Raw genomic sequence first — 144,179 nt, 5'->3', positions numbered from 1 at the left:
ATATTTTGCATCTCTGTTGTTTGGCGAGCATACATTTAGGATTGCTGTGTAATTGCTGTGTATTTTATTCTCTCCGTCCCTGGTATTTTCTTTATTCTGAAGTCCACTGCATATAATAGAGCTACTCCTGCTTTCTTTTGATCAATATTTGTGTGGTAAATCTTTCTCCATCCTTTTAGTTTCAACCTACCTATACTATAATAGGAAATAAAAAGTCTATTGTATTTGCCTACATATTTTCTCTTTTCATGTCTTTCTCCCTTATGGTATTCAAAAATTCTTTCTTTTTCATTTCCTCTTTGTTTAGATCGCTTCCTTTAACCATTCTTTTAGTATGGGCCTGCTGGTGACAATGCCATTATCTTTGAGGTGAGTTTCTTTTAGACAGCATATGATTGTGGAGTTTGCTTTTTATAAACTCCGTCTTTGCATTAGTGCATTTAGACCATTTATATTTAGTGTAACTATTAATATCTTAAGGCTTAAGCCTGCAGTTTTATTCTTTGTTTTCTGGGGTTTTTTTCTCTGTTTTTTGATTCTCTGTTTACTTTTACCTGAATTTCTGCGGCTTACTTGAACACTTTTTAGAATTCTATTTTGATTTATCTATAATGTTTTTCAGTGCATCTTTGTTTCGCTTTTTCAGTGTTGTTGTAAGCATTACTTTAATAACTTAGCTACTAGTGCCAACATTTTCCCAGTTCCAGGGTAGTGTAGAAACCTTAGAGCCCTTTGTGACCATTTACCCTCCCCAATTTATGATATAATTGTCTTAAATAGTTCCTGTATCTACATTGAGAATCACATTGCACGATACTATAATTTTGCTTTCAACCATCAATATAATTTGGAAAACTCAAAAGAAAAAGGAAAATCTACTATATTTACTTATATATTTGTTCTTCCCATATCATTTCTCCCTTTATGATGTTCCCCAAATCCTTATTTTATTATTTCCTCTCTGTTGGGATAAGTTCCTTTCACTATTCTTTTAGGGTGGTTCTGCTGTTGATGAGTTCTGTCTTTTCCTTCATCTGAAATGCCTTGATTTCACCTCAATTCGTGAAAGATACTTTTGCTTATATGGAATTCTAGGTTGACAGTTCCTTTCTTTCAGTAACTGAAAAAAAAATTATTACCTTCTGGCCTCCCCGGTTTCTGATGAAAAACCCACTGGTTTTTTTTTAATTCTTTTTTCCCTAGGGGCAATGTGTCATTACCCTGGATGCTCTCAAGACTTTCTCTAGTTCTCAGAAGTTTGATTATGATGTGTCTTTGGGTTTATCCTGCATGGGATTCACTCAGCTTTTTGAATCTGTAGGTTATTTTCTATCTGGTAAAATCTGGGACTATTTCATCCGTTATCCCCTTGAATACTTTTTTCAGCCCCATCCTCATTGTCCTCTCTACCTGGTACTCTATGACATGAATATTATATATTTTGTTGTAGCCCCACATGAATATTATATATTTTGTGGGAGCCCCACATGTTCTTAAGATTCTGTTCATTTTTTGTTCATCCTATTTTCCTCTACTGTTCAGATTGGATAATCTCTATTAATCTGTCTTCAAGTTCGCTGTTTCTTTTCTCTGTCCTCTCCACTCTGCTGCTAAGCCTACTCGCTGAGTCTTTCATTTCAGTTCTTATCATTATTAGTTCCAAAATTTCCATTTGGTTCTTCTCTATACCTTCTAAAAATTTTTTGCTGATGCATGGCTGTTTCTTTGCTGAGACTTTTGAATGACGGCTGATTTAAAATCCTTCCCAGATAATTCTAAAATCTGTGTCACGTCAGTGTCAGTGTTTCTCTTTTCTCATTCGGTGTGATCGCTTTCTGACTCCTGTTGTGACAAGTGATTTCTTTTTATTGCAACCTAGACATTTTGGGTGCCACGTTATAAGATTCTAGATCTTATTTACAGCTTCTTTATGGCAGGGCCCCTCTGACACCATTTGGGCGGGTTAAGGGATTGCTTATTGGGATGTCAGTCTTCATTGACAGGGTGGGGGAGGATCCTTGTTGCTCGTGGGTGGGGACGAGCGTTCAGGCTCCCCACTGGACTCCCAGTGATACCACCCAGGCTGGAATAAGAAAGGCAGCTCATTATGCTTCCCCTATGGTCTCTGCCACACTTTGGAGGAGTTGCATTGTTACTGTTCAGTGGTGAAAGGAGGTGCTGACTCTACACCGGGATCCTTTTAATGCTACCCCAGTGGGAATGGGAAGCTGCCTCATTACTGCTGAATTTGAAGGTTAAGTCCAGGCGTCCCATGTAGTCTCTGGGGGACCCATTACCCCTCAGTAAGGATGAAAATCTGGGCTGCTTTCTCTGTCTTCTCTGAAACCACCCTGGCAGGAGGTTTGGGGCACCTGTCACAGCCTAGTAAGGGTGAAAGTCTAGCCTTCCCATTCATCCTCTACTCTCGGGGGGCAGGGGTGGGGTTGGTAATTATTTTCTGTGGCGTTTGGCTCGAGTAGAGGAGTTAAGGTCAAAGTTTTCTTTCTAGGTTGCCTTTTTTTCTGGTCTTTTTGCTAGAGGTGGCAGACTTCCCTTGGGATGTTTTTATCTGTACCTGCTGACATTTCCAAGTTGCTGGCTTCTCCAGTAGGCACTCTGAGATATAAGAACAAAACAAAGCAAAAACCAGGAAACTCAACACCCCAAGATCCCTGGCTGGTGTCCCTTCTTCCCCCCACTTTTTTTGAGCCTTCTTATGTTTGTTATAAAATATAAAATATAATCTTCAAGGAGTTTTAGCCGTACTTAGTGGGGGGAATAGGGGAAAAACTACATCCACTCCCATCTTCCCAGAAGCGGAAGTCAGGGAAATTTTAAATAAAAAGAAGGAAAAAAAACAAAGAACAACAAAAAAGAAGAAGAAGAAGGAGAAGAAGAAGAAGAAGAAGAAGAAGAAGAAGAAGAAGATTGGAGTGGTGTTTTCTTATTTTCCTTTCTTCTCTGAGATCTCTACTGCTGAGAATCAGCTGCAAAGTACCAAATAAAGGAGTCACTTTCGCTCTCTTCCCTCCTCTTCCCAAACAGAAGTTCAAGCTGAAAATATGTGAAAAGGAGCACCAGAAAATGATATGATGTCTATCAATAAATGTTCCTCATTCTCTAGCCCAGTAAATGTCACATTTGGTTATGAAATTGAATTTTGCAAAGTAACATTTTAAAAATACTCCTCCAACTTAGTGTCTTTTATAACTATCGACACAGATGAGAGATTGAAGAATCAAATCCCTTGTCCCCTGTACTCTTTCTCACACGCATACGCAACAAGCTGACTTCCTGGGTGATTCCAGTAACGGGGGTTCTCAGCGGCCCTGGAGGCTCTGCTGTGTCACAGTGTCACTTCCCTGGATGCTGACAGTGCCCAAGATTGGTCCGGCCTGGGCAGGAGCTGCCATTGTGCCCCACTGGTTACCCATCTGATTGGGGGATCCCCACATGGGTCATCCAATATCGGGCGGCTTCGTCTTAAATGATTGGGTGACTCTCCTGTCAAAAAACATGATCATAACCCTCTCAAAAGCTCTGCAATACCATTGCCTCACAAGCCTGAGCCATGAATGAATGAATGAACGAATGATTCATTGACTCCCTTCCTTTGCATTACAACCCAGCCAGTTCTTTTTTTTCAACGTTTATTTATTTTTGGGACAGAGAGAGACAGAGCATGAACGGGGGAGGGGCAGAGAGAGAGGGAGACACAGAATCGGAAACAGGCTCCAGGCTCTGAGCCATCAGCCCAGAGCCCGACGCGGGGCTCGAACTCCCAGACCGCGAGATCGTGACCTGGCTGAAGTCGGACGCTTAACCGACTGCGCCACCCAGGCGCCCCAACCCAGCCAGTTCTTGAAGGGAAACCTAACAAATGGTCTCAGGCGGTACGGAAGAGCGCAGCCCCGGGGGAGGAAGCTGGCTCATTCCTGCCATTGGAAACTATAGGAAGACATTAAGAGGCAAGAAAAGCTTGGGCACCGAGCAATTGCTTTCTTTGTGTAACCAAGATCCTGCCACAGTACCTTTGCACAGGGCTCCTTAATACAGCGTTGCATCGTTAGACAAACATAAGGCCTTCTAGTGACCATGTCAGTCCCACCACTTGAATGACTCCTTAAAACAAAGTCAATCTGCCGGGTCAGGTGATTCGTTTCTAAACATCCCGTATATGTCAAAGTAACTAACCAATTATTAGTATGTCACTGTCCTGTCCTACTTCGTGAACACCACCGCTACCCTCTCCGCCCATCTCTGATCAAATAAGAGAAACAATTCCATACGATCACAAATAAAAGGGATCAGAAGGGATTTTTTTTTTCCTTGAATGCACCACGTCTCCAAAACAATTTTGGAACGGCTCTTCATAGGTCCTTTCATCGCACCACATCCCGGAGCAGAAACCCTTTTGGAATGTTCTGTACAAATCATCAGTCAGCAATCCATGTCCAGAAACTCCTGACAACACAAGGAAACAAACCCTATTCATCCTACTGGTATTTTAGTTTTCCTTCGGGATTTTATTTTTTCTTCTTTGGAAACAAAGGGAGTCATCCTTTTTTTGCTTTCCAGCTGTTCCTGAAGTTGTCATGAGTATTGCCTCTGAGGTGCCCTATTTTGACAGCCGCGGGTCCAGAAATGAGAAGTCCTGTGACACAAGCATGTGCAGGTGCTGGGGTGCTGAGAGCGGACACTAGGAAAGGGACAGTCGGGGACAATGTCAAGACAATGTCAAACACACCTGTGCCAAAGTCCTCAATGACGAATAGGGGGTAATTGTGCAGACAGAGAAAGCAGGAGGAGGGGTGAGCCCATGCGATGTGTTCAGGTCCCTAAAGGGGCTCCTTTGGCTGGAGGATAGTTTAGAAGCAAGGAGGGGTGGGAAACGCTCCTGGAGAAGTACGTGGAGGCCAGGTTTTGAAGCAAAGGTGCTGACCTACCACGGAACGGAACAGAGCTGGGAGGGCAGACCGGCCATTGCGACTCCACGGGCCCAGAACTTGGATTGTGGACCAACCGGGAGAGTAAAGGGAAAAGGAAGGAAAGAATACGGCATCTGCTCACCCTTCCTGGTCAACAGAGAGGGGTTAGCAAAGCTCGTGTCTCGGATGAAGGCAGGTAGGAGCGGCAGTGGCCGCTGTGAGGGGTAGGTTTCCTGCAAGATGGCGCTGGAGGCCAAACGAACCTTCTGAGAGCTGCTGACCCAGAAGAGAAGCAACGGATTGGGTGATGAGAGACGGACCGAAGAGTCCCTGCTGCTTCCGAGACGCAGCCTTTGGCAGTTGAGTCCTGGGGAGGCTGGGGCTGACCCTGGCAGAGACGCCTCCTAGAAGCAGGAGTGCTTGCCTGGGAAAAAGTCCCCCGATGGCTGCCGGCTACAGGCTCTGCTGACTTCCGCTGCCTAGAAATCCTCTGTGCCCTTCTGCAGCCTGGCTCGGTATCTTCTTTAAAAGGAACTTCTTGGTATGACTTTGGGGATGATGCTTGTCCTACATTTTATGATATTTCCAGGAGCTCTAGGAAAGGAGGAATGAGTCACTCATCCTATTCAAAGAAACCAACCACACTGGGCATTCAGGAGACGTTGCTGGGATGTTGGTGCTGGGAGTCTAGAGGTTGGCCCACAGAATTTCAAGCAGGGGAGGACGCAGGCAGAGGTGGGGTTGGGGGTGTTCCGCACCTGGAGGGTCCACCAGTTTCCCAACTGTTAGCCCTTCAACCTTCAGAAGTCCCTGAAGTCCATGCTTCCCAGGAGGCACCAAAGGACGTCCTCCAAACCCCTTCTTCCAACCTGAGCCCTCATCCCGAAGCCCAGGTGAATCAAGGGGATTTAGTACAAGCACAACCTTGAGTTTGATTTCATTTTTTTATGACATTCTCCTACCTCAGTGCATTAGGGCCATCGCCGGTCTGGTCAACGTGGCCACGGTGATGTCCTCATCAGGAACCCGGCAGGGTGACCTGTACAGAAGGGACCTTAGAAAGGGTGCCTGGGTGGGGCAGTGGCCCTCCCCACCTTGCGCAAAGGAGGCTGTATCCCCAAGGACATCCTGCATGGCCCTCCTTCAAACAGTCCCCTCCGGGTTTTTCAGCCCAAACCATGAAAACTGGAGATCACTGTAGGAGCCTTGACTGAATGAATCAAGGAGGAATACTATCTGGGTAAAATTATATCACATTCTGATGGGCAAGTTCTTAATTCCTCAAACCCCTCTGCACCTTGGTTTCCAGGAAAGAGCATGCGCTGTTTCCCCAAGGTGCTCTTGGCGGTTCAGACCTTGGCCCCCGTCCTCCCCTCGCAGCTTCGAGCACCGCCCCAGCCCCAGCCGAAATCTCCCCCCTGAGCGACTCAGCCTGGCATCACGGCACCCGGCACCATAGCCCTCCACGGCGTGCACCCTGATTTTCAACGTCAGCCCCGTATCGTCTTCTCGTGTTTTGCCACACGAGGCACCTGCTACACAGGCACCGGGTTCCCCCACGTTTCCTTGTGCTGTGTCTCCACCTAAGATCCTCTGCCTCGCTGTTCCCCTTCCCTCATGATTCTTCCTTTCTTCTTGACACATCGCAGCCCTTCCTCCGTGAGCCCGTTCTTGTCCCGTGGGTTAGAACTTCATTCATTCTGTCTGTCTGTCTGTCTCTCTCTTTTCTCCCTTTCCTTCTCTCCCCTCTCTGTTCTCTCTCCCTCCTCCCCCCCTTTCCCTCCCTGCACCCTCTTCCCTTTGATGTCCTTGGAACTCTCTTCCCCTCAATACCATGTACTACGGCTGGTGTATATGCACGTCTTTTCTCCTGAACTAAGCTGGAGGCTCCCTGAAGGCAGATACAGAGCCTTCCTTACGTGCGTCGCCCTCCTGTTCTATCTGGTGCCCACCTTGTGGAAAGCGATCCATGTTTAAGCAACGGGTGAGTCTAGGGAGGATGTTGGACCTGGACCCTTACCACGGGCCCCAGCTCTGGCAGCTTTGCTTCTGGCAAAGCTAGCTCTGGGAGACTAGTTCCTGGGGACGCGGTTGCCGGTCGCTAGTTCTTAGGGACGCAGGCGACCCCAAGGTGAAAAAGGCAGGTGCAGAAGGGAGACTTCTTGGGCCTGACACCCGTCTCTGCTGCTCTGCCAGCTGTGCGGCCCGGGGAAATTTGCTCAACCTCGCCGTGCCTCAACCTCCCCATCAGCAAAGTGTGGACGCCAGTGCCTATTGCGTGGGGCCATCGTGAAAATCCAGTGGCATGGTCCAGTGATGCGCTCTCCACGCCGCCAGGCTAGATACTAAATGGGAAAGAAATGTTAGGGGTTACGATTTTTATTGTCCCAAACCATGCTTGCATGCTGACAAAGAGCTGGTGTGTGGTTCTTACATCCCCCGCCTTTGTATTTTAGTGGCTACTCAAGACAATATATACGGTACCATTTATAAGGGCGCTCATTTGATTGGCTGTTTGAGGATGTGGTATTTTCCTTTTAGATCAGCCCCCCCCCTCCCCCGCGACCTGCAGTGGCATCCCGCCGGGAAAGAGGGGGGAGGGACGTTGAGGCTGGAGACCACAGCCGGCGCATTTGTAGAGAACCCTGAGAACAAGATGGGAGATTGGAGGGCCTCAGCTTTCACCTGGAGGTGAGGTCCAGTTGAGGACACAAGTTCATAAAATGGCATTATGATTTCCCCCTTGATATAAATGTTCCTTCAAACAGTTGTAACTTGAAAAAAAAAAATCACAGTTTGGTGACGAATAGAAGGACATATTTTAGAGAGATAAAAATACCCGAGATGTAAATATGACTGGTTTGAAATATATCAACTATGATGAGTTTTCCCCCTCATCCATAACGGCTTGGTTTCTGGGGAGCAGAAAGCGAGGCAGTTAGCCCCACTGAAGACACGGGCGTCGCTCAGCCCCGCCAGGTCTTTGCCCGGGGTGCCAGGGAGCCCCTGGCACGGGCAGAAGAGCCCCCTTCCACCTTCTCCAAAAGCTTTGCCCATATGACTCTCTCTGCCTCCCTCCACGCCCCCATGCACACACGCATACACACACACACACACACACACACACAGTTTCTTAGGCTTAGCTTTGAGCTACAGTTAGACTCAGTTATAATTGCCCTCATTAAAAACCTCTCTGTCATGTCAGACAGGGAGAAGTATATCTCTGGCATGGTCCCAGCAGAAAGCTACGCAGTCCTCAGCTGAAACAGGAGTGTGGGCATAAATCTCTCTCTCACACATACACACACACACACACACACACACACACACACCAATAAAACTGTTGAGCTTTTATTTACATCCCCAGGTATAGCAGAAAGAACACAAACAATAAGAAAACTAAATCCCCGCTATCCCTGAGGGCCTATATGCTACCTGAGGGGTTTGACGTGATTTCAACACAACAGACAGAATTTTTTTCAAGTATCTGTGGGCATGTTTTGCTTCAACACATCATCATGATTCCTCGAAACTTTAAGTGTTTCTGTTATTCCATTAAATGCATGACAACACAATCGTAAGTAGAGTGGCTCCCAAAGCGAAAGAATTCAGCTTTTCCAGGAGGAACCTTGTATTCTGGTGGAAGGTTCTGGAAATGGGGATGTGAGGTGTGTGGCCACAAGCCACTGACACTATTCGTCCTCAAATAGCAAGAACAGACCATAACCCTCAGCCTTCACGTGAGAGCCAAAGGGAATAATGATTACACACATGTGCTCACACACAGGGATATAATCCATGAGTGTATTAACACACATTTTCTCATTTTTCTCACAACGGGCTCGTGAGCGAGGAAACACAGAGAGACACTATCTATCCCACTTTACAGATGAGCAAACTGAAGCTCCCAGAAGTTCATGGGAACTGGCTAAGAAATGGCAAAGCCAAGGCCAACAGCTTTCTAGACCTAGGTTCGTTCCTGGACTCTCCACCTTCTGTACTTCTCACTCGCGCTCTCTCTCTCTCTCTTTCTCTCTCTCTCTCTCTCTCTTTCAAAGTGATAAGAACACGCAAGCGCAACAGACACAGTAAATAAGAACAATAAAATTTCAGGCCAAAATACAGATGCCTGCATTTCTGGTTTTCTTTTCATTTTACAAGAAGTAAACCTGTTCTTTATCCCCAGTATCGAAACTCTTGCTTCCCGGAAGAAAGATATTTCATAAGGAAAATTCTTAAAGCAAACACATCTGTTTTTTAAATCTTAAAATATTAGCAATACTCACACCCCCTCCCAAGCTAAGCACTTATAGACATCCTCTTCACATGGTTCCCTCGTCCTGGGGGCACCTTAGCGAACAGCCAACCAGCCTGTAAAGAGAAAACCCAGGATGCTGGCCAAGAAAGATAAAATGACTTGCTCAGGACCACAGGGCTTTTCAGTAACAGAGACTTCTGGTCGACCACGCGTGTGTCCTGGCCGTGACAGCAGCACTGGTGGGAGCCTTCAGATGAGGCCACGGAGAGGCGGGACTTGACTTTCCCAAAGGTTCTGGAATCTCTTACCCCCATCACAAATGATGCGGTGTGATACAAGGGTGCATTGGAGCATGAACAGGCGTAGAAGTAAAAGTCAGGAAACATGGTCAGTAGAATAGGGGGGGAAATGCACAGATCTACTTGTGTCCAGTGGAATTCTTGGGGGTAAATTTGGGCGCACAAAGAGGAAATGGAAACTGGGGTGTCCAGGCAGAAGGAACAGCGATGGCCAGGGAAGGAAAGTAGCTACAAGAGAGTGAGCGTGGAGGACAGAACCATCCCCGCCAAGCGGCCCTGGCTGAAAGACCAGGACTGACCGCTTACTTGCCAGACAAGTCTGAGAGATTTCGAGCTGGGCGTTCCTGGGTCAGGTCTGCATTTTATTTTATTTTTTTTTAATTTTTTTTTATTTTTTTTTTATTTTTGGGACAGAGAGAGACAGAGCATGAACGGGGGAGGGGCAGAGAGAGAGGGAGACACAGAATCGGAAACAGGCTCCAGGCTCCGAGCCATCAGCCCAGAGCCCGACGCGGGGCTTGAACTCGCGGACCGCGAGATCGTGACCTGGCTGAAGTCGGACGCTTAACCGGCTGCGCCACCCAGGCGCCCCAAGGTCTGCATTTTAGATAGACCCCCGGGGCTGCTGCAGGATAAGCCCTTCGGTGTTGAGGTGCGACCCGAGGCAGGTGGAAGCAACATTACTGGTCCCTTTAAAAGGTAGCAGCCAAGGGGGGTTAGATTGAAGACATGTGAACTATTGGGGGTGTGGAAGAAGGAGAGGGAGGTGTGTTCTCAGACTTCTGGCTTAGGCGCAACGTGGGTGGTGATGCTATAAACTGAAGGCAGAAAATGGAGAAAGAAGCCCGGGTAGGAGGGCTGGCGGAAGTGTGTGAGGGACAGAGGAGCTTTGGCAGGTTGCTTTGGAACATCCATTGAGCATCTGGGTGGAGTCGTCCAGTGCCTAACAGAAGCCCAACGGAGAGGTCAGAGCCGGTCACCAGCCGTCTGTAGACAATCAGGGATATTGTTGTGGGACACAGAGAAGACAAACGCCGCAAACCCCAACGTGACACCGAGGTCACCGGGTGAGGACTCTTGTCTCGGTATCCCTGCGGGCGGTGGCCTTTCCTATTTCCGGGGGAGTAGAGGCTGTCAACCAGGAGAAGAGACCCGCACGGTGGCACCTCCGCTCTGGGCAGGGGCTTCGGTTTCCTCGACTGTGTCCCCACAGGGTTGGACTTGACGATCTCTTACAGAATCTCTTCCAGCTTTCCTGCGCCGTAATTCTAAACCTCTCTCCAGTGTCGTAAGGCTGGTAATCAGAACGTTTGCTTTGGAGGAAACTCTGAGCTTGAGACGAGGTGGAGGATTTGCTGGGGGCCGAGAGTGGGATGTCAGTGCTTCAGCGGGGTTGCAGGTGCAACCCTCCGCCCTCTGATGATAATGCGGGCGGGACAGGAGTTTGAAGACAGCCCGTAGAACGACTGAACCACTGAACACGGAAACAGATGCCATGATTCCCAGCATAAGTTATGATATGGATGAGTCAAACTGAGAGAGCTAAATTTAGGGTTTCTAAGGTCCCCTCCCCCCCTTGGTGTCAGAAGTTTCCATTCGACTACAGGGAGGAGAAAAATGCTGATGCAGGCAGTGTTTGGTTTCCCCAGGACTGGGACATCCAACACATCTGAATGAAAATAGCTGCAAGGGGGTGGGGTGCCTGGGTGGCTCAGTCTGTTGAGCTTCTGACCCTTGATCTCAGCTCAGGCCGTGAGCTCACGGTCGTGGGATCGAACCCTGCGGTACGAAAGGCGGCAGGGTCCTTGGGTCCCAAGAATAAGGTGGTGCCACCCACAGGAAGATGGACGAAACTGACAGGGCCTCAGAAGGATATAATGCCTGGCATCTGGGTGCCGGTGCTCTGGGGACTTTCACCACTGGGGCCATCGCGGGAGGGCCAAGCTGAAGTGAGCAGTGATCCAGGGTGAGGTCCTAGGAGCACGGAGCCAGAGAATGAAGGAAAAGCAGGCCACACACCAGGATACCAGGAGGCACCGTGTCACCGGGGGGAGGGGGGGGGTGACAGCAGAGCTAGGCGCAGGGTTGTCGTGGATCGTCAACCCAGAGCGGGCGGAGGCAGAACAAGACCTGTCCTACAGGTCACGGATGATCGTCATGGAATTCTCACCTTGGAGTTGCTTTCATGCACAAATTGTCAGCAACCGCTAGAGTGGGCCCGCTTTGAAGCAGCCGCTGTGCCCATCCCTGTGAGCCGTGACGAGCTTCTCTTCACCTACCCCGGTTGACACTCTTAGCCTCTCCATAGTCAGGCCGTTCCCGCATCCGGGCAGCAACCACGCGGCAGGCTGCGTATCGTGGGTCAGATGCCCCCGCAGGTAGGAGGGTGGGTCGCGGTTCCCGGGTCCTTCTGTTCTCAAGGGCAACGATCAGTTTAAGGGAGAGGCAGCGCGCCGATCGCGTGGCTGTGAGTTCAGGCCTCCTGAAAATCACTCGTACTTGCAGTGTACAGAGTGGTTTGTTGACACTGAGAGCGGACTCTTCTAGTTTGGGAAGAGTGGCGCCAGCAGGGTGAATAATCATTCTGTGAGCCGCGTGCCAGCACCTGAGCCGCGACGACTCAAGCGCTAGCCAAGCAGCTGTGACTTGCTCAGCGCTCTACCATGGCCACGGGGAGTGATAGATGCCACGTTGGCTTCTAGGAACCGACATGTTGATGGCAGAGGGGCTGGAGCACGACCACGTGAAACCGAGAGTCCATGATGTACTGATTGCACGTGAAGGAACGCTGTGGTTGTTCAGAAACAAACGGGCAGGGAAGGAATAAGGACAATAAGAAAATAACAAGAAACTTGGCTTTTCGCCTATCAGTTTGGCCAAGTTTGAGGGGGGAAATGTTCTCATGCTACGGGCAAGTTGGCAAGAATGTAAGGAAATGAAGACTTTAAAAAATCTTTTTTTAATGTTCACGTAATTTTGAGAGAGAGAGAGAGACAGACAGACGGACAGACAGAATGTGAGCGGGGGAGGGGCAGAGAGAGAGGGAGACACAGAATCCGAAGCAGGCTCCAGGCTCCAAGCGGTCCGCCCAGAGCCCCAACGCGGGGCTCGAACCCATGAACCGCGAGATCACGGCCTGAGCTGAAGTCAGATGCTTCACTGACTCAGCCATCCAGGTGTCCCAGAAATGGATACTTTTATCCACTCCCAGATCCAGCGTTTTGGGGGACAACTGATAGGTGTCAAAATTCTTAGTACTCCTACTTCCTGAACAATTCTAACCCTAAGATTTGTCCTAAGTAGTTAACAGGACAGGTGCACCAAGATGTGAGTTCAGAGATGCTCATCACAGCATTTTATAAAATAGTGGAAACTTGTGAGCAAATTAAATGGAATCTGCTTGAAGAAGTCACGGTGTCTTCATCCACGATGAATGCGATACAGTCTTTTAACAATGTACTGTAGTCTACCGCACTGACCTAGAAGGATGTGGGATGTGGTGTTAAGGGAAAAAGTAGCTGATGATGTTGTACGGATAGTGTAGATATTTATATCTATAAAAAAGGAATTACATTTCCATATCTGCGTATTTTCATAGGTACAGAAATGGGAATAAAAAGGTTTTCACCAAAGTGTAAACAGTGATTTTCCTCTGGGGGGGGGGTGATTTGGGGGGGAACTGTATTTTCTGATTTATAATTTTTCAGTATTTTTGGAGTTCTTCAATAATGAGCATGTATTCGTTTCATACTCAGGAAAAGAATCAGGCTACAAAAAAGTAAAACAATGGCCAACGTTTCAGTTACAGCACATGTTAAGAACCCAAGGAAATTAAAGAAATCTGAAAAAACTGAAGAGAACTTTACAGTCGAGATGACCATTATTTTTAACAGCTCAAAGTAATTTTTCAATTAGGACAGATTCCATTTATGTATGTATCATTCTGGCTCGCAAACTCAGTGGGTAATAACCTATATCCCAGCTGAAACAAAAAGTTTCAACCCAAAATAGATATGGTTATAAACCCATCAAAAGTGATAACTTTCAAAAGACCCCAGGAATTCAAAAAAGTAAGACAAAGGAAAAATGTATAAAATCTACTTAGCTTTTAGAAAAAAAAAAAAGGAAAGAAATCAAAAGACTGCAAAAATACCAGCTCCAAAAATACCAAAAAAGCTTCACCAGGAGAAAATAGAAAGCAAAGATTGGCATATGGATGTCAAAAATCCAGTGTCAGAGAGGTTTTGAAAACTGGTTGTGCGTCACCAATTATATATATCCAAAATCAGTGTGACAGACACTCCCTTCCAAGAGCAATGGCAAGGTTTTTTAATGCCCTAAAAGTCTCTTTTCGGTGACTGATTATGTAGTAGCCAGAACATGAGATTTTTAAATTCGGTTCATCACCAGTGACCAAATTCTAATGTAGGAGGAAGAAAAGAAAGAAAGAGAGCTGTATCTGATCCTTTGTGTCAGTTCCCATTTCAGAGGTGTCTTCTACATGAATGTCTTTTCTTCTCATCTCCAGAAAAAGCACAAAGAAGAAACTACAGCGATGGCCAGGTTGACAGAATCCATGAGTGAGTAACTGGAAATTTCTTCTTTATTTCTGGTTTTAAATGGAAAACCACAAAGTCACACAAAACCCCCATTGCTTTGTGATTATCTGTCTTTCTCGTCCATTCTTGTGATCACCGAGGTCTATTTCACGTAGACGGGATTGTGTTGCTGTTACAAGGTGCTTTACTTGAAAGTCATCTTGTGTGGGACTGAACTCTGTGCTGAAATTGTTACCCCAGTATGGGGTTTTGTTTGTAGGTCTGTGTTGCGGATCGGGACCCACCATAATTCCAATCTCGCTTTTTGGAGGTTTAGGTACAGTCAGCTCACGTTTTATGGACAGATATTCCATAGGCTGGATAATCAGCCTATGGAAAGAGAAGAAAGAAAGAATGGCTTGTCGTTGTCAAACCTTTCCGGTGTGCTTCCGAATTTTCAGATTCGAGGATTTAAAACTGGGGTGTTTGATGCGGAAGTAACTGGTAATGATTCAGGTTTGGAACAGATCAGTGGTATCAGGCTCTAAGCTCGTAAGTTAGATAAACGGGACACACGAAGCACTTTTAAGAGGAAAGAGGGATTAATATAATACCTCCTCCTGCAAAATGAGACATGTGGCTTTGTACGTTGAAGTTTAAATATTAAAGACCGCGTGGATATGAAATAAACAGACAATGCGGGGTTTTTTTCCCCCTTTGGAAATATGCATTGTCCTGGTGGTAGAATTTATATCTCAAGTTACAAGGGAAGGTTGCAGACACTTCTCCATCATCATTTGGGCCATGAACACCTTATTAGATTCGACCTGCGTTAATCTTGCCCACATTTATCTTGGCCCCTGCTTTCTCCTTCAACTATTCCTAAATCATGAGACTATTAAAATATGTGTCTTTCTGTAGCATAGTCAGTGAATCCTCATCCCCCAAAGTGTACTCCCTCCCGGAAAAAAAATGATGGTAAAGTGTTCTTTACATTGAATTTTTTAATTCCTGACCCCAAATCCCTAATTTCCTGATTTCCTTTATCTCGAACGCATGCTAATTTGACCATGTAAATGATGACTCCACAGGGGGACTGCACAGCCACCCCCAGCATTTACACGCCTCTCTTACTCTCATTTCTGTATCATCCCTGCCCTGTCTCTGCCTCGCCCGTCTTTCTGACAGTAGTCTTGCAGACTGGAACATTGCAAAGCATTTGCTCCTTGGTTTGAAAAACCCCAAATTGGTTCTCTGCAAGGGAGAGGAGCTAAGTCACGGAATGCACTCTTCTCAGACCTAGAAGGCAAGAGTGAGGTGGCCAGTACCGTCACAAAACTGACGAACCTATGTGGTCAAAATATGCAGGGACCGTGGACAACACCAGCTGATTCACGATCCACAGCACGTTTGCAGATTTCGTTCTCATCTCTAACTCCAAAGTCACCAGCACAAAAGACCCGTAGATTCTCTGAATGCTGGAAGGATCGATGGCCTGGAACCCAGCATCATTATCAACAAATGGAGTCTTGAGCGTGGGGGCAAATTGAACTGGATGTGTTGTGTGTGAGTTGTGATGCTAATAGTTTTTATAATTAGTTCCGTGTTAGAAATTGATACTCTAGTTCAGTGAATTTTTTAACTAGTCTAACTGAATCGTAAATAAAACATTAAGGGTGCTATACGAGTCAATATTTTCGACACGGTCACAATTTCTGATAAAGGTGTTTTAATTTTTCTATCTCTGTGGGATCCAGATGCGTTTAAATAAGAGCCCCCCACTGGACTGCTGATTTGTGGGGCTTCGGTTTCCGGGTTACCTCTGCAATAATTTTAATGACTTTGATCTATGAATCCATTGGCTTAAGAGAAGTCTGTAAAAATTGAATTCCAAACCCTTGGGACAGATGAAAGGGTATTGCCATTCTTCTATGAAAACGATTATATGGACATGTTCAACACACAAGGAAATTTAAAGAGTGAGAACAGATCTTGGAATCGCACCCAACAGTCCAGTTGCCTGAGCCTTATAGAGGTAAAGAACACTACTACAAAAAATGCAAAATTCTTGTAGCCACTCGCTATGAAAGTTAATCATGCAGTCAACACTAATAAACATTTCATCAAAACTAAACTCAGGAATAATGTTCTACACAGCTATACATTGATTCTACATAGGAAATCTACAAGGAAATAAATACATAATTATGTAGGGAGATTCTATCCGTAGGCTAAGCAAAGAATTAGCATACAATTACGACACAATGCATTTGATGGGAACATCAAATCCATGGCCACTGGGGAAAAGGGACATAAACAGAACCACAAATGCCCAGGACACAATGCACTGAATGGTTTTTCAGAGTCAGTAAACACTTTGCTTGTTAAACTGCCAAGCGAAAACCATCTGGTTAGGAGAACATCTCTGTGTTGAACCAGAATGGGATTGCAATTCTCCTGTCACCATACGGGTCCAAATGTGATCAATGGATATGCAAATACTGTAATGAAGATAGGTAACTTCTTCATCTTCCAGAGCAGGGAGAAGGAATATATTTTTCCGGGGGCTATTAATCGCCACCTCAAAAAAGCCTATGCGGTGTCCCAATTTTTTTACAAAAAAGGGCAAACAGAAGACACAGAAATGGTAGCAGTTTTTTGTTTTTTTTTCATTTTAATTTATTTTTGAGAGACAGGCAGAGACAGAGTGTGAGCTGGGGGGGGGGGGCAGAGAGAGAGAGGGAGACACAGAGTCCAAAGCAGGCTCCAGGCCTGTCAGCACAGAGCTCCAGCTGTCAGCACAGAGCCCGACGTGGGGCTCGAACCCACAAACCGTGAGATCATGACCTGAGCCGAAGTCGGCCGCTTCACCGACTGAGCCACCCGGGCGCCCCATGTCAGCAGGTTTTTAAAAGTTTAATTAAAAGAAACTTTATTTGATAAAAGTAAGATGACTTTTCAAAATATGTTTATGTCGCACGGTTGAAATGAGGAGGGACACGAAAAGGAAAAAGAAAAATAGAGAAAGGAAAAAAATCAGCTGTGTGGAGGAAGAGGGAGACAGCAAAAGTTCACATGAGAAAAATACCCGGGAAAAAAATATATATGAAAAGAGACCCAGAGGAAAGGTACAAAATCACAAGGAGCAAAAGAAGACAAGCAGACAGAAAGGAAAGGAGGCACGGAGAGGTGTTCACAGACGGTCTAAAATTAGGAAAGTGCACACTGGCCTTAACCAGCTGTGGACTTTCAACCTTTCAAAGGCTATTGATTTTTTTTACCACTGCCTGTTGACATTTTAATCTGTGTCTGCACCTTGGAAACGGATATACTCATATTTACATCACCAGAAGCCCAGTTCCAAATGGTGCAAAACAAAACCCACACTGGAAGAGATCACTCCGAGCTTGCCCCTCGGGTACCGGCCCTTCACTACCCCAGCCACTAAGTGAAATCAAGCTGAAAGGCTGACCCAGGGGGGACTGCCAACCTCGTCTATAAATCGGCCTATGGTGACCGAGACGAGGAAATCCCATCTTGCACCGCGCTGTCATTGGAGGTGACGTTGGGGAGGGCAGGGTCTGCCCTAGCCGCTGGAATCTAAGTCAGACAGTGACAGATTGGAGATGTCCAAAGGCGTGCAAATGACCTGGGGGCTCTGGGATCATGGTCCGTCTGAGCTACCTTGGTAGGCTGTGCTTATGTGGGTTCCTGTAGATAATTCACTTCCCGGGCAATGCGTGCTGGTGCATCTTCCCCACACCTCGAGCTCCAGGGCACGTGTCAAATATAGCAGGGGGTGGAGAGCCGTACGACCTGGGTCCGTGAATAACGTGGGCTATAACCAAATATCCGTCTTGCGCACCGTGATGGGGGTTACAGGGCAGAACGGGTAGGGACTCTGGCCCCGACGCCTCCTCCAGGACGCAGGGCCCCCTTCCAAAGCCCCCCACCCAGCACCCCGCTGGCGTCACACTTCTGCCTCCTTCCCCACAGCGCCGCGCGTCTCCGGTCGTCACCGCGGTGGCAAATGGTGCACGAGGCCGGCCGCGGCTCGCTCCAAATGCTAGCAGGGGTTGACTTTCTCGGCTTCCTGCTGCCACCTGCCCAGCATCTCTCGGGCACACGTGCCCTGAGCGTTCCCTCTGCCAGCCACAGGATCTCTTCCGGTCCTTCCCCAGGAGCCTTTCTGCCAGGCCGCAAGGCCAACCCCGGCCGCCCCGCTGTCTCTGCGGGGCACACCTGCACGGGAAAGAGGAGTGCCGCTCGTTGCTATTCCCAAAGACACAGCTGAACGTCAGCTGTGCCCCCAAGCGTTCCAGGACGGTTCCTTCCCAGCTCGGCGCAGAGGACGAGGGGGCTGGGTGGTTCCCCCCACCACCCATAACCAGAGCTGGGGGCCTGTTCTGTGGGCGCTTGGAGGTCTCGGCCGTCCGCATCAACGCAGAGGGGATCCCTCCGGGATGCAAGACGCCGCCCAAAGTCAGCCTAGATCGGAAACCGTTTAGTGTCAGAAGAAATGAAGGGGGAGAAGCAGCTACAATCACTGCACATCGAATCAGCCCCGTGCAAATGCAGTGGCTTCTTTAATCATTTCTTCCCTCCGTGTGGAGATGCTGTCCTAACCCTGGCGTCGTGTTAAGGCGGGGGAAGGCGGGAAAACAGGGTCCCTGGCCGCACCGAGCGCGGCGTTCTGGGGAGGCAGGGGACACCAGCCGCTGTGCAGAGTGGGGCCCTGGCAGAGGCTGCCGGACAAGCGTGCAGCCTGGGGACGGGTGGCCCGCAAAGCTCTCCTTCCACGGACTTGCAGCGCGCATGTGCATCGTAAAGGCACCCAAAGGGTGTGGGGGTGCCACCAGGCGGCCGATGGGAATGTGAGTGTCAGGCACCCGGCAGCCGGCACAGGGACGGACAGAGGTGTGAGGACAGAGGTGTGAGGGAAGAGCAAAGTACTGATGTGGGCTCGGCGAGGAGCCCGGGTGGCAAGACAGCAGATGGCTGGGCACGTGGGCACGAGTCAGATCGTCAAAGGACTAGGGCGCAGCTCAGGTGTCTCCCAGGGGCGAAGGGGTGAGGGGCGGCTCTCTGAGCAGAGGCAGACGGGAGCTGGGGCCGCCGTCGAGGACGGACCTGAGTGTGTGAAAGAGGCCGTGACCGGGGACGTGACCGAGAGGAGGAGGAAGGATGTGCGCACGCTACCCAGGCTCTGCGCTTCGGGAGGGAAACTGGCGGAAGCTTCCACCAGCCCCCCCGCCGGGCCGGGAACGCCGGCAGGAGAAAGAGTGATTTGAGGCACTGATGTGATGGGTTCAGATTTGAAGGTACTGAGTCAAGGGAATGCTTCGGTTGGTCAGGGTCCCCTTTGTAGGAAAAAGGTCCCCTACTCTGGCAGGTGCAAATGGGGCGGCTGTGAAAGTGTCGGGAGAGGCCAGGTCATGCTCTGCTAACAAAACATTTCTGCCACTTCGCGCACACACAGGCACACATTGACACAGCCACACGTGCCCACGTGCGTGTTAATTTCTCCTTCAGGCCACGTGTCCACACTGGCCGGCCACGGCTCGGCTCACCTGGAGGGCCCGTCTCCAACGCCGCGAGAGAACACGGCAAATCGACACGGCACCTTAACATTCCACCCAGTAGGGACACATGTCACTTCTGCTCTCGTTGCCTTAGCCACACGTCAACGCCGCGCCCAACTTCCAACATGGAAAGGGGTGCTTGGAAGGAGGGCGGAAGGCCAGCTCTAACCCAACACAGAGGGATTGGAGCCTGAGGGAACAGGGAGATCACTCACTTCTGAGCAATGGCAGGGGACACCGTAAGTCACCCCCGTCACCCCTAGGTCAGGGGATGGAAGGAGGCGGCCCCTTAGAGCTACTCAGGAAACGGGATGGCTGTTAGAGATTCCTTCCGAGGCCTAGAAGAGAAACAAAGATCCTGAAGAAATACCTAAGGAAAGGAAACCAGGTGGGAACAAGCAAGACAAAGAGAATTCCAGGAAGCAGGTATCAGCATTCGCCTTGAGGGTCTCTTTGTCCCCCAGCTGAGGGTTCCTGAGACCAGGAGAATGGAAGCAGGATCCCCTTTTATGTTCCGCCCCCGGGGCCTGTCCTGCTTGCTGGGATATTGTAAGCCACTTATCCCCTGGGGAAGGTGCCCGCCCTCCCAGACACAGGGTGTCTGTGCCCCAGGCTGGGCCCCCTTGGGCAGGGTGTTAGGAGAACACAGCACACCCTGCAGCCCCCTCCCCGGCGGGCAAGGACCAGAGCCACAGGTCCAAGCACACACGGCAGGCCTTGACCTCTCAGCTGGACCGAGAGCTGGGGGCCGTGCGGGACAGTTGAGGCAGGGCAGAGCTATTCTTTGAAGTCACCAGGGTGCTCAATCCGGGCCCACCGGGGAGCGCGTTTGCAAACATACCTTCTCCCTTCCAATAAAACTCAGACACTTTAAACGCTGAGATCCGTGCCGCAAGGTCACGCCCACACGGGAAGGCACAGCATCATCTCACGAGTGACCAACTTAAAGTCCAGCTCATTGCTCTTGACTACTCCGTCCTGCCATTACACGGTCTGTATCAGGCTGCATTACCTCCTCCTCTAAATGAGCTCCTCGGCGAAAGCCATTCAGGGAATTAAAGGGTCCCTCTGATAGGAAGTGTCAGGTCTCCCGGAAGCCCCCAGGGCTCTGCCGCGCTCAGCCCTCCCTGGCCGCCCTGCCCTCTCTTCTCCTCTGCCTTCCCCCTTGGCGGAGGGTGTTTGTCCTTGTGCCCGCCTGGTCTCCCTTCCGTCTCCCGTCCAGTGGCTCCCCACCCGCCTTCCTGTCTCATCTCCCAGCCCCCCATGTGGATGGGGAGCCGGCCCGACCCCCTCCCGCAGGTGCACGGACCCTGATGAGCTACGGGGCTGGGTGCAGGCCAGCATTCAGACTGACAGAAGCAGCCTTTGCCTTATTAAGCAGCTCTGACAGGTGCTTCTGGGGATAGGTTCTGGAAGTCCTGCCTAGAGGCCGGTTCTCTCGTTCTCCCCGGACCCCCGGAGCTAGATCATATCCCTAAACCAGCTCACCCGCTCACGCCCACCGGATTGGCTTTGCCGTCTTGCCTAGTAACTCAGGACCCATGCAGCCTCCTTTCTGTGTATTCATTCCTGGCTGCCCTGGGGGACGAGGGGAGGGAGCACAAGGGTGGCCGCCCAGAGGGGGACCAGCTCAGAGGGGTATCCAGAAGGTCCCACTGCACATATGGTCCCCTGGCAATACATCATTTCAGTCCTACCACCCGGCAGAAAAGCTTCCTTTGATCCAAAGCCGAAGACAGTCAGCAGGTGCTTCCCTGTCTGTGTGCCTCCAAAAAGCTGTTATCTTTTTTTTTTTTTTTTTTTCCACTATGAGGCACGCGCTTGTCCTTACTGGAAAGCATCTTTCAAATTCAAGGATAATTGCTCTCCAGTTGAGATCAGGGGCGTGTTCAGTGGAATCAGAGCCCTCAGCTCTGAGGCCGAAGGGCCTGTAATGGACTCTAATCCTCATTCCGCTCGGTGGCCTGAGCCTCGTCCCCGTGAAGGGAGGCTCGTCATCCCGCCTGGTCGCCCCGCCTCTCCCTGCCCATCCCTCAAGGCAGGACCGTTGCTCCCGTGGTTTCCATCTGCCTGGCACCGCCCAGCCTCCCTCCAGCAGTCGGCTCCTCCCTCGCCATCCCCAGAAGAGCCTGTCCCGGAACAGCTTGTAATTCAAAGGATTTCACTGGTAGAAACACACAACAGTGTTCAAAACGGCAAAGTGAGTAAATTTCAACATAGGGTGCCTGATATTTGTATAATTGATTACTGATCTTGGTGCCAGTGGAGATGGGGCTAGACCCGTTTTCTCAAGCTCATTTCTGTCCAAGATCTCGGAGATCGCTTTGACCCCCACCTTCTGACCCGTGTCAGACTTGGTCACGGGGAAACTCTTCTGATAGCTGCACTTTCCCTCTGGAACCCGGAGGACTGAGGTCGGGGTTTCTCAACTTGGGCACCATTCGCCTTTGGAGCTGGGTAATTCTGAGTTGGGAAGTTTTGTGCGTGGGAGGATGTCTAAGAGCACCCTTGACCTCAAGTCACCAGATGCTGATAGCGCCCGCCCCGCCTTATGACAACCAGTCTTCAGACATTACTTCATTTGCCTTGGGGAGCAAAGTCCCCGACTGCTGAGAGGCTGGGAATCACTGTTCTAGATCCAAGCGGGAAGAAAGCGAAACAGACCCCAGTGGCTCATTCTGCAGCAATGGTGGGATTGGCCAGTCGACTGCAGAACTCTCCTGAGGCTTCCGTCCACAATGTCCACCCCCACCACCGCTTCCCACCAATACAGGCTTCGTGCGGGAGTGGTCAACCTGAATGTCCCCCGGCGGCCACCTCGGGAGTCTGTCTGCCTAGGTTGCCATGACTTTAGGGACAACCAAGTCATTTGTATTTCTGTTTCATTGATGAGGCAGTTGAAGCTCAGAAAGAGGAAGTGATTTTTCCACCAGTGTTCAAGAGGAGAGCTGGAAGGACCACAGCTCTTAGGACTGGTAGAAACAGGAGAAGTGGAAAGTGGGCTGAGGGGAGGGGAGGCGGAGACCCCGGCTCCTCTAGAGTCTGCCGGGACTGTTGTTCTTTCCAAACAGCAGTTTTCAGGACCTCCCCACCGGCTCTCTCAACAATAATTTTCCTCGCTCGTTTTGCCTTTCCAAGCCACTGACGGTGAAAGCCCAGCTCTGGGGCAGCCACGTCCTCTCCAACCTTCTTCGCTATTTCCTTTTGTCCCCGTCTCAGGGGGCACCCGTGTCATTGGCATTTCACTGGAGGGGCTTCCTCTCTTGTTTGGGAGCAAGGGGATTTTGGACCTCCCTCAGTTTCCACTCCTTTGACACAAGGCGATCACACACAGGGCGGATGTTCGAGGCGTGAGTCACCATGGTACCAGCCCAGCTTGGCAACGTGGAGGCAGCTGCCAGAGCCGGGCTGCTGTCACCATCCACTGTGGCCACAATCAGCCAAAACTCCGTCTCTATCCCGTCCCCCAACCCACACATGCCCCAGCAACAGGCTGTGCTCCTCAGCCAGTGGGGTGTTCAGGTGACTCCCCAGAGCGATGGAAGAGCCATGGTTCCCGATCAAGACCCAAGTGTGGAGCCACCTGTCCAAGCTGGGGACCCAGATCCCAGAGGGAACGGGAAACACGCCCACCACTTGCCTTTGCTCCAGCCCAAAGTAAAAAAGTAAACAAATACATTTTTAAACTCTCTTCCCTCACACTTCCTCCCTCGCCTCCCTCCTCCCACACGCTGCCACCCCGGCTCACTGTCCCTCCCCTCCCTCCTCCCACACGCTGCCACCTGGCTCCAAGAGTCTGCTCCAGCCTCCCACCACCCGCCACATCAACTGCTCTGCAAACCACAGGTTTCATCAGGAAAGACCGAGGGGGGACGAGGGGGAAATCAGAGGCTGCGTCCCCCACGGTGGGGTCACCCCGAGGCAGGCCGTGGGGCTGGAGGGTAAGACAGATGCCCAACCCGGCACCCAAGTGTGAGCACGCAAGGGCGGGCAACCCCGAGTAAGAGAATGCGGGCATGTGCGCGTTTAAGAAGCCTGGGATAAGGCGCCGGGGACACGAGTGAGCAGGTGGTTGAAGGGAGCAGTGGAGAATACTGAAATCTACCGACTCCAGCTCGGGACACAGCCCTGGAACTGGGGAGGGGACGCTGCCTGCCCGGGTGGAGCACATAGTGTTTTCTCACACCCGGACAAATGTGACCTCCTGGGCAGGGGAACTCGGTTTACCTTGTGCCGCCCTCTTTGTCTCATTGATATTCCCAGTGAAGGGAACCCACCGGCCCCCTCGCTGGGCTGCTGCCTCCCTCCCCCCTCCCACTCCCAGCCCCCTCTCCCTCCTGGCGACAAGCTGGGACAGCCCTGGGGCTCACCACTTCCCACTGCCTCCCTGAATTTGTCTGGGGAGGAGAGGCAGGCAAGGGAAACACCTGCCTTCTGGCGCGGGGGAAGTCTAAAATCAGGTGGAGGTGCGTGGCACCTCGTGGGAGAGAATCACTTCCCAGACTCACCAAGTCTGGCTTCGCCAAGAGGAAAGAGCTAAGGGGATCAGCGGTAAAAACATCGCTGCCTACGTTTGTCGCAGGCTTTTCTGCCTTGATTTAATCTCCCTCACAAGCTATTAAATTTCAGGCCCAAAGGCTTTAAAAGGAGGGAGCCATCTTGATTTTAAATATTGACCCAGAGAATTGCTTTGCAGCCCAGAGGTGCCTTCATCAAGGTTTCTACACAATTAGCAAAACCTCCCTGATATGCGTGGGGAGGCCAGTGTGGTCCTAGGGAGAGGTCTGTGTCACCGTGATCCTTAGCACCGCGGGCGTCCCACGGCCCCACCTCCTCGCTGTAAGCCCACCAGCAAATTAACCATCCCTCTCTGCAACTGAGAATAACAGCCGCCCAGCGCCGTTTTGATAATGTACATAAAACGATGTTTATGCATATACGAGCTAACATGTATATTTGTGTACATAAATATAGATAAATAATTGTATTTCGGTATGAATTCACATGCGTAAGCTAATAGGTACCTTGAACGTTTGTCTAGAGAGAGAATATATAGTCTTATGCTGAAGGCTAACCTAGAAAGCATTTGGCACAGCAGTTGTCCCGTGAGACTTGCTCTTATCCTCACACCTTGTTTTCTTACTCTTCTCAAGCTATTAGAAGAATATTCATATTGTCGGGGTACCTGGGTGGCTCAGTCAGTTCCGTAGCAGCTCTTGATTTCGGCTCAGGTCATGATCTCACGGTTCGCGAGCTAGAGCTCCGAGGCAGGCTCTGCTCCGACAACGGGGAGACTGCTTGGGATTCTCTCTCTCCCTCTCCCCCACCCTCAAAATAAACAAATAAACATTAAAAAAAAGAATATTCACGTTGTCAGGTTTCATCACCTTGTACTATATATGTACAACTCTCGTAAAGATCCAAGGGTTAGGACAAGGCTCTATGATTTTATCAATTGGCATTCGGCACTAGAAATTTCTTGTTGACTGATCTGGGCTACTTGGGGGCTTTTAATATGTGGTGTTGGTTTCCTGTGGTACCTTTGTTTTGACAGGTAATACGGCACCTTACACGTGACCTTCCCAAAGTCTCCTTATGGGTTTCACTGCCACATACAAGTACTCCTCACCTCCATCTACAGACACTTCCTTCCCGATATCCCCTGGCACAGATGTGATAGCGATGGGGTCTGCTGCCCGGACTCACAGCCCAGCTCACGACATTAAGAGAGAGAGAAATCGCTGTTGATTTTCTGAAGTCAAACCCAAACGAAACATCACTCCGTTCTGGGTCACTAGGGATGCTCCTTACCAGATATTTATTTAACTCAGATCACAGCTCTAGTTCCCACCTAAGTGTCCGATTTAATCAAAGAAGGGCACCCAGTGAGCTGTGTGCCCTGACCACGAAACAGTCCCCTTCCCCAGATCGTTTTCTCCTCCAAGATGCTAAGCCCCTGGGCTACAGGGACATGCGCTCCTGTTTTCTAGCACACAATTTCAACCGGAGCGCTCTCTGTAAGATAGTGGGTAGGAAGAAACAAGTCTGGGTTTTTTTTCCCCCAAAATCCAGGATGCTAGTCTAGATTGTTTTTTTTTTTTTTTTTTTTTAAATCCAGAATGCTCTCCTCCTGTATATGTTCCAAATTCTCTTTCCTTGGCTTTAGTGAAGGGAAAGGTGTCAGACGCATCTCTAAGACTCTCCCATGGAGATTTTCTTACCATTTTCTTTTCTTACCATTCTTTCCCATCAGACTTATAAATATCACTCTGTGGCCACTGAGGAAAGAAGAAATAAGTTTTTGCGTAAATCAAGACTTGTCTTCTTCAAAATTACTTTACGTGATCCTTCTCTGCACCCTCTTAAAAAATAACCTGGACTTTTTTTTTTTTTTTTTAATAAATCGAGAATGAGTCCATCACAAACAATTAATCAAGTAATAGCGAAGGGCGTACCAGGAGGCAGCATGAGCTTGTAGGGGAGGGGAGGGGATTTATAGAACAAGGGCCCTGCCCTGAGGGCTGACGGAAAGAATGACACAGTACTTTGGACAACAAGACAAGAGCTCTTGTCTTGTCATAGGGAAGAAGGTGGGAAAATTCCTAAGGACTGCGGCTCACCTGCATTTGAGTTTCTTAAACCAACACACGATATCGGATGAAGTTTTATTCGCCGTTGCACACTTCTTGGAGGAACTCTGCGTGTGTGTTATCATTTCCCTCCGGTCTTTCCATATCGGAAAGACAAGATCATCCACAAGGATAACCCTGAATCCGCTCGCGGTGAAACAAAAAGGTGAAAATTGGCGCACGTCTGTGCTTGATTATTACTGACCCCAGACTTTCTCAGCACTGAAGCGGAGATTTGAAAAAGGAGAGACTCTTTCCTAGGGGTCCCGGAAGGCTTCGGGAAAGCTGGGACCTGGAGAGTGAACGGGCTTTCCCAAGTAAAGGAAAAGGGGGCTACAGTGGTGTAGGTTAGGGGGCGGTGGAGAGCGCGGGGTTCGGATAGGGTGGGTGGTCATTCTCTTCGGAGAGAACAGTGGAGACAAAAGAGCAGAGGTGTGGATGGAGAACAATGAACGATCAGGACACATTGACTAAAGCTGGACATTTTAAGTGGGGAAATAGTAAAAGTCTAGAGCAGTGGATGGGGCCAGGGAGGCATTGAATGTCAGATAAGAAGTTTTTAAGTTATCTGACAGATCAGCATTTTCGGACGTATATTCCTAGGGACGTTAGTCCCATGACATCTCCAGAATAAATTTTAGTAGAGTTGATGCAGAGGGTGTTGCTGATGGAATTATTTCAGGAAGACCTTGTTCCTCCATTGAGATTCCCAAGGTGTACTAGTATTAAAAAACAAACAAACAAACTTTAAGATGCCCTGGAGTAAAGAAATCTGCCTAACTTCTGCAGCCGGGTGAAAAATGGGTCTCCCAGAAGAGCCACACGCTAATCCCTGTGAATGTGACCTCGTATGGAGAAAACGTAGAGGGAGGTCTTGGCAAATGTAATCGATTTAAGAATGTGGACTTGGGTAGATTACCCTGCATTATCCAGATGGGAAATCGCATGTACCCTCCCAAGAGGAAGGCTGGGAGGGATTCGACCTCACACAGCAGCGCCGGCCGTGTGAAGACAGAACAGAGAGATTGGGAGGCGCTAGCCTTAAAGATTGGGGCGATGCAGCCACAATGGAGGCAAGGAGGCAAGGAAGAGCTTACCGAGGCCTGGGGCAGTGCTGACGCCTTGGTCTCAGGGTTTCTCAGCTCCAGAACTGCGGGAAAATACGTCTCTGTTGGTTTATGCCACTCAGGTTTGGGTGAATTGTTATGGCAGCCTCAGGAAATGAACACAAGAGAGATGGCAATTGAATGACGGTTCTGCTTCACTATTGCATTTGTTTAACAGATATATCATCGTAAAGATTATAGAGATGTTAAATGTGACATTAAGAAAAGATTGGGGGGGGGGGCGCCTGAGTGGCTCCGTCATTTGAGCATCCGATGTTTGATTTTAGCCCAGGTTGTGATCACAGGGTCATGGGTTCGAGCCCTGCATCAGCTACACACTGAGTGTGGAGCCTGCTTGGGATTCTCTCTCCCTCTCTCTCTCTTTCTCTCTCTCTCTCTATCTCTCTATCTCTCTCCCTCCCTCCCTCCCTCTGCCCCTCTCCTCCACTCAGCTCTTGCTCTCTCTAGAGAAGAGAAGAGAAGAGAAGAGAAGAGAAGAGAAGAGAGAGGAGAGAGGAGAGAGGAGAGAGGAGAGAGGAGAGAGGAGAGGAGAGGAGAGGAAAGGAAAGGAAAGGAAAGGAAAGGAAAGGAAAGGAAAGGAAAAAAGATTTGGCAGTAGGAGGTCTGGTGTACTTATCAATTGGGAATTTTGAATTTTCCTGGTACTCACTGACCCTCTAAGTTAACCAGAACCAAAATAGGCACTATTTTGTACAAAAGCCCCTTTTTGATGTCAATTCCACTAAATTGATTGGCACTGTTATATCAGACACAGCCTACTTGTTTGTTAGAAATGGTTTGACTCTATGGCCCCTGCACAGAGCAGCTATCCTTCGGCGAACCTAAGATGGGAAGAGCGTTTTTTTATAAAAGAGACGCGAATCCACGGAGATTCAGGGCTCTGTGAGAAGTCTCCCACTCACTGGTCTTTGGGAGCCAGCTCTGGCAGAGCTGTGGACCCTAACATCTAAAGAAAGGCATTTCGGGGACACCTGGGTGGCTCAGTTGGCTAAACCTCTGACTCTTGGCTTCAGCTCAGGTCATGATCTCACAGCTTCACGTGTTCGAGCCCCACTCTGTGCTGACAGTGCGGAGCCTGCTTGGCATTCTCTCTCCCTCTCTCTCTCTCTCTCTCTCTCACTCTGCCCCTCCCCTCCCCAATAAATAAATAAACTTTTTTTTTTTTTTAAAGGGCATTTTCTTGTACAAGCATCCTCTCAGCAAAACCATGCTTTTTAACACTGGGGAGGAAAACACAATTAAGGAGTTTCCTTGGACAGATAAAAGCAAGAGCCAGTAGCCCTTTAGAGGCTGTGAGCGGCGGGTCCTGTGGGTTTTCAGAAAGGAGAGCTGCCAGACGTAGAGGCCCCAGTGCTGGTCCGGGGATGCCGGCTGCCGAGGGGAGGGATCCAGGCACCTGGCTGTCCCCCCCGCCTTCCCAGCCACAAGGAGTAGGGGTGACCACCACAGCGGTCTGGGGGCCACTCGCCAACCCTCAGACCATCCATAGTAAGGGACTCGTCCCCCTCCTTACGCATCTGGATTGTTCTCACGAATGCCTCTCAAAGGGCAAACCCAGGGCAACCGGTTCGTCCAGAAACAGTAGTTAGTTGTAGGTTGTACTCAGTTCAAAAGGTCTCATTTGAACCACTGTGAGTAATGCACGTTTTTGACATGTAGGTGTGACAGTTGCCTGTGCATCGATCCTCCCGTCAGTTGGAATCCTTGGACTGACTCAGAGATGAAGTCTTATCTCTGATTGCGCCTGACCTCTGCTCGCCTGACGTCTGCAGACTGCTCGCGGCCGTTCTAGAATTCTAACCCAAAGTGATTACAGTAAAACTCCGCCATGCGGCATTTCCTATGTATTTGCTGTGTGTCTGCCCCTTTTAGCTGGATGAAATGGATGGTGTAGACTCTATCCATGGAGTAGAATTTTCTAGATGATTAACCCAAATCCAGCTGACCGGAATCGTCCTGTAGCTATATACAATCCATTTGGGAAAAATAAGAAAATGACGGAGAAAAAAGTATTCAACCTGTATCCCTCACAGTGTGGGCAGAAATATTTGTGAAGTGGATGACTGAAAATACAGACTTTGTTTACAGGGGCGCCTGGGTAACTCAGTCGGCTCTTGATTTCAGCTCAGGTCACGATCTCGTGGTTCGTGAGTTCAAGCCCCGAGTCCGGCTCTGTGCTGACAGTACGGAGCCTGCTTGGGATTCTCTCTCCTTCTCTCTCTCTCTGCCCCTCCCCCGTTTGTGCTCTCTCTTTCAAAATAAATTAAAACTTTAATAATAATAACCTTCTGACAGTGAGTAACTCCTAATAGGTACAGGGTTTCCTTTTGGGGTGATAAAAATGTTTTAGAACCAAAGGAAGAGGTGGTTGCCCAACACTGTGAATGTATTAAATGCCACTGCATTGTTCACTTATAAATGGTGAGTTTTATGTTATATGCTTTTTGCCTCAATTTTGAAACAGTGACTTTCCATATTCCCTTCTGATGTACCAGGGACAAAACAAATCTAGCCATGTCTTCACAAAACCGTGCGGCAGAAAGGTCCACGGGCTGATAAATCACTGTGGGAGAGAATCCTCTAGGCTGCGAAACCTAGTTGATAAAACACACGTACTTCTAGAAAACTCCATGGGCCCTGTCAGTTTATGACCTTCTCAGTTAGAGTATCCATTTCTGAGTCTGGATTGCTTGAAGCCTTTCCCATAAATACATAACCCTCAAAATGCAAAGAAGATTATGGCCTTAAATTCTCGAGACCATAGTTCTTTCTGTAAGAGAAAATGTCATTAATTGATGACGCCACTGATGTAAATAAACCACTGGTTAATTTATTGGTGAGATTGGGGGTGATAAGGCGGTGGGGGTGGACAGAAGAAACAAGTTGGCGGGGCGGGGGGGGGGGTGGCGCCTGGGTGGCTCAGTTGGTTAAGCATCTGACTTCGGCTCAGGTCATGATCTCACGGCTCGTGAGCTCAAGCCCCACATCAGGCTCTGCGCTGACAGCTCAGAGCCTGGAGCCCGCTTCGGATTCTGTGTCTCCCTCTCTCTCTGCCCCTCCCCTGCTCGCACTCTTGTCTCTGTCTCTGTCTCTCTCTCAAAAATAAACATTAAAAAAAAAATTTTAAGAGTACTTCAAAGGCATGAGGTACTCTAAGTATCTTAAGAGTACTTCAAGGCAGGGGCGCCTGGGTGGCTCAGTCGCTTAAGCATCCGACTTCGGCTCGGGTCACGATCTCACAGTTTGTGAGTTCGAGCCCCACATCGGGCTCTGTGCTGACAGCTCAGAGCCTGGAGCCCGCTTCGGATTCTGTGTCCCATTCTCTCCCTGCCCCTCCCCCACCTGCGCTCTGCCTCTCTCTGTCTCTCAAAAATGAATAAATGTAAAAAAAAATTTTAATAAAAATTAAAAAAAAAAAAAGAAGCAGCAGCAGCAAGCTGGAACCGGAAGTTTCCAAATTTCTATGTTGAGGCAAACATTTTTTACATAAAAGTCCGAGTTGGGAAAAATGGAGTCCAAGAACAAAAATAATTAAAACTGCAGCTTTGAAGATGGGCAGAACTCAGACGTCACGGTATTTTGATGTATTTTGGCAGGGATCAAGACAAATAACCAGATAAAGGATTAGGTACTTAACAACAGTGCTAGAGGGAAAGTGACAAATTCGTCAGTGACAGCACAGCTGGGGCAGGAAGAACGGACATCTGGAGTGATTTGTCCTGCCAGTTACGTGTGGCTGGGGGATAATAATCAATGTATCTGGTCCTTGTCCCCGGGTCCTGGCCCAGAACTTCAAAGCCACTTCAAGTTCCCTGAGTGATGAGTGTCTTTGCTCTGCTAATGAGGTGACGCCTGACGGGCCCCTGTGTCACTTGAGGATGGCGGCTGGTCACCCAAAATACCGAGCCTCACCTGGGGGAGGGAGAGGAGGCTGGAGATTGAAGTCGGTCGTGTGGCCAATGATTTAATAAAGCTCAGTGGAGCTTCTGGTTGAGGAAGACTTTGACATCCCAGGAGGGTGATGTGTCCCGACTCCCCAGGGAGGGAGCCGGGAAGTTCCCTATGTGCATCCTTTTTACAAAGGACTGAAATAGAGCTTTCTTGAGTTCTGTGAGTCATTCTATCAAGTTATTGAACGTGGAGGGGTCATGGAAACCCCAGAATTTATAGCCAGCAGCGTGGTCAGAAATAGGTCAAAAAAGCAGGTGGCCTGGGGACCCCTGAAGTGTGGCTGGCCTCTGAAATAGGGCAGTGTTGTGGGCAACTGAGCGTTTAATTTGGGGGGGCCAATGCCATTGCCAGGCGGTGAGTGGCAGAACTGAATGGCAATACATCCAGTTAGAGTGGAAACATTTTATATCATTTTTATTTCACATTTATTACATATATCATAGTTCAATTTCCCCCCTCACCAAGCAAGGTGCAAAACACCCTTAAACAGGTAAAAATTCTGTCAGTTTCGCTTGGGGAACCAACACAAGAAAAGCTACTTCAGAATTAAAGTCATTTATTTTCATTCATAATTATGAATTCTGAGATATTCCTAATGCAATTTTTGGCTCTTTTTTTGGTCAAGCAAGAGAAATATTGTTTCTACTCACATGAAATTAGAAACGGAGGTGGGTTATTTTTATCTTATTTTTCCTCTCATCTTTTATCCCAGGTTTTTCTGGTAGGAAAATTACTTAGAATTTAATCAATGCCTTCTTGGTAACCTGGCTTTCTTGACAGCCAAATATAAAAGATAAATGAATCAACTTTCTGCAATTTTAAAAGGCAAACCTGCATTCTTTTGGGGGCCTTTACTTATGTCAGAACCAGCAGCATAAAAATACAAGAAAGGGCCAGATTTAAGAAGTCTGACAGATTTACTAAAAAGCATAACCATATAATTTTATAAGTACAGCCGACCCTTGAACAACACAGGGTTAGGGACGTTGACCCCCTGAGCCCCACCCACACACAGCTGAAAATCACATGTAACTTCTGATTCCCCCAAAACTTTACTAATAGCTTACGGTTGACCGGAAGATCTGCCGATAACACAGTCGATTCACATCTATTTTGTGTGTTATGTATGTTGTATACTGTGCTGTTACAAGGTCAGCTAGAGAGAAGAAAATGTTACTAAGAAAATCATAAGGAAAGGGGCGCCTGGCTGACTCCGTCGGTTAAGCGTCCAACTTCGGCTCAGGTCACGATAACACGGTTTAGGGGCTCGAGCCCCGCATCGGGCTCTGTGCTGGCCGCTCGGAGCCTGGAACCTGCCTTGGATTCTGTGTCTCCCTCTCTCTCTGCCCCTCCCCTGCTCATGCTCTGTCTCTCTCTGTCTCTCAAAAATAAACATTAAACAAAACTTTTTAGAAGATCATAAGGAAGAGAAAATACAATTACAGCATACTGTATGTGCCTAAGTGGACCCACGCAGTTGAAATGCAGCGTTCCAGGGTCAACTGCAGTACGTTATTTAACAGGGAACATGGCTTCAAACAAGTTTTTTTTTTTTCCCCTTAAATATATCATTTTTTTTCAAATTTGCCAAATAAAATTTCAATCCCCAAACATTCTCAAACTGCTGTAATATCTCACCGTGATCACCTTAGTAACTACTTACAATGGTTCGACTTTACGATGATGCGAAAGCAATAGAAACCCTATTTTGAATTTTGAATTTTGTTCTTTTCCTGGGGACCTATAGGAGGTCGCACCTTCTTTCGTGGTGCGGGGCAGCCCCAGCCCCGGTGGCTCCCAGGCAGCCGGGGGTCACAACAGCAAACGCCCAATACGCTAGCAAGGATTCTGCAGCCGTGCAGCCATATTCGATCAATTACATGAGACATTCAGCACTTTATTATCAAACAGGCTTGATGTGAGCTGATTTTGTCCAACCGCAGGCTAATAGACATGTGCTGAGCCCAGTTCAGGTGGGCTGGGAGAAGTATGGTGTTTGGTAGGATAGGTGCGTTAATGCACTTTCAACTTAACGATATTTTCAATTTAGGATGACTTTGTCAGGGTGTAACCCCTGTTATAAGCCGGAGACAGGTAACGGTGGTTTTTCAATGCCAGGAATCGACACGTCTAAGCAGCCAACAAAAGAACAGCCTTCAGTTTTGAGGCAATGATGCTGTGATTTCAGTTCTAAAACCACAGACAGCTTAGCACAATTTGCTTCTCAAATGACCTCATCCTCTGTTGTTGTTGTTGTTGTTGTTTTCCCCAGAGAAATGGTCCAGGCAAAATGTCAAATTAAAAGGTCAAATCGAAAAAAAAAAAAAATGTGGAATCTTTCACAAGTTGCTGCCAAAAGGATCCAGGACAACAGAAGGAACTGTAAACAAAAAGTTAAAGTTGGCCCAGGGTGGATGAGATCACTTATCTGAAAAACCGTTCAAACGTTCAGACAATTGTAACGATAGAAGAAAGCTTTAGTATTAACGGAGAGATAAAAATATACCGGTGAAACGTGGACTTCATTTTTTTGGCTCATCAAGTATCTGCTTTATCCCATCTGTTAATATTTATGAGTTACTAACAAACCTTTGAAGTCTAATATCCGGTGGTTTAACCCTCTTATCAATGGGATACATAGCGATTTTGATCCCTGTCCAAAATGCAAAAAGATTCAGTATACATTGCCTACAGCCTTAATACCCATGCTGTAATGGGGAGAAACATAGGAGGAGGTGAGAGCAAATTAAAAAAAAAAAAAAATCAGGAATATTCCTCTTGAAATCACCTCCCGTTTTTTCCAGTGAATTGAAAAATATCATTGTGGGGAAAGAAAAAAAAGGGGGGGGGGGAACGCATTATGACCACACAGGAGACCCAAAAGGCAACTGGAGGGTGATGGGTGGGTCTCAGCACTATGGAGAAATGATGATTTGAAATTGGCTGTGTTGTAGGTTACTGTAGAGACCTCCATGCAAGGGCACGATCGGGGGTCGTGAACGCTTCCACGGTGGCGTGGCGGGCAGAGCTCGAGCACACTTGCACTTCCGTGGAGTGAAAACACGGGATTCCCTCCTCATTCAGATGCCACTGGCTGATTAGGAGTCCCGGGGAAGGGGCCCTGCCTTCTAAGATGGCACGTTGTGTTCTGTTAAGTGCCTCACCAGTCCCCGCCCGCCTTCCAGATGATGTATTCCACACCGCAGAGGCCCGAGGGATGGGGAGGCTGGTTTCCATGGAGATGTTCCGCAGCTTTGCTGGTACTCCCTACAGAAGGGAGACACTGCCCCAGTGCTCAGCGCGTGCACACGTACGAACACGCGCGCGTGCGCTCTCCTCGGCGGCACAAACTGGCTGTGGATAAGCAAGACGTGTGGGGTCATCAAAAGGGGCGACTGGGGTCTGAAAACTCAGGACCCGATTGGGGAACGTTTTGCGGGAAAGAGACCTTTTTTTTTTTTTTTTTTTTTTCAAAGTTTTTTTTTTTTATTTTTGGGACAGAGAGAGACAGAGCATGAACGGGGGAGGGGCAGAGAGAGAGGGAGACACAGAATCGGAAACAGGCTCCAGGCTCCGAGCCATCAGCCCAGAGCCTGACGCGGGGCTCGAACTCCCGGACCGCGAGATCGTGACCTGGCTGAAGTCGGACGCTCAACCGACTGCGCCACCCAGGCGCCCCGAAAGAGACCTTTTTAAAGCATCTGCAAGGTCTGGATTCTGTGTTCGGCTGGGGGTGAAGCGAGGTTGCCGTTTGGGCCGCATCCTGGGCACAGGCGGATGGGCTTTCTGCAATGACCCGTGTACCTGAGTGGGCGAGACTTTCTCCGGGGGCTGAAGGGCCTGGCCTGGCAGGTGCCGAAGCCCAACCCCATTACCCCACCACCCCAGGGGGCGGGGAGACCGTGGAATCACTTCCCAGAGTAATTGTCGGGGTGCCTCAGCATATCCGTATCGGACCAGAACAACGTCAGCCAATCCCTCTCAGGGGTTTCTGGACCATGATGGGGGTTCTGCTGTTGGCCGAGTTGGAAAGGGCTGTTCCAGCCTGCGGGGAATTTCTGGCCTGTGGTGGAAACTCCCTTGCCCTCTCCATCGAGAAAATGCTTTAGAGACATACAAGAGAATCTCCCCTTTTTTGCGGGGGGAATCTGGTCTCCCCGTGGTCTCAGCACCACCGTGTATTAGCTGTGTGACTTCGGGGAAGTTACTTGACCTCTCTGTTTTGGCATCTGGAAAACCAGATTACTAAATTGGTATGTGGAGAGCGCTTGGTCTGTGTCAGGGGCTTTTCCGAGCACCTTATTTTCTCGTTAATTCATCACAGCAACCCTCTGGGATGAATATGGTGCTGTGGGGGAGGAGCCTCAAGCACAGAGTGGTTAAGAAACTCGCTCAAGATGACACAGCTAGGAATGAACAGTCCGGATTCAAAGCCAAGCTCTATCCCCAGTCGCTTAGCCTCTGCACTGTAGCACCTCGTAGAAGGCTAACAACACTGAATCATAAAACAACTTGCCCAAAGGTACACAGCTAGCACGTGAGGGCTCTGGGATTTGAGCTCATGTATTCAAGCTCCAGAGCATTCGGGGTCAAAATTCTGAGAGAGTGGCAAAAGAAACCTCCCGGAGAAGAATAAGTGGCCAGCGACCAGGGTCAGAGCGGTCTCTCTGGGGTTCGGCACGGTTGTGTGAGTCAGCCTGGGGAGGCAGGGAGCTTGCTTCCCTGGGGACCGGAGCAGGGGGCCCGGCCCACCGCGCTCAACAGGGTGAGAAGGCCCCCGCCCCACGCCTCCCTCCACGCTCAGCGTACGTAGCACCCTCCGCACCCCTTCCCTGGCAGGGGATCCGCGGCCAGCAGATTTCACTGCGAGAGCCACGGCGGAGCCCCCCTCTGCCAACCAGCCCCATGCCGCCCCCCCACCCCGAGGTCTAAGCCAACACTAACCGCGTCCACTGCCAAGACCACTTTGTAACCTCGGTTCGAGAATTCACACAAGGGCGTTAGGAGAATGCGTGATGACAAAAAGCTAAACCAACTTGATCCCTACACATATCATTTGTTGTCACAACAGCGTATATTCACATGGACTAATAGTAACACAGATATGGGCTGGAAAATCAGTTATTATACCCGCAGCGCTTAGTACAAGTATCTTCAAACCCTTGACATAACTCCTCTCCTTAGTGACCGGGAAGGATTTTAGGGCTGGCGGTCAGAAATCTAAGGCCACCTCCTAAAACACCAGGGGCCTCATCTGTCGCTGGTCCCTGGGACACTGCCTGGCACAGAGCAAGGATCAGTGAAGGGGTTCTGGGAAGGGCTGGTACGGAGTCCCTGGGTGCTCCCCAGAGACCCTCCAGAAGTCCAGGTGGGGAAGCCAGTGCTGCTCTGGGCTTGGCCTCTGTGCCTGGCTTTGTCCCCTTCAGGGGGCCAGCGTGGCCACCACCTTTTCTGCGGTCACCTCAGATGCGGGGGTGGGGGCCGGAGGTAGGCATGGAGGGAGCAGAGCCCGCGTTCACCAAGATGCCAGGCTCTCCACACTTTGCTTTTGCTGCTGTCGGGGACTCACCGCCGCCTCCCGTGCCTTCTGCAGGGGGTCCATGTGGCCCCTGTGAGACACCAGAAATATTCTGAAATGTTGTGTGCGTGCTCGAGTTTATTTACGTGATGGGGGTTGAAGCCAACCCTAAGGGGAGCAGTTCTGGAAAACTAAGGTCCCTGTTCCCTGAAGTCTGGGCTCTGAATATTCTTCAGAGTCAAAGGAGTCCTCACTACTCCACGAGAGACCACCCTACCTTCACCCATGCCTGCTCTAAGCCACTTGCCAATATGGAGCCAAAGCCCTTGCCATCCATCCAGTCCCCAAATTTATGGGGAACTGACTGCAGACTCATCAGCCCTGCTACTGACCCTGGGAGGCTGCTTTACAGACCTGCCTTGTCCACTGCAGAGCGGATGGGGTCAGGTGATCTCCCCAGAGCGCCAACCTTCCATGACCTTCCTGGAGGACTCTCCAAAACCCCATTCTGGAGACTCAGCCCCATTACCTGCCCCCGGTGGCTTATGGGGCTGGCAAAGGCAAAATCCGGCTGTCACATCACATGGTGTCAGCCCCTCCCCAACTTCCACATCCATTTTCTAATGACAGAGTCAGGTGACCCTTCAGTGAAATTCCCGGCTTATCTAATGCCAAATTAGATGGACGTCTTTCTTTCTCTTCTTCCAGCTAGCCATTTGCAAGAAAATACAGACTCTCTGAAACTAAAAAATGCTTACTCTGCTCAGCACTCTGTTCTAAGAGGAACACCACCGTGACTCTCCAGCGTGACCAAGGGGCTAATGGGGTTGACAGAGTAAAGGTAGCCACGAGGATTCCCCAAAGGCTTGCGTGACAAGCATTTGCTTCATAATTCAGACAGCAATGTTACATTCTTTCCAATTTACCGGCAAGGAGGGACCCCGCGTTGGCCAATTTCCTTCAGTAATTCAGCTCTTCCGAGGTAGGAGAATATTCCTTTCCCTCTACCTGAGCGATAAAAATAGCCCTGCCATTCAATTATCTTGCCAAATTGGCAGTGTTGTGATTTATCCTTCTGAGACGCCTTTCTATTTGCAAAATGTTTTACCAGCGTTCCGTCTCTTGGCTAATTTCCTGTCTCCCTTTTGCAGAATCACCTTTCAGCCTTTCCCCAGGTGAGCGCTGCTGTGTTAACCACAGAATGGCAATGAACTCATTGCCTCCTGACATATCTGAGGCTAGGAAGAGGTTCTGCTAAGCCCCCAAAGATCATTTCAGTTCTAGTGCTGGGTACTTATCGGTGTCAAAGCACATTTCCCTGGCAATAAAAAAAAAAAAAAAAAAAAACAAAAAAACGTTAATTAGGACAAACTCTTGCAAATGTGTAAGAACAAGACAAACTTCCCAGTACAAAAATTGTTGAAAGACACACACAGGTTATGCACAAAAGAAGAAACACACACGGTTCTTGATCGATAGACATGTGGAAAGAAGGTCTGTATCAAAGACAGTAAAAGAAATATGGATAAAATCACCACAGCGATGACTCTTTGCCTATTGAATGGGCCGAGATTCTTAAGTCTGACGGTATCTGCTAGATGGAAGTGAGGGAGACAGATGCTTTTCACTGCCTGTTGGTTCACAAGTGGATTATCCTAACCCAAGCGGCTTGGGCCGTGCAGATCAAACCTCAGTCTTGCAGTTCCCCTCCCCACACCTTGTCCTGCAGCTTTCGTTGGACAAGTGCCCAAAGAGGTGTATACATTGCTTATCTATAATGAAAATTTGGAGGGGCGTCTGGGTGGCTCGGCCGGTTGAGCGTCCGACTTCGGCTCAGGTCATGGTCTCGCGGTTTGTGAGTTTGAGCCCCGAGTCGGGCTCTGTGCTGACGGCTCAGAGCCTGGAACCTGCTTCGGATTCTGTGTCTCCCTCTCCCTCTGCCCCTCCCCTGCTCGCGCTCTGTCTCTCTCCCTCTCTTAAAATAAATAAATAAATAAACACTAAAGAAAAAATGAAAATTTGGAAACGGCCTGCATTTCCACCGATGAAGAATTAATTTCTTTAATTGTGATATAATCACTCAACAGAACAGCCTGAAGCCCTTTGTAAGGATGATACATGTTAATGATCACAATATATGGAAATAGCCACACCAGATACAGTTGAGTGAAAAAAGGTATCGTGTATAGTGTGATCCTACTAGGAAAAAATTGTGTTTGTGTGCATGCGTGTGTGTGTGTGTGTGTGTGTGCATGCGTATGCATGCACCCCCATAGGTGTTACTCATAAAGAAATATCTGGAATTATATTTACAGAAATGTTACATTGTTATCTCTGCTGGCAAGATATTGCGCTAGGCAGGGTAGGATATTCTAGGCTGCATTAAGAAATAAACCCAGGCATGACATGATGCGATACGATGGAAGTTTATTTCCCATTCATGTAAAGTCCAGATGATAGGACTGGCCACCTGTAGAGGGAATTCAGACTCCTGCCATTTTGCACGTTGCCATCTCCAGTGTGGGAGCCCGCTGTCACTTTGCTGGAACTCTCCATTCTAGTCAGGCTGGAGAGGAAAAGAACGACTATGCAACATCACAAGGAAGGAAGGCTCTTACTGCCTCAGGCTCACGAGGAGCACCCGCCCCGCGGTCACGGCCCAAGCTAACTGCAAGGGAAGTGGGATGTCAGCACCTCCGTGTCCCCACAGGGAGAGGAAAGGCGGTGAATAGCCCAGATCCCAGATCCCAGATATACCAAGATTTTCACTTTTATGTATTTTTTCTGTATTGCTTGAATTTTCCAAATGAGCTTCCATTATCTTTATATTCAGGAAAAAAATTAGAGCACGTTTCTTTTTTATAGAGTCACGGTCTCTTTTTTTAAGAGGGGAGAGAATAAGGGAGAGAAATCGGGATCGCCGAATGCGGGTGCTCTCAGGCAGGTAGAGCCAGCGTAGCTGTGTATCTGGCTCTCATTCCGGGGGTCAGGTGGCTTCTCTCCTCGGGGGCTCCTGTCTTCAACCTCAGTCAACAAGCCCTCAGAGAAGGGAGTGAGCTTAGTCTTCAAAAACTCATCCTTCGGTTTTGATATCTTAGATCTCTAGGGCATAGGATGATATTATTGATATTATTGATATTATTGATGATATACTTGATAACCCATCACTGAGATAATCAGCCCTTTTGAGGTCATGCACGGTATGACAATGAACACTCTTAACATCACGCCCCCATGCCCTACGATCAGGTGAAGTTCACAGATTTCAATGCACAGTTATAACGTAAAGTCATCTCGCTCGCAGATGCTGTTTATTATTTAAGTCATGAAAGGATTCACACACCTCCTGTTAATCTTATCACGTGGCAAATGTGTGACTACCTTGAATTCTACAGAGAAAGATTTTTTCAGAAGGGAGAGTCCAAGGGGACATATTCTTAGACGTGCCAAGTGCCATTGACTCTCCCACAATCCTTGACCGTCGGAGTCACATATTTGCAACATTTAGGCTGGAGAGACTCATTCCAGGGCTGAACTGTGGCATTTCTTTTTACTGGCTTAATTTAATTATGGCGTGTAGTTTTCTGCTCACTTCTCTGAAAGCTGGGGGGGAAATGGGCTAAATCATCCCCAACTACACGAGCAATCACTCTAACAAAAGTAATTCTTCCAAAGATTATAAAACATTAGCTCAGCTACACTCAATGGTCTTGATATGTGGGGCAAGCATAGGTCATTAGATCTTAAAACCTATTCCCAGATGCACAGATTGTTAGCAAACTTCAAAATAAGCCAATCCTCATAAAGATTTTGTGGAAAAATGGAAAAAAGAAATTGAAAACAATCTGTATTGCAAAAAAATATTTTTTAAATTAATGTTTATTTATTTATTTTTTAAGGGGGGCGTGCAGAGAAAGAGAAGGAGACAGAGAATCCCAAGCAGGCTCTAGGCTGTCAGCACAGAGCCCGAAGTGGGGCTCGAACTCATGAACTGTGAGATCATGACGTGAGGCAAAGTCAAGAGTCAGGCACTCACTGTAATTTTGAAAGAAATTATGCCAAAAATAAAACATCTTGCATATCTTATTAAAAGTTAGTTCCAGGGCGCCCGGGTGGCTCAGTCAGTTGAGCGTCCGGCTTCGGCTCAGGTCATGATCTCACGGTATGTGAGTTTGGCCCCCACATCGGGATCTGTGCTGATGTCTCAGAGCCTGGAACCTGCTTCAGATTCTGCATCTCCCTCTCTCTCTGCCCCTCCCCTGCTCACGCTCTGTCTGTCTCTGTCTCAGAAATAAATAAACATTAAAAAAAATTTTTTTAAGTTAGTTCCATTTATTACTCCCAAAATAATAAACAATACAGCCTACAAATATAGGCTTTTATCAAAATGTTTGCCAGCCACTTCATCTACAAAAATGAAGGCAAAAGGTATAACTATTCATGTTTCACTGCCTGGTCATACTATTTATCTTAGCAATTTATTATTCTCAAAAGGGCTAAAGTTACACTGGATTTATGAAAATAATATTTTTGTTCTACTCATCACAGAAAAATTTTATACTTGTGAATTTATAATCATTACAGTCAGTGACTAGAAAACAGGATATTGAATTTTTCATCCCAAACTTGACTTATAAGGTAAATAGATCCTGGTCATTTGCCAAATCAAGTTGAAAGGCCTTCCTGAAGTTTGAAAGCTGTCTGTTCAATAGATCCCCTTAGTGAGATCAAGGGAAGCTAGATCCGGAAATCCTAAAGACCTGGGTTGGGCTTTGGCTTTGCCATTTACTAAGTGATCTTGGATATGTATCCTAATCTGTGTTTTCATGGTAATTACCTAATTTTCAGAAAGGCAGATAAGAATACATGTGGCACAGGCTGTGGAGAGAATTGAATTGGATTATGTTCCCGTCACCTGACTCATAGTAGATTCTTGATTGGCTCATTCTTTTTTCCACCTTCCTTGGTTGACTAAGAGTTGAAAGACCTAAATGGAATTCTAGGTCCCCCGCTCTGTTCCCTAGGTGGGGTAAACCACTTCAGCTCTCTCTAGATCCCTCATTTGTAACAACAGGACCACATTTCCACTTTTTAGCAGCCAGTTGCAGGGATTCCTTTCCATCTCAGCCATGACAGCTCATGTGGAAGCGGAAGACTCGTGTGCTGGGCACACATGCCTGGGTCTCTGTGTGCGAGGCTGCACACCAGAGGCACGTATTAGTTTCCTAGGGTGATCGTAAATTATCACAAAGCGGATGGCTTAAAAGAGTAGAACAGTTCTCTCAGAGTTCTGGAGGGTAGAAGTTCAAATCAAGATGTTGGCAGAGCCGTGGTCCCCTGAAACGCGTGGGGAACACCCCTTCTTGCCCATTCCAGCTTCAGTAGCCCACTGGGCCATTCTCGGCATTGTTCGGTTCATAATTATAGCCCTTCCGTCCTGCCTCCCATGTCACATGATATTCTCCCTGTGTGTCCTTCACGTTGTCTTCCCTCTGTGCACATTATGTGTCCAACTTTTACCTTTGGTGAGGACACCAGTCAATGGATTAGGGCCCACTCTAATCCAATCTGACCTCATCTTACTTACCTCGTTACTTCTGCAAAGACCCCGATTTCCAAATAAGGTCACGTTCAACAGATCCTCGGAATTAGGGCTTGAATATATCTTTTGAGAGACACAATTTAACGCCCAACCAAGGGGGAATACAGTGGTTACAAAGGCCCTTGGGGGGCTCACAACCAGAGAGATAGGCTCAGATAGCAAAAAGACCACATTCAGAGGCACAAGCCCCCGGTTCTTGTGCCCTGAAGTGATACTTAGGCACTGAACGCCAACCCAGGAGGGAGACGGCACCTGAAGCTGACAAAGCATATTTCCTTTGCAAATATCGTTATCTTCATTAAAATAACACAATTTTAAATTCAAGCAGAAGAATAGGACCACACTGGGACCCTAGCATCACTCCTCGGAGGTGAATTTTTTTGTCACATAATTTTTTTTATTGAAGTATGCCATAAAATGTATGCTTCCAAATGTACAATTTAGTGGGGTTTTTTTAACATGTATGTTCACAAAATTGCAGAATCATCACCACTATCCGATTTCAGGACATTCCATCATCCATCGTTCAGGATCATTCGACGCTCCCCTCCCCATCCCTCCAGCAATCACTAATCCACTCTCTGAAAATCTAGATTTCCTGTAATGGATACTTCCTATAAATCGAGTTGTACAATATATGACCCTTTGCGTCTGCCTTCTTTTACTTATAATGTTTGCAAGGTTCATTCATGTTTATACACCTGATAGCTGGATAACATTGCCGTCCATGCATGCACCACATTACATCCATCCATTTGGCAATTGATGGACATTTGGTTGTTTCTACTCTTTGGCAACTGTGAGTAATGCTGCTACAAACATTTGCATAGTAATTTTTGTGTGGACACATGTCTTCTGTTCTCTTGAATATATACCTAGGAGCAAAACTGCTGGACTGTATGTTCACTTTATGTTTAACTTTTTGAGGAACTACTGAATGTTTTTCAAAACAGCTGCATCATCTTACAATCCTGTAAGCGATGAATGATGGCTCCAATTTCCCTACATCCTCAACAACACTTGTTACTGTCCGTCTTTTTGATGATAGGCACGCTGGTGGGGGGATGTGGTATCTCAATGAGGTTTGATAGGGAAATGATTTGCATTTCCCTAGTGACTAATGACGTTGAGCATCTTTTCATGTGTTTATGGACCATTTTTGTATCTTCTTTGGAGAAATGTCTATTCAAATCCTTGCCTGCCTTTTAATCAGGTGCGGAGCGTTTTTGCTCACAACAGATTTTGAGCCCAGAAATTAAATTCAGAAAGGGGATCTGGAAAAAAAAAAAAGTGCAGGACAGACAACATGAGCTAGAGTTTTCCCTGAAAAGCGTCTTCACTCACTAATGCCTCACCTCCTCCCTCTGTGCCCGGGCCACCATGAAGTCAGGTCAGGAGTTAAGATGGAAAGAACCCAGCCCAAAGATGAGCCCAGCACAAATGCTGTGAAGGAAACAGAAGTGGGTAGAGTATTGTTATCTCTTTGAGTGGGGAGTCAGTGTCACGTGTTCATTTCAGTTTTCTAGGATACCACTTTCTTGTCACTCTGCCTCTGGTCTGTTGTCTGCCATGGGGCGAGGACGCTGCGTCTCCACCAGTCTCAGGAAGCAGTCATCAGCCACAGTGGTGATGTCTGTTACAAATCTATCCCCCAAAGCCAATTGCCGTGATGAATGCTGTCCAGTACTGTGGCGAAGGAGATCTTTCAGCCAATTCGAGTGGCAGGGATGGTGACAGATTTTGTGACTGTGGTCCAAGCAGACTGACTATAACCCATGAATCCTCTGCGCACTCTGGCCCCTGTGTCCCACAGACTTATTTCTATGGCGGAATGATGTCTTGTTCTATTAAGTACATGTTGAGATCTCTCAGATGCTGTGTTATGGGACATGTGGATTCAAGGTCATAGAGTCTCAGCCAGAACTGTTGCCCGAAGGAAGGCACTAAAACAAGAAAGGAAGTCTCACAGTCTAGTCAGCTGTTCTGTGGCCACTAAAGAAGAAGGACAGTCCTAGGCAGGGTGATGGGTTGGCTTTTTGTTCCCCCATCACATTCCTGGTCTTCTAACTGGCCCTAGAGAGAGAAATATAATTTTCAAAATAATTGTCAAGGGTTGAAGCTTGACTAGCTCCTGCTGCTTTGACAACAAGGAGCAGAGAAAGTCACCTACTTGAACTCAACGACCTTCCCAAAGGTTTTGAAATTCTTACTGAGTCCGGTAGAGTGGAAAGTCCTGTAGGCACTCCTGGGTAAAACAAGTCAGGAGTGAAGGGTCTGAGTGAGTGGGCACAAGACAGAGGAGCCCACTGGCCTCTGGGTGGGAGAGTCTAATGTCTACACCGACAAGTCATTGCTGCCATGTTGAATTGCTACTTTAACTACAGTAGACGCCGATCTCTTCCTCCTGGGATTTGTTTCTGAGCAGCTCTTTCTTGCCATGGTCCTCCTATCAACCTTTAAATGATTAAAACATTCTTTTTAGTGGGACGAGTACAAAGCACCTAGATTTATGTTGTTTTCAGCCACTCGGTTTGTAATAATTTGTTACAGCAGCAACAGGAAACTAATATAGATTCATTCTCATATGGTCCCTGTGGCCGGAATCTAAATGGGTTGGCTTTGCTAAGCTCCTTGTGCAGATTCTAGGGAAGAATCCATTTTCTTGTTTTTTCCAGCTTCTAGGGCCACCTATCCTCCTTGGCTTGTGGCACCATTCTGCATCTTCAAAGCCAGCCGTGTAGCATCTTCAAATCTCTGTCTCTGTCTCTGTCTCAGTCTCTCTCTCCCTCCCTCCTTCTGTCAGCACATCATCTCTTCCTTTTTCTGATGATTTTAACTCTCCCTTATAAGGACACATGTGATTGCAGTAGGTCCATCCAGATAATCCAGGGAGCTTTCCCGTCTGGAGATCCTTAACTTAACCCTATCTGCATAGACTCTTTTGCCCTGTAAGGTGGACATATTCATGCATTACAGGGACTAGGAAGACAAGGACATTTTGGGGACGTCTACTGTTCAACCAGCCGGTCTCTCAGAGCTGAACATCAGGGGATTTGGGGACTCTTCCCCTGCAAAAGAGTTTGCTTCTTGCTTAGAAAGCAGACCGAAGAAAGACCTTCTGATGAGTACATGATGAAAGGATGCTTAGATACCTCATCCTTGCTTGGTTGGTCCTTCTCACCAGAGGCGGTATCAGCCCTAAAACCAATGCAGAGCCCTCAACACGCTCTGTGTCTGTGAAAAGCACCGAGGGTATGGTGTCAGCTCCAGCTGTACCATTCACAGGCCACATGATCTGGGGCAGTCACGATAGCTACTATTTTATTAACCCACTTAGGGGTCAATATCTTTCATACCACAAAAGGTGACCGGGAAGAATCATTCTGAAATAATTTACATGAAGGGGCTTTTAGAAATAAAATGCCAAATAAATGTGGCTCGTTCAGGGTTATCTCCTTTGTCCTGACCACACCCCTATGCTTTAGGGGAAAGGTGTGGTGTCTCTCGTTCTGTGGTGGAGAGAAACAGAGTCGGAGAACCAGGGTGGAGATCAGTTGTCCAGCCACTTGGCCTTTCCATGGTGGACGTGGTAGGGAGAGGGCAGCGTTTGTCCACCAGCAGCTACAGTTGTAACAGGCAGGTGCGTCCTGTGAAAAGTGCCGAGGGCGCCCCACAACCAAGCTTCCCCAGATTGCTGCTTTGAATACGAGTGGGTGGAGCTCTCCGGGGATGGCGTCCAGGAGAAAACACGTGGGCGGGGCCTGCGTAAAATCTTAGTCGTCTTCTTAGAGTTTTTGTAGGCAGTGGATGCTCCAAAGATGGTCATTTGGTGTCAAACCACAAACAACAACTGAGGCAGAAATTTGAGACTCTGTGCAAAATGGACACACACAAAATGGAGGTGCGCTTTGATGCAAAATATCCAGGAGAATGAGGCCAGGTAATTTAGAAGAGATCTTGGTCATCTGAGTCTGAGAAACTGAAAGGGTGAGTAAGGAAGTTGAAATTGTAGTAAACAAGAATACTCTGTAAGGAATTGGCTGCTTTTACCAACTGGTTCTGCCTTAAGCATCAGCTCTCCCTGTATCACCAACATTTCTCTTCTCTGTCCCTCATCAACCCCCAACCAAGGCGTTAAATCCTTTATCGGTTCTGTCCCTCTGAGTCCCAGATGTGGTCTGGGAATCCGTCGCAAGTGGGTCACAAAGTGAACTATGGAGTGTTGCAGATGCAGGGCTTCATAAAGTCACTGACAGTGATCAGATTGGGGTCTCCTCTGATTTCAGGGGGAAACCATTGATGTATGATGACCAGGCAGAGATGGGCCCCTGACAACCAAAGAGGAGGACACAATGAGGAACGTGGCAAATGAAAAGTGTCTTCCAAGAGAATGATAGCAAAGGCCCTCGAGGAAATAAAGACCCTGCCCATTTTTGTAGAACGGACCCTCTGTATGACCCTCCTGATAAGCTAAGTGTATAAAATGAGGGCTGTCTGATTACTGTTTCCAGAAAAATCATGCAGAAGAAAAACACTTAATTCCTACTTTTTCCCTAAGAACTTGTGCATAGTTATAATTCTAATCAAAACCACCATCAATAGAAGATTCTATAGTCTTACTTTCCTAGTTTCCATTTCAGTTTTCAATATAAAGTCCCAACAACCATACCTTTCTTTTCTTTGTATATTTTTTGCTGTTCAGCATGAAGTTTTGGTCCCCCTTGTATGTCAGGGGATTCCCTCATGGGCTCTCCCCAACCTAAGGAGGGCTTCCTGCACTCTGTCTTCCCTGCCCACGATCCAGTGTGGGAGACATGGCCACCTTGGCGTGTCACCAGCTCATACCTCTTGGAGGTAAGAAGTCTGCCACAGCTCCACGTAACATATCCTGCCTCAACCAGGTTCAAGGGCAGGACAGAGCAGGAAGAGGCTTCTCTCTCATTTTACCTCCACTCGTGTCTTTTGTTGACTTCCTCTAAGGATTGGAAAACACAGCCAACCCCTAGTTGTAAGGGAGGCTGGAAAAGTGGATGTCTGGCACTTGCAAACTCTGTTGTGGAGAGCAGACTGGTTTAAAAAAGAAAACAAAACAGGTAGAGAATGTCCATGGGTAGTGAGTCAATAATGTGGCCATCTTGTTTTTAGTGTTGTTATCATTGCATCGTGGAAATGCAATCAGATAAATTACTTATTCTGAAACTTAGTATTCTATTGCCCATTCACTCCAGATGGTGGGTTCCACACATTGCCACGATTACATAGGGAATCTCCCTTGCTTCACTCTTTATAATCCACACCCAAATCCTTCTGCCCCATGGCAGCTACAAAAGGCACAAAGGACAATCCGGAAAGGCCACTTATTTCCAATAGCGACCATAAAGACTAATAACCTAGGTTATATGGTAGGGAAAGCCACATGCGGGCAAAGCATCTTTGAGGAGACCCGATTAGGGTTGGGGTTAGGGGGTGGGGAATGTGGAATGTGGAAGGTCCTATTTTGACCTCCTCAAATCTCAGCATTAGAACCAGGAGGGGTCTCAGACCATCTCATTCAAGTACCTCACTTTGTATAGGGGAGAACTGAAGGTAGAAAGTGAATTAAGACCCCATGATTCTGAATGACATGAAGCTTGGTCCTGTCAGTGGCCACTCAAGTCAGGCTACTGGCCTTGAATTTGCCACCTTAGACTTCCAAAACAACCAACTGTTTTTGCCCTTGACCCTGAAGTCGAGCTGCCCTTTGGGTCCACAGGCTTAATCCACTTTAATGGATTAAACCTTTTTGATATCCCTTTAATTTTGCTTAGTTTCTAATGCACCAAGCTCCTAAGAAAGGTTTGCTTATTTGTCTTGACAGCATTGTAGCCTTTTCACCTCCATGCAGTGTCCATAAAAAAAAAAAAAAAGACATGAAGAAAGATCTAGAAGCAACCTTGGGTTAAGGCAAACATAAACTGCACTTTCCGGCCTCAAAGCAAAATGGTGGCCAGTCACTGTTATGTTCTGTCATGGCAGATTCCTGGTCTTTGCCATGTTGTGCTTGACATGTCGTCCCTTCACCTCAGTCTCCCATAGAATCTATAATTTTTCACCTTTTAACTGCAAGGGGCAGGATGAGACTATGTCAGACTACATCAAACAGGGAGAAATCCCAGAATGCCTCTGATGTCCCGAATGCACAAGGAAAATTCCTTTACCCTTTGTGCCTCCATTTCCTCATCTATAAAATGGGCATTTTTATAGTGTCCATTGACATTTTCCCCCACCTGCTTTAGACTAGGTATAATTTACAATCTCCTGTCTAGGATTCCATGTCTGTATTATGAGCTACTTGAATCTAAAACATAGTTATGTTTGAACGTTAGTTGCTCTGTCTCCTACTTCATATCAGTTGTATCTGCCTCTAAGTGCCAGAAAAAATGGGGTTTTACATGGTCATTACTAGACCTCTTACCCACTCGTGAACAGAATGACATTGCTTCTAATAGATGCCCACTGCCTTAATGTTTTTTTAATTTTTTTAATGTTTATTTATTTATTTTCAAAGAGAGAGAGAGTTTTAGCAGGGGTAGAGCAGAGAGAGAGGGAGAGAGAGAAAGAATCCCAAGCAGACTCGGTGCGGCCAGCACAGAGCCCGACGCGGGGCTTGAACTCACAAACCATGAGATCATAACCTGAGCTAACACCAAGCGTCGGACGCTTAACCGACAGAGCCACCCAGCCACCCCAGAGTTTTTATTTATTTTTTTTTCAACGTTTATTTATTTTTTGGGGGGGGGGACAGAGAGAGACAGAGCATGAACGGGCGAGGGGCAGAGAGAGAGGGAGACACAGAATCGGAAACAGGCTCCAGGCTCTGAGCCATCAGCCCAGAGCCCGACGCGGGGCTCGAACTCACGGACCGCGAGATCATGACCTGGCTGAAGTCGGACGCTTAACCGACTGCGCCACCCAGGCGCCCCAACCCCAGAGTTTTTAAAAGGTTGTTAAACAGCAGAGACAGAAGCTCAATTTACCAAAGTAAATACCTACAAATAAATACACGCAAAATAAATACAAACTCCCACTGCAAGTGGCAAGTTACTGAAAAGTAGTGTGTGATAATTAGGAAATAATAATTAACATTCATTAGGTATTTTCGTTTACCAGCCTCTGGTTTAAACACTCCATCTGTACTGTTTTGCCTACTAGCTCTAACAACTTTTTCAGGTGGATATTATTTTATTATGTCCAGTTTATAGACGAGGAAACTGAGGCATAAGGAGTTAAGGAATGTTCCCAAGGTGAAGCAGTTAAGGAGTAGAAAATCTTGGGGCGCCTGGGTGGTTCAGTGGGTTAAGTGTCCAACGTCAGCTCAGGTCACGATCTCACGGTTTGTGGGTTCAAGCCCCGCGTTGGGCTCTGTGCTGACGGCTCGGAGCCTGGAGCCTGCTTCCGATTCTGGGTCTCCCTCCATGTCTCTCTGTCTTTGTCTCTCTCTCTCTCTCTCTCTCTCTGCCCCTCCCCCACTTGTGTGTGCACTCTCTCTCTCTCTCTTAAAAATAAATAAACATTTTTTTAAAAGGAAACAAAAGAAAATCTACTCTTCCAGCCCCGTCTACTCCAGAGACACGGTCCCACTAACCAGGGTCTGTGACAGTAACCAATCTGACGAAACGGATTTAATCAGCATTGTAACAAAAAAATGAAATGGAATAAAAAGGAACAGAAAATCTTTCAGCGTAGAGTATATGATAAAGAAGAAAGAATTACTCCACGAAACTTTTGGTTTGAGTTTACGCACACACTCACACGTGAATCACACACTTGTGTGTGAATATGTCCACTGAGCCATGATAAAAAATATATTTCTTATTGTGAGATGTCGTTAAAAAAGTTGAACAATAGTAAACTATACGACTTCCCTTTTTAACAAATGGATTATCCTTTATTTTCACGGCACATGGGTGCCGTTTTATCCTTTATTTTCACAGAACATGGGTGCCATTTTCACGGCCTTGCTTTCCATTTATGGTGAAGGAGGCGGTATTAATTGATTTCAAGCAAACTCCCTCTGCAAGTGGCAAGTTTAACACCAGCCCTGTCCCAGCTGTGTGACAACGTGTCTAAGACCTCAGGCTCTGGGATCAGAATGAGTTTAAACCCCGGCTCTCGAACTTCTCACTTGCGAACGTTGGGCAAACTTCCTAGCCTCCTTGATGTCAGGTTCCCTTAGAACGAACACCTCCCTTGCGGGAGCTCTGGCCAAGACTGAAGGTGATGACGCTTGTCACATGTCTGTCAGAAAGCCTGGCACTTAGGGAGCCTTAGAGATAACCTCTCGCCCCCTTGACCACACCCTTCACTCCAGAACAGGTGTGCCTGGAAAGTGGTGGCTTTGAATTCTGCGGTGTCTGCCCGAGAAGCCCAAGACCTCTCAGCCCACAGCCGGGAGGGATGGGGAGGGTAGAGGGAGGTGACTCCTGGCGTCACAGATGTGGTCTTCACGGCGTGGCCCTTCTGGTTTAGCAACAGCCATTACATTATCCCTGCAGGTGCAAGTGAAACAGCCTACTTTGCTTGACAAGCCCTGAGCAATCAGTCGCTCGAAAAGAAGAGCTGTTCTTTAATGGATAGAGAACATTCTAGAAATAGCGTCTAAACCCTGAAGATTTTCTAACTCTAAATCCCTTCCGGCTTCCTCGGGATTAGCCCATTCTCCTCCATCCTAATAAATGGAAAGAACGACTTTTTTCAGGCTTTAATGGGGTTGAGACATCTTCTTCCCTAATAAGACTCCCAGTAACCCTGAAAGTTCCCCAGGGGGGACCAGCAGAGTTCCCCACGGGGCACCCTTACCTAGTGCTGACAGTCGGCACCTCCAGAGAAGTGGCTCATGGCTTTGTGACCTTGCCTTTCGGCCAGGCCTCACACATCACAGGACCCTGGTCAGCCTACTTTGCGGAAGTGGCCAAGCCACCAGGAACCGGAGGATTTCGGTGCAGAAAGCAACAGCAACCGGCTTTAGTAGAATGCTCCAGAGCTTACAAAGATGCTTTCTGTATATTGTCTCACGTACCCTTGCCGGAAAATGCCCCTTGGTTAAACTGGACAGATACTGTCAGTTTATGTCAAGAAGATGTCAAGGTCAAGAAGATGAGAGGGTGGGGCGCCTGAGTGGCTTAGTCGGCGAAGCCTCCGACTTCAGTTCAGGTCATGATATCACGGTTCGTGGGTTCGAGCCCCACGTCAGGCTCCACCTTGACAGTGAGGAGCCTGCTTAGAATTCTCTCTCTCTCCCTCTCTCTCCGCCCCTCCCCTGCTTGCACTCTCGCTATCTCTCAAAATAAATAAATAAACTTCAAAAAGTAAGGTCAAGGAAGAGTAAAGGGAGCCAGGCTTTGGTGTCCTTGTGGGATATGGGAGGAATTACCTACCCTCCCAGGGACCCACATGCCTTAACAAAAGGCAGTAATGACTAAACCCAGTGTGAGGGTTTTTGTTTTTTTTTTTAATCTTTAACGTGTATTTATTTTTGAGAGACAGAGAAAGAACACAGGGAGGGGGAGGGGCAGAAAGAGAAGAAGACACAGAATCCAAAGCAGGTTCCAGGCTCCGAGCTGTCAGCGCAGAGCCCGAGGCGGGGCTTGAACTCACGAGCAGTGAGATCATGACCTGAGCCAAAGTCGGTCGCTCAACCGACCGAGCCACCCCGGCGCCCCCAAACCCAGCGTGAGGTTTGAGTGAGCTAACCTTTAGCGTATCGTAGGTGCTCGATGAATCTCGGCCACCGACTCGCCCCTCGCTTCCTCTCCCTCCCCGACTGGACTCCAGAGCCTGCGTGCTTCGCTCAGTGCTGCCGAAAGGGTCGATCTGCTGCTTGCAAATGATTAATACTGCGCTCTTTGAAGAGAGGGACAAAGACAGCCGCTCTTGTACTTTTCACAGTAGGCCTCGGGGATGAATGCAGAGAGGGCAACCGAGTTCAGAGAAAACAAAAATAATTAACTTGGTGATTGATCTGGGCAGCTGGCACCCCCACCAGTGTGTGAGCTGAGACCAGAGAAGCAGAGCCACCTAGAGTCGGGCAGGGTTTGCTGGGGACCCGGGGTCTCCGTCGGATGGCGACTGATCGACCACCGACGGATAAACGCACGGCTGTCCAATACCAAGAAAAAGCTCCTGCCCCCTTCCCAGGGAGAAAATTAGATGCGAGAAAGAAGGACACTTTTAAAACAGACTCAACACAAAACAGAACAAAACTCCTTCGATCTTTGCCAACAGATTCGAAGAGGAAGGCCGCTTGTCACCTCAGAGAACTGTAAAAAGCAAAGATAGGTGGGCAAGAAAATCTCCCAGCAAGGAAATCTTCCTCAACAGTAGACAGCCAGGGTCTAGAAAACCATTCTAGAATCACTTCTTTTACGTACCCTGGTTCCTTCTTGTCTCAAACGTAATTTATGCCGATAAAAATAACATTGGCCCAGGGGGGTCTGGGTGGCTCAGTCGGTTAAGCGTCCGACTTCCACTCAGGTCATGATCTCGTGGTTTGTGGGTTCGAGCCCCGCGTCGGGCTCTGTGCTGACAGCTCAGAGCCTCGAGCCTGCTTCAGACTCTGTGTCTTCCTCTCTGTCTGCCCCTCTCCACTCACTCTGTCTCTCAAAAAAAATAAATAAACGTTAAAATTTTTTTTTAAAAAAATAACATTGGCCCAGACAGCCAGTCCATCTCTAAAGGTATTCTCAAAACCTGTCTTCTTGTCAAAGAGCAATATTTTGTCCCCGCCGGTGCCCTAGCAAGCATGGGCACTTGCTCAATGCCCAGGTCACCCCAGCGTGGACCATGAGATAGAGGACAGTCAGATAATGGAAGCACTTATCTTTCCTCGGGGTGAGTCTGGGTTCAAGAATCCCAGAGCAGACGCATTTGGGAGTATCACTATCATTTTTCTTCATTTTGGAACGCACAAGGAAATCTCTTTTTTGGTCCTTTAATGTAAAGTTAATCAGAAGCTGCCCTGGAGGAGTGGGAAAGAGCTGGCGATGTGTTCAAGGACAGAGTCCTCCCCTGACCTCACGGCTGGTCCAGAGGACTCTGTGTGGCTGGAGGACAAGGTGCCTCTTGGGGCTGGCGTTCCAACAGCATCGTGGGGCCAACGCTTTGTGATGAGGCACCCAATTGGATTGTGAGACAAATTTAAAAATAGACAGCAAAGATCTAGCAAAGGAGAAATCACAACATAAATTGGCTTTTGCAATCCAACTGTGATAAACAGTGGGAAGTAATGGAAATGTAATTGTGGAGCCCTTGGATGAGGCATTAAACTTTGAACAGAAAGGATTCACATTAGCAAACACCAGTATGATCCTTGGAAGGAGGGAGGGTGATATCGATTTGATTAGCTTTACTGTTCCAGTCCTGCTTACAAAGTTTCCTCCAAATGACTGCAAAAGGGGTTGGGGATATGAGGAAGTTATCCAGCAAAATCTCCTCTTGCAGTTTGAAGAGACGAGAGCCACCAGCCCTTCAGTCCTATGTAGGTCACCCGCAGGTATCAGAAATCCACATAGATTCCAAATCGCTTGGTTTCGTCATACAACCTACGTAGCGTGAAGGTGCTAGACGTTTTAATCCTGACTCCGCCACCTGAGTACGCACAACCTTGGGCAAGGAATGTAATCTCTTTAAGCTTCAGGCTTCTCATCTACGAAACGGGGATCATAGCTTCGGAGCGTCAGGCTACTTTGAGAACTAAAAGAGAGAAGACGTGTAAAACATTCAGTGATCCTGCCTGGTAAAAGGAAGGCATCCATCAGTGCTCAGTATTGTTTTCCAGTTTTGTGTGGCATTAAATGACGGATTCTTTGCTGCTTCCTCAATTTCCTTTCATCTCCCTTTGATAGGATCCTCTTGGGGACTGACATTTTCTCCCTGATGCAATCAGTGCTGGAGAGGACATGTCTGTTAGTCACAATTCAAGGAGTCACAACCCTGTGCCCCAAGAAGGCCACAAAGAGAGAGAATGATCCCAACTGCAGTAATCAGAGATGGGGAGTGAGAATGGCCACAGCTGAGACTAGACTTTTGTCTATCCCAAACTCGCCAGGATCTCAGGATTGCCCTTGCCACCCACACTGACCTCCAGCCCTTCCCTGGCTTTGAGTTCATGAGTCCTGTGCCAGTCTTTAGAGCCATCAGTCCCCACTCTGAACACAAGCCAATGGATGTGTGCCCAAAGGGGCCCGAGACATTCAAAATTTGGAGCCAGAGGAGACTAACGGCTACCTGCATCATTTAGGAATGCTCTGGGCTGCAAATAACAGAGAAGACTGTGGACAATAGGCTAAACCATAGGAAGGACTATGCTTTTCGCACATAACATGAGATTGCTGGTAGGAGTGATTTATTGATTCAGCCGTCCAGAAGTGCCATCCAAAGGCCTAGATTCTTCCTTCCCTCTCTTCCAACCTTAGCAAGCTTGACTTGCATCCTCAAGCTTGTCACCTCAGAGGGAGCCTTGTTCCTCAGCTGGAGCTGAGTCCCACCATAGGCTAGGGGCTTGAACAACAGGAATTTCTTTTCTGGAAGCTGCAAGTATGAGGCGAGCATGGTTGGGGCTCTGGGAAGGGCTCTTTTCCCGACTTGTAGACAGCTGCCTTCTTGCTGTGTGTTCACATGGCCTTTCCTCGGTGCGTGTTCCTGGAGAGAGAGACAGAGATGTCTCTGACTTCCTTTTCTTATAATACTGTCAGATTAGGATCCCACCTTGAGGTCAATTGATTAACCCTAATTAATTAACCTTAATTACCTCCTAAAAGCCCTATCTCCAAATACAGTCACATTGGGGGTTAAGAATGGGAGGTACGCATTACGAGGGGGACACCATTCAGTCCGTAGCCAGGAGGGGAAGTGGTTGCCATAGTCTAGGCATTGCCTCTCAGGTAGGAAGGAGGAAAGGAATACAAAAAATATGTCCCTTTTTCAGGAAACAACTCTTTGACGAACTTCCATTGATGTCCCGGGGTCGTCCCTGGCTGCAAGGAAGTCTTAGAAGTGAGAGGCAGGTGGCCAAGGAAGAAGTGGCTGGGATTGGCTGGGTATGCAATACACCAAGATCGATGTATCTGTTTACCGTGACTTTCCTGAGAATCGTGAGATGGCTAATCTTGCAGAAGGGCTTTCATCGTTTAGCTCATGAGTCTGTAATGAGAGTCATTTTTGTCTTTGAGGAGTTCTTGACAGATTAGCAAAGAATCCCTCCCAGACACTATATTAATTAGCGTTTGCTACATAAAAACAAGCACACAAACAAACAACCCCTCCCAAAGGAAGAAAACTGGCCCACCTTCACTTCCGCCACATTTTACTGGCCAAAGCAAATCATGTGGTCATCCCAGATTCAAGGGGTGGGGAAGCAGACACTACCTGCTGGTGGGCAAAGCTGCAGAATCCCATTGCCAAGATCATGAGGAACGCAGGGGTGGGGGTGGAGGGGGGATTGCGGCCATGTTTATAATCCATCACAGGTCACGTTAGAGGAACCATGTTGAACAAATGCGTAAGAGTAAGAAGGATGCTCCAAATCCGTATTTTGTTGAATTATGTTAATAACCACTCCCAAAGCAAATTAAACATCCTCCACTATGTCAAAAAAAAAAAACTAAAAAGAAGCTCCAAGTTCCATAACAAGCTACTGGAATTGGGCCCAAACTCTGTTAAACCTCCATGTACGTGCCTTGCGTCAAAGCAAAAATGACAAGAACGTTGATGAATATTATTTGTTGAAAATGAATGTAGGACTCTGGGGGAAAACTGGAAATTCATGAGCAGCTTCATTAAGTGATCAACAAGCACTGAATGCTATTAAAACTGCATGAGCCAGTGCCTTGAGCGAAAACAGATCTTTCTTCTCATGTCCGCACCCGATTGGTACTTGAGAAATGTAAGAGCCAGACCGTGATGACATTAGCTTTCTGGCCGTGACGTGCAGGAAGTCTCTCCCCCGAGGATGGTAGAGACACAGGGAGAGGGGTGGAGGTGATCCAACCCCATTATTCTTAATTAAAGTCGCTGCTGATGGACTCGTGACCTTAAGGAGAACATCTCTGACCTTTCCATGACTAGGCTCGAACCCGTAACTCTAATTAATATTCCTCATAGTTCTTCTGCCAGTTCTTTTTAATCGCATTTCAGAGTCGTATGCTGATCTTTTGGAGGCCAGTTCCCTTAGGCTTTCAAAAATAATCAGCATCAGATTCCCATGGGCATCAGGCATCACCTTGTCTGCTTTATTCCCAGCGTGACTGCATTCATTAAAATTCACTGCAAGTTCCCAAACAGATATGTTCATGTATTTGGGGATTCCAAGATAGACCAGCATACCTCTCCTTTGGGATAAGCCACGTAAAAATGCCATGTATGTGGCTCAGAGTGGGAGAAGGCTGTCAGAAATCGTCTCCTTTCAGAAGAAAGCGAAGTTTCTTGACATTCTTTGGTATTCCCCAATGTGAGAACAGTCAGCATGCCGGACAGAGTCCCTGTTGGGAGAAGAATAAGCAGGCCCTGGTCCTGCCTGCCAACAAGTATGGCCCTGCCCCCAATTCCCACTCCCAACAAGTGGGAATTCTGCACAGAAGGAGCCAGAGATCCATGCAGACCACGAAGCTGTCCTGCTGGTCTACCCCCCTCCACCCCCCCCCAGACTCCTTCCAGGCTCAGGTCTTCCCAGGGAGGCTCCCAGGCAAGTTTTTATACAACTTTGGACAATTAGTTTCATACACAGATAATGAGAGATGCGTAAGTCCTCAACTCCTATTCGTGGGTTGTTTTTCAAAACTATTTTCTGAGATGCTGGCCTGGACTCAAGGTTGAAGATCAAAAACAGAATCCAGGTCAACTGAGACCAGAATTTAAAAAATAGTACCTCCACCATGCTTCAGGGAGTATGTCTCTTAGGTCCTACTATGTGCAAAGCTGTCCCTGGAAGGTGCTCAGAGGGAAACACCCTGCTTTTAAGGAACTTCCCGTCTACGCGGAGAAATAAAACACCAACAGAGAAAGTAACTCTCAACGACCATAGCTAAAATGTATCACCCGTCATTTACTGAGTCCCTGCCACCTGCCACGACCCGCGTTGGGCACATGGCTTATATTCCAACGGCTAGTCATCCCAACAGCCTCATTTTAAACTGAAGAGACCACCCCGCAAAAAAACTAGGTAAGATGTCCAGGGGCCACAGCGCTAGGGAGAGGCGGATCCAGGAATCGCACTCTGCTCAAGCTCACTCTAGATTTTCTCCACACGAGACAACGAGCGGCATTAGCCGAGTGGAAATAACGATGGAGAAGTGGGTCCAGGTTGTGCGTGTGGCCGCTGAGCTCCCGCGGCTGAGATGCTTCGCATTCATGCCTGTTGGCCTATTGCCGAGCTCGACTGTGAACCAGGCGAAGGTGACCAGAGTCTGATGCCCCAAGTGGAACAGGAAGGAGCATGTGCGATCCAGGCCCAGCCCCTCTGACTTGGTCCACCTGAGTGCTCGCCGCATTTCAGGAAGACTCCCTGTTGAGCAGGACGAATAAGCTCGAGATCTGTATGACATCGTGCCCACAGTTAACAATACTGTATTGTACACTTAAAGTTTTGTTAAGAGAGTAGAGTTCAGGTTCAATGTTTCTACCACCATAAAATAATTTTTTTGAATTCAAGCTAGTTAACATACAGTGTAGTCTTCGGGAGTAGAACCCCATGATTCATCACTTACATAGGACACCCGGTGCTCATCCCAACAGGTGCCCCCCTTAATGCCCATCCCCCATCTAGCCCATCCCCCACCCACCTCCCCTCCAGCAGCCCTCAGTTTGTTCTCGGTATTGAAGAGTCTCTTATGGTTTGCCTCCCTCCCAGTTTTTATCTTATTTTTCCTTCCCTTCCCCTACGGTCATCTGTTGAGTTTCTCAAATTCCGCATATGGGTAAGACCATATGACATGTGTCTTTCTCTGACTGACTTATTTCACTTAGCTTACTACCCTCTAGTTCCACCCACGTTGTTGCAAATGACCAGATTTCATTCTTTTTCATCACCAAGTAATATAGTATTTCATGGTATATATATACACACACACACACACACACACACACACACCACATCTTCTTTATCCATTCATCAATCAATGAACATTTGGGCTGTCTCCATACTTTGGCTATTGTCGATAGTGCTGCTGTAAATATTGGGGTGCACGTGTCCCTTCAAAACAGCACACCTGTATCCCTTGGATAAATGCCTAGTAGTGCAATTGCTGGGTCGTAGGGTAGTTCTAGTTTTAATTTTCTGAGGAACCTCCATACTTTTCTCCAGAGGTGGCTGCACCAGCTTGCATTCCCACCAACAATGCGAAAGAGATCCCCTTTCTCCGCATCCTTGCCAACATCTGTTGTTGGCCGAGTTGTTAATGTTAGCCGTTCTGAGAGGTGTGAGGTGATATCTCACTGCGGTTTTGATTTGTACTTCCCTGATGATGAGTGATATTGAGCATCTTTTCACGTGTCTCTTGGCCATCTGGATGTCTTCTTGGGAAAAGGGTCTATTCATGTCTTCTGTCCATTTCTTCACTGGGTTGTTTGTTTTTGGGGTGTTGAGTTTGATAAGTCCTTTATAGATTTTGGATACTAATCCTTTATACATATACATATACTAATCTTTTATACATATACATATCCGATATATCATTCACAAAGATCTTCTCCCATTCCGTCGGTTGCCTTTTAATTAAAAAAAAAAAAAAAAAAGATACCCACCCTACCTCTTCCTCCCTGTGGCATCGCATATGTCTGGGTTAAGTGCAGTGAGCCAGCACCATATCAATATGGAAAGTGTTAACATCACCAGGAGGGCAAAGAGTTTGCATCTCCCATGGCACCCCCAACTCCAGCTGGTTAATACTGGCTGCTTGGAGAACTGAGCTCAAAATGGTTGTAGGACCACGTCAAGGCTCATCAGGGAAGAGGGCCATGCCCATGAGCAATGTCTGCCGTGGAAGAGGGAAAAGGGAGTTGTCACATACGCACTACCTAGTGAATGATCCTAGGAGGAGGCCATTCACACCTGTGTTCACCCCCCACCACTGCCTGTGACCTTCAGCAAGGGAATTCAACCTTTCTGACCCCCAATTTCTTCACCCGTAAAACAAGCAAGCCTTCCTCAACGATTTCTTTTGAAGATTTTTTTTTTTTAAGTAACGTATGGTCTGACTACCTGTGTCTCCACGCATTTCATATGCTGAAGCCCTCATCCCCAAAGTGATGGCATTCAGAGGTCGGGCCTTTCAGACGTGGGTAGTTTTAAAGAAAATTTTTTTTTCAACGTTTATTTATTTTTGAGACAGAGAGAGACAGAGCATGAACAGGGGAGAGACAGAGACAGAGGGAGACACAGAATCTGAAACAGGCTGCAGGCTCTGAGCGGTCAGCACAGAGCCCGACGCGGGGCTCGAACTCACGGGCCGTGAGATCATGACCTGAGCCGAAGTCGGACGCTTAACCGACCAAGCCACCCAGACATGGGTAGTTTTAGATGACGTCATGAGGGTAGAACCCCCATGCTGGGATCAATGCCCTTACAGGAAGAGGAAGGGCCACCAGTGAGGACACAGTGAGAAGGCAGCAATCTACAAGCCAGGAAGAGGGCCCTCACCAAGACCCAAATCTGCCAGCACCTTGATCTTAGATTTCCCAGCCTCCAGAACTGTGGGAAATAAGTGGCCAGTGTTTAAGCCCCACAGTGCATGGTATTTTGTTACAGCAGCTCAAGCTGACTAAGACAAACATACAGAGTTCTTTGCACATCACCCTTCTACTCTCTAGTGTAAGCACTCAAACAAGGATAGATGTTGTTTCTCTTTGCTAATAGTGCATTCTGACTAATACGTGCGTTAATTCTCTTGTGTCGGCCACCCATAAACAAAATGTCACCGCAGCAAAACCCCGACGCGCTGAGAGAATGCAACTTCCCTGCATTATCATTCCCCGATATTAAGATGTGGGTGCCCATTAGATATGGGAGTGCCTCCGTGGGTCTTTGGAAACTGCCATGTGGCTTACTTATGTCAAACAGTGGAGGTCTCCCTCGGCTTATACAGATCGTGCCAGTCTACGGTCTCCTTTTCAGTGAGTTTCGAACATTCTCTGTAGTGCTCAGACCTCACTTGTAACACTGCGTTCTGGCCCTCCTTGTTCTCGGGCGCATTTAAAATCATCCCAACAATGACAACCTGAATCCACTGGTTCTCACCGCTGGGTCTCAGCCTCCATCAGTGCCCCCTAAGCTCTCCAGGAGACAACCAAGAATCTCAGGGACAGCGCTGTCCCGCGAGGAGCCTCCTTTGCTCCTCTTTACCGAAATACCTCCTTTCAAAACGGGCCAGACATGAGTCTGGGGTTTCTTACAAGATGTATCCATAGGATGGTCCCAGACTGTGCTCAGAATCACACATCCTCTTGCTGGCGGAAGCTTAGAAGAACTTAGAAACCTACAGTGGGTTTCTAGAGGAAAATATGAACTTCCCCCAGAAGAACCATTTTACGAGAATCCCGAGAGCGTTTGTAAGCCGTAACAAGCAGATGGAGAAACTGGGGTGCTGGTTGAGAATTTTAACATCCAGCTCTGCCAGCAGCTCACACATCCTTGGAGCCGGGCAGGCACTTGCTCTGTGCTGAGAAAGACAGACTCAGCCCCTGGACCTCTGAGGAGCGTCCTCTGTGACTCAGCACAGAACAGTTTGCGAGCTCGGCAGGTGCTGAGATGCTAGGGGCGGCCCTATGCTGACTGGAATGAGGCACCTGGCCTGAAGGGCAGGTGTGAAATCAAATACCTGTAACTCACGACGGACTAGTTTTCTAGGGCGGCTGCGACAGATTGCCACAAAGTTGGGGGGCTGAAAACAACACGAATTTATTCTCTCGCAGCTCTGGAAGCCGGAAGTCTAAAATCAAGGGTCGTACTCCCCCGGTCGTCTCTGGGGGAGAGGCTTTCCTGCCCCTTCCAGTCTCTGGTGGCTCCTGGTGTTCCTCGGCTGGTGGCCACGTCCCTCCTATCTCTGCCTCTGTCCTCATAGGGCTTCTTCCTTCTGTCTCTGAGTTCCTTCCTCTTGTGACTAGGACGATTTAGGATTCGCCTGAAACCCAGGATGACCTCATCTCGAGATCTTTAACTTAATTACATCTACAAAGACCCTAGGTCCCTAAGGTCACATTTTAGGGCTCCAAGTAGACACAAAAGTGGAGGACCCTCTTCAGCCCCCTACACGTGGCAACTGGGAAGCCCAAACTTCTAGCATCAGAGGCAGAGGGATGGGTCTGGCTGAGGATGGGAAGGGCCACGGACAAGGCAGACTTCAAGCAGGCCCCCACGGGGTCGGGGGCGGGGGAGCAGATTTTAACACACGGAGCCGGAACAGCAGGAACTCTAGGTCGGGAAGCAACTGACAGTCAGCAAGACCGTTGTGGGCCAGGCCGCTGTCTGGACACAGCAATGCCCTACTTGTCAGCAGCGAACAGTTTCTGTTTGGAAGCAGACTTGTGAGTGGGATGGCCAGAGAAGCCGGAAGGGAAGGAGGCAACCGTGGAGGCCATAAACACTCAGTAGATACAGACTCAAAGGGAGGTCTCTGTAGCAGTCTGCTCGCGCTGCTGTAACAAAAATCCACAGCAGGGGGCTTAAACAATGGGCGTTGATTTCTCACAGTTCTAGAGGCTCCAAGTCCAAGGTCAGGCCTGGCCGGTTACACAGATGTCTGATGCACAACCTCCTTCCCGGTTGGGTCCTATTGGGCCAATACCCCATCAATGTGCACTGAGCCCTACGAATCACTGGGGAAGATTCTTCTCATGGAAGTGTCTCTGGAGGATTCCGGGGCCCAAGGCGCAGCTTTGGCACCGACTGCATGTGACCCGAAGCAATTCCCTCTTGACTTCGGTCAAACTCAGCGTCTTCCTCTATAAAATTAAGATGTTGAGACTGACAATTCTTTTGGATGATCCCATGATTCATGGAGGTGGTATCGGGGACCTGCTGGGTGGCAGGAGGAAGCCGCCTGGAATTAAAAATGTTCGGGGACTAAGTCACAGGCAGGTAACCAAGAAGTGGGTTGAGGTGGGACAGCCATATCATTTATCATCCAAATTAGGTCAAAATTAGGGCCCCGAGGGTAGCAGAGATTCGTGGACTTCGTGAAAGGGGCCAGGCACCCTGAGGAGCCAGCCATCTAGAGGAAGGCGAAAGGGCTGAGTCGGTCAATAAACACAGCCCTAAACACCTGTAACCGTGTGCGTGTGCGTGTGTGTGTGTGTGTGTGTGTGCAACAGCCCCCTCATCTACGGTTTCACTTTCTGAGGTTTCATTTGCCTGCGGTCAACCAGGGTGTGCAAGTGGATGGTCGCCCTTCTGATGTATCATCAGGAGGTCAAGGGTACCCTAAAGTCACAGCGCCTACATCACTCACCTCACCTCACCTCATCACGTGGGTATGGTATCATCTCCCATCATCCCAAGAAGGGTGAGGACAGTGCGACAGGCTATTTTGAGACAGACCACAGTCACATAACGTTTAGTACAGTGGATTATTGTAATTGGTCTGTTTTATAATTAGTTATTGTTCATCTCTTACCGTGCCTAATCTGTAACTTAAACTGTTATCATAGTACTTCCGTGTAGAAAAAAACATAGTACGTATAGGGTTCAGACCTATTCATGATTTCAGGCATCCACAGGGGCCTCGGAAGGTGCCGCCCACGGACGAGGGGGGACGGCCATATTGTCACTCCTGTGACAAATTACCACACCCTCAGTGGCTTAAAGCAACACAGATTTCGCCTTCTATGTTCTGGAGGTCAGAAGTCCTGAGATCAAGGTGTAGGGCAGGTTCCTTCTGGGCTCTCAGGGAAAATCCTTCTCCTTACTTCTTCTGGCTTATAGAGGCTGTCCACCTTCTGTGGCCTGGGGCTTGGTGGCTTTCTGACAGCCACTTCCACTTGGTCTCTCTCTCTCTCTCTCTCTCTCTGACTTTGACCCTCCTTCCTCACTGTTATAAAGACCTTTCTGATGTTTATAAAGACCTTTCTGGGCCCACCCAGATAATTCATGATAATCTCCCCTCTCCAAGGTCCTTGACCCGATTAAATGCAAAATCCCTTTTGCCAAGCAAGATCACCATACTCACAGGCTCTGGGAATTAGGACAGACACCTCTTCAGGAGGCCCTATTCCAATTACTGTCTCATGAATGTTTGTATTATGTACCATGTAGATAGGTGTTTCCAGACAGAAGCTGTTTGCTCTCGGCCCCCCTGGGTTGGGCGGTGCTGGGCTCGCAACTGTAACCTGTTAACAGGGGCTCATCAGAGGCCACAGAGTCTTGAACTAGAGGACTGGATTTGAATTCTGTTTTGCTTCTTACGGACTACACAAACACATCCAAATGACTGATCTTTCTGGCATCAGTGGCCCAATCTGTAGATTGGGGTGATGGGAGACTCCACTTCTGTTACTATCATAATTAAGTACGTCTGAGTTTATAAAGGGCTTAGCCCGGTGCCTGGCTCATGGAAAACTTTGGCAGATGGCACTTTATTCCTCATCACGATCTTCATTTGTGCACCTCCGTAAGCATGAGTTACCACCTTCTCATGAGGAAAAAATCCTGCTCTGACTTCCCGGGGCTCCTGCGTCCAGAAGGCGAAAACACGTTCCTTCTTTCTGAACCTAGCACTTCCAGGCTCCAAGAGCACATCTCCCCGTCTGCCTCCTCACCCAGCCTCTGCCCAGGTTTGGATTATGCCAATGCGTGAAAATATTTGTCACGTAATCGAGGCAGCTCAGATACTCTGCAAAAGAGAGGGATCAAACCTGACATCCCGAGGACAACATTGGCCGCGTCAAGAAGCTTCCGTCACGATCCACAGTATCGAAAACTCCGTTTGACTAAGTGCAGTGTGGCTGGTGGTCCGGAAACAATCGGGCTGTTGTGAGCCTGGTTATGTCGTGCGACAGACCCGGTGCATGAAGACACTGTGCCCCGCTCCATCCCACCCCCCTGTGACTGTCCCTCCCTGACACGCTTCTTTTTTTTTCTTTTTTAATATTTATTTATTTTTGAGAGATAGAGACAGAGCGCTAGCCGGGGAGGGGCAGAGAGGGAGGGACACACGGAATCCGAACTTGCTTCTTAGAACGAAGGCCTTTGTTGGAAGGGGAGACAGATTTGTTTCTTTCATTCTCTTGTCCTTTCTCTGTCTGTTTCTTCCTTTTTAATTAATATGCTTGATTTCTTAGAATACTTTTAGCTCTACAGGAAGACTGAGCCGAGAGCACAGGGAATTCTTTTTACCCTCTCACCCCCAACCGCAGTCTCCCTGTTAACATCTTGCGTCAGCGTGGCACCTGTGTTACCATGGTAACAATGTAGCTGAACTACTATTGGTACGTTATTATCACCTAGAGCCCACAGTTTACTTCAGGGTCCCCCTTTGTGCTGTACGTCGTCTGGGTTTGGACAAATGTGCAATGACATGCGCCCACATTACAGTGTCACACAGAGTATTCTCACTGCCCTAAAATTCCTCTGGGCTCTGCGTGCTCCTCCCTCCCTCCCCTTTAGCCCCTGGCAACCACTGATCTTTTCTCTGTCTCCATAGATGTGCCTTTTCCAGCGTGTCATAGAGTTGGAGTCACACAGTACACAGCCTTTGCAGACTGGCTTCTTTTACTTAGTAATATGCACTTTTAAGTTTCCCCATGTCTTTTCGTGGCGTGATAGCTCATTTCGTTTGATTGCTGCATAATCTCACATCCCTGCTTTATCTTCTTCTCTCAAGGTAAAAATTCTGATCCGTGTTCTGTGTCCCATTCTAAACCAGGCAGAATGACCCCACTAACAAAGGAATAGCAGTTAGTCAGGGACCCCTGCCCCCTACCTTACCCCCCCAACACACACACACACACACACACACACACACACAACTGTGCAGAGAGATGATACGAGAAGTCTCTACAACCTGATAGGATAAGAACCCAGCCGTGAGCCCACCTGAATCACACCAAATCCAACAGAACCACATTCTAAAAGCACACATCACACGCTGTTACATTTTTATTTCGAGGGTAGATGCTTTTCGGTAGATACACTTTCATTTGTGGCTCTAAACAGTTCATCTCAGGGCCACAGGGCTGTACAGGCAAACCTTCGAAGGTTAAAGTCATTCTGGAATCGATGGCGGATGTCCTTTTACAGAAACATTAGCCTCTGCTTAAGGAGCTTGCTCTTGAGGCGCCTGGGTGGCCCGGTCGGTTACGCGTCCGACTCTCGATTTCAGCCCAGGTCATGATCTTGCAGTTTCGTGAGCTCGAGCCCTGCATCGGGCTCTGCACTGACAACGCGGAGCCTGCTTGGGATTCTCTCTCCCTCTCTCTTTGCTCCTCCCCCATTCGCACTGTCTCTGTCTCTCTCGAGATAAATAAATAAGCGTAAGAAAAAAAAAACGGAACTTGTCCTTGCTTGACCTAGAAGCTCCAGGGACCCAAGCGATCTCTGAACTCCCTGGGGGCCCTTGAGGGGGATTTCTTCAGTCAAATTCTTCTCTCCCAGACAGTCTCCATGACTGTTCCATCAAGTGAGGGCTAAACCTTTGAAGCGGAGAAAATTCTCTCCCTGGGTGTGCAGTGGGGTCTCCAGGCAGACACGCGGCAAGAATTAGGCTTTTGACAAGTTCGTGGTCCCCACATAGCAGAACAGCCAGCCCTCCGCAATCCTACTGCTGCGTGTTCAAGTAGACTCATCAACAGGTACCTCAACACGCTGATCCAGAAGGGCTGGAAGAGAGTCATCTGCCCCCCACAAAGCTGCCCCCGCAAAGCTTGGAATCAAGCGTGAGAGAAGAGATAGGCCTGTGGTGCCCTACGCACCCCTCACGAAGGACTCAGTGACCGGGATCAGGGACGAGCACCCTAGGGGGTGAGGTCTTTCCTCGAGTGCAAAATTCCAGAGGGCACCAAAAAACTCAAGAATCAAGGCAAATACTCTCTTAAGACAATAGATTTAAGAATGACCACGAATGCCAAAAAAAAAAAAAAGAAAAGAAAGAAAATCACGGCGAACAAAATATCAACATTCTATTTTTTTAATGTTTATTTATTTTGAGGGGGGTAGGGACAGAGAGAGAAGGAGACAGAGAATCCCAAGCAGGACCCACAGCCATCAGCGCACAGCCCTATGCAGGACTTGACCTCACAAACTGTGAAATCATGACCTGAACTGAAACCAAGAGCCAGACAACCTACTGAGGGGCCCAGGCACCCCCAAAATATCAAGATTTTAAATAAAGGCAGAACCCAACCAGCCCTCGCATGACCCTGAGAATGCATGCCTCACTATCCCCACCCTGTTTCCAGCTCTGAGGTGAAACCATGGGTGTGAACATGCTTCCCACACCGCAAACGCAAGGCACTAGATCACTATGAGCAAATCACTCTCGCAGATAATAAGGTCAGTGACAATTCGGAGAAGAGACAGCTGTGCCTGGATGGCCCCAGACAGCTCAACAAAGGGTGAATCAGAGATGAACTTTGACAGGCAGGTGGGGGTTACAGAGCCAGAATGGAGGGTGCTCCAGGCGAGGGAGCCAGAAACGGGCAGGGGCAGAACAGATCATTCCGTGGATGCCAGGAAGCAGGGGATACAGGAGACAGATGTGGTCGTGATTCCAACAGAAGATGGGTATTGAAGCATCAGAGGAAACTACGTAGGAAGGGGCCAAGGTCCAGGAGTCTGAAAGGTGTCACCCAAAAGTTTGGGATGGATGTGACAGTCAGGGTAATTCCTTGAGCACAGAATCCTAACATCACTTCAAAAGCAAGAGCTAATGAACAGAAGCAAAGCAGTGGGCGCTTTATATATACATAGAGCTTATCGTTCCGCCGTGCAAATAACACAAGCTCATTCTGTAAAATGGGAAAAATACAAAAAGGAAAAGAGAAGCAGATCGAGAACTTTGATCCATTCTCTTTCCCTGTCCTCGAGAAGAGACACTTCTCCGGGAGGAGGTAGTTCTGTTTGGAGGCTACGTGCCACAATCTCAGATCAGAGGAAACTGAAAAGTTGGGTATACGGAAGCACGGACTTTGAGAAGACAAAGTAGCCGTGAGTGCGAGGAATAGGTCCTTCCTCGGGGGATTGTCACTCAAGCAAGCCCCGGGCTGAAGACACAACCAGACCCCGAACAGCATCCTCAGCCAACAGACGCCCCTAGGAAGCTCCTGCTCAAATAAAACCTTGCTAGAGAACACACTCGGTTCCTTTTCTGGCATAGACAAAGGTGAATGGCCTTTGAGTCATGTTTTCATTCTTCTTTTCAAGTATCTGTTACCAGCTTGATGGTTAAGAACACCAGGAACACTTCCCCATTATCTACAATAGGGGGTCATTCTTGGGTCTCCGACTGGCAGAGAGCGAGGTTGTCCTGGGCTCCTGGTACAATATTATGGACTCCAGGCGCACTGGGCTGTCGTCCAGGGTGGCGTCCCCGATTCCTTCCTCCCGATTCCTCCTTTGCTTTCCTTTCTTCTGCAAAGGTTAAGGTTCCTTTCCAAGCACTCGTGAAGCCTCTCTTTCTATCAGCAGCTACCAGGGACCCCGGAAAAAGAGCCAGATTCGGAAGTCTGCACCAAATACTGATTTTCCTTTCAGCGAGTAAGCTAGATTTGTGTTACGTGAATCCCCAAAGTGACAGCAGATATGTGGCCATTAATTGCACCTTATCCTAATCTTTAAACATGCAACGCGAAAAACAGAAAACATAAAAGAAGTAAAAATGCAATTCAACCTATAGAAAAAGATGCGAATTCTTCACCTTTAAGTAACTAAGCGGAATACTCAGCACTTAGTTCTTAATAAAAATACGGACCGTGAGCTTAACTCTATTCTAAGTGCTGGGTTGCGCGGCACAGGTTAACGTCTGGGAGAGGACAAAACGCAAGTTAGCAAGCGTGACAATGCAAGCAGTCGTACAGACCAGACATCAGTCCTCAGGGTCGGCATGTGAGCGCTGGGTCAGTGCTGAGCAACCTCACTGGAGAGGGTGGGGAAGGTGAACTATTCGTTGGGGAAAGAACAACAAAGATAGGACAGAGCCAGGGGGGAAGGGCGAATGGCAATGACCTTCGTTCGTTGGGAGAATAAGAAGGAACCCTGTAGAATTATGAGTTGCTATTATCTCCTAAAACTCTCACCACAATTATTTAACATCTTAAACAACCCTATAAAGTAAAAGCTCTGTTGTCATTTTACAGATGGGGAAACTGAGACCCAAAAGGATTAAGGAACTTGGCCTGAGGTCACACATTTATCAGAGGGCGGAACTGGGTTTCCAGACCGGCCTTCTGATTCCAGAATCTTTGTTCTTAACTGCTATGCTAGAGACAAGGATAAGACATGAATAATCCATACTGTCACTCAGGTTGGTAAATTTGATTTGTTAAGCAGAGAAGAATGGTCAAAACAAAACAAAACAAACAAACCAACAAAAAACAGCCCGTAGGGAAATCACCACGCCGGAAGGACCCAGAGAGGGCCAGAGGGTAAAGAAAAGTGGAGAATCCGGCAGGAAACAAAGAGGATGTGGCTAAGGGGAAAGGAACCACACCTGGAGAGGCCGCTTCAGACTGCAACGAGGGAAGGGTCTTCAGAAAGCCGAGACTGGATTGGGGGCCCCGGGAGGGCTGGCTCAACAGTGGCCCCAGAGTCCTGAAGGCATCCTATTCCCAGTGCTGTCAGCCCTGACGCAGGCATCGGGCAGGAGGCCCGTTGGGTGCCCACAGAGGGTGGCTGGAGAGAAGGGGAAGTTTGGTCTCCGTGGGCAACAAAATCCCAGTTTCCGTGTTAGGAACACAGTTACGAAGGAGCGTGGACTATCCATTGTCCCCTCCAAAGAACCCACGTCCAACGTGGATGCATTAGCCCGTGTCACCTGGGCGTGGAGGGGGCGGGATGAAGGACAGCCTTAGCCCTTTCATGCCTGTTTCTACTGCCTACTTACACGGAAGAGAAAATAGCTACATTTTCCTTACCAGGAACTATGCTGGTCCCGGGGAGATCACGATAAATAGGATCTGGTGGAGGGCCGCCTGGGACATCCCCTGGCTGGAACCCAGCAGGTTCCAGACAGGTCCAGAGAACCTCCTCTGAGCCACCTGCCGTGTCCCAAACTTTCTCAGCCCCCCCCATGAGGCCAACCCACCTAGGCGACAGGAGTTGAAGTTAAACGACCAACAGGCAACTACTTAGGTCTTACAGCACACAGCCTGCTGTATGGCCACACCCCAGAGACACAGGAACCCACCCGTGAGGCCCCGAGACTGCCCTGGAGGGGCCAAATCGTTTGTGGGGACAATAGATGGGCACAGAAAAAGATGAGTTTTCTCACTGATTATGAATTTGCGAATGTATTGTGGATGAAAAAGATCTCTCCCACAAACTCATCATTTTCCCCCCGGAAGATGCAATGATTTCACAGTGTCCTTGTTGAGTTAATGCTGTGGCATAGCACATATACGGCGTATGTGGCATAGCATAAGGAAATGGTGACAGAGATCCTCATGGTACCAAAATATGTAAATTGTATGTGTATACTGTTTCAAATGTACTCTATCAGATTTAGGGAAAAATAAAATGTTTCGAATGGAAAGTAAAAGATGTAACAAGTCAAGATAAGACAGCCAAAGAAACTTCCCAAAATCTTTGGCTGGGAGGTAGTAAAGACCAAGAGAACATATGCTATACGGATAAAAATTGGAAAATACTAAGGTGGCAGCATAATCATGAGACATTCTAACCAAGTCTCTGAGCTTTAGAAATTTGTCTTTTCAAATTAAACCCATTCAGAATCTTTAATTCTGCAGCATTGCTTTATTTTTTTAAAATTTTTTTTTTTTCAACGTTTATTTATTTTTGGGACAGAGAGAGACAGAGCATGAACGGGGGAGGGGCAGAGAGAGAGGGAGACACAGAATCGGAAACAGGCTCCAGGCTCTGAGCCATCAGCCCAGAGCCCGACGCGGGGCTCGAACTCACGGACCGCGAGATCGTGACCTGGCTGAAGTCGGACGCCCAACCGACTGCGCCACCCAGGCGCCCCCTGCAGCATTGCTTTAAATTCTCGTCTCTCCCTGTGGAAAAATTCACAGGGTAGAATTTATGAATGTGATGATTCTGAAATAAATATTAAGTGCCTGAAAAAAAAAAAAAAAAACAGGTGACTTCCATCAGCTGTTACCTGGTTGAATTTCTACTGTAAAATGTGCACGTATACACACGTGCATGTGCATTTGCACATACATGTGTCTGTTTCTATCAAGGAATCCTAAGTTTACAAACTGGAAGGTTTCCAGTTCACCGAGTAGGTATAAACACAGTGATATGTGCAAGTAGTAATCGATTCTCTCCTAACCCTCTATTTCCACTGGGCAGCCTTTTGAGATTAGGATATGAAAACTCTTCTTTCAAATAATATCATTTTAAAGCACTCTTTAATTTCTGATTCTTTGTTTTTATGTCTCGCAAAGTAGGGACCTAGTCAGATTTACCATGAGTCAAGCAAAAGGCAAGCTAATGAGATAAAATTCTTCCCATGCAGAACTTTATTTATGGACCATAGACATGGGGATAGGTATTTCCTAAAATACCTCTCATGAAATTCTAGTGTTGCAATTCCCGGGGGGGGGGGGGGGGAATGTTGCAGATTCAAATAAAATTAGTAAACACCTCGTATTATGTCCTTTTGGAACGTTCATACCCGGAGGTGTTGTAAAGGCTCTGAGAAATCCTGAGAGAGAGACATCTTTTAAAAATCATTTCTCAAACTTAACTGCCCAGAGAAAGTCTTGCCTTTTTTTTCCTACCAAAAACCATGGTTTGGGAAGTTTAAAGTGATGCAGATAGGACTATAGCTACCTCAACCAGAAAACACTCATTGCAAACTAGGTGGTCATTACATGATTTACTAAGGGTTAGAACTGACCATCTGCAAAAACCTCCTTGGAGCCAACAGTGCCGGCATTCCCATTTCTGAGACTGGTGAGCAAATAGCCATCCACACTCCCACTGGAAGGTTAGGTCAAGTGTTATCAGTCAAGTTTTGCCAGAGAAGCAGAATGAGTAAGAGAAACATATTAAGAGTTCCTACAAAGAATTAGTTTATGTCATCGTGGAGGCAAATCTGAAATGGCTGGGGCAGGCCCTTGGTAAAGCAAAGGAGAACTTGTGGGGAGCAGAACATAATGTACAGAGTGGTGGAATCACTATGGTGTGCGCCTGAAACTAACGTAACATTGTATGTGGACTATGCTTGAAGGGAGGAAAGAAGGAAGGAAGGGAGGGAGGGAGGGAGGGAGGGAGGAAGGAAGGAAGGAAAGGAGGGAGGGAGGGAAAGGAGGGAGGGCGGAAGGAAGGAAAGGAAGGAAGGAAGGAAGGAAGGAAGAAGGGAAGGAAGGAAGGAAGGAAGGAAGGAAGGAAGAAGGAAGGAAAGGAGGAAGGAGGGAAGGAAGGAAGGAAGGAAGGAAGGAAGGAAGGTGGAAGGAAGGAAGGAAGGAAGGAAGGAAGGAAGGAAGGAAGGGAAGGAGGGAGGGAGGAAGGAAAGGAGGGAAGGGAGGAAAGAAGGAAGGAAGGGAGGAAGGGAGGAAGGAAAGGAGGGAAGGGAGGAAGGAAGGAAGGAAGGAAGGAAGGAAGGAAGGAAAAGGAGGGAGGGAGGGAGGAAGGAAGGAAAGGAGGGAATACAGGAAGGAAGGAAGGAAGGAAGGAAGGAAGGAAGGAAGGAAGGGAGGAGGGAAGGTGGGAAGGAAGGAAGGAAGGAAGGGAGGAGGGAAGGTATGAAGAAAGGAAGGAAGGAAGGAAGGGAGGGAAGAAGGAAAGAAGGAAAGAATGAGCAAAGCAAAACTTGGCCACAGGCAGAATCTTCTTCTCTGAGGAAAGTTTCAGCCCTGCTTTTAAAATATTTACAACTGATTGAATCAGGCCCAGATAATCCTTCACTTAAAATCAAATAATTATGAAATTGAACATCTAGAAAATACCTTCCCAACAACATCTAGATTGGTATGTGAGTGAATAACTGGAGACTGTAGTTTAGCCATGTTGACATATCTAGAAGATCCCCACCGTCCACTCCATGTTAACTTGGTAACTATGCATGTCTCCTTCGACCATAGTTAATTTCTAAATAAAGACACAACGATCATAATTCCCCTTGATGGGACATACATATCCTTAATACAACCAAAAACATACTTACCTGTTCCCTAGAAAAGGATGCAAAGCCCTGGGGTGATGTTCTGTGTTCTTTGATATTCTGTACCTTAAATGCTAAGATAGAAAGTTAACTACTATTAATATATCTTACGTTAAATGATAAAGGGACAAGAGGAGAAAGGAAAGGAAAATATTTGACATTTATATATATATACACACACATATATATATTCTTAAAAATATTAGGAAGAAATACCCATAACTATTACAGTCCTCATTTCTGCAACCGTTCGCCTGACCAGAATATCTAGGGTGGTCTTCACTTGAAGACGACTGATTATGAAGTGTAACGGTCACATCTACAGAACACCTTCATAGCAACTTCGAGATTAGGGTTTGAGTGAAAACTGGGGACTACAGCTTAGTCATGTTGATGTATCTAACAGACCATCATCTTTGTCTAATGGGAGGACTCAAATCTTCATTCTTGAAGAGTCTGGATCATTATCGGTCCTGCGAGTATTGGTTTTGTGGTTTTTCATTGATTTTAATCACATATGAAAGACGTTGGTTTAGAGCATGTGCTGCACCTAGAGGACAAGTACTTCCACCTAGCTAATGTTAGAACTGAGTCTTTAAAAGCCCATTCCACCATCTCATCAGGCCAGCTGCTTCAAGACGATAGGGAAAATGGTACAACTGGTGAATTCCATGAGCGTGGGCCCTTTACCACTCTTCATTTGCTGTAAAGTAAATTCCTTGACTAAAAGCAATGCTATGTGGAATACTGTGACATTGGGGGAGCTACTCTCTAAACCCATGGGTTCTAGCTTTGGCAGAAGCACTGAACACAGGGAAGGCAAATCCAGACCAAGTATCTATTCATGTAAAAGCAAAGCTCTGCCCCTTCCATGCTGGAAATGGCCCAGCGTAGTCAGTCTGCCACCAGACAGTGGCTGATCACCCCCATGGAATGGTGCCGCATTGGGGAATCCATATTGATCCAATCTGCTCCTCATAGATTGGACATTCAGCAGTGGCTGTAGGCAAGTTGGCCTTGTGAGTTTCTGACTCATCCATAACCTCCATCCCCACCACCATGGCCACTTTGTTCATGAGTCCATTGGGCAATGACAAGCAGCTGGGAAAAAAGCTGACTGATATCCACGAACAGATCATCCTATCTACCTCATTATTAGGGTGTTCCTCTGCTGAGGTCACCCTGTGGTGAACATTTACGTGGAATACAAACACCTTCACATTCTTTGCCCATTCAAAGAGATCTATCCACATACCTCTTCCCAGACCTCCCTGTCACCAGTGTTCTTTTTTGTTTTAATGTTTGTTCATTTTTGAGAGAGAGAGAGAGAATGTGAGCGGGAGAGAGTCAGAGAGAGGGCGGGACAGAGGATACGACGTGGCTCTGCACCTGTCAGCAGCAAGCCCAATGCGGGGCTTGAACTCACGAACTGGGAGATCACGACCTGAGCTGAAGTCAGACGTTCAACCAGCTGAGCCCCCCAGGTGCCTCCCTGTCACCAATTTTTGGGTCATGTTCCTTCTAAGTCCCTGCCTATCCAGCCACACTACTGTGCACAGTACGTGAATCTTTATAAGCTCGTACTTCTGGCCATTTCTTCTTCCGGACGACATGAACAATCAGCTGTACTGATTGTGGAGTTCTTCCCACTCTCACGTATACCCATCTGATATACATCACTCCCATGTTATAATAGAGTGGTACTGTGCGTGCCCAGCTCTCTAGTTTGGTAGATCAGACAATAATCAATCCATGATGTATATAGCTGAGTTCACATGGTAATTGGGTGGCCCATGGTTAAGTGCTCGGTCTCTACTGAGCAGTGGGCCAAAAAAAGGGTTTTTTTTTTTTTTTTTTCCAAAAGGAAAGTAGCCATCCCAGAGGATGGCAGGGCTTTGCTACCAAATGGTAAGGATTCAACTGTGATTCAACTCTAGAAAAGCCTGCCAACAGCTTCAAACAGCATTTCTCTCTGCCACTGACACCTCAAGCGTGATCAGATCTGCCGGATCATATGGCTCAAGCGGCAAGGCAGCTTGCACGGCAGCCTGGACCTGTTGCGGAGCCTTCTCTGGTTCTGGGTCCCACTCCACACCAGCAGCGTTCCAGGTCACTCAGCACATTGGCCAGAGTAGCATCCCCACACAAGGCATACGTTGCCTCCAGAATCTAAAGAGGCCCACTAGGCACTGTGCCTCATTTTCGATTGTAGAAGGGCCCCGATGCAGCAATTCGTTTCTCACCTTAGAAAGGCTATTTCGACACGCCCTGGGCCACCGAACCCCCAGGCGTCCCATCGAGGTGTAAATCCCCTACGCTCTTTGTGGGATTCATTTCCCAACATCTGGCATTCAAGTGTCCCCCTGACAAGACTAGAATCATTGCTACTTCCTGGCCACTAGGTCCAGTCGGCACGACGTGATCAATTCGATGAGCCGGTGAGACGTCCCGTGGAAGGGAAGGGTCATCCAGATCCCTGAAGACTGTACCGTGACATTAGGCTGCAGAGTCGATACAGGCCTGAAGTAGGACAGTGGAGGGGTACCGCCAGCCCGGTTGGAAGCGACCTGTTTCTGGTGGTCTTTATTAACAGATATGGAGTAAAAAGCACTTTCCTAACCAGTAGCATCACACTAGCGTGCAAACAGCTACCAAGGGATATGTTAATTTGCCCAAGCAACAAAACTGCATCTGGACCAGTCGCCGTAACTGGAATACCGTTCAACCAACTGTTCAACCCCAGTTTCATCTGATTGAGCTCGTGATGATCCATTGTCATTTTCCAAGACACATCTGTCCTTTGTACAAAAAGGCAAGTTAAATGGGGAGGTGGTGGGCATCATCACCACCCCTGCCTCTTTCAAGCCCTTCCTGGTGACGCTGATCTTTGCAATCCCTTCAGAAATGCAATATTATTTTTGTATTTGCTATTTTTTAATTGTTTTATTAAAAAAAATTTTTTTTTACATTTATTTATTTTTGAGAGACAGAGAGGGACAGAGCATGAGCAGGGGAGGGGCTGAGAGAGAGGGAGACACGGAATCCGAAGCGGGTTCCAGGCTCTGAGCCGTCAGCACAGAGCTCGACGAGGGGCTCGAACCCGCAAACTGTGAGATCGTGACCCGAGCTGAAGTCGGATGCTCAACCGACTGAGCCACCCAGGCGCCCCTTTATTGACTATTTCTGTGGGTAGAGGCAATTCTCTTGACTTCCACTTGACCTTGCCCATCATAATAACCTTCACTCCATAGATCAGGGAGCCAATGTGGAGATTCTGCCAGTTATTATGTATATATATTTAAATTACGCATTCCAGAACTGGGGAAAGAGCCACAGGATGGCTCTGGGGACCTGAGCCCACTGTGAGACAGACGTGACATTGATCACCTGACCTCCACATGCTACTACTCTGACTGCTGGACTACAGTGATGTTTCGGGCCTCCTGGAATCGGGGTTGGTCCAGACAGTGTCCAGGGAACTCTAAAATGTCTGATTATTTCCTTTCCCCAACGCATGATTACCCTGGTAAATAGCTTAGGGTCCTTCTGAGGAACAGTGGGAGAAAGATTAACAGCATTAAATGTTGGCAATACGCTAGGGTTCTTTGTCAAGGGGATCTGCCCTCCCCCTCATTTAAGAGGTTCCGGGTCTACAAACTGGCCCAAGTCTGGGAATTGATCAGGGGCCGTGATTGTGTTTTGGTGAGTCAAGGTAGATTTCTGTTCACTGGACCTAAAACTCTTCCACCCATACAGATCAAGTTAAGAATCTGACCGTCGGTCCATCTGTTCCTTTTCTAGAGACAGTGATCAACCGGACAGTGCCATAGGTCTTTGTGAATCAGACTGTGATGATTACTGCTTTGAGTCCACTGTCCTCCACCACGATAACCATGGCCATCTTGTATTTTGCAGTTAAGTACCCACACTTGGCCCCTGCCACCCTGGGATCCAATTATCTTCATTGCACTTAAGGATTTCAGTTCAATGGTAACAGTTATCACTGTAATTCCTGTCCTGCAGAGAAGAGTGAGCCCAGATCTCCTCCCGGATATTGCATTTCCCCACACCAATTGATTTCTCACACTCCTGATGGGAGGAGTGTCCTATGCACCCTCCTCGAGTGAACGAGCAGATCTTATGTGATAATTCCTCTTGAACATTCCAATCTCCCCAAGACTTTGGTCTCCTCCCTCTACGTGATACCGAGGCCGTTCTGCCATTTTAACGTCGTCGGGCTTAGGCCGCTCTTAAGTCTGTGTGTCAACTGAACAAAGCAAAGTGTTAGGGTCCTGTCTAGCCGTCAAGATAAAACATTGAATTCGGAAGTTCTGCCTCGGGCCATATCAACGATAGGGTAAGTCTCAAAGAGAATCAGATGCGTCTTGAGGCAACCGTGGCGGGGAGGCCATGGTAAAGCAGGGAAAACCCCTCAGACAATTGCAGAGGAGCCCTTCCACTGGCAAAGAAGACCGGGCAGAGTGTAGGGGTTTGGGTATCCCCAGTTTCATAAGAATCTGCTCACATGTCCCCAGGAGAATTCTCAGGACCCGGTTCTTAATTTTTTATTTATTTATTTTTGAGAGAGACAGTGCAAGTGGGGGAAGGGCAGGGAGAGAGGGAGACACAGGATCCGAAGCAGGCTCCAGGCTCCAAGCAGTCAGCACAGAGCCCGACGTGGGGCTCGAACCCACAACCTGTGAGATCATGACCTGAGCAGAAGTCGGACGCTCAAGCGACTGAGCCACACAGGCGCCCCCGTCTATTTTTTTTTTTTAATGTTTATTTCTTTTTAAGAGAGCAAGAGACAGACTGTGAGTGGGGGAGGGGCAGGGAGAGAGGGAGACACAGAATCCGAAGCAGGCTCCAGGGTCCGAGCTGTCAGCCCAGAGCCCGACGTGGGGCTCAAACTCACGAACCGCGAGATCGTGACCTAAGCCGAAGTTGGACACTCCGCCAACTGAGCCGCCCAGGCACCCCTCTCAGGACCCAGTTCTTAATGATCAATTCCCTGCTTGAAGCAATTTTCAAACTCTCTTCTCTGGAGCCCTGGAATTTCTCAGAGGAAAAGGAGCCGTAGGGCGCTGGGTCTCCCTACCATCTCGTCCGGAGATGCTTGGCTTTTTTCTGTTACAAACACTGAGTTCCTGTGTAAAACTGTATTTGGAAAAGGCAATTTGAAAACAAGACCAAGTCAGGCCACGAGTCTTCCTCGACTAGGAAAGTCTTCAGTGATACGAAGCTGCACACAAGGCAGTGTGACTGAAGGGATGCTCTCGGACAGTCAGAGGCTGGCAGAGATCTATTAGCAGCTTTTGCCCCCACCGTGCGTCTTCTGGAGGAGTAGAGAATCCAGTCTTCAGCTCTAACGTGGCAGGAGCTCTTAGGCGAAACAACTTGCACGTGTAGGGCTGTCCGAACTGACATGTCATCGGTGGAGCTCAACCTCAACCTAATGCCCTCGCCCCACCCCAGGCTGCCCCGTGCCCTTTGGAACCACATCACCCACCTGTTGGTCCCGCTGTAGGTCTGACCTTGGAACAAGCCGACCGTATACCCGTGCTGGGGCCTGGTGAACCCCCAAGTTCCCACAGAGGGGGTAAGGGCACTGATTGCACTAACCAGAGTCCAGTGGGAGACGAAGACTGAGCAGTGCCTGTCACCAGCCTGTGGTTAATACTTACCCCCTACGCGACACTCACGGTCACTCCCTGGGACGGGATCCTCAGGCTAATCCATCACGGCTGCTCTCCCCTCTTACGCGCGACACCCGCACACAGATAAACTTCCACCCGAGCTGCGGATTCACCTCCAAAGAGCGGGGCTCCCCCGCAAACACGTTTCCACGCGAACTCAGAAGATAAGTGCCCCTTCCACGCAGTTGTGTTTTACCATCGCCCTGCGCCATCCACCTCGCCCTAAGCGGCAGTTGGAACTACAAAGCGTAGAGAGAAGTCCTGAGTGTGAATCCCAGGCCGACTTCATCCTAGAAGCACTAGGACGGTTCCACTCTGAGCCTGTCACCTCACGTGCTTCTTGGAGATGACGCCTGCATCAAAGAGCGTATACGTGCTCAGTAAATCAAGTGTAACAAACCCGTGATACGGTGCCTGTAGCATGTCATGAAGATCAGTTCTCACCTTTTACAAAACAGCAGAAGAATCGAGAGGGCTCGAGATCCTGTGCGTTATGTAACCCCAGCACCACTTCCATCTTGTAAATTCAACTGTTTTATTTTCGTTGCTCAGTTCTTCGTTTTTCTTCTTCCTTACGTCTTTCTTTAGCTTGATAATTTAGTAAGAGTAAGGAACTGCCAGAAGTTTTAGAAATACAAGTGTAATAACTCCTAAACTAGCTTAGAAACGTCTTCCCGTGGGGTTACTCTTAACGTGCTGATGCAAAAACCAAAATAAAAGCACATGACCCCTCAGAGGGTCCCCCGAATGTCCCAGATGTCCCTGGCTGCCATATCATGCATTAGACGGCCCTGAGGATCACGTCACACAGAGACATCCCTGACTACCAAGTCACACGGAGGACGGCCCCAATTGATACGTCACATGGCAGACGTCCCTGACTGATGTCCGTGACTGCTCTGTCACAGTGACCTGTATGGATGGCCTCAGAGAATCAACTTCACTAACCAACCAGCTCAGGAAGGACGAACAGGCTGACATATGGCTGAGACGAAAAAGTCAGACAACTTGGAATGACTCATACAGATGCTTGAAAATAAAAAATCCATACACAGCCACCTACAATATTTTAATTTAAAAATTTTACCCAAGTCCTTTGGAAATACAATTTGCATGAAAGCCCACACTTCTAAAAAGGTTTTCAGTTCTCACATATGATTTCCCAGACCTCCAGACTTCTTTCTGTGTCTCCTTCTAAGTACAGATCGTTTTCCAAGCTTTGGGGTATGAGATACAAACGTCAAGTTAAGCTGAAGTCTAATCAATGCACTCTTCCGGGGGAAACGGGAAAATTAAACTCGAATTCTCCTCAAACAATTCTAAAAGGCAGCTTCAGGAGTTGGGGAGGGAGAGGAAAAGCAATCTTTGGCCCACCATCCCTTCCATCTACGTTTCTAGCTTCCCTGCCCTCTCCCGATCCTTCTCCTCCCAGCTGGGAGTTGGTGAGAGGAGGGTTGGCAGCTGCAACTCTTAACACGGCCAGCCTGTCCCCTGGAACAGGTAGCTAATCTGCTCTGGCTGCTTCCTCCTCTGTAAGGGATGGAACTTGAACTAGAGGGTTTGAAGGCCCCTGGCAGATCCTACCTACCACAATCCTACTCTCTGTTTGACACCTTCTACCCCATCCTGTGTTGTCATTAGTAGATCTGAGAGCCAGTCTGCACACACAGATGAGGACACATACCTAGGATTTCTCTAGGGTGAGGACGAGGCCGTCTGTATCCCTCCAAGTCCATTCTTTCCCACCCGGACAAAGACGTGTGCGCCACAGTTCTAAAGGCCATCAGATATGACATCCAGGAGGATCTTGATCCCATACACAGAGTGCCCAGCACTAAATGTGGTGTAGAGGGAGCAGGGAGACCCTCGGAACCTCAGAGTTGGCCTCAGAAGACTTGCGTCTTGTTTTTCTGGGTTCTGTCTTCGTTTCCTTTAGTGCAACTGACAAACATGTGAAGCATGTCTTCCCTTCGAGGGGAGCTCGAGTGCCCTCGGAGCCGTGTGCCCTCTGGATACTCCCGCTGCCCGGGGTCCCGTCACAGCGCCCCTTCTCACCAGAGGCTGCCCATCCTGTTTCTGCTACCAAAGTTTACCATTCCTTTTCGCTCTTCCTCTGGCTTTTGCTCCAAATGGACTATGATGGGATCTAACCGATTCAACGTACGAAAAAAGTCCCGCGAGAACCCCAGGCAGTTACTGTCCCCCACTCCCATGCCTTCTGCCCCTGTGCCCATCCAGCGACAACCCAGAAGGCCTGGGTCAAACACTGGAGACAAGCCCCTGGAGCAGATGCTTAAGGAGCGGTAGGTAGGCTTTCAGTGTGACCGAACCACATTGCGAGAGAGGCATCCCAGCCCACCCACCCGTGCTTCCCAGAACCATACCTTGCTTTCTCTAGAGGTAAGCTTCACGAACACAGCGCGTAAGGACACGGAATGAGGGTGGTACATTGAACATCAGGTAACTTTGCAGCTTCTAACCAATGGCGTGTTGGTAAATGTTTATCAACACACTCTCCAGGAAAGAGAAGGCACACACACTGACACACGCATACACACGCGTCTGTTATACATTTCGCTGATCCAAAGGATGCATATATAGCACTTAATGTGCTACTCAGACTATACATAATCATTTTTTTTTAATTTTTTTAATGTTTATTTATTTCTGAGACAGAGAGAGACAGAGCGTGAATGGGGGAGGGGCAGAGAGAGAGGGGGACACAAAATCCGAAGCAGGCTCCAGGCTCCGAGCTGTCAGCACAGAGCCCGACCCGGGGCTCGAACTCACAGACCGTGAGATCATGACCTGAGCCGAAGTCGGTTGCTCAACCGACCGAGCCACCCGGGCGCCCCTATACGTAATCATTTTTATTGTGAAGGCCACATAGCCAACTGATTTTCACAAAAAAGAATTTTTTTTTTTTTTTTAATTTTTGCTGCCCTCCTGTGTCTGCAGCCAACCTACGGCTGCAAGTGACAAATGAGTATAGGCTCCAAAACGAATGTTGGTTGAGACCTTCATTTAGCGAAACAAAGGAAGTGAAAATGGATGTTGGGACTTCGCTCATTCATCAAGGTCTTGAGCAACTTCTCTGCCGAATCGAAAAATAGTTTTCTAATGCTGGAAGAATATTTCCTCAGTTTCTTTGTGGTAGTCACTATGGAATGGGTATGGACATAACATACTTTTAAGTATAATCTACATTAATTCATCGCTTCCTTAAATCTAGACCAGGATTTCTCAGCTTCACTCTTGACATTTCGTGTGAGGGAATCTCACTGTTCTTTGCGGCAGGCTTGTCCTGAGCATCTGGGGTGTTTCGTGGCACCTCTGGTCTCCACTCACCAGATGCCAGCGACACCGATTCGTGACCATGTGAAGTGTCCCTGGGGCTCAAACTGTCCCTAGTTCAAAATCATTTATCTTGACGATTAACAGAACAATAAACCAAGCCTTGACTGATTGCATTTGACAAATTGCACGATATACACAAATACTCCCGCTCTGACCAATTTCCAGCTATCGAAGTGCTGTCGCCATTGGGAAAACATGCGTCGCGGAATGCTGTTTCCACCGCACGGGTGCAATAGAGGGAAATAACCTCCAGAACACAGACACAGAACGATAAGCAGGAAGGCGATGAGTTTTTTTGTATTGATTGCCTTGGCCTTCAATACAATTAACTTGTAAGTTTACATAATTTAATTTTTAACAATGACTATGGCTGACAACCAGCTCACACAAATTCCCGAATATTTAACGGTCAGGTCTCTAAGCCAGGACAGCGGCCCCAGCCAACCACCGCTTCTCCCTTCTACTGCAGAGACGCTATGTGAAAAGGTGCACTTTGGGAGCGACATATCTGTGGTGCCTCTGGACCCCCACCTGGTGGCAGAACTTCAGGTTTGTTCGCACCATCTCATTCCATTAAGGCATGTTCGGGAAGCGCTTTCAAAGTCTGAGATCACTCGGTGACCAAGCACACGTTCCCACCTAGGAACAAACCAGCAGGCAGACTTCCTGGAAATCCATCTGGAGGACTCCCATCAAAAAGTAACACACTCCTTCAAAATTTTCTTGTGAACATGCCCGGCCACAGGCTCTCCTGTTCCTATCGCTCCCTCCCTCATCTGCCAGCCTTCCGGACACCCTGCCCGTGGCTTCCACGGATCCATTTTCTCACCCTGTTACCGTGGAAGAAGAAGGTCCCTTCAAGCCATTGCTTTTCTACTCATTTCCACAACAAGACAACCCCAGGCGTACAGCCTCCTTCATCAGTGTCTTTGTAGAGAGACAGTATCTGGTGTCAGTTTCCACAGATGCATTCGACCTATGGTTCAACCGCATGTTAAACACACCCTGTGTTAAAATAACCCGTTTTAGAGGTGCCTGGGGGGCTCAGTCAGTTAAGCGTCCAACTTCGGCTCAGGTCATGATCTCATAGTTCCTGAGTTCAAGCTCCGCATCAGGCTCTGGGCTGACAGCTCAGAGCCTGGAGCCTGCTTCGGATTCTGTGTCTCCCTCTCTCTCTGCCTCCCCTCCCCCCCCCCCACCCACGCTCTATATCCCCCTGTCTCTCAAAAATAAATAAACGTTAAAATTTAAAAAAATAATAATAATAACGCACTTTACCAGTCAAGGACTTGGTTCCCCTTCCAATCAAGCATGGCCTTTGAGTATATAGTGATAAATGCACAAATTGGGGGAAAACAAAGGTTTTTGAAAGAGCAAAGACCAGTCATTCGTTAAAAAAGACATTCATTAAACACTTCCTATGTGCCGGCCCAGTCCAGATGCCAGAGGTACAGTCATGGAGTCATATGGACATGTCCCGCCCCTCCTGTAGCGGATAGTCTACCGGGAAGGCCAGTGGTCATGCACATAATCCCTCAAACACATCATCACAAACAGTGCAGGGGTGGAGAGAAGGAGATGGTTTGGGAAGGTGTGTAGGGAGACTCCCGATGTCGTCTGCTCAGAGAGACTTTAATTGGGCAACTCATAGAAAAAGAATGGTCCAGCCAGCAGGTCCTGAGGCTAAATTTTGACCCTCCCCTCCGCCCTTCACCACGCTGCCTGGGAGGATCTCAGGGAAGACTCAGAGGCCTAAATTTGGCCCTGCCTGCCTCAGTCTCTACCCCACCCACGTGGAGGGAGGGTGGCCTTGTGCTCCCAGAAGGCCTGGCACGCGGCCGGTCTGTCCCAGCCCGGAGGAACGGTTTTCTCGGCCATCATGAAGCCAAAGCCCTGGACGCGAGGCCCTGTCCGCTTCCCCCAGGTGTGGAGGGCGAAGGGTGGCTTCGCCCATGTGTGGGGACGATGGCAACCTGCCAGTTCCCTGCGGGAGACCATGCATGGCAAGCATTCAGCCACTGGAAAACCCCTCTCCAGGCAGGAACCCAAAACTCCCCTCGCCTCTCAAAATAGCAAAGTCGGGCTTGGGTCGTCTCAGGGGGGCTATTTGTCCCCCTTCGCTTGATGGATGCCCTGCAGACCCTGCTCAGACAGCCTGGCTGGGCAGGACACAGAAGGGCAGGGCCAGCCCCAGGAACCAACCTTGCCATCCTTGACCGTAAGGTCTCCGTGACAGCCAAGGTACGAGACCGGTCCATGACCGCCAGGCCTGAGGGCCACATGGATTCCAGGTGCCCCGGCTGAGGGCCGGCATCGCTGTCCGGGTGGTTATCCAGATCCCGGGGGGGCCAGGGCGTGGGCTCTGATGACAGTTTGCAAACATTTCCATCCAGGAGGTGAACTCAGTCTACCTCGACCCCTGCAGGCAGGTCTGAGGGCAGAGTGTGGCGTGTTTAGGGATGAGGGGGGCAGAGTTCCACGAGTCAGCCTGGCATCTCCTCACCCGGCACGGAGGTCACGGCTGGTGGCAGGACGGAGGACATTATGGGGTATGGGGCCTCCAGGAACCCAGTGGGTCAGGTTCAAATCTTCGAAGGGATCATCGGGACCCAGCAGACAGGGGCAGGGACACCACTGGGCGGACGCATCCCCTGGCTCCTTCAGACCCCGCCCTCCCAACACTCGGTCACCCCTGAATCTCAGCCAGTCGCTGTCGCACACAGGCCTCCGTCTGCCACCCGTGCCAGTCTTGGGGGGCCGGCTGGGGGTGGTTTCCAGGGACAGACCAACAGCCCGCCCCTGAGGGACTGGACCTCTGAGAAAGAGTGCCACGGGAGCAGCGGGCAACAGAACTCTGATCTGAAATGCAGAGCGTGGCCCTCCCAGAAGATAGAAGGCCAGTGGGCTTTGCACCAAGTAACAGGGAAAGCGAGGGCAGCAGGTCCAGCCCCACCCCCACCCCGTGCCCGGGAGTCACCCCTGCCTGCAGCAGAGGGCCCCGGGGGGCTGGGCCGGCAGGCTGGGGCCACCTCCCTGCACTAAGGCTTAGTCGACAGGCTGCCCAACACCCCAGGCTCCACCATCCCCCAAGTCGGGACCAAGGTGCGGTGAAGTGAGGACAGAGAAGGTCCCAGGAGAGGGCCCAGCAAGGACCTCATGACACACGGAGCCACCCACCCAGCTGGCACGCCCCAGCCACACAGAACGGCCCGAGGGGCCAGGACGGGCCCCGAGGTCCCCCCAGCATCAGGACTGGGAAGCAGGGCAGGGGCACGTAAGAGGGGAGGCTGTTCAAACGAGAATCGTCTCATCGACTGCACCCCCCCATCTCCCCCCATGCTTTCAAGTCTGGGGGCCGAGGAAGGAGTCTGCAGGTCCCCTCCTGTGGGCAGCAGCATAGGCCGGTCGGGGGCGACAGGCTCTGTCCCTCGGGAATGGCACACGGCCGGGGTGGGGGACGTCAGCCCGTGTGCTCTCCAGACACTTTGGAAAATTCCTCTCTCATGCTTCCGATCTGTCAGTGGATCCCACAGATCAGTGGTTTTCGATGACTCGGGGCTTCTCAGAAGCCCGGGGAACCACAGGGAGGATCGCGTCATTCAGAGCAGGCCTGTCCTCAGCTGCCGTGTTCATTCCTCTGAGCAGATTCTGGGGAGAAAGAGTCCCTGCTGGAACGAGAATCTGAACATCTTTCGTCTCAGCCGCTGCCTGGGGGACACAGCTGGGGGTTTCTGCAGACGGGCCTTGCCGGGGCTCCCCACCCCAGAGATGGCTTTCATTGCTTTGCGGTGGGGCTTAGACGGTGGAATTTTTTTTTTTTAATCTCCTGGGATCCGGAAGTATACAGCAGGCCGGGGGCACGAGCTCATCAGAATTAATCATAAAACGTAGCTACCTGCGTGCCCAAAGATCCAAGGGCAGGTGACTCCTTTCCAGACGGGGCCTTGTAGGGTGTCCAGGCCACGGTGTTACTTATCCGCTGGCCTTCTCAGGGGCCCACCCCGCATCTTGGTGGCTGGCCCTCTCAGTCCTCGTCAGCAGGTGCACCAGTCTGGGCTTCGGCCTACAAGTGTTGATCTCGCAGGCGTCCTTGTGACCTCTTTGTCGGAACACCAATGAGGGGGGCAGGCAGCTCCCGGAAGAGGGCCCACGTCCCACGTCCTCCCTGAGGCTTGGGCCCAGCCAGCCTGTCAACCCAGGCTGGGCCAGACTGGTCTTTAGATTTCCTAAATTTCTAGCAACTTGGGCAGGAAGGCTTGCACCCTGTTCCTTTTAGGAGTTTCCTTCCACAGGCCCGGGGTCTGCCCACCCCCTGCCCCAGGAAGGCACTGGCAGCATGACTCTGGGTGGGCAATTCATGCAGAGACACTAAGTGCAGGGACGCCCAGGGCCGCAAAGCTGAGCAGGGCCCCAAGAAAGCAGGGAGGCCACACTGGATGGGCTTTTACTCTCACGTAAGCTTCCGTGGGACAAGGAGCGCTTTCCTCGGGGCCTCGGGATGAGGGGTAGGGACACGGAGGGGGGGCTGCAGGCTTCTTACCGCCCACTCCGCACCAGCTATGGACAGGTCTGTGTCCAGAGAAGGGGAGTCTCCTTGACAGAGTCTGACCTGGGAGCGGGTTCCAGGCACTCCTGGCTTGGGGACGCTGCCGGGCCGTGTTTTACAGCAGCTGCAGGGTCACCACATCCTCTGGGTGACTGTCCCGCTAGTGGGGAGTGGAAGAGACGGCTCAGATGGAGGTCGAGGGTCTCCCGATGAAAAGGGAGGAGGGTGTGTGATGCTCTTGCCAGGAAAAGACCTCGACATCCAGTAACTCAGATTCCAGGTCAAATCTTGTCCACACATCTGAGGAAAACTGGCAAATGACAGGCAAACATCGCTGCCCTCAGGGGGCTAAAAGTCCCCTGGCTGTCCCAAATCTATCCCAGCGGCTCCTCTCCTGTTACTTTTCAACTCATTTCAGCGCATGTCACTGCCCTCCGCCCTGGACTTTATCGGACTCGGCGGGGGGGGGGGGGGGGGGGGGAATGCATCAGAAGTTCGGCATGGCGAGCAGATGTGCACACACACACACACACACACCACATGCACACCATGGCAACATTTGCTGGCCGGGTTTCATGGGCCTAAACCCAGATCCCCAGGACCCATGACGCCTGCCTGTCTTCTCGCTCCTTCTCCAACACCCTGGCTTTGTCTGAGTGTCCCTCTTTGAGCCCAGACACCCCACCCGAGGGCCTCTGGCCATCCCGTTCTCCACTCAGGCCTCACAGTGCCCCCGCCCCCACCCCAGAAGGGCATGTTGGAGGGAAAGAAAGGCCCATTACCAGCACAGGCAAGGAAGAAAGGGGACCGAGCTCTCTCCCTTCTGGGCCCCAGTTTGGCAAGCTCTGATGAATGGCGGGAGGCTGGCCTCACCAAGTCTAAGAGGAGGCTCTTGTGCCCCAAAGGCCGCAGACGCAGACGGGGATGAAAGGAGAAGGCAGGGTGGTTAGCAGGAAAAGCTCGCTGGAAGTTCGAAGCAGACACAGAGGCAGGGACCCCAGCACATGACAGCGGGACGGCTGGCAATCCTGAGGCAGGGCTCTGAGTCCCTGAGGGGGGGGAAGGCCATGCCTCAGAAGCCCGCCCCCCGCTGGCAGGGCCCGGATTCGCATCTGGCTGTGGAGGGGAGGGCCCCGGGCTTCCCCACCACCGGTCAGCGCCCTGTTTGGGATACAGGGTCCACAAGTGAAAGGCTTTGGGGGCAGCATGTTGTGGAGACAGCGTGGGTTGCGCAGTCCAGCCGCCTCTGTCTGAACTCTGCTCTGTGTCATCTTAGGTGAGTTCCTTCACCACTCTGCACCTCTGTCTCCTCACCCACAGAACGAGGCCAATGGCAGCCTTTTGTTCTGCAGACCCCCTCCAAAGACAGTGGCTTGACTAGCAGGAAGCATCATGTCTGGCCGTTTCCGTGGGCCGGGGATTTGGGACCGGTCAGATTCAGGATGGCTTTAGGCCCCAGCTGATGTTGGCTGGGGCCACGGTCATTCCAAAGCTCAACTGGCCGGGGGCCGGCTTCCAGGGGACTGGGGCCCAGAGCTGGCCAGTCGGGGCTGGCTGTCGGCCGAGGTGTCCGGGCCTCCTGACGGGGGCCTCCCTGCAGGGCGATAGCCCTGGTGCCTGGCTTCCCCCAGAGAGAAAGAGCCCGGCAGCAGCCGTCGTCTTTGTGTCCCGGCCTCAGAAGTTCTGCCACTGTAACTCCCACCACGTTCCCTTTACCGGAAGAGTCCCTCGGTCTGGCCCACGGCCAGAAGGAGCGGAATTAAGACCCGCCTTATGAAGGGAGGGTGGTCGAAGAATCACGGGTGTAGTCTGAAGCCACCACGATGTGTTTGGGCAGATGCACACACAGTGAGCAGGTAGATAAAATGCTTGCAGGACGATATCAAAGCCAGGAGGGAAATTTGCTATATGCGAACGACCAGGAGAGCTACTCACGTGGCCTGACGGGCCGGGGGGGGGGGGCGGGGGAGGCTTTCTAAAGGACTAAGAGAAGCCAGAGATGGGGTTGCCAAGGCAAGAGCATTCTGGGTTGGATGGACCTGTGGCTCCAGGGCCCTAAGGAGAGAAAGGACTTCGTGGCTTCTGGAACATCTGCGAGGGCAGGGTGACGGCCGCCGGTGAGCACGTGGGTGTCACCAGACCCCGGGGCAGGGAGGCAGCCTCCGGCCTCCCTTCCTGGTGGCTCTTCCTTCAGACTCTATCTCCAAGTTCTCAAATATTCTGCCGCTGGGTGTGGGGGGGGGGGGGGGGGGGGGGGGGGGGGGGTCACCGCCTGTCCCAGTGTGACGCACTCCAGGGTGGTGGGGGGAGGGGGAGGGCGCCAGGAGACGTCAAGGGCACCGAGGAGGAGACAGACACAGTGGCAGGCCAGCTCAGAGCCAGCAGGGAGGAAGAGGGCGAGAGCCAGCCGGGGCCAGGGATGTGCCTAGAGACGGTCAGCTCTCCGGGGCCGCTGGCTCCGTCTGAGAAGCTGAACCGGCGGTGGGGCAGGGGGTGGGGTGGAGGAAGGACGCGGGGGTAACCTCCTCCCAGTCTTGAACTCAGCCCAGTTCACGGTGGCCAGGAGGCCATGAAGCAGAAGGCTTCAGACTAGGGTTCTGGTCTCACCACGTGACCTCTACACCTCAATTTCCTGGCCCGCAAACTTGCTCATACTTAGCAAATGATTCTTAATTAAATGAGCCGGCTCCTCAGGCTCACGGGAGCTGCCTGGTAAATATTCGGGGACTTTGTGAGCTGGCTAAACCGCTAAGCTTGAAATCAGCAGCCACGGGTGCGCTTCTCCCATGGAAATCGGCCAACAACGCACATCAGGGCGTCCCCCCCCACCCCACCCCCTCCGGAGGGCCGGTTCACCAGGCTGGCACCGCTACGGACTCTTGTTTTAAGAACTGAAGGCGGAGGCCGGATTTACAGCTCCTGGCACAAGGTAGCCGCTCCCCAAACTGCTCCCATGAGTTCATACACTCCCACCCACGCAAACATGAGGACCCCAGCGCACCCTGTGGGCGTAAAGACAGTACAACTACAAGGACCCCCGAGAAGTGACACCGCATCAGCCCTGCAGACGTCTGTAAACAGCCACATTCAGGCGACACCCCCCCCCCCCCCGCGCCATACCCTCGCATTCCTACTCTGTCAAGGACTTCACGTCCGGGGACCCGAGAGGAGAGACAGGGGAAGCCAGCCTCGCCGAAACTCCCTTCACCTCGGCCGGGTAAAGCAGGCCCCCCCAAAGCAGACCCGGGGACTCCTCTCTCACGACCCTCCACACCCTCCACCTGCCCACTTAGGCCCTGGGAGCTACCTCTTCCCTCCACGATGCGAGACAAGTCATTCACAGGAGGTGACAAAGGCAGGGACGTGGGATCCAAAGGAATCAAACGCTAAGATGTGAGATTCTGAGGCCGTGGTGGTGGTGGTGGTGGTGGTGTTATTTTAGCGAAGAATCATGTGCTAAGGGAAGCATTTTGGGGTGCACTCGGAGTTCAGGCCCGACCCCCGGGGCTCAAGCCGGCCGATTACTAGATGTGCGACCTCATACACATCTGTAACATGCAGCAAGAGCTTTGACAACAGACGAAATTACCGGCCTGTGACCGGGCGCTCACTACGGCCTAGACGCTCGGCCCTTGCTGTGCATAGCTGCAAAGCGGGCCAGGTGGGCCCAATGCCGGGCAGGCCGCCCACCCAAGGGGAAGGCGGGGAGAGCTGTGGGCGCGCATTGAGGGCCGGAGCCCCCTCCCCAGGCTGGGCCTCTGTTTCCATGCTGTCATCTCCCCGGGGGCAAGCCAGCCGGATCCCGAGGGCGCCTCTCCGACACTGGGGTCTGCGGCCCACGCCCTCTGTCAAGGGATGGTCTCACGCTGCCCCGTGCGTATTATAAAACGGCACCCAGGCTCTCATTTCTGACACGGAATGAACAGTTGTCGGTGGTATCGTGTGTTTTCTTTGAGCCAATTTTCTGCTTTTGTTCATGTTTAATGATGGCTCCGCCCGGGTCACGGTGGAGGCCAGGAGGCTCCGCCCTGGGAGCAAGGAGTCGGACAAGCTTATCTCCCTGAATCCCCACGCGGCCTCCAGATGTGCGTCACCTCCAAACGAGGGAGCCGCGGTGCCATCCGGCCAGCCAGAGAGCCCAGAAGAGCCTCAATCCAAAGACGTCTCAACGAAATGAACCCCGCCGGGCACTTATTTTCCCTCTCAGGTGCTACCGAGTGACCATTTACAGACAAGGAATGAAGACTTCAGACAGCCTGCGCTTTCTGCACGAAGCGCTCCCCCTCCAGAGGTCCCCAAAAGTCGATGGCTCCGACAAGGGCCAACAGGTGCTGCGTGAGAGGCGACTGGATGAACCAGCAGCCTTCCCTCGACTGAACACTGGGCTCTGGGGACCTACACCACGTCCTTTTCTGCATCCCTCTCGCTCCGGGGTTGGCCCCTTGGCAGCACCCACCCTGGCTCGGCCTGGCTTCTCGTGAGCTGAGCAGGAACCCAAGGTAGCCGCCCTTCCTTCCTGGTCCAAGGCAGAGAGAGGACGCCTTTGCAGTCCCTCCCGGTTATGAGCATGGGAAACACAGAAGTTCCAGCTCCTTCTTCCTGGAACTTCTTCCTTGCCTCTCGTGACAAAGTGCACACAGATTTGCTTCTCCAAAGCCAGTGTGTTGTTTTAAAGAAAACCTGGCCTCTCCCTGCTTTCTCTTTGGTTTTGCTTTAAAAAAAAAAGGTGGGACGGGGGGCGCCTGCGTGGGTCAGTCAGTTAAGCATCCGGCTTCGGCTCAGGTCATGATCTCACGGTCTGTGAGTTCGAGCCCGCATCGGGCTCTGTGCTGACACCTCGGAGCCCGGAGCCTGCTTTGGATTCTGTGTCTCCCTCTCTCTCTGACCCTCCCCCATTCATGCTCTGTCTCTCTCTGTCTCAAAAATAAATAAGCGTTAAAAAAAAATTTTTTTTAAAAAAAGGGCTTTCAACTATAGATGAAAAGCACTCAGGTAGCATGTGAAGAATTGCAAGACTTAGAGAACACAGAAAAAGTCTCAGAAAAGCGTCTTCTAGCCCTGGGGCCGGCTTTTCCTTGCCTTCTCTGAGAACTTTTGTCTGTATGTGTGTGTATTTTTTTTTTTTAATTTTCATGATGCCCCTGAGCATAGATTGCCCAGAAATAGACAACCAGGGACTATAAAAGTTAGCCAAGCTCCTTTCGATTCTCTTCCTTCTTTCTTGTAATTTCTGCCCTCTAACGCGTCATCACCAGAACCTCACGTTCCCGTGTATGAGGCACGCAATGGCCGGGACTCTGGCGTCCTGTCCACCAAGGCACAGCCTCAAACCTGATAAGCCAGAGCCACGGGAGATAAGGACAAAGTGTGTTACCTTCATTTATATATTCAACATAGTGACACGCACTGGGTACCTACTAAGTGCCAAGCTCTGGAAAGATGCAGTCCACACCAGAAGCTTCAAGCTATCGTGACCAATTAGAAAAAACTCGATGAGGGGATGCCTGGGTGGCTCAGTCGGTTCAGTGTCCGACTCTTGAGTTCAGCTCAAGTCATGAGCTCACAGTTCGTGAAATCAAGCCCCACATCAAGCTCTGTGCTAAGAGGGCACAGCCTGCTTGGGATTCTCTCTCTCTCTCTCTGCCCCTCCCCCCATGCCCATGAACTCTCTGGCTCTCTTCCTCTCTCTTTCTCAAAACAATAAACTTGGGGCGCCTGGGTGGCGCAGTCGGTTAAGCGTCCGACTTCAGCCAGGTCACGATCTCGCGGTCCGTGAGTTCGAGCCCCGCGTCAGGCTCTGGGCTGATGGCTCGGAGCCTGGAGCCTGTTTCCGATTCTGTGTCTCCCTCTCTCTCTGCCCCTCCCCCGTTCATGCTCTGTCTCTCTCTGTCCCAGAAATAAATAAACGTTGAAAAAAAAAATAAAAAAAAAAAAAAAACAATAAACTTAAAAAAAAATTTTTTTAAAAAAGAAAGCAAAGACCCAATGAGAAGCCTTCTACTTCAGCTGCCTCACGGTTTCATAAAAAGCCAGTCTCATTTTGCCCAAGCAAACAGCACTGCAGAGTCACAAAGTTTTGTCTCGTTGGGATCCCAGAAGCTCTCCTTTCCGGGGAAACGTCACTATGCTGAAATACACAAACGGGAAAAACAAACAAACCAGGAACGCATTCTCAGGGACGGCCTGGCACAGGCCGTCCTTGCCCTAGAGATCGTCTTCCTCCAGTAACTGCTCCTTTACATGCCGGTCTTCGAGAAGAAGTTTGCAGATGACATCCACGTTTAACTCTCTGTTGGTTCCAGTACCTTATATACTTCCCAGGCCCCAGATGGCTTTAAACATTCGTGAAAACTAGCTGCGGGCATGCCATCTTTTAAAATTCTTTTTTATTTTTTTAAGTTTATTTATGTACTGATAGAGAGAGAGAGCAAGGTGGGGAGGGGCAGAGAGAAAGACAGAGAGCAAATCCCAAGTAGGTTCCACACTGCCAGCATGGAGCCCGATGCAGGGCTCGAACTCCCATACCATGAGATCATAACCAGAGCTGAAATCTAGAGTCGGACGCTTAACCAACTGGGCCACCCAGGCGCCCCCAGGCATGCCATCTTTGGTCTCAGACCTAAAGGAGCCGCCCTGTGCTCTAAAGTCATTTAGCACATGCTCAGGGGTCCAGCCCTGTTCCCAGTGGAATAAAATCCAGCCCGGGAAGAAGCGATCATTCCACAGGAGTGAAGGCAATGACATCAGACGCCTCAGAGGTCCAGGAGAGTGAGGACCGGGGCCAGCCCCTGCTTTGACAACCGGAGGGCCCCAGTGACTCTTTCGAGTGCAGTCTTTTACTTTGCAAAGGCTCACCTATAAAACACATCACAGTGACAGTGTTCCTTTGTTCGGCGAGTAATAGGTACTTCAAATGATGGAAAGGAACAGAGAGCTCTCGGAAACGCGTTCTTTCTTAACATCATCCAAGTAGCCCTTCGCCGGCTTTCTCTCCAGGTTTCCCTTTCAGCACCAGGGGCTGAGCCTGGCCAAGAACTTCTTGTTCCTACATGCCTACCAGGCCGACCACCTCTCCGGACCCAGACCTCTGCTTCCATTTTGTTTATGAGGCTGGGTGGATCCGTGCTGTGTGAACGCTACAGCCTCTGCAAATTCTATACCTGGCCAGAGTTTCTTACGCTGTAGTCTGTCTTCCAGCAGAAATCCGTGGGTCCCAGGGTTCTGATTACCGGGCGCTAGGGAACATCCAAGATCACAGCTGTCATCCAAGCCAGGAAATGCCATCCGGGGCCTTCACTGTTCGCTCTGGTTGTTCCCAAAGTTCCGAGTGTCCTGCTTCCACCTCTGGGCACGAGGAAGCCCCCGCGGATCTGCAGTGACCCAGGCCGCCTTCCTCAGCATGGTGCAGGCCCGTGCCACTCGTGAGCCCGTTTTTGCAAAGCGGTTTCCATGTGGCCATCTCAGCCCCACTCAACACGCAGCGCCGCCTCTGGGACTGCTGTCTCAGAGGCCTTCCCCCTACTCTCTGCCCGACAATTTAATATATACCACCTTGGGCTGCATCCCCAACTCGAGCACAAATTCCTTCCCAGGCAGAAGCACAGTCCTACAGTCTCCCAGAGTCCGCCGGTCCCCCACAGCTTGCAGAACCCTGAATTCACATCTTAGTGCTGTTTCTAGACCAGCGTGGCTCTCTGTGTAGACACCGAGGCTCAGAGAGTGAAATGCGGGCACTGGGCTCCTTCAGGTCGCAGGAAACCAGTCTGGTCGCCAGTGGCCACCTGGCCAGGCTTCCTGGGAACAGAAGCTTCATTCGCCATCAGGGTTTATCAGCCTCGAGGGGGTCTGCTGGCTCTGATGATCCAAGAGCAGTGAGTCGGCCATGTCTGGGACCCAACGTCTCCACCTCTACAACTCTGCCTGCCCACATCTGCTCCCCTCCCCCTCCTCCACCCTCAAGGCTCCTGCTTGCCGCCTTCTCTGTGTCCCCCCCCTTGGCTTTTGCGCCCCCTACTACTTCTCCGTCCAGCTCACGCTGACTTCCAGGAAGAGAAGAGACCAGATGATTGGGCACCACCCAGTGTAGTCATCTCCTATTGGACAGCGCTCCACATCAGGCCACCTCATTGGCTGCTGATCGGCCAATAGCAGCTGCCTGCTTGGTCAGATGTCCATCTCTGCTCCAATCAGCTGTGAGCAGAGTAACTGGGCCGCTTGGGATGAGTCGGGGCAGCTCCTCCTGGAACCCTCTGGAGGGGGCCGAGGGCGTGACAGGCTCTGGTTCCCAAGGTCTTGTAAGACACCGAGCAGCCTGCGTTACAGGTGCAGTGCTTCTCTGCCTTCTGTGTGGTGGACAATAGATCCTTCAGATGCCCAGAGGGTTCTTCTTTGGGCGGCACACCTTCAATAGCCAGTGAAGGCTGGACTCAATTTGCACAGGGACAGGATTACTATACGTTGTAGACAGATCGTTTTCCACCGCCGCGCTTTCTGTAACTGTGCGGATACACTCTTTTGACCCTCATGCATTCTGTTCACACAGTGAAAATGTCCCCCTTCCTTCCTTCCTTCCTTCCTTCACCAAGAATACACTGAGGACTTGCCGTATGTCATTTGTGCTGGGGCCTGAGAATACAAAAGTCAAGAAAACACAGTTCTTGGCTTCGGAGACCTCATCATAGGAAAGAGCTGACTTTGGTTTGTGCTATGTTCCTTTCCTACATCGTCCTCCTTTCTGCCAAGGATTTGGGAGGAAGTGTTCTCAAAGGTGCCACAATCACACGTTTAAACTCAGTGCACAGGAACCGGATGGCTTTTAGGCATGACCCTTCTGTGGCACCATAAATATTACATTTAAAGGGAAGCCCATCCTCGGAGGTGGGGCGTCCAGGGACAGCTGGACTCCCTACAACTGTCCAGTCCTCTGGGTGGGCTGAGCAGAGAAGCTTCTCACACTACTCCCCGCGCTCAGCCAGTGCAGACTCACCAAACACAGGCATGGCAACCCTCGCACTTCAGCCCCGGAGCACTTTTACGTCTAAGTGTGAAAACAGGCACATCCTCATAATAACGTCAGTGCCCACTTCTCTCCTCTTCCCCCGGGCCCCGCAAGAGCACGGGAAGAGACCAAGCCTCTGCCCCTCAGCATGTGAGCAGGTCACACTTTCCGCATTTGGCTAATAGAACGCCCAGCACTCCAGAACGGCTCACGCTACAGCCACATCGTGACGTTCAGCATGAAATTCCAATGAGAAATTGGACAAGTAGCAAATGTTCGCGAGATTGAGGGCATGAAGAATTCCAATGAGAAATTAAACAATTAGCAAATGTTCATGAAATCGAGGGCAACTGCCGTGGCATTTTCTCTGTGTGCACGTCTCTGTCTCGCTTGTTCTCGGCCGTCCTGTCCAAATAAGACTTCCTTCCTGGCTCTCAAAGGTCTTCTCTCAATTGTCTGGTCAAAGGGACATCATGGAAACCCAAGCAGAAACAGGATTCTCTCATTTCAGAGGGTTTGTCATTAGTTTCATTAATTTCACTAACCCTAAACACATAACAAGGGTTGTTTTTTTTTCAGTGTGTAACAAGATCATAACTCTAGACAATTCTTACCATATTTGGCTTCTAATAAAACTATTACAAAAACGTAGGCTTCTATGCTTTGCTACCAATAAAACAGCAAACAGGCTTTTTTAATGTTTATTTTATTTATTTTTGAGAGAGAGCATGCGCACAAGCGAGGGAGGAGCAGAGAGAGAGAGAGAGAGAGAGAGAATCCGAAGCAGGCTCTGAGCTGTCAGCATGGAGCCCAATGCGGGCCTTGAACCCTTGAACCGTGAGATCGTGACCCAAGCCAAAGTCGGATGCTCAACCGACTGAGCCACTCAGGTGCGCCCAAACGGTTTTTAATATATACATCCAAATGTGTTATCCCCTAGATAAACATTCAGATCCGTGGCCTTTTAGCCCAGCGCTTACCTCTCCTAAGACAACATCCTACTGATAGTCTGTTCGCACTTGCTTGGAGGTCCCTTGATGACAGAATGAGGCAGAGCAGGCAGGTAGGGTTATACCCTTTGACAGATTCACTCACTCTGGCACATTGGCTCCAAAGGCACTGGTTTGCCCTGCATCCCATGCCGCCTCAATAGATTATATCCTCGTACCAAGCTAAAGAACTTGCCTGAGACCATTTTTCAACCTCCAGCGTCTTTTAGATTCAATCTTTAAGCTAATGCACTAAAGTCACTTCGGATCATGTCCCGCAAACGTGACTTTCCTAGTTCCCTGAAATACCACGAACTCCAACGTGAAGCCTCCCTGTGTATTTGCATCTAAATCCTCTTGGAAAGTGGCCAGGACAGCCCTGACATCCCTACTTTGTCTCACAGCACAAAGAGTTACGGCCACGCCCCGGGCTTGGGTGCAATAAAAGTTCATCTCACGCAGCCAATGCCAAAGCAAGTCCGTGTGTGTGTCTTAAGCAGCTCCTGCGGGGCTCCTGGCACAGCCCACGTTCTGTCCACCGCCGGAGGATGTTTCTTCCGGTTCTGTTGGTGTTTGCCCAGCCTTACCCACACGTGTTCATTCTCTGCCCGGCTGTTTCCCAGGCAGAGTCGCTCCTGGCTCTGCTCCATGCACAGGCCCGGCTTCCTGGAAAGAATGCCAATGCCTGCTCCTGCCCTCTCTCCCTGGGCAGATACGCCCTGTGACCCGCGACGTACCTGCTGCTGTGCCACCCAACCTGACTCTTACCTGTCACCTAAACTGCCCACGCCCCAATGCAAAAACTCAACTGTAGAGAATAACGTATACATTTCTAAAATTAGTGCCTCCTATCAAAAAAGCGTGTGTGTGTGTGTGTGTGAGAGAGAGAGAGAGAGAGAGATACAATTTGAGGGTTGAGGGTTAAATATCCCTTGTTCACTCAGGACAAATCAATTGCTCCTTACCTGGTAAAATAGCACAATGCCAAATCGCCTCGGAACACGTCATGCGTGGGTCCCTCCTACAGTTCTATCCCCCGGCATTGCAGTTCCGTGCCTTCCAAGTTTCAGCTCAATAAAACCCCAGTGAGGGCGCAAAGCCGAGTCCGACTTTGAGTGAAGTGGGCAAAAATTGCATGAAGCCACAAGTTCCTGGAACAGCCATCAGCCTCAGCATAGCCCGTTGGGAACTGAGAGTCATGGCAGGAGCTGGAGCCCCAGTCTAACACTCAAAGAAATCGCCTCTGAAACCTTCTGCTGAGACCTGACCCTTGTGATTATGAACACCGCCATTTTCTATTACCAGCACATTGATCCTGCCGCATTGTCATCAACATAAAACCAAACTCTGAGGGGAAAAAAATCTCAAACACTGCTGCGATTTCTGGGGTTGGGCTCCTGACATCTGTCTCTGAAAGACTTGTCTCCTCCTGTCCTTGAAGCCATGGAGCCCGACTCCCACCCCCTGGCCCGCCACCCCACCCTGACCCAAACTGAAGAGCCATCTTTTATAGGCTTGCTCTGACAAGTGCAGTTCTGCAACAATTCACATATTCTTTTAGAAAAGACTCAATTAGCACCGCAGCTGTGGGTCCGCTCCCAGCCCTCAGGTACAAGACACGTCACAACCCTAGATTTCCCTCCGTGGCACTAAACTGGCTTTGAGGGTCTGCCGTCCAGGGCTGGGGAGCCATCTTGTGTCAGCCATCACTGAGGGACCTCACCTTTCTGTGGGGTCATACAGATGGCCCAAGAGGCTCACACGGTCCACAAAATGTGCGGGGGGACTTCTGGTCTGCACAATCCATTTGAAGGCATGAGACTGCGTGAGCATGAGGTTCACTTCTCCCCATCCAGCAAATCCACCGAGACCTTCGCCGTGTCTCCCACGGTCTCGGCACTGCGGCTTAGTTCCCGGGCATTCCCGGTGTCCCCCTGTGTTAGTTTCCTCATGCTACTCTAGCAAATGACCACAAACCTGATGGCTTTCACAACACGAATTTACTCTCTCACGATGCTGTTGGTTGGAAGTTTCATGCAGACCCCAACTTTTCAGCGAGACTTGTGTCCCTTTGGTAGATTCTAGGGAAGAATTCATTCCCTTGGCTGCTCCGTCTTCTAGGGGCTGCCCACATGACCAACAACATAGGGCTGAATCTTTCCTGTGCTACAGTTTCTGGTCGTCCCTCTTCTGCCTCCAAGGACCCTCTTGTGATGCCGTTGGGCCCACCAGGAGAACCCAGGATAATCACTCTATCTTAAGGCCGTCTGATTAACAACCTGAATTCCACCCGCAACCTTAACTCCCCCTTGTCCTGGAACCTACCATAGTCACAGGCTCCAGAGATTAAGACACAGACATCTTGCGGGGGGGGGGGGGGGGCGGGCATTATTCTGCCTACCACACACTCCCACGGAGATCCTTCCATGTCCCCATATAGTGTTCAGATGCTCAGGTACACACTTGCAAATCCGGCCCCCTTCTCCAGGTCTCGGGGTCTCTGCTCCCGGCAAGGCCTCTGCCAGCTTTTCCTGATTAAACCCCAAAGCTTCCCCCCTTTAGAATGACCCAGCTCGTTGCCTCCCGCAGCCAAGGCTTTGGAAAATAAAAGGACTTCTCTAAGGCAAGGCACAAATCCCTTCTGGCTCTCTCCAGAGGGGACAAATACTGCCCCTTTCAGGGAGGGAGAAAGGTCAGCCAGTTTCGCAGTTGTCTTTCCTGCCATCTCCCTCTTGTGTCTGGACTCCTGCGGTACGCCTGTTCTCCCCATCGTGTTTGTTTGGGTTTGGGACCGCATCCTGTGCCCCTGGAATCTTCCACCGGGGCTTACCCCGTGCTCTGCACATATGTTCAAGTGTTCCATCCATTTCACACCAACACATGCAACAGTAGAGGCTTTAACTTTATCTGGGCAAGGCTCCAAAGTCATAAATAATCTAAAAGAACGCGGGGCTTTGCCACCATTCCCGATAGCCAACAAAATCCTATCGCTGGAAAGCTTAAGACTGTTGTGCGGCTTCTATTTGGACCTAGTGCTAGAACGTTAAAAAATCAAAAAGCCAGAGAGGCATCAAAGGGAATAAAGGACAATTTAGGAAGCGTGAAAAATTTTGTAGACTACTGCTCCAGAAGTTTGGTCTTGAAAGAAATGATATGACTCATTTATTTATTCAAGAAACATGTATTAAGTTTCTATGATGTGCCAGGACCAGCTTTAAGCTCTGAGTTTAGGGTCACAGGAGACCTCGTGCTCTGTACCTCCCCAGGGTTTCATCAGAAGGGATTTACTCAGAGTGCCGTGGAGGATACGGGCTTTGACCTGAGTCGGGAGGTCAGATATCCCTGCAAGTTGGGGAACTTTCCAGGTTAGTGAACCTGCTGTGCAGAAAGAGGGAAACGGTGTTCTCGAAATTCCATGCTTTGTTTAAATCCTCACTTGTGATGCCTGCTAACTGGTGGGATCCTTACAGCCCCTTCTGCTGGGACACGTGTCCCCGGTAAGCCTGGTCTCTAATCTTGAGTGTCTCGGGGACTTTTCCTGAGACACATCGCCTAGGAGAGAAGTCACCAGCCCTGCGACGCTCACTTTATTTCTTGCTGGCCTTACTTCAGCAACCACCTAATCTCCCTTCTTGCGTTATTACTGTATGAAGGGGAGTCTTTCAAGAAAGGCATTGGGGGGGGGCACCTGGGTGGCTCAGTAGGTTAAGCATCCGACTTCAGCTCAGGTCATGATCTCACAGTTCGTGAGTTCAAGCCCCACGTAGGGCTCTGTGCTGACAGCTCGGAGCCCGGAGCCTGCTTCAGATTCTGTATCTCCCTCTCTCTCAGTCCCTCCCCTGCTCACGCTCTGTCTCTCTCTCTCTCTCTCTCTCTCTCTCTCAAAAATAAATAAACATGAAAAAAAAATGTTTAAAGGCATTGGAATGGGGGTCCTGCCACTTTTTTGTCCCTTTCCCCTTCCCAAGAGGACATGCTTGGGGAAGTAGAAACCCCGGAGGAGGCCTGCACCTGATCTGTGCCTCTATCTCTTAGGATCTCTAATTCTTTCTACTTCGAGAGAGTCCTAGGTCCTCTGCGTCACTTCCCAGCCATCTCTCCCTAAGTTCTGTCATCAGGAGAAATAGGTTTTCTTGCTATCTGTTATTTAGGAGGGAGTGTGGACTCCCTTATTGATTTAGGGAGAAGTGAACTTTCCTGCAAAAAGTTCAAAGCATTTTCATGAATAGAACATTCTACTCCCCACAGATCTTTGTCAGATTATAGACAGGAGGGGGAACAATGGAGGCAAAGTAGAGAGAAATAGCACTGACCACATTTAAAAGTCATAACTGAGAGGGTTTTTTTTTTAATGGTTTAAGTAGGTACCCTGTGGAAAGTAAGTGTTTGGATTTTCCGATCGGTCCCCCAAATCAGCCTGATACACAACCAGCCCATCTACAGACGTGTGTGTGGAACACAACACACACATTCATGTAATTTCATCCACCCACCAACTCAGTCTTTCGGGCAATGTCTACTGAGCCTCCTCTGTGTTTCTGGCTCCTTCACAGACCCTGGGCTGTGGGGAAGAAGGGTGAGATACAACCGTGTACCCACCACATACCCTTGCGAGTTCAGGATCTGTCAGGGCAAAGTGACGTGGAAGCCGGCCACAGTCTTGGATATGCTGGGTGCTGTCTTTCAGCAGGCACTGGGTGCTGAGATGCGACTGACCGTCTGGGGATCCTCCTGGGAAGGGAAGTCAGAGCTGAGTCCTAAGGACTTAGCTAAGTTGTGGGTAGCGGGGAAAGCAAGGGTGACGAAGGAGGCGTCACGTGAAAAGACACCGCACGGAAGAGCTCGGGGCCTTGGAGAACCCTGGGTCTCTCCGGTGTGGAGGAAAGATCGAAGGCCCAGGCAGAGGGAAAGCCTCGCTGGCATCATCAGTGGCATGCAGAGCCCTGCCGAGGAGCGTGGACCTCACCAGCGGGACCACTGAACAGTTTGCAGCGGGGCAGGTGCACGTGGCCCAGACTTGGACGCGACAGCAAGAATCCAGACGGAAACTGACGAGGGAAGTAGAAAATACATGAATGGGGTGCCTGGGTGACTCAGTCTGGCTCCGTCGGTTGAGCGTCCGACTTTGGCTCAGGTCATGATCTCACGGTCAGTGAGTTTAGGCCCCGCATCGGGCTCTGTGCCGATGGCTCAGAGCCTGGAGCCTGCTTCGGATTCTGTGCCTCCCTCTCTCTCTCTCTCTCTCTCTGCCCCTCCCCCGTTCATGCTCTGTCTCTCTCTGTTGCTCTCTCTCAAAAATAAATAAACATTAAAAATTTTTTTACAAAAAGAAAAGAAAAGGTTAACGGTGCCTACCGCTTGCGGGAAGAACCCGGGGTGAGGTTTTTGCTCTCTTCTTTATACCTTATACTTTCCTGGGTGGCTTAAACTGTTCTCCAGGAGGATATATTATCTTTATAACCAGGAACATAACAGCTTTGGGGCCGCTGTTTAGTAAAAACTGGCAATGACTCCAAGGGACTGAAGATGCAAATGGCCAGACCGCAGACAAAAATAGAAGCCGACCCACAGGCTGTAGCAGGCCGGCCCCGGAAACCCTTTCCCGCCGGGCAGGTACAATCCGCAGCCCAGGACGCCAGCCGGCTGGACGTCACACGGCACCTCTAGGAACGACCCAGGCGGCCAAGCGAGGACTTCCCCAACCGCTGGCCCAGAATGGCCAGGATTCGATGGATAACCTGCCGCCTCCCTGGTTTTTGGTTCTTCTGTCGCCTTGGCGGCAACCAGACAAAGGCGAATCCGTACCCCCTGATCAATCGATCGCTGAGGGGGCCCCACTGCCAGCTGCCCACGGCTCTTCCAGGCCTGTCGCCCCCATCAGGGCCTGCCTGCAGCCCTTCCTTTTCCCCGGCCGAAGCTTTCCTACTCCCCTGCCTGCCTTTGGGTCTCTGCCAAAGTGCAGGTGACGCGGCTGACTACCTCGCGGTGGCAAATTCATTTAGTCCCACAACTTGAACGGTTCTGTTAAGCCAAAGGGGACCATGAGGACAACCTATGAGGAAAAGGTTATGGCACTGGGGGGGGGTCTACTGGCAGTGGGGTGAGGGAAAGAGACAAGCATGTCTCCGGCTTCTGGCTTGGGGTTCTGACCGCGAGCTGATGCCATCCGTGGAGTCAGTAAAGGGAAGGGACACACGGGAGAGATAGGTGTTGGGGTCTTCGGGAGACAGGAAGCACACGTGGTGGGACGGACAGAGGAGGGTTAGAAGATTCTGGAGGCGCGGGATAAGCCAGGGGAGACCAGCCGCGGATGGGGAGGCACCCCGGGGCCGGGAACAGCTGGAGCCATCACCCTGAGCCTCAAGGTGCAAAGGGAGAAAATTCGACAGAACCACTAAACGAGAGTATGGTGGCAGGAAGAGCTCGGTCCGTTTCAGCTCCGCCCGGGGCCTACAGGAAGATTCCATCTTCCACCTGCCCTTCAGTCTCCTGCCAGTGCCTCCCATGAGCCCAACCCAGCAGGAAGCCAGAGCACGTGAGAGGTGGATGCAGGTGCATCCATAAGAGCCATTCTACGGGGACGTAGGGAAGCTCCGCGGGGGCAGGTGGGGAACAGTCAGCCCACACAGCATGGGGGTGATGAGTTCCATCTTGAAATTGTCCACTCCGAGGATCCCACAGGGTCTCCAGGTGGGTATGTCTCACGAGCAAGTCAACCTGGTGGTGTAGAAACTAAAAGAAAGATCTCAGTTGCAGAACTCTATGTGAGAGTCATCTAAATATAAGAATTTTAGAATGGGGACCTCTCCCTGAGAAAGGGTGAGGTATCGGGGCACCTGGGCGGTTCAGTCAGTTGAACGTCCGACTTCGGCCCAGGTCATGATCTCGCGGTCCGTGAGTTCAAGCCCTGCGTCGGGCCCTGTGCTGACAGCTCAGAGCCTGGGGCCCGCTTTGGATTCTGTGTCTCCCTCTCTCTCTGCCCCTCACACTCATGCTCTCTCTCTCTCTGTCAAAAATAAATAAACATTAAAAAAAAAGGGGGTGAGGTATGAGAGGAGAAGCAAGCTGAGGACAAACTCTGGGGCGAGGAGGTCCGGGAAAGGAGGTCCAGGAAAGCCACTGAGAAGAACCAGTCAGAGACCTAGAGGCATGATCGAGAATGTCACCAGATTTTCAGTCCCACTTTTCAGCAGTGAGGTCCACCAGTAGGTTGGGCGACAATGTAAGCCAAAGGTATAGACTCAGCCCAAACGCAAATAACTCTTGATGTCCATGATCTTTGGGGGCTCCAGGGGTGGGGCAAGGAGGAATGGGTGACTGGCGACTACGGCGTTTGCATTTCCGTGAACATATTTTGTAAACTAATCCCAGCAAGCGTCCTTGACAAGCCAATCTGGAATAGTTCACTGACTTGGCGGGAAAGAACAGGGTGACAGACCGTGTGACTGTCTGTATAGGTGATGTCACGTGCTTCAAAGCTGGGACCATGACTCATTCCTTCACCACTGGATGCCTATGCCTGGTAATTGTTGTTATTTAAGGAGAAGAAGGAGGAGAAGGAGGAAGAGGGGGAAGCGGGGGAGAAGAGAAACAAACAAACAAAAAACTTAAAAAAAGCCTTTTAAAAAATCTTTCTTGGGGCGCCTGGGTGGCTCAGTCAGTTAAGCGTCCAACTCCTGGTTTCAGCTCAGGTCATGATCTCATGGTTCATGAGTTTGAGTCCTGAGTGGGGCTCCGCACTGACAGCGTAGAGCCTGCTCGGGATTCTCTCCCTCTCACCTCTCCCCCCGCCCCTCCCCTGCTCACTCTCTCTGTCTCTCTCTCAAATAAATAAACTTCAAAACAAAATTGTTAAGAGTCTCCTAAAACAATCTTCCTAAAGGACAAGAAATTAAAATTAAACAGACAACATCCATTAGTAAATCAAAAGACCCATTCCGTTCTTTCACCTCACTTTTTCTATCTGCAAATGTTCGTTCTTCCACGAGCTGCCGTTCCCAGCTTGGGATGCACAGCAGCAGCGGGAAATGCGATCCGTGTCTGATGTCTCTAGCCGGGCACAGCTTAGGTCCGGCTGGTGCGCAGAGAGCCAGCACACGCGTGAACACGCTGGCTGAACGGCCGCGGCTTCCAAACTGAGCTGGAAAATTCTTTACGCTCGTCTGTCGGGCATCTCCTAAACCCTCTTCAATCAGTTGTGCTCTGTTCCAAACCCTTCTTCATTTTCTTCCCCGATTACGGGGTCCTCGAGTTAGCCTCTCCCATAGCTGATCCTTCTCTTTTCTGACCCGGGATGGCACACTGGCCGCCCCTTGGCATTCATGCCATTTCCAACGTACCGGAAGGAACGGGCACGGCTGAGGACTAGATGCTCTGTAACAGCCCTGCCAGTGGACGTATGATGCCAGCCACGTGTATTATCTTAAATTCTCTATTATGCGCACTTAAAAGTAAAACGAAATGGGTTAAATTAACAGAGTGATATATTTTATTTGACCCAATACCTACAGAATATTGTCATTCTAACATGTAATCAAATGAAAACCACCGATGAGAGGTTTTCCGTTATTACTTTGCACATCATGACTTCAAAATCCCGTTGAGTTCGCGCTTATACCGCATCTCAATTCAGACCTGGCTCATTTCAAACGCCCAGTAGCTACACGTGGCCGGCGGATGCCACATCAGACAGCACGGATCTGTGAGGTCACAAGAGACCGGGGAGCTTCCTGTCTCCTCCTCTGGTGACAAACGCTGGAATCTTTCCAGCGGTAGTTACTCATTTTTTCCAGATAAAATGAGCCCATCAGCCCATCCAGTCTAAAGAGAATCTCTTTCTTTCGTATAGATCAAGAAGTTATCAGAGAGTGCTGGCCACGGAGGGGGTTAGCGGGTACATAATCCACGCGCCTCCCTGTGTTATCAATATTATCAGCATTCTCCAACTCAATGCAGGGTCCATTTAAAACAAACACACAAGGGGTGCCTGGCTGGTTCAGTCAGTTGAGCGTCCGGCTTCGGCTCAGGTCACGATCTCACGGTTTGTGAGTTGGAGCCCCACGTCGGGCTCTGTGCTGACAGCTCGGAGCCCGGAGCCTGCTTCGGATTCTGTGTCTCCCTCTCTCTCTGCTCCTCCCCCACTCGTGCTCTGTCTCTCTCTCTCTCTCTCAAAAATAAACATTAAAACACATGAAATTTTTCCTGATCCACCTGAAAATTTGTTGGAAAAATACTTCTTGGGGTTCAGGGAAAAAGATATAAACAGGAATACAGTGGACCCTTAAACAACGCAGCGGTTAGGGGCTCTGACTCCTCCCAGTCAAAAATCCTTGTATAACTTTTGACTCCCCCAAAATGCACCTACTAATGGCCTACTGTTGACCAGAAGCCTTACCAATAACGTAAACATAAAAGTCAATTAACATATTTCGTGTGTTTTATGTAGTGTATACCGTGCTCTTACAATAAAGCAAGCTAGAAGAAAGAAAATGTTAGTAAGAAAATCAAAAGGAAGAGAAAACACGTTTACAGTCCTATACTATAAAAAAAATCCGTGCACCAGGGGCGCCTGGGTGGCTCTGTCGATTAAGCATCTGACTCTTAATCTCAGCTCAGGTCAAGATCTCATAGTTCGTTCAAACCCCACCTGGGGCTCTGTGCTGATGGTGTGGAGCCTGTGTGGGATTCTCTCTCTCCCTCTGTCTCTGACCCTCCCTGGCTTGTGCTCTCTCTCACTCTCTTTGCACACGCACATGCACGCTCTCTCTCAAAATACATAAATGGACTTGAAAAAAATTTATTTAAAAATCCGTGTGCTAGGGGCGCCTGGGTGGCGCAGTCGGTTGGGTGTCCGACTTCAGCCAGGTCACAATCTCGCGGTCCGTGAGTTCGAGCCCCGCGTCGGGCTCTGGGCTGATGGCTCGGAGCCTGGAGCCTGTTTCCGATTCTGTGTCTCCCTCTCTCTCTGCCCCTCCCCCGTTCATGCTCTATCTCTCTCTGTCCCAAAAATAAATAAACGTTGAAAAAAAAAATTTATAAAAAAAAAAAATCCGTGTGCTAAGTGGACACCTATTCGTTCCAACCTACGTTGCTCAAAGATCAACTGCACTAGGTTTAAGGTTAGGAACACCAACATCTGTGAATTTATGACAGAAGTCAAAAGTTTGCCAAACTGGCTAAAACGTAACTTTCCAAGGACACGTCATTTGTTGAATTCCCCTGGTGAAGGCAGAGTCGAGAGAAGGGCACAGATTTCTGTTTTTCCTCTTAAAGAGAGCGGACGGAGTTACTTCAGCGCCTGTACTCGTGTTGAGAATTCGACCAACTGACTTTAAAGAAATCAAATAAACCTTTGCTGGAGAACCGAAAGACAAGAATGATTCAGCGCAGGCTGAGCAAAGCACACAACAATGCCAACATTGGCCTCAGGGGAGGAGCGCAGAAGCAGGAGAAAATGTAATTTTAAAAGGACTGGATCCCAAGTGCATGAAACCCAAACAGCGCTGCAGCCCACGGACCACAGGGGCAGGGAAACACGAGGCCATTTGTAATCTATGGGCTATTAATAAATCAGCTCCTGGAGACACAGAATGCCAAATGGGGCATCACCGTTCCCCCCAAGGGATGCCTGTCACCAGAGCCCATGCCAATTGTCTGTGAGCAGAGAATCAGAAAGCTCACAGTCTCCCTGTTAAAAAAAAAGGGTGTGATGTAAACATTGAACAAACACAGCACTAGAAGGCCCCAGAAGCCCCTGGCCTGGAACGCGTCTTTCCAGCCAGGCCTCCCTGAGAGCTGAGCAGGTACAGAGCCCGTGGAGAATTTCCTCAGGCTGAGGTCAGAGTTTTCTCCCTTTCTACACATCTTCCGTAAGAAGCACATCTCAGCCACACATCTTTCCACCTCAGCCAGGCTCATTCACGGTCGGCTCAAAATGGCGACCTGAAGACCCCAGGACCAGAAGGGCCTGGATACCCTGGACAGGATCACGTGGTGCTATAGTGATCTGCTGTGGAGTAATTTGCGTCTTCCTTTTTTTTTAGAGACAGAGAGAAAGAGAGCACGAGCAGGGGGAGGGGCAGAGGGGGAGAGAGAGACTCTTAAGCAGGCTCCGTGCTCAGCACAGGGCCCAATGTGGAGCTCCATCCCATAATCCTGAGATCATGACCTGAGCTGAAATCGAGAGTCAGACGCTCAATCAACTGAGTCTCCAGGCCACCCCTGACCCCTTTCTGTATAGAAACAATCCCATTCCAGAACGTCAGGTTTGGTAGACAAAGAACAAGCCAGAACCTTTGCTCGGACCCTGTCCCAGAGCCCACTCCGACTCACCCTCACTAGGCTAGCAAAGGACAGAAGGGAATCAACAGATCTTTCCAGACCTCTTCCCCTTCTAGACCTGGAGACTCAATTCAAGATCAGTTGTGGTCAGAGCTGCCTAAAGGTGTTCCCACAGGCAAGGTGATTTGCTGGGGAAACTTTCTTCCTTTGAGCGAGACGACATCAGAAACAAACGCATAGACAAACTGGCAAAAAATCTGCAGAGAGAGCGCCCTCTTCCCTTGTCCTTCGACTTCACTTTACAAACACCAAGAGACACCCTCCACCTGAGCTGGGAGAAGGAAAATGCAAGTATTTCCAGAGGCCGGTGAAAAGTACCACAAGTTAAAGCAGGGCACTGTCTCAAGGAGCGAATGAATGATAAACACAAATCCAGCTGACTTCTGGCCATTCTAATGTGGCTTCCTCGTCTAGCAAATCTCCCAAAAGAGAGACAAAGGGAAAGAGGCCCAATCTTGGCATCAGGCTGTGAGATAGAGTGGGGCCCTCAAGGGAAGAGCAGGCAGTGCTTTCTAAGGAATTACGCAAACCCGCCCCCCAACATATCCATGCCAGCCTAGGAAGAGTGTTGAGCGACAGAAGGAAAAATCCGACATCACAAAAGGGAAAACATGGTGTGCCCAGGTAGATTGCTGGAAAATGGGTCTCAGAAGAAAAGCTCAGTGTCACCCACGCAACTACAATGGTCCCATGGGGCAACTTGTGTCCATTTGGTCTAAGACCATTATTAAGGGTGGGATCTCCAGTCGAGTGACCAGGAAACGCTGAAGTTGGTTGAAGTTCATGGGCCTTCATCACAGCCACCCACTATCAATGACTTGCCAGATGTTGGGGCTTCAGAGTATGGAGACAAAGGGTGGTATGTGCCCAGGGAGAGGTTTCTCCAGCCGATGATGGGGGGTCCACCTGCCTGGGGCCCTTGTCTCCCTCCACCTGCCCCTGGGGACAGTGGCCTTGGGCAGATGTTCCAGCATGCTCTGTCTCCCTGTTGCCCGTGTAGCTCTCAGGCTCAGGCAGATAGAGCGGCCATGGCTTTCTCGGGAGGTCACACTTCGGGATTTTTACCATCCAAAGCAAATTCTTTTTTAGGTGAAATTCATGTCCCTTTAACACTGATCATTTTATAGTACATTTCAGTAGCTTTTAGTACACTGACAACATTTACACAACCGCCTCCACCAAGTTCTCAAGCATTCTTATCACCCCAAAAGGAAGCCCCCTGACCACCAAGTTGTCACCCCATCCCCAAACAACTTTTTTTTTTAATTTTTTTAATGTCTATTTACTTTTGACAGAGAGAGAGAGAGAGAAAGAGAGAGACAGAGCATGAGTGAGGGAGGGGCAGAGAGAAAGGGAGACACAGAATCCAAGGCACGCTCCAGGCTCTGAGATGTCAGCACGGAGCCCGTGGCGGGGCTCGAACTCACGGAGCGCGAGATCATGACCTGAGCCGAAGTCGGGCGCTCAACCGACTGAGCCACCCAGGCGCCCCCCAAAACAACTTCTAAAGGAAGTTTAATTTAATTCCAAAAAACATCTCCCCCAACTTCCTACCCTGACCTCAGACCAGTTTCCAGCCACAAAGGAAGCTCCCTTGGCAGAGATGTACGATTTATTCATCTTTATGTCCCCACGGCCCTAGTACAGTGCTTGGCATGCGGTGGCACGCAGCTGAGGTTAGGGGACCACAACGGTAAAGACAGGACGCTAAGGGCAAAACGGCAAGATGGCACTTCATGGGTCAGGGATGCATATTTCAGTTCATCTGCTCTGAGGGCAGGCTCCGCACTGCATTCTGCTTCTTCACATAGACCCTACGTCAAGTTCGCCCACAGCCGCGCCACCTGGGAAGCCAGTGAGAACCAAGAGGAGAGAAGGCTCCTCCCTTTATGGAGTCCTGTCCCCCAAGTGCGTCCCAGATGGCGCACCCCATAGATGGGCTCCGTGACGCCATTCCGCCTCCCCTTGAAAACCCAGCCATACGTGGCCCACGGAACGTCGTGATGGGCAACAACATCACAACGGACACAGCAAGCATTTTTCAGGGCAGGGCACTTGATGATGGCATGTTTTCCTGCTACGAGTTCTGTCCCACTCCAACAGCAGCAGCTACTGCTCTGGAGGTGAGGACCTTGCCCTCGGCCTCCACCAGCGAGGCTATCGGGGGCCTCGTTCACAGCACTACCCCTCTGTCTTCTGCCTCCAGCTCTGGGTTTCCACAAAACAAGTCACTTCAATAACTAGAAGTTACTGAAGGCTTTCACCACCCCTCCCTCCAGGGATCTCTGGGGCGGGGACGGAGGGGGTCAGGGACTTGCGTGGGGCCTCGGGCACGGGGCCTGGTCTGGGTACTACACCAGGATACTGGCACCAGCTCCCTCGTTGCCTGGGGGCCAGGGTCTGGGGGCCCTGAGAGGGACCACCACACTCGAACACGGACTGATAGGAAACGCCGCTTGGGCAAAAGTGGAAAAGCACCACCAACAGCCTGTAGGTAATTCCCAGCCTTGGGCTGTCCCCATTTCTGGTTCTGTGATTCTATTTTAGATTCTTTACTTTCATCCTCCCCTCGGAGTCTAGCAACAGAGTCTAAGCTAACGTCCCATTTGTGTCGGAGAATCTTCCTCTATTTGGATAATATGTCACTCTCGTCTTCGCTCCTGGCTGGTGACTGAGTCACGTCTCTTTACGAGGGAGGCAGGGAGGCAGGTGCGTGGATGTACTCGGGGAACAAGGGAGACGCGGAGGGTCGTGTTGGCAGCAGGGGGAGTGGGGTCGGAGGCAAGGGGAGAGCCAGGCACCAGCCCTGAGCCAGTTGTGAGGCCGCCTAAGTGCGGGCCTGACACTGTCCAATTCCGTGTGCCTTCCAGGAACCTGCAAACCAGATATAGTTCAAATACGTGCTCCTTGGAACATGGTCGTCCTGAGCTTAAATGAGCTGGAGAATTCTGGGAAAAACAAATTTAAGCAATTATATATAATTGCAGTATTACCTATAATGATAATGTTACGTGTATAACAGGATGTCTCAGAACCGCGACTATGCTAACTTGTTCTAGAACTCTCTGAGAGGGAGGCAGAGGAGGCAACATTTCCTAAGCCCATTATCGGTTCACGTGCCTTCCCCCTCCTCCCTCGTTCCCCACCACCTCTCAGGCAAAATAGGATCCCTTCACCTTCGCTTCTGGGAAGTAGGATTTGATCCGGTAGGGTGCTGAAGTAAGCTCCTTACGACTCCTGAGAGCTGATTGTTAAATACTTGGGAATTTGGGGTCACCTGGGTGGCTCCATGGGTTAAGCGTCCGACTCCTGATTTCGGCTCAGGTCATGATCTCACGGTTCACGAGTTCGAGCCCTGCATCAGGCTCTGCGCTGACAGCGTGGAGTCTGCTTGGGATTCTCTCTCTCCCTCTCTCTCTCTCTCTCTCTCTCTCTCTGCCCCTTCCCTGTTCATGCCCCCCCCCAATAAATAAACTTGAAAAAAAATTTTTAATCTAAATAAATAAATAAGTAAATAGTCAGCTATTTTGAGAGCCAGTGATAGTCTGAAATCGGCCACGGTGGGAGTTTTTATACCACAGATACTGGCAAACACTCAGATCGGGGCGTGTGTGCGTGTGTGTGTGTGCAGTCACATTAATAGCACACCAGTGGACCTAGCCCAATTTGTAGAGTCCGCTGAGCTTAGAAAGGGCTTCCGGGGGCGGGGGGGGGGGGTGGAGGGTCCCTCACATCTTGCTGCCTCCCCCATGCGTCCTTGGACTTGGTCCCCCTTTGCAGGGGGGAGACCCATGCACGGAACCACATCCCACGCAGTGCCTCCCGGGTGGGAACACCTTGAAACCACGCCCCCACTCGCAGCCCTAAGGCGGGGGAGCAGGGGGAACCCACCGCGTCCTGCTTATGAATTTCTTCAAAAGAAAAATTACACCCTGGGAACCTGGCGAAACAGAGAACCAGAAACCCACATCCAGCCTCAGCATTCAGACCTCGGCTTGCCAGCACCTCGAAGGCTTCAGTGCACAACACGCGGTGATTCAAACAAACCGAAGGCACAAGGGACAGCCGCAAAGGAAGCCTGGGAGGTTGGACGCCCTCTCAGTCAGCTGGCGGCCTGCCAGCAGTCAAGCGCCTTTTCGAAGAGAACCCAGAGTGCTGGCACACGTTTATAGAAACCCCAGTTATCCAGGAAATGAAGGTGTCGGTGACAGAAGGGCCCCACCTGCCTGCGTGATGCAGGAGGGGGGAGTCATCTCCTTCCCTGAAACCCGAGAGAGCTACGACCCCCACGGAACCGATCGTACATGGGAGTAGATGGCATGGCTCTCACATCGGCTGAAACTTTGCTGAGGCCTTTGGGAACTTAGGGCTAAAGCCCGATTTCACTTGCTTCCCGGAGAAAATAGGGTGCACTTTGCTGAGCAAAACACATCAAGCTCCGTTTTAAAAAGAAATCTCTTGGGGCTCCTGGGTGGCTCTGTCAGCTGAGCATTGGCTCAGGTCATGATCACACGGTGCGTGAGTTCGGGCCCCGCGTCGGGCTCTCCGCTGTCAGCACAGACCCCACTTCGGATCCTCTGTTCCCCTCTCTCTCGGTCCTTCCCCCACTCGTTCTCTCTCTCTCTTTCTCTCTTTCTCAAAATAAATAAATGAAAAAGAAATAAATAAAAAGAAATTTCTTATTTTATCCTAGGAAAAATTGTGGGTGGTGACTATTTTTTGGGGTGGAAGGAGGTAGGTAGGGTACGTTGTCGACCCGCGGTCACTGGAAGACGGACGCCATGATGCAGGGAAGTGAGGGCAGCAGCTCAGGACAAGGGACCAAGTGGTTAAGTGAAGACTTGGGTCTTTAGACCCCAAATCCAATGCATTTCCCCCCCCACACAAAACCCCACGCTAAGGAAGTGCCCACTTCTGAGTGCTAACCCAGTGATTGAAGAGAGCCCGCTTCTCTTCAAAAGACTCTGAGATCCCGACTGCAGTTCTCTCCAGAACAACACGGATTTAATGAAGTGCACACTGGAGGCTTTTCTGCATTCTGATTGAGGTTCCCTAGGGATTCAAACCGCATCTCAGCAAAGGTAATTCCGGGTTATTGATGCAGGAATTAGCGTAATCACTGAAATACGTTCAGAGGACAGGTCTTCATAGGGAAGGAGGGAGTCGGCATTAATCTGTTCAAAACACATAAATTTCAAGTGTGAAGCTAAACAACATGATGCCTACGGTGTGTGCATTAAACGTGAAGTCAAGGGGGAAATGACGCAGGGAAAGAACAGTTTTCTTGTGGACTTAAACATACCTTGTTAGAGCAGAGAAAACCCCTCTGAGCCTGTTCTCCAGGCCCCCTCTTTTTTTTGCTGGTAACTGGTGGAGTCTCCCAAGAGGTGTTTGGACGTGGGCATCCATTATCTCAAACCCTCAATTATGTGGTGGCCCCTCTGAGTGAATTGCCCCCGACCCTTCTTGTCCTTCTGAAACCTAGTGATTGCTGCCCCCAGGGGAAGGACAGCGAAGGGAATGAAATTCAATTTTCCACTCACTGGAATTCTTAACAGAAAGGGGTTTGTGGGAAGTGGACCAAAACGTGTGTCTGAAGTTGGGACTCTGGCCAATGTGAGGCTTGGAGTCAGTGTTCATTCCTCTGTTGCCAAAGCCCGTGGCGTGGTGTGGTCCGAGAAGCCCCCATCGGTCTTGCCCCAGCGACTCTACAAGGAACATCACACCCACAGTCAAGGGACTTGGTGTTTTGAAAGGGCGTCCCCTCTCCTCACTCCGGAGCTGACCAACTCCCTCGTAGAAGACCTGGCTTTCCATGATTTTAGGGTCTGAGGGAGGAGGTCTTGTGTTTTGGCTCTGCTGAGGAACTAAGAAACCGGCCCTTCTCAAGACCAGAAAATCAGATGATTCTGTGGGCTCGCCAGGAGGGTGGCCAAGTCCACTGACAGGAAAAGAACGAACCAGAACAGGTGTCCTCATTCTGAGCTGGCCACGGCCTTGCAGATCCCTCCCGGCCTCGCATGGTGCCTGGGGCGGACAGGAAGGGGCCGGGCTTCTCTCTGAGGGCAACACTCAGCCTCACGTCCTGTTCCTTCCTAACCCCCCGGAGATCCTGCTTGCCCATCTTTGCTTCCCCTCCTGGGTTTCCCATGGCTCCTTCCCCGTCACTTGGGAAACCAGGCTTCACTCCCGCTGTCCCCAGCTACTCTGCCCCCTCCCTCCTTTGCCTACAGACAGAATGACTCTTGCAGCTTCCGCCATCATCAGCTCCATTCGGAGTCACCAGTGGTCACCCGGCCACCAGACGCAAGGACCTCTCCTCTGCTGAATGCACTGCCGTGGCCTCCCTGACCTGGACCCCCACCCCCCACCTCCACTGACTCGCTGCTCCTCCCGACTTCCTCCACCCTCTGCTCCTCCCGCCCGCCATCCGTGAACACCTGTGCTTGGTGGCCTCGGTGGCCCCTCTTGTCGCCTGGAACAGCTCATCCATCAGCCCAACACCACCGGGCTGAGGTGTTGGGCACTTCTGTGCCGTGTGATGAGCGGAAAATGCCCTCGACCCGGGCTCCCACACCCCGGACCAAACCCAGTTCCGACTGTAACCTTGGACAAGGGGTTCACCTTCCTCAAATCAGCGACACCACACAGCTGTGCTCAGGATGGGAAGAAACAGGAAGCGTACGTGAAGTCAGACAGCCCAGCGCAGGCACAGAGTAGGGCGTCCATAAATGTCCATGCCGCCCTGTCGGTCCCAAAAGACGCCAGAATGTTCCCACCTACCAGACGGCTGACACCAGAGGTTCTAGAAAGGCTTTTTTGTGCCCTGGCCTTTCTCCCTGGGGTTGGCCCTTACCCCCAGAACAACCCCTCAACTCCACACGCCTCTGTTTCCCTTCCCTCACCACGCTAGGGCCATCCACTGCAATGGCACGCGAGTAAGGGGACATCCTTCTTGCCGCCGCGCTTTCCTTCACGTCACGTACACACGTGCACCCATTCACGCACGCACACACGGGCACACACCCTTCCTCTCCTCTATCTCCAACGGCAGAAGAGAAAGATTACGAGCTTCAGGATCTAGGCCAACCCGGAATCCAATCTCCACCCTATTTGGGAGGCGTAAGCTTCAGCACGTGGCACAACCCAAGAGACCTCCTTGTGTCAACACTAGCCCAGCGCTTGGCACATAGTAGATGTTCGGCGAGGGCTGGCTTTCTTCCTGTCATACTTGAGGGTCACGGTCACGTCTCACCTCCCTCACGCTGCCTTGCCCATTCGTCCAGCCACTGCCGAACTCTGAACTTCCGGCATGCCAGAACATTCTTGTCTCGTGTCCACAGTGTAGAAGGCAACGGCACATTATATGGGACGGTGTGCAGGTCTCGTGTTACCAGGCAAGCTCTTAACTTCCAGATGGGTCTACCCATCTGTGTCTTAGATTGCTTCTGAATTTCCCACAGTTTCCAGGACAGTGTCGAGCTTGTAAAACTCGTGATTATTATAGCTCCAAGTTATGTACCTTCCTGGACCCAGACACTATCATAATTGTTACCATTTGTTCCACGTCTGCTAGGGCCCGGGTGCTATGTTTGCATGATTTATTGTTTTCTCACAGTAACCCTGCAAGATAAGGTCTTATGATTCTCATTTCATACTTGGAAGTAGAGGAATAGAGGAAACTGAAACTCAGAGGCCGAAGCGGCCTGAACAAATGCACACGGATTAGAGGCAGGAGAGCAGGCTCCGATCCACGCCTTCCCCGGGCCAAACTTGGTCACCCAGGCTGCACTGCTGGGCACGTTTCATGCCCTGTAATTCTCCCGTCAACCCAGCAGGGTAGCACTGAGCCTGTTTTGCAAATAAAGAGTCTAGATGAATCACTGGGTTCTCCTCCTGAAACCAAGACTACACTGCATGTTAACTAACTTGAATTTAAATAAAATAAATTAGTTTAATTTTAAGAAAAGAAGAAGCGTCTGTGGTTAAGGGGGCTGAGGAGCAGGGACTCCCCAGGTCTGGCTAAGTCCCAACCCCGCCCTGGAGTAATCAGGAGCCATAAAGGATTCTTGCTCCAGAAGGAAACCAGCAAGTCAAGGCTCCCAAGGGAGGGAAAAGCCTGAGGTCACCACCACTGCAGACATCAGGGAAGATACACAGGTATCCAGGAGAGCGCAGCCTGGAACCCCAAGATCTCAAAGCTCCCTCTAGCTCCGCCTCCCGGTGTCGGCTGGCTCCCTGGGACCTCAGTCTTTTCGTGTCGAAACAGGAGGAGGACGAAATAAATGACATCCAGAGTTCCAGGACTGCTGCTCTCCTGTACCATGTCTGAGAGCAAATGACAGAGGCACCCTTTCCTCCGAGCAGAGTCAGGCCTGAGAAAGGGCACACGGGTTGGCAGGCAAAGCACAGGGCTTGCAACCCTTCTGCTTCCTTTCTGTGGGTATCCTTGTGCAGTGGACAACCCACACAACTGGATGCAGTGATCCTAAGAGGTTCCCAATGGTTCTAATTGTCTAAGGTTCTGATTCCTGAAGTTCTTTGAGAAGGAAATCAGTGGGATGTCACTCTCCTTCATCCAGCCCAAAATGACCTGTCACTTCTCTCCTTTGAGCATTGAAATTGCACATTTTACAAAGCCATAGCCACACGCAGAGCAGCCAACATTAGTCCTCTGACCTTGCGGTGGGTACCAGACATTCTAAATTTAGGTTCACCGTTGTGGAGCCCCCAAGCTAAAATTTTAATAAGAGCCTTTGCCCTTTGGTAGCTGTCACATGTTTCCAGCGGGATGTAAGAGCCGTCCGTTCTTCCACACAGTGACATTAAACTCTCCAGTCCCTCCGGATCTCTGACTACAGTCATCTCTCAAAGTCCAACAGCTCAAAGTACAGGGCGAACAAAACCCGCCTCGCCCTCTCATGACGCATCAGACATAAATGCCCCACATCACCAGTCCCGGGGACAAGCTTCAGCTGAGGGACTTACACAGGAAGGTGAGCATCCGGGCAAGGGACCAAAGGAAACGAGTCCTGAACTTCGGGCACCACTGGTAACCGCAGCTCTGAATCATCCGCCAAATGTGTCTCGGCCGTAAAGTGGGAAAAGTGGGGGCAACAGTTGAACCATGAACGGATGGCAGGAAAATCCCACCCCAACCTCAGGCTGTAGCATTTTAGAAACACGAATCTTCTCTCATTTAGAAAACATGTGTGCTTTTCTTTTGTTGATGCGATTTACTTGTTTATTGTGCTAAAATATACAAAACACACAATTTCCCACTCTGCCCATTTTTAAAGTTTTTTGAGTATTTACTTGACAGAACGAGCAGGGAGGGGCATGGAGAGAGGGAGAGAGAATTCTAAGCAGGGTCTGTGATGTCAGTGAGGAGCCTGACGCGGGGCTCGATCCTACAACCGTGAGATCGTGATCTGAGATGAGGCAGATACTTCACCAACTGAGCCACCCAGATGCCCCTACCATTGTAACCATTTTTTTTTTAAATATAATTTGTTGTCAAGTTGGCTAACATACAGGGCGTTCAGTGTGCTCTTGGTCTGGGGGGTAGATTCCTGTGATTCATCCCATACATACAACACCCAGTGCTCATCCCAACAAGTGCCCTCCTCCGTGCCCGTCACCCATTGTCCCCTCTCCCCCGCGCCCCCCCCCCACCCCCGTCCACCCTCAGTTTTTCCTCTGTAGTTAAGAGTCTCTTACGGCTTGCCTGCCTCTCTGTTTGTAACTATTTTCTCCCCTTCCCCTCCCCCATGGTCTTCTGTTAAGTTTCTCAAGTGCCGCATGTGAATGAAAACATATGGGATCTGTCTTTCTCTGACTTATCTCACTTAGCGTAATCCCCTCCAGTTCCATCCACATTGCTGCAAACGGCCATGTTTCATGCTTTCTCGTTGCCAAGTAGTATTCCTTTGTGTATATAAGCCACATCTTCTCTATCCATTCGTCAGTGGATGGACACAACCATTTTTAAGCGTATACTTCTATCGCATTGAGTACATTCACATTGTTGTGCGTGTATCTTCCTACCCCGGAGCCCCATACCTGTGCCACTCTAACCCCTGCCCCCCTCACCCAGTACCCGGTAGCAAGCACTCTACTTTCTGTCCCTCTGGATCTGACTACTCTCGGGACGTTACGTAAGTGGAATCATACAGTATCTGTCCTTTTGTGTCTGGCTTATTACACTCAGCAGAACGTTCTCAACGTTCATCCACGTGGTTGCAGGGGTCAGAGTTTCCTTCCTTTTTAAGGCTCGATAATACCCCGTTTGATGTCTGTCCCACATTCTGCCTGTCCGTTCATTTCGGCGGACGCTTAGGTGGCTCCCACCTTCTGGATGTTGTGAATAAGGCTGGTGTGAACAACAGTGGAACAGATTACCTGTTTACACATGCTTTTCCTGCCCACTAAGCCGGGCCCGGATCTTCGATCATGCTGAGTTCAGTTGTTTGCCTTGCTAGACGCAGATTTAACCCAATGGGTCTGCTGGAGTGTGGCTTTCTTGACATCTACACTGGAAAGCGAGCCAAAGTGAAGCCCCTTCACCGCCCATTCACCCATCTGAAAACCTAAGAGAGGGAAAAGATATTTGCAAATGACATATCGGACAAAGGGCTAGTATCTAAAATCTGTAAAGAGCTCACCAAACTCCACACCCGAAAAACAAATAACCCAGTGAAGAAATGGGCAGAAAACATGAATAGACACTTCTCTAAAGAAGACATCCAGATGGCCAACAGGCACATGAAAAGATGTTCAGCATCGCTCCTTATCAGGGAAATACAAATCAAAACCACACTCAGGTATCACCTCACGCCAGTCAGAGTGGCCAAAATGAACAAATCAGGAGACTATAGATGCTGGAGAGGATGTGGAGAAACGGGAACCCTCTTGCACTGCTGGTGGGAATGCAAATTGGTGCAGCCGCTCTGGAAAACAGTGTGGAGGTTCCTCAGAAAATTAAAAATAGACCTACCCTATGACCCAGCAATTGCACTGCTAGGAATTTATCCAAGGGATACAGGAGTACTGATGCATAGGGGCACTTGTACCCCAATGTTCATAGCAGCACTCTCAACAATAGCCAAATTATGGAAAGAGCCTAAATGTCCACCAACTGATGAATGGATAAAGAAATTGTGGTTTATATACACAATGGAATACTATGTGGCAATGAGAAAAAATGAAATATGGCCTTTTGTAGCAACGTGGATGGAACTGGAGAGTGTAATGCTAAGTGAAATAAGCCATACAGAGAAAGACAGATACCATATGGTTTCACTCTTATGTGGATCCTGAGAAACTTAACAGGAACCCATGGGGGAGGGGAAGGAAAAAAAAAAAAAAAAGGACGTTAGAGTGGGAGAGAGCCAAAGCATAAGAGACTGTTAAAAACTGAGAACAAACTGAGGGTTGATGGGGGGTGGGAGGGAGGGGAGGGTGGGTGATGGGTATTGAGGAGGGCACCTTTTGGGATGAGCACTGGGTGTTGTATGGAAACCAATTTGTCAATAAATTTCATATATATAAAAAAAAAAAAAAAAAAAAAAACCTAAGAGAGATGTCCCCAACATCCCCTTCCCATCTTTCCCTCCTGTCCTTACCATTGCTACCTCTCTGGGAGGAAGTTTCGCCCCTTTTTCTGCATTAACCCAGCCCTCCATCTACAGTGCCTTGGACTGACCTCCACTCCATCAAACACCTCACTCCACCACTGCCCCCTTCCTCACAGGGGCAACGTCTCCACTTTCGATTCTTCTCAGCACACACACACACACACACACACACAAGGTCCCCATTCCATCCATTCCCTCCTGCTGTCGGACTTTAAACACGCTGTGTATACTTCTCTTTTCTCACCCCCTTCCTGATGGATCACCCCTCAAACCACTGGAATCCGACGTTCGACCCCATCATCAGATGACACAACCCCCCCCCCCCACCGGTTGGATTAGTTGGATTCGTTTCCTGTGGTGACCGCACAAGTCAGTGCCACGTGAGTGGCTTACAACAGAAATTTACTCTCTCACCCCGTCCTGGAGGTCAGAGTCCAAAATTACGGTGTCCGCAGGGCCACGCTCCCTCCGAAAGCTCTAGAGGAGAATCCCTCCTTGCCTCTCGCAGCTTCCGATGGCTGTCGCCGCATCACCTGAATCCCTGCCTCTGCCAGCACGTGGCCTTCTCTGTGTCTTCCTGTGTCCTTTTCTCTCCCTTGCGGGGACGCTCTAAATTTATTTGGGACCCACCCTGATCCAGTGTGATCTGACCTTCATGCTTACTTGAACTATATCTGCAGAGACCCAACCTGCAAATAAGATCACATTCTGAGGTTTGGGACAGACGTGGGTTGGTGGTGGGGACGCAGTTCAACCCACTACACTGGTGAATCCCAATCGCCAAGCCCAATGGACATTGCTCTGTAGCTCTGTCTGTGCCACATTTGCTTTGGTTACTCAAAACTGAAAGAGCTTTATGTTTCCTGCTGATATTTTAGATGCTAGGAGCACATTAAGAGAAAATTTCAATAGAGAAAAATTGAAAGAAAGCAAAAACACCCACAAACGTACAACTCAGAGATTGATCGAATTAATATTTTGGATTACATTCTTCACACACACACACACACACACACACACACACACATTAATGCAAGATGGCAATCAATACATGCAAAGGACTATAATGTTCTTATTCTGCTTTTTCACTTAACACTGTGACACGCACAACCTGTCAGGTCAATAAACACAGGGGACCCGTGCATTCAGTAGACAGGTGCCGGGGTTTGCCATAAGCCAGGCACTTTTTCCAGGGTCTGAGATCCATCAGTGAATAAAGTGCATGGATCTCAGCCCTTGGGGAGCTCACCTTCTGACCGGGGACCAACAGACAGCAAGAAGTTCACATAATATGGGGCACCAGGGTGGCTCAGTCGGTTAAGCGTCCGGCTTCAGCTCAGGTCATGATCTCTCGGTTCATGGGTTCAAGCCCCGCATCGGGCTCTGTGCCGACAGCTCGGAGCCTGGAACCTGCTTCAAATTCTGTCTCCCTCTCTCTCTGTCCCTCCCCTGCTCGCACTCGGCCTCTCTCTGTCTCTCAAAAATAAATAAACATTAAAACAAATTTAAAAATTTTTTCTGGGGGCGCCTGGGTGGCGCAGTCGGTTAAGCGTCCGACTTCAGCCAGGTCACGATCTCGCGGTCCGTGAGTTCGAGCCCCGCGTCAGGCTCTGGGCTGATGGCTCGGAGCCTGGAGCCTGTTTCCGATTCTGTGTCTCCCTCTCTCTCTGCCCCTCCCCCGTTCATGCTCTGTCTCTCTCTGTCCCAAAAATAAATAAACGTTGAAAAAAAAAAATTTTTTTTTTTTTTAATTTTTTTCTGGTGCACCTGAGTAACTCAGTCAGTCAATGAAGCAACCGGCTCTTGGTTGGGCCCAGGTCATAATCTCCCAGTTCGTGAGACCAAGCGCCACGTAGGGCTACATGCTGAGCGTAGAGCCTGCTTGGGATTCTCTCTCTCTTTTTCTCTCTCTCTCTATCTCTGTCTCTATCTCTCTGCCTCATCTCCACTCACTCTTTTTCTCTCAAAATAAATAAAAAAAAAAAAAAACTTCACCTAATAACTAACTCTTTTGATGCCAAAAGTGAAAAGTACTACAGGATAAGCAAACAGTAGCACAAGAAAGAGTGACATGGAGTCCTGGGCAGCAACGAATGCAATTTTAGAACAGGAGGGGGCTTCAGTCGAAGCTTCAGTAAGAAGGTGATCTTGACACGAAGAGTTGAAGACCCCCCAAAATACTGGGAAATCATTTTTAACGGCCGCATATTATTCCATCGATTATAGCTGCAACAACATGTTCAACCAACGTTCGATGACAGACATTTAGGTTGTTTGCAAGTTTTCACTATTATGAGCGAGGCTGCAACATATCCGCCACGTTGCGACGTCATTTCCTTAGAAAAATGTCTAGACCCTGAATGGTTGATTCAAGGCATCCAATCATCCCAAATTGTGAGACCTCCTGTCACCTACCCTCCAGAACGATCTTTCCGGTTACACTGCCCAGAGAGCATATGAGTTCACAATCCCTCTGCCTCTCCCAACACACACACACACACTCCACATACTACATTTGTCATTCAGTTCTAACTGTGCCAACTTCAGGGTAAAAAAAGAAAAAAAATGTTATTGTATTTGCATTGCTTTCACTTGGTTGAACAGTCCTTCCATATGCCTTTTAGCTCTGTGTATTTCTTCTCTTATAAACTCCTTATTCATTCCCTATGATCATTTTTTTTTTCTGTGGAGGTATTTATTGCTTTTGTAAATTGGGAATATGTATGTTATGTGTTGCAAATATTTTTCCTGGTTTGTCTTCTTACTTTTTTAACAAACACTTAAAATTTTTATACTGACAAAAATACCAGCCTTTGAAAATAGTTTCTGGATTCCTATCATGGTTAGAAAGGCTTTCTCAACTCTTATAATTATAAAAATATATCTTCTACGCCTTCTGTAGGGCTTTTTTTTTTTCTTGGCATTTAAATCCTTAATCCACTTGGAAGTTATTCTGATATAAGAAATAAGGAAGGGACTCATCACTTCTCTTCCAAGTGGGCATACAGTTGTCCCCACAGCGTGTGCCGAGTCACGTCCCCTTTGCCTGTCCCTGGGCTGCAGTTCCACCTGGCTTCCTGCCCTGCTCTCTCCTCCCGCCCCTCACATGTCTCATCCCTTCCTCTGGTTCCTCCTCTACTTCTGACTTCTTAACGTAATTCTTTTCCAGGAAGGATCCTCTATAATATTCCTCTATAGAAGGATATCTTTCCGTATCCTCTTTGAACTCCGTGCGATCTCCCCACGGAACTGTCGTCCGTCCCCGCAATGGCAGCCTCCCCTTGTATGAGCAGGTGACCTTCCAAACCCGGAGCCCAGTCCGGGTCACTGCTGAACGCCAGCCCCACACACCTGATTCCCCATCCTGCCCACTCCCCTCTGCAGTCGCCAATCTCCACATTATCATAATTCTGCTTCTTTTTTTGTTTTTTTTTTTTTTAATTTTTTAACGTTTATTTATTTTTGAGACAGAGAGAGACGCAGCACGAGCAGGGGAGGGTCAGAGAGAGAGAGGGAGACACAGAATCTGAAACAGGCTCCAGGCTCCGAGCTGTCAGCACAGAGCTCGACGCGGGGCTCGAACTCACGGACCGCGAGATCACGACCTGAGCCGAAGCCGGACGCTCAACCGACAGAGCCACCCAGGCGCCCCCATAATTCTGCTTCTTATTCGATCCTAAACCCTTTGCCACGTCTTCATCCTCACGACTGCTCCCTTCATCCAGCACCTAGCTGTTTCTGCCCGCAGGCACCCTGTCTCCAAAACTCAGCAAATCCAGCCGGCGGCCTCTTTTTGTGCTGCCCATGAGCTAAGATTCGTTTTACGTTTTTGAGGAGTTATAAGAAGCTTTTAAGAAACCAAGAAGAATATGCAAAAAAGACACCTAGGTTGCCTACAAAGACTAAAATATTTACTATTGGCCCTTTGCAGGAAAAGTTTGCCAATGCTTGCCGCTGGTCTATACTCCACGTGACTACCCTCCAGGAGGATCCTTCTAAAATAACATAAAATATCGAATCATATCGCTCCTCATTTTAAGACCCATCTCCATAGCCTAGTACAGAGGCCTTCGGGGTCCAGCCGGACTCTCATCCACTGCTCTCCTAGCTCCCTCCATTTCCCCCGCACGTGCTCTATTCCAGAATCTCTGCCGTTCCCAAACAAAGCCGCTTCACGCCTTCAAGACTTTCACACGTGCTGTTCCTGCCTTGCGAGTGCCCCACCATTCCAGCGTTCGTCTATCAGGAAGCAAGCACACACTCACCACTTCCTTGAGCAAACCCATCCTGCTCTCCACCCAAGACAGATTTAGGTTTGAGCTTGCTGGTATCTTCCCAGTGCCCCTCTCCCTCATCTCCGTTTTCACATCATATTTTAATTTGTTGCTTGCCCCTGACCAGAGAAATTCCTTCCCAATGAGGTCTTACCAGAGCTCAGTAGCAGGCCTAACCTGGCAAGATGCCCTGCATTTTAAATTGCCTCCTTTATTCGGGAGTGCTCAAGCAAATGTACCACATTCTTCCGATTCAGGGGAGAAAACGAGAAAGTAAAGTAAAAGAAAAGCGAGCCACATCTGACAGACCATCTAGGGACTCTCAATAGCACAAGGACAGTTTGAGTAGGTCTTTCTTTTAAATTGTGGTAAAATATACGAAACATAGAATTACCATTGCAAACACTACAAATGTACGATTCGGTAGCTTTAAGTACACTCACCGTGTTGTGCTACCGTGACCACTATCCATTTCCAGAATTTGGGGGATCATCACAAACAAGTAACTCCTCCTTCCTCCCTCCCCCCAGCCCCTGGCAACCTCCATGGTGCTCCCTGTCTCCATGCGTTTGTCTAGCCTAGATACCTCACGTCGGTGGAATCGTAAGATATTTGTTCTTTCGTATCGTTATTTCACCCAACATAGTGTTCTCAAGGTTCGCTCCTGTCATAGCATGTGTCAGAATTTTATCCCTTTTCAAGACTGACTAATCTTCCATTGTGTGGCGGGACCACATGTCGTTTATCCCTTCCTCTGCTGATGGACATTGAGGTGGTTTCCCCTTTTAGCTACTGTGAATAGCACTGCTATAAACACGGGTGTGCAAGTTTCTGTTCGAGCCTCTGCTATCGGTTCTTTCGGGTTTATACCTAGAAGTGGAATGGGGGGATCGTGTGGTAACTCTACGCTTATTTTTTGAGGAACTTCTATGCTATTTTCCACAGCAGATGCACCATTTTACGTCCCTTTCAGCAAGGCACCAAAGTTCCAATTTTCCGCATCTTCACCAACACTTGTTATTTCCCCTCCCCCGCTTTTTTTTTAACAGTCATTCTAATGGGTGTGAAGTGATAGGTTGGTTTTGATTTGCGTTTCCCTAATGACCAGTGACCTAGTCATGTTGAACATCTGCTCGTGCACTTGTTAAGCCATCGGTCTTTGGAAAAATGTCTGTTCTAGTCCTTTGCCCATCTCTGAATCGGGTTGTTTGTTTTTCTGCTGCGGAGTCGTAGGAATTCTTTATATATTTTGAACATTAGTCTCTTGTCTAAGATATGCTTTGCAAATATTATCTTCCACTCTGTACATTGTCTTTTCATCAAGTAGGTCATTCTTTTTAGCTCTTACTTAAATTGCAGTTAGTTAACATACAGTGTATTATTAGTTTCATGAGTACAACATAGTGATTCAACACTCCCATACATCACCCAGTGTTCATTACTACAGTGCACCCCTTAATTTTACCCATCCCCTCACCTCCCTCCCCCCTGGAAGCCATCAGTTTGTTCTCTATAGTTAAGAGCCTGTTTCTTGGTTTGCCTCTCTCTCTCTCTCTCTCCCTCTCTCTCATTCTCCCTTTGCTCATTTGTTTTGTTTCTTAAATTCCACATATGAGTGAAATCACATGGTATGTATCTTTCTCTGACTGACTTATTTCACTTAGTGTTAACACTCACCAGTTCCATCCATATCGTTGCAAATGGCAAGATTTCATTCTTTTTGATGGCTGAGTAATATTCCACGGCGTATATATACCACGTCTTCTTGATCCATTCATTAGTCAATGGACATCATTAGGAGGTAATTTTTAATGAGGAAGTGACCATGATTCTGTGCCATTAAGGGTTCTCCTGAGCGCGTGACGGTGAATGAAAACCACCAGGAGGCTCACATGTGCTCCTTTTCTCTTACACCTCGTTGTAACAAGTGTAAGGCCTCCCACACTCCTCTCTCTCGTGGAGACCGCTGGCCAGCCCCAGGGACAGCTGACTAGTTTCGTCCCACAGGTCTTGCCCCTCACCCCCCATGGCATTCTGTATTCCCACCGCTGCTGTCCCAACAGTGGGGGTTGAGTTATGATTTTTCTCAGATTCCTGAAGTCATACACCAGAAGGGTCTCAACACCGTCTTGGAAAATTCCTTTTTTTTTTTTTTTCCTTTTTGATGCCAAAAGTCATATAAACTCATTTTGCAAAATTTGCAAAAATCAGAATATTTAAAAGAAAATTTTAAAGCCCCCATAAGCCACCCACTCAGAATTACCTACTAACATCTGTGTGTACTTCCTTCCAACTTTTGATTTTTGCACATGCGTTGGAGATCTCTCCTGTTTTCCTGTCGGGTTTTCCCCAAAGCATTAAAAACTCCTGAAGTACGTTCTGAACATTTCCCTCGGCAGGGGAAGCATCACCCACAGAACTCATACATAGCTTGAAATGTAACAATTTCCCAACAGGAGAACATCTCAACTGGCTTTATCCCCCAGACCCATATTTACTCTAAGCCAAAGTCCGGAAAAGCAACTCGTCAAGTAAATCATCAGGATGCTGGCGGTTGCTGCTGGGTCCTCTTGCACCCAGTAGGGCACGTCACAGGTGGCAGAGAATTCCTCTACATTCTCTTTGGTCCAAGCACCTGCACAGAGGGGCGCGTGTGGTCAGTGGGTCTGAGCACATGGCCGCTGCGCATGCCCGGCGGGGTGGGGGTGGGGGGGAGGCCCCAGGGCCAGTTTCTGAGCAGGGCAGTGGGGCGAGGCGAGAAGCTAGCACCACGGGCTGTGCAGGCCCCCCCCCCCCGCCCGGGGGGGGGGGGGGGAGAAACGTCAGCTTTGCCACGTGCAGCTGCTCAGCCGCTCAAAATGCTCCGCAAATGCAATTCAGATCACCCCTCAAATCCACACCCGGGGTTTCAGGCAAGAAAAGAGCCCTTAAGAGCCATCATTAGCATTCCCTTCTCTATTTCCCCTGCTCGCATTTGCATTCCCGCTGAGGGTGCTGAGCCTTGCTCCTGGCTCAGAATTGGGAAGCCCCGCTCCCTGGTCCAGGGCTCCCCGCGATTGCTCTGGACGCAGCCTGGAGGCTCGCCCCCCCCCCCCGTTCTGCTCACTCCACCCACCCTTCCTTATCGGCGCCCCTCTTCCTGCCCCTTGGGACTCCTACTCCAGTGTCTGCTATGCCCCAAGCCCTCCCACACGTCCCTGGTTCTTTGGTTTCTTTCACTCCTGTGCCTGCCGCCCCCCCCCCCCGCGCGCCCTATTAAGCAGGAGGCCAGCCTTACCTCCCACTGCCGGAGGCAACATTCTCCTCTCCCCTCTCTGGCTGGGCCTAAGAATTAAACTGACACTGGGGCTCCCGGGCGGTTCCGCTGATGAAGCGCCCAGTCGATTTCAGCTCAGGTCATGATCCCAGGATCGTGGGGTCAAGCCCCGTGTCAGGGTCCAAGCTGGGCGTGAAGCCTGCTTAAGATTCTCTCTCCTTCTCTCTCCACCTCTGTCCTCTGTTTGCACTCGTGTGCCCTCTCGCGCTCGCTCTTAAAAAAAGAATTAAGCCAACACAGAATCACAGGAGAAAAGCACAACACGTGTACATGGGAGCCTCACAAGAATACAGACAGGGAGAGTGACCGGAGCCGGAGGCTTCCGTACCATTTAGACGAAGAAATCATGGTGTGTAAAGAACTGGCAAGACAAGGGGGTTGGGTAATAAAAGGTAAAGGAGTGACCAGGAAGATGTGGGTTCGTTTAATGAAGTTTGTTTATACAGCCTTCCCAGCCCCCAATTCCCCGCCTCTGGTGAGGAGAGTGTCTCCCACCCGCTTGGCACAGGGAGGGCACCTTTCCCGTGGGAGATTCATCTCCTGCTTTCAGGAGGACGGGAGGGTCAGATTATCCTTCTTTCGCTGGCTGTTTCATAAGTACCTTCAATTCAAAATAGTCAATATGCCAAAATGGCATGTTTTGGGGGCGACCTGTTCTGAACCCCTTCACCATCTTCCCATGGATGCACCTTGCCCGCGTGCACTGTCTCACCTGCAGGGGCACCTTAAAGGCCACCTTCCCATCTCACCCCCCAGGAGGCTCAGTCTGTGTCTCCCTCTCTGTCTCTGCCCCTCCCCTGTTCACATGCACACGCTCTCTCTCTCTCTCAAAAATAAACATTAAAAAAATTTTTAAGCTCTTAAGTAGCATATGCATTTACATTTTGCCCAACACCAAACCCAAGCATTTGACTAAACACACGCTAGTTCATTATAGATGCTTAGATTCAAACATTCCATCCTGACTTCCTCTCTCCCTGTTCTTTCCCACACCAGCCCCCCCTCAAATCATGACACTTCTCTCCCCATGTCAGTAGTGCTGCCCTTAAAATGAGACCTAAGACTGTATTTGATAATAGACATGACAGACATAACGGCCCAAACATTTTTTTTTCTTGTTTCTAGTCAGATGGCGGCTTTTTGCCACTAACTCCGGCCCCTCCACCTTCTGACTCCACCGTCCTCTGTAGAAGGGGCAGGGGCCTAGGAGAGGCTACATCCACTCTTTGAGGCTTTGACCCGGAAAGACCAGCTCCAGACCTGCCAGGACTCTGCACTGGCCACCTTTCAATACAAAGGAAACTGGGAAATGTGGTCCAGTCCTGAGCTAGAAAAAGAAGAAACAAACAAACAGAGAATGTGGAGGACCAACCAGCAGGCTCCCGGGACGACCCAGAGCATTTGTGTCTACTCACTCATTAGCCTTTCAGACAGGTTCCTCCAGGTCAGGATAGATGCCTGGATTTGAAGGTTACAGCCCAGCCAGAAAAGGCAGAAAAGCATCTTCAACTGGGGGCCCGGGGAGGAGGGTTGTAGGTTTCCTCTGTGACATTTGAAAAGTACGAAATATCACTGAAGATTGTTAAGGGCCAATCGATCTGACAAACCCTCTTCTTGGGGGGTGGAAGGACTGAAGGACTCAGGGACGCAAGGGCTCAGGGTGGTTCTGCACAGTCGGAGGGCTTACCTCCCCCCCCCCCCCCGGATCAAGGCAAACCCCTACCTCAGGTTCAGTCAGGCCCTTGCATCCTGTAAACAAAGCCCCCCATCCCAGTGGGTTTGAGCCCTGAGTTTATCCCCCATGATGTCCGTATGGAGAGACTCCCAGTCAGGGCAAAATCAGCAGCGAGAGCTCAGGCGAGACCTTTCCAGGTCACAGATACCCCACCGGGTAGGGGTGCCGGCAGCGAGCAAAGAGAGGGCCGTGGCGTCCATCCAGATGCCCCACCCCCCCTCCCTCCCGTCCCGACCTCAGCTGCTTCCCTTTGACGCCTGTCCTGGTTTCTCTGTTCGAAGAAGAAAAAGAATAAGCAAAGTTTCTCTTTGACACATGAGGGCTATTGAGGGCAGTGATCTAAAAAGTCAAAGTTGTCAAACCAAACAGCAGCTTTTGCAGACCGGATGCTGTCTCTTCCTTGTGCTGCAATATGAAAACAGATCTATGGGATTGATTTTTAAGGAAACTAACCAACCGTGAACAAGGTTAATCCATAAGTGAAGTTGGTACCTCTCCCGTCCTATGCACAGCTATGTTCTTATTCAGATAAATGTTTTCGCAACAAACCGCGTTTCTCCTTTAACCCAGGAGAAAACGTAGTTACCGCAGAGAAAATGCACTGCGGACCCAAAGGCACAGAATGAAAGCCTGGGGAAAGAAAGTGCTGATGAAACTTTTAGAAAGCTTTAAAAATCATTGGCTGAAAAAGTAATTTCATACAGTGGTTGATGTGTTTACTGGCAGTATCATTTCCAAATTTCCCCTTGCACTCAGATTCTAGAAGAGTTTTCCTAATGCACTGTTAACTAACGACTGTACCAAGGCATGAGTCATGACGGCCATCGGAAAGGAAACAACCACGAGCCAAAACTGCAGATGTTACGTGTTGAGGCAGAAACCAGATAAAACGTGTAACGCACAGAAAGACGGAGAACATTTCCCCCACACCTTTTTTTAACCTGGGCATCAAATCAACCCTCAGAATATAATGCACGCATCCTTACCAACTAAAACCAGAATTTTCATTCTTCAGCTCTGAAATTCGAGTAACAATTTAGAGAGTTCACTCAAAATTCTTGCCCCAAATGTAAGGAGAGTACCTGCTAGGAAAGTGCTGGCAGGCACGTAGCACATACATCGTTCCGTTCAACTTGAGAACAACCCTATAAATTGCGTATCGTGATCACCATTTCGTCAATGTGGATAATCTGGATAGTGTATTTGGTCTACCCATGCTGCCATAACAGAAGACCAGAGTGCGGGGCGGGGCTGGAGGTTTAAGATCAAGATGCTGGCAGGATTAGTGTCTGGCCGCCTCGCGTGGGTTGGAAGACCTCTCTTCTTGGCTTGCAGATGGCCACCTTCTCATTGTGTCTTCACATGGCCTTTCCTCTGTGTGCACACCCCTGGTGTCTCTTCCTCTTCTTATAGGGACCGGTCCTATCAGGGTGCCTCCCTTATGACCTCATTTAATGTTAGTTATCTCTAAAGGCTCTATCTCCAAATACAGTCACAATGGGAGTTAGATCTTCAGTACAGATTGGGGTGGGGTGGGGGGCACAATTCAGCCCATAACAGCACGCCCAAGAGCCTGCAACGGCTGGGGGGGGCAGAATCAAGACTGTCTGAATTCAAACATTTCTTTATCCGGCGTGTGCTGGAGGCCACGTGACGCCATCTCAGATAAGAGTGGGAAGGCATCCCACGGAGGGGCTGGCTCTTAGAACTTGCTGGTAGGGAGACAGTTTCACAGCAGTAAGCTCTGTCCCGGCGGGAAGGGTGAGGAGGTACCCACACAAGCTAGATGGCAGGGCACAGGAGTCCAGGTCAACCAAAGGCCCACCCAGAGATGCCAAATGAAAATGGCTTCATCTATTCTGGTAATAACTACACGAATGCCGTGTACTGTACACAGTGTGGTTTCCGTGACCCCCAAAGAACCAGAATTTCATTCAACTTTTCTTTTCTTTCCTCCAAACCACCAGCTAACGTCCTGGAGGGCGACTCCATGGACCAGGATGTTGAGAGCCCTGTGGCCATTCACCAGCCAAAGTTGCCTAAGCAGGCCAGGGACGACCTGCCAAGACACATCAGCCGAGACCGGACCAAAAGGAAAATCCAGAGGTACGTGCGGAAAGATGGAAAGTGCAACGTCCATCATGGCAACGTGAGGGAGACCTATCGCTACCTGACCGACATCTTCACCACCTTAGTGGATCTCAAGTGGAGATTCAACCTGTTGATTTTCGTCATGGTTTACACAGTGACTTGGCTCTTTTTTGGGATGATCTGGTGGCTCATCGCATACATCCGAGGAGATATGGACCACATAGAGGACCCCTCGTGGACTCCCTGTGTCACCAACCTCAACGGGTTCGTCTCTGCTTTTTTATTTTCGATAGAGACAGAAACCACCATCGGTTACGGCTACCGGGTCATCACAGACAAGTGCCCAGAGGGAATTATTCTCCTCTTAATTCAATCTGTGCTGGGGTCCATCGTCAATGCATTCATGGTGGGATGCATGTTTGTAAAAATATCACAACCCAAGAAGAGGGCAGAGACCCTGGTTTTTTCCACCCATGCGGTGATCTCCATGCGGGATGGAAAACTGTGCCTGATGTTCCGAGTAGGGGATCTTAGGAATTCCCACATCGTAGAGGCTTCCATCCGAGCCAAGTTGATCAAATCCAAACAGACCTCAGAGGGTGAGTTCATCCCCTTGAACCAAACAGATATCAATGTAGGGTATTACACCGGGGATGACCGTCTATTTCTGGTGTCGCCACTCATCATCAGCCACGAAATCAACCAACAGAGTCCTTTCTGGGAGATCTCCAAAGCCCAGCTGCCCAAAGAGGAGCTAGAAATTGTGGTCATCCTAGAAGGAATGGTGGAGGCTACAGGTAAGACGTGTTCCGTGCTGGGGCATCTGTGGGATCGACGCTCTTTGTGAGCTGGCCCTGACTTATTTATGATGAAATATGAAAAACTGAACCTCCCTATCGATCTCATCCCCTCGTTTCATGACATAGTATATATACCTCTGTGTCCTCTAACCTCGCGTAGCCACCAAGAAGTCTAACCATTTAGCTTTTTAAAAGCTTTTGGAGAATAAACTAATAAGTAATTTTTCGAAAGCACTATGTACTATATTTTAAATTTCCAAGTGTTTCTGTAAGTAAAAATCTTATCTGTCTCTGAAGCGCTTTTAAATGGCTCTAAAACATTACCTGCTTTAAATACTTGAGGTGATTTAATAGCAAGCCAAGAGGAAAAAGTTTAGCCTTTCAAAGGAAGGCTGACAAATTGCTTTAATAAAAGTGCGATTACACCCCTTCTTTGAGAGCCATTTGCAAGACCCGGGGCCCTGGCTGTTCTTTGATACCAAGTGAAAGCTGGGTGTCTTTCTGTATACTCTACCTGCTGAACCCCCAGCTGATATAAGTACTGCAGTAAATAATCCTAACAGGAAAGGGGAAAAAAATTGAAGATCCGTTCATCACAATCCTATTGACCCTTCTGCTGTTAATGGCTGATCATTGACGCGTTCTCGGGAAAACGATCCGTTCTCAAAATAGCGAAATGGTCTGTCTTTATTGAAGTCTTCACTCATATCTGAGTTTGACACGTGTTATACATCCCAGCAGCAAAGCCGGTCCTGCCTACGTTTATCAGTAACATTCCACAAAATAGAGCCAGACATTCTGACTTAAGCTAAGAATAGCGCCCCACTATAAAGTATAAACCCGAATCCAAATGCATTATTTTCTTTCCTGTTCTTCGGAGTTATCGACAGTAGCCTTAAAATCCTCTTTAGATGTGCAAGCTGCATTTCTGTGCTTTGAAGTCTGCAGCCTGCGGTTCTGGGTTCGTTTCTATAATCTGAAAATGCGCGGCCAACAGCCTGGCCCCAGATTCTTTTTCCACCCATAACCTGAGCTCAGTCATCCCTTGAAAGCCGTCGGTCCCATGTTTCTGCTTCCCTGTACCCAACAGCAGGCAAGATCATTACCTCTAACTAACTTCTCTTGGAGCGGTGGAAACTTTCGCCGTCGGTTTTTTAAACGCAGCCAGCAATGAAAATGTGAGTAAAAGTCTTTGCGTGGGGCTCAACGGTAGGACTGTGCTCCTTTCCGTAGAACAAAAGGAACACGGACCAGATTCGAAACTGGCTTTACAGAATAACAAAATAATTCACGTGAAATACTAAGAACCGCACATGTGAACGGGTTATCTGCACCTTGAGCCTGACTCTCCCGGAGTACTCATGAGGCAAGGCTGTGTGAGGGGAGGAGGAAGAAGAGAGGGGAGGAGGGAGGGGAGGAGAGAGGGGAGGAAACAATCCAAAGCAGGAGCCCGGTCATTTTCTCGCCGCCGACCAGAAACTTCTCCCACATCGGCTCAGCACGGGGACTCTGGATCCCCCTAGTGGTGACCACTGCCATACAGCCGCTGGCAGCATAAACCGACCACTCGTGATGTAGCCTTTATATCAGATTCCTCATTACAAACCCTCCCGGTAGGACATGAGGGAGGGGAGTGGACAAGCCTTCTTATCGTTGCGTCTTTGAGCTCAAGGAGCAAAAGCCACTGAGATGTCCCCTCTGGTCACTGGTGCTAATCAGAGCCGCAAACTGCAGGAGCTCAGCTTCAGGTTCTTCAGACCAAAGCCCGATCTTGAGCAAAGTAAATGAATCCAGAATGAGCAAATTATCTTTGTAATGTCCCTGAGTTGGAATTCTCCCTGGGGCAGACTCTGTCTTTCTGATGGCAGCTTGTGATGAGTGAGACTTTCTAAAGGGAAGAACAACGTTTTCTTGGTAATTAACAGTGATACTCGCCTCTGAACAGTCAGCAGCCTTTCTTCCTGCTTTTCTTAGAGAAAACTTGGTAGTTGCCAGCATAACAAAAATCAAAACACTTATCGCTGCTCCTGGGGAAAGGCAACTGCTCCTAATTTAAAAACATAAAATAGGGGCGCCTGGGTGGCGCAGTCGGTTACGCGTCCGACTTCAGCCAGGTCACGATCTCGCGGTCCGTGGGTTCGAGCCCCGCGTCGGGCTCTGGGCTGATGGCTCGGAGCCTGGAGCCTGTTTCCGATTCTGTGTCTCCCTCTCTCTCTGCCCCTCCCCCGTTCATGCTCTGTCTCTCTCTGTCCCAAAAATAAATAAAAAACGTTGAAAAAAAAATTAAAAAAATAAAAAAAAAAAAAACATAAAATAAAGTTTTCTGATTTCTGTTACGTGGAGGGAAGAATGTTCTAGAGAGTTCTGGGTTTGTCTGGAAGCTGGATATGTCCTGATCTTTTCCTAACGGGATTCATACAGTTCAATACTTCCAGCACACCTGATCTCTGAAGCTTCAGCAGGATACTTTTTCTGTGTGAATGAAATGCACAAATGGAATTTGTGGGTATTAAACAGACCCGTGAGGGATGGGAAGAATGCTTCAAGGAGTCAAAGCCACAGGAAAAAGAAAAAAATAAGCGTGAACCAAATGCACACCAAGGAAAACAAATTCACAAGGATCTAATTATTCATTACAGGGCTAGATGGGAAGTCAGGAGCCTTGAAAACGGCAAGCTGACCCAACACGATTTCCGCTTTATTCATGCCTTCTTTCAAAAATGACTTAGTTGACCTCAAACCACTGTCGGTGATCCCAGTTAGCAGGCATCTTCCAAGGATGAGCCCCACGCTGCAACATCACCACAGTGCTCTCCTCCTTTCACACACGTTGTGGTACACAGTGATTCCAATATGGTGTTTTCTGGAAATCTGAGCTATCCTGCAGTAAGCCGAGTATCCACTGGGTCTTTTGGTCTGCTGAGCGCCCGGGGCCAGACCACGCCAGTTGGTCTTCTGTTGATGCATTATATTCTCTACTGCAGCCAGCCTGCTTTGCCCCATCACTCAGAGTTAGGCTCGATTCTAGAAAACGAAAAGTAAGCTCCTTGAAGACAGGACGTGATCTTGCCCAACGTTGATGCCCTGCAGGTCCTAGCCCGAGTCCCCCACTCGATAAGTCCCCTAGCCTCATAAAAGACAGACTCACACCCACCAAAGACAGACCCACATCCTCGGTGGGTGGCTCGCGGCCGGTCCAGCCCAGGGTCAGAGGGATGTGCACCGTGACCTCTCGAGAACCTTTCAGTCATGTGATTCTATTTTTGAAAACGAATCAAACCCTGGAAAATTCTGACACCAGCCACCCAGACATCTGGGAACTGGCCGTGGCTCATCCTGCAAATATATTTTTAAAGGGGGCCCTTTATGTTCCTGACACATGGGCAATTTTGAGATAGTGATGTTTACAAAAGGGTTCACAGCTACGTAAACAAACTTGCTCAGCAGCTGTGGCAAATGTGCTTTAAAATAGTAAAGCGTTCACATAGACTGTTATTTATAGAGGGCAAATTGGCCTGGAGGCTAGATGACAGCTACACAGAGCTGGGCCTGTTGCCAGCCAGCTCCCCACTAGAGCCTCTCTGATTGATGAACTTCCATATTTACCCCCCAACGATTATGCAACTCTGACAAGCAGTCCTTTCCAACACCTCAGCAAATGTGCCTGGTTAGCTGGGATGAATCCCCATTAAGCTTTTTGTTGTTGTTGTTACAGAAATCATAAAACTTAGACAAGAGTAGACCAAAAAGGATAATTAACTCTCATATACCCATCATTCGATTTCTAGGATTGTCAATTCACAGCCAAACTTGTTCCATTCTAGACCACCACTCCCTTACCGCCCCCCCGGCCTCGGATCTTTTTCTCTACAACTCTTTCCTGTGTGTTTCTAAAAGGCAAGGGCTCGCACATACAACCGGAACACGGTGGTGACACCTAACATACCTAAAATCGTTAGTGATCATTCCTTAAGATCCAATATTCGGGTGTTCCAACTTCTAATTGTCCCACAGATGTCTTTTTTTTATTGTTTTCAAAGCTGCTCGTTTGAAGCGGGATCCAAATGAGGCCAGCACGCTGTGACCGCTTAGGATCTCGTGAAAGCCTCTTAATCCAGGAGCTCCACCTCCGTCTCTTGGGGGGTGTTTTTCTTTCAAGTTTTTCTCAAAGAAGGGGACTTCTGAAAGATTTAAATAATGCACAAAAAACTGGGGAAAGTGGAGGATGGAAGGAAGCCGGCTCAGTGGAGGTACACTGACACGAGACCGATGAGGACACGGGGCTGACAGCCCCGCAGCTGCCGGCTGTAGGAGGAGAGGGAGTCGGCATCCTAAACCCGAGAACGCAAACCGGAAGCAGGAAACCGGAAGCGGGGGGGGGGGGCGAATCGGAAGTAGTTGCCGTCTTTCGCCACAGGAAAACTCAGTGCCGTCTCTAGAATAACGTGTAGGCGGAAAGGGTTTCGTCGGTAAATCACGTGACAGATCACAGGATTTTTGAGTTGGAAGGGATCTTCACCAACTCTTCTTTTACAGAGGAAGTGGAAGCCTGACTCGTGCCTGGTCCCAGGTCAAATAGCCCCTGGCAGAGTAGGACCTTGAAACCCAGGATGGCCGATGTCACCCAGCCTCCACGTCCAGTGCTCTTTTGCGTGGTGAATGCTGCTGGTTCATGAGGATTCAAGAGAGAAGTGTGCCCCAAAAAGAAGTGTCAAAGCAGGCTGCCCTCTCTTTTCCCCTCCCATTGGTTCCTCTTTTTCTTTAAGGGTACTCTGTTGGTCTCTACTGTTACCGATTCGCTTTAAAACTCTTGATGCATTCACATGAATCTTTAACAACCATGTATTCAGATGAAATGCGCTGCAAAGAGTTCTGAAATCTAAATTAAGTAAGCAATGTCTACACGAATACCCCTGGAAGAGTATGATGTTCTGTCAGAGCCGATTTCCAAATACCATTTTTCTTTGCTGTGATCAAAATGCCACTTCACTGCAATAGAGGAGACTATGAGATCACAGATTTTGAAAAGGTGGCATTTCGCAGATAAGATGGTTGAGTGTTAGCACTACAGTACTCTTAAGCTATTTCTGGTAACGATATTTCATACCCATTACATTTTTCAAGTCTGATTTTCTCCTCTTGATAAGTTTCTGCTGATCCCTCCATTGGCAAGTCATTATCTCAGGATTTACCGCTTTTCTCTTAGGAGTTACAACCCCAGCTACCCAACCTGGGGAAAGAATTAATTGAGGTGATCTGAAATGTTAAGAACGCGGGTGAAAACCTCTTGGTAAAGCTATATAAGGAGGAATACAAAAAATTTCAAGGACACATGAATTTATTTTTCCTAGGTAGAAATCTACCATTCATCAACATCAAGAAATCCAACTATGCTTTCTTCCTTGAGCGTTAGGTTCAAGTGATTTATTCAGGGCTTCCTTCCAAAATGTCTACCTCGCTATGATATATCCCAGGAGTGTCATTGGCTGGCTAAAAACTGATGATAACTGCTTCCCCCAAATATGGTAAACATTTTGTGATCTTGAGCAGTTTGGGAACACTGTGTTCTGATTCATCACATGTCCTAACAATCTGAGACTGGATACTGTAGACCGCACACAGGGTTTTAAGCTTTTCCACAACTCCTCTAAAAGGAAGAATATCGTAACTCTGTTAAACAGTATCACTTTGTTAAATACACTGGGGAAAGCCATGTAAGTTGTTCACGCACACACGCACGCACACTGAGCCAAACACCCAGAGGTGCTTCTTCTCCAGTTAAGCACGCCCTTGCTTTTCTGTCCTACACCAGTCCACCTGCAAATTCTGTTTGTTATACGAGTCATTTAGTATGCCTCTTTTTAAGAGCAATCTCTCTCAGCTACAGCCAAGCTTGTGTTTCTTCAGTCATTTATAGGGTCGGACCATCCTGGGCTCAAGCCACCGTTACGCCATTCACTGGCTTCCTTAGTCTCTCTATGCCTCGAGACTTCTTCCACACTAACGTTGAAGCAGTAACGGTACCTACCTCACAGGTGATCTTTCGACTTCTGGTTTTGTGAGAGCGGATCATTTCTTTCCCCGTAGACTGCACAGGTGAAAGGCCATATAGAACAAAACTTTGCGAGGGTGGGAAGCCTGGCAGTCCAAAGGGCCAATCCCGGAGAGTGGCTCCATTGGTTTTAGGGGCCTTGCCACGGATGCCTCGACAGAATAACAAATGACCCTCTGAAGGCCCTCTGCACAGTCAAAACGGCAAATGGTAACTTAGGATAGCCAGTTCAAGAAATGCATACTCACAACTGAGAGTAAACGCCAGCCTGGCCTCTGCCCCAGTTACTTACCGTGAATTACAAATCGATGGGCTGTGAATTAATGTGGATCACTGGACTCTGAAAAGACTTTGCATTCCTATTGATAGTAACATTTCATCATTATAATTTCTGCCCAAAGTGAACATGAATATAGATTATGCTCAGGTCTTCTAAGGCAACGGCTCCGTGAGGACAAGACCAATAGTCTGCCTCTGAAAACAGTATTTCTGTGTTCCCAGTTCTCCTCCTAGGTTTCCCATAACAACTCTAAGGTATCAGTTGACATCCCAACTTGAAGAATGTAGTTTTGTGCTGGTAACTCAACTAAATTATATTTACTTGCATAATAAGTCCTTAGAGATACTTCTGCCTTAAACTATAGATACGCTTCAACAAAGCAGACAGTCAGTTGACCCCTAAATGACACGGGGGTTAGGGACACTGACCACCCCCCATGCAATTGAAAACCCATGGATAACTTCAACTCCCCAAAACTGAGCTACTGATGGCCTCCTGTTGACCAGAAGCCTGACCAATAACAGTCGACTAACACGTATTTTGTATGTTATATGTGATATATACTATATTCTTATAATAAACTAGAAAAAAGGAAATGTTAAGAAAATCACAAGGAAGAGAAAATATATTTACAGTACCATATTGTCAAACAATCCACGCATGAGGGGACCCGCATAGTTCGGACCTGTGTTTTCAAGGGCCAAATGTAAATAGTAATTTCTGTATAATCAACTTTGTTGTTCTCTATTTATTAAGAAAGAATGATAGAGATACCGTAGCAGTCTGCCCCCTGTAAGTTATGCTTCAGTAGCAAACAACCCTAAGGGCTTAAAACACATGGGTTTACTTCTCATTCACGTTACACATAAGTTACAGCTCGGTCCACCTCTGGTTTTCTCCAGGATGCCGACCGAAGGAGCAGGCCCTAGGGAGGACGCGCGGTTCTCATGGCAGGGAGAAAAAAGAAATGGCAGGACACCTCACTTCTACTCATCATGTATTAGTCATACCTAGCAAGTCACATGGCAGCGATTGATATCAATGGAATGGGGAAATAGATTTGCTTCACAGGACATGGAACAAGCAAACGAGAACAGAATAATACAATCCACCACAGATAACCAAGTGGTTTTGGAAACCACTGGTCTGAGTTAAAGTCATTAGTGCTGTTCACCAAATATGTCCGGCTTTCATCCTGCCAGACACATGTTAGGATCACATCTCCCCGTTCCTGTTGGGCATGGCCCTGTGGTACACATTCCTCCAGAAGTCTACGCATAAGCCACGCATATCGCTCTGGTGGAAAATGCTCCCTTCGCTCGTACGGTCCCCAGAGCCCACGTCACAGCAGAGCCTCCATCATCCCGGACCAGAGACTGGCTTTGAAGGGAAGACCCTGCCAGGTCACTCAGATCATATAGCACGACTGAGAGAAAGAGCCTCACGTTGTTGGTTACCATTGGGTTAAGCCACTGAAATGTGAGTTGTTTACTAGGACGGAGAAATCTAGCCTATCTTGTCTGATACAAAATGTCACACAGGGGCACCTGGGTGGCTCAGTCTGTTGGGCGTCCGACTTTGGCTCAGGTCGTGATCTCGCAGTCCGTGAGTTCGAGCCCCGTGTCGGGCTCTGTGCTGACAGCTCAGAGCCTGGAGCCTGTTTCAGATTCTGTGTCTCCCTCTCTCTCTGACCTTCCCCCATTCATGCTCTGTCTCTCTCTGTCTCAAAAATGAATAAATGTTAAAAAAAAATTAAAAAAAAAAAACAAAAAACAAAATGTCACACTAACATTTTGACAAATTGGCTGTCGCATTGCTACTGGCTAGTCTAGACTGGCCCTGAAATGAATCGGTAGCTAGCTATTCTGCAGAACCCCCTCTCCCTCCTTGAAGTCCCATCTTCGCAGGGTAAGCTTTTCAGTTCAGACAGGCTGACTTCAAACTCTGCCTCCACGCCTGACTGCCGGCGAAATTGGGCACATCTCCTTCCTTAACTTCACCAAACCTCTTTTTCCATTCTGGAACATGAGAATGTTCCTTAAACCTGCAACATGGCTCCATGAGCTAATACGTGTAAGTCATTCATCATGGGACCTGATGCACAGTAAGTGCTCAATAAATTTACAGAGTGCATCTGTAATTCTGTGACTCGCACTATTTTCACCCGTCATTTCTGGAGTGCCTATCAGATGCCGATTACTTTAATAGGTGCTCTGCACATAGATTATTTTCAACCCTCAAGACAATTCTGAAAGGTAGGTGTCGTCCTCGTTTGACAAATGAGGGGTTGACTCTCGAGTGGGGGGCTAGCGAGCAACTTTCCCAAGATTACCCATCTGGTATGGTGAGAAAGCCAGGATCCAGTCTCAGAAACGCCCACCTCCCCAGTCTGTCTGCCCCACGCCTCTCTGGAGGAGACTTGGTGCACACAGCCACATTTTACAGGAGCAGTTAGTGATTCAGTGTCACTAGCACACTGACAATTATGGCTCCGTGATATATTCTCCTTTGATTACTGACTGGCTTTCGTTTGCCCATCAGGCTCCCCTTCACCGACTGCAACCGACGGGAGCAATCTGATCTTCCATAACATTTAGCACTGAGTCTCTTGAAAGGACACTTATTGGCTCGTACTCCAGGTTCCGCCCGGCTCCGTGTTATCAGGTGACCATGCCAGCTGATGCTCGGGGCCAACCCCCTCCAAAGCAGCCTGCTGCCATGCCAAGTATAACCCAAAGTGCAGTCGAGCAGCCAGCTCACAGACCCTGAGGGGAGGAAAAAATAAAATTTAATATTGAAAGGGAAGGATCAACTTTGAGCGCCCTGCCCAAAAGCACGATGATAAAAAGATTTAGGCTTTGGCCAACCTCATTAAACCTTGTTGGGGTTTCCATTTCATTGTGAAATGTCCAACAAGACTCTTTCTGGGGTTTGACGATGGTGATGACGGTTTTTCTCTGGGCACTGAGGTCATCCTTAGAAGGTTTCAAGTAAACGTTTGCTGAGTAAATGCATTTGCTTTTACATTTTCGCAAGCATATTTTACATAGGGTGACTATTAATAGGACTCTGGGAAAGCCGGTGGATGAGAAGGAGTTAATGGGTGATGACATCGGAGGAGCACCCATGGTACAAGCACTGAGGGGACAAGGCTAAAGCTTGAGTCTAAAATGGATTAATGCCCTATTCACACTGGCCCCAGATTAAGTGTGCTTAATTACAAGTCAGAGAGCTTACAATAGCAGTAAAGTATGAGTCCATTACTTCCTTGAGATCCTTGGTTTTCTATATCGTCTGTCTCACAAAACCAAGTTGGAAAAGTTGTCAAGCTTCAGAGGAACAAAAATGATGCCGGTCCGTGACTCTGGCGGAAGCTCTTAAGAATCCACAAGGTCCAAAAATGGGCAAGAAAGATTTCCAAACACCTATGAGTCTTTCCAGCATAATTCCTTCGTGTTCACCCAGAGGCACCTCAGCATGTTCAGCCTGGCCCGAAGACCCTGTCGTCAGCCCCCACAGCCAGGGAAAGAAAGAGGTCACACTCATTAAGCCAACAGCAGATGACTATATTTGGGAGGTAGGCAACCTGACTGGCCATGGACAGACCAGGCCAAGAGCAAGGAAGGGCAGGGATCCTTCCAGTACAACTTTGCGGCCTTCACTGCTGTGGGGATCTGGCACAGAGTCACCCCCTACGTTTAGTGGATGAATTGACAAAGCCTCCCCTGTGGCTGGAAATACCCTTCTTGACTTTGAAGAAGCTAGCTGAGGACGCCACGAGTTTCCACGTCAACAAAGCAAGGTGTCCTCTATCGCCATATTGAGGGGTAGAACGTCACCGTGGCATTTCTTCCCTTGAGTTCAACCTGATATCCGCTCAACCTGGTGGAAAGGGGGCATCTCGTGAGTAACGAGCATCCGTAATCTGGGAAGGCAGCGGTCCAGCGGACAGGAGACAGAAAAGACATTAGATCAAAATGTGCCGTTGCTTTCACGGCATCCCACATTTGCTGCCCTAGGGTCTGTCCTTAGGATGAAACCAAATCTGTTGATGAATCCAAGGAGTGTGCATTTAAGTTCAAATGCTTAGTCTGTTCATGTTCTCATCCACCAAAATCATGATTTCTACTTCCTCCTCTCTCTGCAATCTCACACGACTTCTTCTTAGACAACAACCTGGCTTCACACTAGGTTGAGAAAAGAGACGTAATCACAATGGACCAATGGTCCTCACTCGGCCACGTCTACCACCCTACCTGGGCCTTTAACCCTGTCTCTTCTTGCCTCCGAGCCCATTCTATCTGGAATCCTGTTGTCTATTTTCCCTCTGAGCCATTTCAGCCAGGCCCTTGGCTTTGATTACCATCTTTTTTTTGCTTTGCATGTGACATCAAATTTCTGTCTCTGGCCCCAACCTCTCCCTGACGTTCTGCACTCAGAGATCTAGCTGCCTCTTGGCATCCCTATTGAGATGCCTAACAAGCCTGTACAACTAATGCGGCCAAAGCGGAAACTAAAGATTCTAGAATCCTCTATTATTTCTTCCCCTCTCCATCTTCCCCGTGTCCATAAATGTCATCATCAATCATGCAGTGACTTACATCACAAACTGTAGCAGCATCCTTGATTCATCTCATCCCCTTACCACCTGGAAGTCCTTCCAAAATACGTCTGCGGCCATGGCTACCACCCCAGATCAGGTCGTCGTATTGTGGAGGGAACAGCGTTCAACTGAGTCTCCCTGCTTCACTTGGACCATCCTACAAAACTCCATCTTGCCCATAGCGTCCAGAGTGCTTTTAATAAATGTAAACCAGAGCAAGACATCCCCATGCTTAAAGCGCTCCGACAGATTCCCACAGCGCTTGGAAAATCCAGATTCCTTGCCATGGTCCACAAGGTCCGTCTGGCCCGGCTCCAGCCTGCTTGTCTGCTTTTACCTCTAACCACTTTTCCATCTGACTCACCACGCTGCAGCCGTTTGAGCTCTCCATTCTGAGCACAGAGAATCTTCCTCAGGGAGGTCTCCTCCAACCACCCAAGAGAAATCAGCTCCAGTCACTGTGCCTCCATCATGCTTATGTGGGACGTGTCACCAGCTGACATTATCTTGTTATGTATTTATTAACAATCAGAATGGAAGCTCCATGACGGCAGTGCCTTGTCCTGTCTTTGCTAGGCTCCCAGTACCAGGAACAGTGCCTGGACCATAGCAGGCACTGGCTAAATATGTAAGTGTCAGGGTAAACGAATGAAGGAACGAATAAGATTCCTATACGATCACAAAGTGGTCTCTTAAGCACTAGAGAAAGTCTAGAGTCATTTAAAATTGCCAAAAAAAAAAAAAATCCATCTGGCTTGCCTAAAGCCTCTGCCTCCTGACATTGGGAATCACTCCAGGGACAAGCTCCTCAGTCTTCTTCAAGACTCCCTTCTACTCTCTGCCACTGAAAATTTTCAGTGGGTCCCCAGGGCTCTGTCCTGAGCTCTGATCACTTCCTTCTGCACATCCTCCCAGAGCAACCGTTCCCTGCCTCTTGGAGTCAACTCCTGTCTGCTCCCTCGTCTGTAGTCCACACTTTGAGGCATCAAACCACCAGTCTCCCAGTCGCCCGGGTCAGAAAGCTGGCTGTCGTCTTACACTGTGCCTTCCCTTGGGCACTTCAGCTTTCTCACGCCCAACCATTTCCCCACGTCCTGGACTGCTGCTAGCCCAGAGGGCACCTTTGTGCGAAAGAGGAAAAGCCATCCCTCCTCAAGACACTCTACTGCCATCTGCTGGGAAATTTGTGTAACAAACAAGCCGATACTCAGATGTAATGAGCTGTCCAAGGTACATCCTGCACAACCATATGCGGCAGCCCCGGCTAAGCTGGCCCCTTCCATCTCTTACCCGTCTGTAGCATCCAGAGGAGGTCTCCTTTCCAGCATCTAGGCCACCACACTGGTTCACAGCCCCACTCCCTCGCCCCGGACTATTAACCCGCCTGCACAGGAGTCTTGCTTTGGCAATCCCCCTCCTTGCAATTGTCAGAAGAAACTTTGTAACCTACAAATAGCATCTTCTCACTCCCCAGTTCATTCTCGGCAGCTTCCCAGCAGTTGGAGAATAAAGCCCAATCTCCTCTGTATGTCTCAGTCGTGCACCTGCCCAGGTGCTCTGTCACGTCCTCCGCTACATGCACCTGTGGCTGAAATTCATGACCATGCCACACGTCATTTCGCCGCTGGCCTGCGCATATGCTGTGACATTCTCTCCATCTAGAATATGCTTCCTCCATTTTTACCTTTCTGATAACTCCTACTCATCTACCGAATTTCCCTGCAAA

At 49.2% G+C, this 144,179-nt stretch overlaps 1 protein-coding gene across 1 annotated transcript; it reads left to right on the top strand.

The window, feature by feature from the left end:
- The first annotated feature begins 130,300 nt into the window (after nucleotides 1-130,300).
- On the top strand, nucleotides 130,301-131,660 carry LOC116738319 (G protein-activated inward rectifier potassium channel 2-like). Its single transcript, XM_032594785.1, has one exon. It carries the CDS (start codon nucleotides 130,414-130,416, stop codon nucleotides 131,563-131,565), a length of 1,152 nt encoding a protein of 383 aa, XP_032450676.1. The 5' UTR covers nucleotides 130,301-130,413; the 3' UTR covers nucleotides 131,566-131,660.
- Nucleotides 131,661-144,179: the final 12,519 nt, after the last annotated feature.

This window comes from Lynx canadensis, chromosome C2, assembly GCF_007474595.2.
Source record: "Lynx canadensis isolate LIC74 chromosome C2, mLynCan4.pri.v2, whole genome shotgun sequence".
NCBI classification, from domain to species: Eukaryota; Metazoa; Chordata; class Mammalia; order Carnivora; family Felidae; genus Lynx; species Lynx canadensis.
This window is presented reverse-complemented; position numbering and strand designations above follow the sequence as displayed.

What these genes read in the sequence shown, in the direction of transcription:
- LOC116738319 (XM_032594785.1), top strand. Translation starts at nt 130,414, where the DNA reads ATGGCAGGGCACAGGAGTCCAGGTCAACCAAAGGCCCACCCAGAGATG.